The following is a 122,705-nucleotide window of genomic DNA, read 5'->3' as shown; positions in this document are numbered from 1 at the left end:
GAAATTCTAATGTAAAGCCAACAAGAGCATAGTCTTTTCGGATCTAAAGTAAACTACGCCTCCTCTAACTACAGATACAACAAAAAAGCAAGTTCATCTAATATGGATCAGATTTTGTTATTACTACCTGCTCTTGATTTTGACAGAAAAGCCTAGCTCTATCAAGACATACACTTGTTAATTAACCATCATGTCACTCATAAACAACCAAAATGAAAACAATTATAAGTAATTTTGTTAAAGAAATTTTGCCAGCTTTTGAGATCAGATTAACACTTCAACAGAAAGTTCAGGACATGTCTAGGAATACTCCATTTGATGAATTATGGTACTACAGCAACCAAAATGAAAAGATAGAGGTTTGCCTGCTGGACAACCAACATCAGACAGTTATAAATTGACAGGTTAAGAATGCTAATAGCCAAAAAATCTAAGCAGATTTTCCATTTGCCTTCGTTTTAGAGCTTCACTAGTTAAAACTTTTTTTGAGATTCTTGACTGTCACTTTCCTGATAAGCTTCTTGAAGATTTGAAAACAGCTTGTATATGTGCCAGTAGAATATCACCTTGGTTAAGATTTTTCTAAAGTTTCCCTATCAGGGTTTCTTACCACAAACAAAGCATTTCTTAATAAAGAGGTCAAGAAGAACATTTTGCACCCATTGTAAAGATTCCTGGGCTAATATAAGAAACCTCTTAGAAAGTCACATAAAATCCATCCTCAGGCTTAAAGTTTTCGTAATTTACATGTATAATCACTTTATTGCTTCATCTGCCGCTTCATCCCAATTTAAAATGATCTATTTTGCTTCGGTTTGTTCAAAACAATGTCTACTTTCATTTGTAGTAACTTTCTTACAATTAACAGTTTCAGTTGGTTTTACTACAATTAACCCAAATTTCAAAATTGTAATAAACGTAGTCCAAAACACTCCTGCTTTAGTCTACATTTTCTAACTCCATCATATATACAATTCTGCCCACCGACCACATGTTTCAAATTCCACATCAAACTCTTGCCAAACTCAAAAAGAATATCCTTTGTGAGACAAAAGTAATTAAAATTTGCAATGGCTACATAAACTTTCCATATTTTAAGACTCTATTGTAGCATTTACAATAAAAAGAAACATTCTTCAAGAAGCATATAATTATCATGTCAAGAAAAAACAAAATCGCAAAGAAAAAGACTCATCGGGAAGGATCAATGATGTGATGGTAAATCAAACAAGTAAATTAAAGAGCTCAGATAGTGGCGAAACCTTGAGGTGCATGAACTTCCTTCAGATAAAAAAATTTCAACAAATAAAAAACTGATTCCAGTTAGATAAAAAGGTGCATGATTGATCAAACAGACCAGAAAAGCACTAACAACTAGGAAAGCCCTTGAGAATGGGAAACAAAAGAAGTAAATATTCAATCCCTCTCCCTCAACCATGGAACTGAAATGATGTACACTGAACCGGCCGGTTGTTGCAACCAAAAACACCAACATATACAAACATATACACACACATATATATATACATGTACACGCGTGCATGCACGCGCACACACATATATATACGTTGAAGCTTTTCCAAAGGAGAGGGTCTGTTAGTGTGAATCAAGTTTGGAAAACCCTAAACTTTTCAATCAATTCCCATTACTTAATGTCAAGTAGCTATAATGTTTATAGATTAATCACAAATCTCTAAAAACCATTAACCAAAAGAAAAACTATAATTTGATTCAAGAATTTTTCACAACTACTAGATCGACCATGTGCTATTTAAAGAGAAACATGTAATTCATGTAAGCATTAAAACACTGACTTAGTCAATAAAACCGTAGCATGAACATAACGGATGACACACATTACAACACACCACATACTACTTCCACATGCAAGAAAATTGAACCAAAATAAAGCGCAAAATATACAATAGAATAGCATCACATCCTAACCAAAAAAATGAAGCCATGCATTCTCAAGTTCTAACATTTTTTTCCATATTAATCAACAACAAATGTCACAATCATTTATAATCCTATTCATATGTTATAATCCATTATCCAGAATCTAAGAATAATTTGTTTTAATCATTTTTACATGCACTGGAATTTGCTTAGACAAGTTATAGGATCGTTAAAAAACAAGAACGTGTAAAGTGGAAGATTAATTACCAGGGAAAACGGTGGCCGGAGTCTCAATGGCCCAGAATGAATGGCACTGGAATATGCAATAGGTGTGAGACGGAGAGAACCTGTGTGTTATGGCTACGTGTTTCTTGTTAAAACGTTCACTTTTTATTTACTTGCCCAAAGAAATAAAGAAGGAAAAAAAAAGAAAAAGTTATTTTTCTCCCAATTTAGTCAATTAATGTCCCAACATTATAGTTTTTTTCATATTCAAATTTATGTGCCAAAAAGGAAATAATTATTATCGCCTTAAATTTTTATTTGTTGGCATTAATCTTTTTTTTTTATTAATCTTATAACGCACGATGATTGAGAGTGATCAGTTTTCTTTATGCAAAAGCAAAGCAAAACATTCAACGCATGACACACATTAACCTTTTTTTTTTTTTTTGTACAAAAAAGATTGGGTAATTTCGACTCTAATCACCATCATAAGTCAAGGTATATTTCAAGAACTATATATAGTTCAAGTTATATGGGTAATTACACTCTTACACATTACCCACCAACATGATCCTAACATGAGCAAAACAATTCAAGCATACACAATTTTTTATAAAAAAGTGATTCGTAGTTATCAATCGAAGCAACGGTGTTGACAACCATTTGATGCTATAAAACTAGTGTTCAATGTCCTTTGACAAACATCTAGGACACTAGTTAGGAAAAAAAAATTGAATACATCAGTCATTTGTAAGAAAAGAAACAAGGGTCTAATAGGATATCTTAATTAAATGTTTTTAAATCCTAGTAATATTGCTTTTGATACTTGAAATTGAAATATTTTTGCAGTCTAGTTATAGGCTTACAGCAAACTCAAAAGCAATATTTAGTGGCTGTGAGGTGCTTCGAACGTCGGGAATCATGTCCACATTCTAAATACATTTTCCATGGCATTTTAGCAATGCTTGGTCCGTCGAATTATGCCTTTGTAGCATATTTTTCAAGCCAATGGGATAAAAAGAACTAATATTTGATTTGTGCCTAAATTCTCATTTACTTTTTGAATGAGCCGTCAGGTGATAATCGAACTGTAGATTTCTTTTCTTGTGATCTATCACAATCACAACATTGCTGAAAGCTTGTAAGTTTTTTCTTTTTCTTTTTTTTTTTTTTGTAATTCTTTAGAAGCAGCTGTTTCTTAAAAGTTGAGAAATAAAAACTAAATGTCAAAAGAGCAACATGAGGGGTGTGTAATTTCAGAGAAAACATTAGCTTTTTTTTTTAAGAAAATGAAAAAAAGGAGGTATTTTCTTCCTTCTAATCTTTTTTTTTCCCTTTTGACAAACTCATAACTAAACCATAATGGAGGGATTGATATTTATAACAAATTACAACTTCTAATATGAATCGCTTCCTGTACAAACGTCCTATTTTAAAAGTTCAATTCTAATTAAATTATATTATCCAGCTTGATAAAAACGATGTTAGAATGGCAAAATCTTAGAATTTTCTATTCCTTTTTTAGGTTCTTTTTTTACTTGAAAAGCAATTTCAAATTTTTAAACGTATTTTCACTTCTAGCAAAAATTTTCAGGCAATACAAAAAAGATCTAACATCACTAAGTTTAAGCAGTAATCTAAATAAAAAATTAAAAAAATTAACACTTATTCTTCAGAAATGAAAGTACAAATGCTCTGGTGTATGTCGCAGAACCAAACAATGCACGATGATGGTAGCATATATTCGGATTCGTCAATATTGACAACAAAATAAATGTTGTATATATTCGGACATAATTGTGATTATGTGCATAATTAAGCTTGTGGATCTGTGGATCCATTGTTTTCTATTCTCTTGTTGCATATCAATAAGGGTTAAATGCAAAAAAACCCCCCACAAACTATATACCCAGTTGCAGTTTACCCCCAAAACTATAATAATAGGCATTTTGCCCCCTTGAATGATATGTTTAGACAAATCTACCCCTTTTATTTTAAGCATTGTTATTTTTCTTTTTTCCCTATCATTTTCTTTTTAAATTCTTCCTTTTTTTCCTTTAAACATTGTTTAAATAAGTAGACTAGATTAGTCAAAATTTGTTTATTTCTTAATTTCGTATGTCAATATTTTATAAAAAAAAATCTATGGAATACAAGATTTTTTTTCCAAATGTTGAAGTCAATGTCATTTAAGAAATTGAACTTTTCAAATATATAATAACAAAATAGAGAAATTGATTAATCAATTATTAGTAGTATCAATAACAAAAAAAATGAACTACTATTGTTGTTTATTCTTATTTTTTATGTCACTACAAATAAAAATTGCTAACTTTTCTTTTTTATGTGATATATAATATGTTATTTTTATTATAAGTAGTTGAGTAACTGTAAACTCTTAATTAGTTTATAGGTACTTAAATTGTTGAATTACTAGATTAATACACTTTACAATATAAGCTACATGTATTTTGTAATAACAAAGAGTTTATGACAAATTATTAAGAATGAATTTAACAAATAAACAAATTTAAAAAGCAGTTTAAAAAATATTAACATTTTTTATATAAGTCTTTTCACGTCGAAGAGAGACTGGCTAGTTCTACGAGAGAAGGAGAACAAAAAGAAAATAAAAGGAAAAAAATGAAAAAGGCTAATAGAGGTAAAAAAAAAAAAAAAAAGGTTTTAAGATAGTAGGGATAGTGTTATCCAAACATATCATTCAAGGGGGCAAAATGTCTATTATTATATTTTAGGGGATAAACTGCAACTGGGTATATAGCTTGTAGGGATTTTTTGCATTTAACCCTATCAATAATGAGCAATGGCATCTTCCAAAAATAGTTATTTTCATAAATATCCTCATTGCTACAAGAATTTATTACTACTACTAGCAATAAAGTAATGACGAAATCACAAGATTATGAGCAAAATCCTTGTTGTTTTCTTATATGAAAAAATGCATGAGAACATGAGCAAATGGCAATTAGAAGGGGAGCAGGGAAACCAAATCGGTTGAGTTGAACAATAAGCAGTTATTTGGAACAATAAATTACCTTCAGAAAACGATACCATATAGCAAACAAATTACTTAGAGGAGAAAATGAAAGCAGCTGCAACAACTGTAAACTAAAACTCTATCAATGCTCGGTACATTGGGAAACTATTAGTAGTAATTAGAAAGTCTAAAACTGCAAAACTGCACTAAAGCTTTTAAAGGAGCACCATTTTTATTTTAGGCAAACAATAAAACTTTCTGTAAGTAATACTAATAGCGGCCTGCACCCACTAATTAACTTCCTATAACAATTGCCTAAAAATATGTAGTTTGTAACTTTCAAAATTTACATCTATAACATTCATGTTTTCCTGTCTTGAGATTGAGGTCTATGCATAAACTACAATAAGTTAATGTTAGAAGGAAGAAAATCTTTTTGGGTTCAATGAGAAAACAGTGTCTGCATAAGATTTCCTTTTGCAGCTATTCCATTTCATTTCCTTCCTGGTGCATGGTCGCCGACGGATATTTGTTTTCATATGTATTGAGACTTTTCATTATTTTTCTGTCAATTGCCTTCTGCTGTACTTCTTGATTTTGGGCCATGTCACTTTCGACATATCAAAATTGAATTCCTCGTTTCAAAAAGAAACTTATAACCCAAAGAAACTTGTTTGACACGGAACTTGTGAGGCCTTATCCACGTTGCAATAGTAGCAACTACGAGTCGTGTCTGCAATACCATGCACAACACATGAGCAGCATAGCCCAGTAGTAGTGTTGCCTTTACTACCATTGCTGCTGCAGTACTTTTTTGGAAGAAAAGCCATCTCTTCTTAATTTCCTATGATTTTCGTGTCGATTTATTAAATGATTAACTTAATTAGGATGTAATTGATATTCGGTTTGATGGCAATGAATGGTTTGAAATAGGTGCTTAAATAGAGATTTCATGCATGCTTGTTTGCAGGGCTAGTATATATTGCAGGGCTAGGATTCTTGATAATCCCCTAATTTTGTCATCAGGTTTCTTGCTAATTCATAATAATAACTAAATTGTCTGCCATACAAACGTAGACGTTATTTGAGAAAGAAAGAAAAAAAAAAAAACTCTAGCAAAGAAGCTATTAATTAGGAGATGCCCAGATGGATTTGAAGTTAACAAAATTAGATAAAAGCAAATTCTTACAAAAAACCTACTAATAAGAAGAAGCCAAGATGAAGTTATTATACTAAAATAGATTAAAAACAACGCATAACTAGACACCATGCATGAACCAATCAAAATAACATTTATTTATTACGAAATCAACAATCAAAGATACAATGAAACATCACAAACTTCTTGAGTACAGATTGCACTCAAGACGGGAAAAGGAGTGGCGAAAATTCGGAAAACTGTCTTGCAAATGTTGAATAATTGGATCCCCAAATGGTATCTATCAATGTTGGTTCTCATCCCTTCCATCAATCAGATTATTCTCTCCGTAAATTGATAATTCTCGTACCTGATAGTACAATCAACAAGGTACACCTCAGCCCCGATGCTAGCATTATTGCACAAACTTGTGATTTGATCATATAAGCAGATTGGATGCAAATGGCACAATCCGAACGCGATAGAGACAAGCTACAAGTCCAGTGGCCAAAAGCTATAGGCATATTGGTAAAAGGAGATTGAGCGTACAGATTGTAGCCCCGGAGTTGCAGCCACCGTTGTTGGTAGCGTTCTAAGGACATAATCTACACTTCGCCCGTAATTGAAGTCCTGGCATGCCACCGGGTTGCATTGGTAGTATTTCAACGAGTCATATTTGGAATAGCATGCACAGCAGATGAGCGGCAGCATAGCCCAAGTACGAGTATTGCCATAACTACTGGCATTGCTGCTCCAATCATTTTCGGAAGAAAAGCCATCTATTCTTTTTTTCTTTTTTTTTATTATTATTTTTTTGGTTAACTGCTGTGATCGATAATGGTTTGCTAAATAGGGATTCCATGTGCATGCATGTTTGAATCTGTAATGTAGTGGAGCCAAGAAGAAAATTACAAGGGTTTTGTTGAAAATCCTGTAATCTTGTCTTCACTTGTCTTTGCTTATAGCAGTAACAATGGACATGCAGATAACTCTAATGTGAAGTTATCCTAGTCGTTAGAGCAGGACAGCAAGATGGATCTGATTTTGCTACAATAAGATAGAAAACCTTGCAATAGAAACAAAGGGAAACTCAAACTTGTAGGAAAGTTCAACAACTACCGGGAAGGAAATGGCAAGGACTAGATGCAAAAGAAACAAATGCAATATACTAGACACGACAATTGAAATTGCTTTTCCATTATCCAACAAGATCTTCTTCCTTCCCACGACAACTTAGTACTGCAGTTTATGCAGAGGACCTAATTTCAAGCTAAACATTGTCCACTTAATTCATGAAATGATAATAAAATGGCAAACCGAAATATGCTTCAATCCGTTTATTCGTTTTTTATATGGACAGGAATTACAGAAATCTGGCTAATGTGAGATACCACGAATGGTTCGAAAAAAAAAATTTTTTTTTTTTTTGAAGAGTTATGAAACGAAAAGGACTGTCTAGAAATTAACAAAGTTAAACGTGAGTTTCTGTAAATGGATTTTTCTAATATTTGTCCTAAGGGCACATTATAAGATAAGAGGTGAGCCCTATAATTATTTGTTTAGAAAAAGTAAATTTTCTTTGCTGAATTTTTTTTAATTCAACGGTAAATAATAATGTAAATATTTTGTATGCTTATTTTGGGACCCTTAAACAATAAAAGCTCTTCCACTTTAGTTCTTGACTTTTATATTTGGACATCAACCCCTAATGTATGAAACCGAAACCCATCCCACTTTAGTCTTTAAATTTTATTTTTGAAGGTTTTATGGTTCGGACTGATCGAATTGTCCACCTTTGCTGTCCAGAGTGTAGAATCAAGAAGATCTCTGAAATTTGACATTGTACTGTCTGATTCTCGTGTAATTCGTGAATGACTGCTAGAATTTGTCTTCGAAGATGCTTGGAAGTGTGGCATGGGCAACAATCAATCAGAAAGCCCAGCTCCGAATCAATGACCTAGCTATGTTGTACTGATTTTTCCTAACTACTGATTAAAATAATTTTTTTTTTAAAAAAAAATTTTTGCACATTTTCTGGTCTTTAACTCCAGAAAATTGAAGTCTATCGATGAGAAATTGTTCTCATCAACAGAGGAAAAGAGAAAGGAGAGAAAATTTGATCACTTGAATTGGCAACAGTGTTGCCTTGGGCTTGAAGACGTGACATGTTGAAGTTGTCCGCAACCATACGTGTAGGCATTGTTTTAACCCGGAAGAACCACGCATTTCAAAAGCTTCCCAAAAAGCGTGGTGTTCAGGCATGCAAAAGATCAACCATTCAATCGTTAAATATAAAAAATTAGAAAGGTATATGTGTGTTTATAGCTCGAGTGAATTCAACGAACGAACGAACGAACTTCCAACATCACATTCCTCAATTTATTTGCTCTTTGATTCATTTGTAGCCACTAATTGCAAATTAACTGAAAGATGTGCACAGCTTTATGCAAGCAACTAACAATAAAGAGAAATTTTTTTAAAAAAATTTTTGGTGTGCCGAATAGCTAAATATATAAAAGAGATATCTCGAAATTTTAAGAGAACGAAACATGAATTTCCAGAATTTAGGGGGCGTGTCTCCTCCATCCCCCTTCCTCCTTCGATCGAAGTTCAGTCTCAAAATTTTGCTATTATTAAACCTTTTATCTTTAATTTTTTTTTTTTTTTTTTATGAATACCTTTGGAATTTGATAGTGATTTCAAGTTGGCAGAGTTAGGACAAATGGGAGATTAGTGTAACCTAAAGCTTAAACCAAAAAGTTTTGTAATTAAGTTTTACATACGTGTAGCTCGTTGTCAGCTTTGTCTACTCTTCAATAAAAGCTCTAATATATTAGGTTAAATAAACATCTTTGAGATTTGAGACTTAAAAGAAATGGTGGAAGCTTTCGTGCACTTGATATAGTATTGAGATGCAGCTTCAACCTCCACTCCCGAGAAGAAATGCTTTCCAGTCAGAACGCACTAGGTAGCAATCAAAGATTGGACTGCCCTCTTCCATTTTGTTTTTCACTTAAACGTATTCAATCTTTCGCTCAAACTAATTCCCTAAAATTGTATAGATTCTTACTCCAAAAATACACAGTGAAATAACACACGGGAGTCGATCACAGAATCTGCTAATAACTATCAGCCTACGAAACCAGTCTGACTACCTGCAGGGGCGATTGGACTGCCCTCTTCGCCAAGGAAAAAATGATACCTCGGACACAATGGCACAAGTAAGCAGTAACAGAACCTAGAAAATGGAAAAATCCAGCCTGACTTTTCTTTTCCTTTCTCTTCTTAATTTAATCTTGGTATTGAAAACTTTTCTGCACGAAAGTACTTGGAAGGAACTTGAGAACATGTTTTACATCTGCTATTGCAAAGGCAATATGCTCAACACTTGAATTGAATTAACGTTACTTGTGAAGATATGTAGCTTCTTTTTTTTTTTTTTTTAACTAATTAAGCCTCTCCTTTTGCAAATATGGCAACAGAATACCATTTATCCAACCAATCAATCCTGCACTAGAATCACCATGTTGGACAGAAGTATCTTTGAGCATGTTGAGTGATACCCCCGGAGAGCCTGTAAGATGAGCGGCTTCCACATTATCTGATCAGAATCTTTCTTTATCAAGAAAGATCTTCAACAAAAGTTCTCCTTAATCCTTGGATTTCTAAAGGATGCAGAAAGCTAGTTTAAAAGACACTTAGATTTGATGTTAACCGGGTCTACATGCATCTCAGTAATCTCATCAGCCACCATAATAGGAAATTACATAGAATCCCAGTTTTTTTCTCCCTTTTTCCCCCTTTTGGGAGCAAAAAGTATAGGATGATAGGCTACTCGTTTATTCCAAGGTCTGAAAACAAATGCTTCTCTCAATACATAATGTAGCTATAGCTTTTCAATACAGGATTTACAATGTGGTAATAATTTTGTTACAATCCAACTAGTGATTATCAGCTGAAAATTGTAGTTCTATCTCCGGAACCATGGAAAACGACCCCAAATTTCTCTAAACAAGAAGATGTAATATCTACATCTTACAGATAACAGCCGTGTTCCAGGATAGGACAATGTTGGAAAAAATTTCTTGGTACTATTGAGGATGTAAAGCATTTTTACTGCACTCTTCATATGACTGCTGCTTTTGTGCCAACATTGCAGCATGCTGCTCTAAGTACTCCCTGCTGTTCATCTCTGTCAACCTAACATCAGATTCAGACATCAGAATGACGTTTCAAGATCCTACCAAAATCAGTTAGGGAAAAGAAAAGAACTAAGTGTGGAGGCAAAGACAAATTGAGACAAGATAAAACGAATACTTGAACGCACAAGTTGGACACCAGAAGAACATTAAAGATGATCATTTTACTCAACTTGGTGGAACAACAAAATATCGGAAATTGCAAGAATATGTAAGGCATACCCTTGGCACTAAAATGACATAGAGTGCATGAAAATGATAAATGTCATTATTTATAACCTTGGAGATGTGTAATAAGCCAAGTCAAAAACCGTATTATTTGCTTGGTATTAGGAAACATCAGAAGCATAGTGACAAGTAGACAGATTCATGACAAAGTGATGTACCTGCTAATGGTGCGATCTTTTGCAAAACCCAATTCATTGTCCACACAAATGTCAGAATCGTCGTTTTTCCTTGATCTAGAAGATGTTCTTGGAGAAATTTGCTGAGCGTCAGCAATTGTGACTATCTTTTCAAAAAGTTGAATAGGAGTTGCATCAGCTGTACATAACAGTCTAGCTCTATTCTCATACATAACCTATTAAAACAACAGGGTGTCAGCATTTTTGTTCCTTCAATTTATAACAGAGTAGTCTGCAACATGAGATGTCCAGAAATCTAGTGTGAAAAGTATTTTCTTTAGGCTAGCAGCCGCTAGTCATAATGTAGTCTGCTCTGGAGGGAAAGAATCAAGGGTTTTGAAAAGATAGAGGCAACAGAGCAGAGGCACTTGTCCAGGTAATCAAATTAAATGGATTTTTTCCAGGAAAAGGACTAACATCAACCAACGTGACAAACCGATATGCCGCAGTCCTGTTGTGGAGACCAAGACGTGGCACACCTTCCAAAGCTAGTGTGTGAAATTTCTCTGTAAACAGAGATTGAATTGATTAAGAGCTATTCAATATAAATATGTTTGTGAATGTCTGCATAAAAGTAATAAATAGCCAGAAAAAAGCCATCAGCAAATGGGAATCATGATGCTGCAGAAGAATATCAAACCAACATGAGACTCTTTAGTTATACCAAAAGGGAAAAACTTTTGTCAGTAACTGCAGTTGGTTAAAGAGGTAAGGTACCATTAACAACGGCAAGTTCAGAGAGAGAGAGAGCAGATTGGCTTACTGAATAATCCAAAATAATCTGCTGCACCAAGTGGTCTATCACAGAGTTCCTCGAATGGGAAGTAAGCACAACCATTAGCACCGAGTGGAACCTGAAAATTCAAGCAGATAAAGAAATGCCTACAGATTATGTAGACAATAGAGCTCATACACCACACCAAGTTGAATACAAATCCAAAGCAGTGTACATACTCGTAATGTCCTTCCCATAACTACTTCCACCTCTTGAGGAACGGCTCTATATTCTCCAATCAACTGGAAAAACTTCTCGTTAAGTAGGCTTGATAAGTTCTTCCCCACGAAATAGAAGCCTTGCTGTGCCTGCATTACAGGGGAAAAAATGTGGTCAAACAACTGTGTCTATATGGTGACAACGGCATTGTTGTATCCTTTGTAAACAGAAACAATTAACAAAATACTCAAAAAATGAAATTCTTAATGAATATGAAGAAGGAGACTGTAACATCACCGAAGTCATCTTACGGTAGTCGATTGATGAGCCAATTTCATGAACTACACATCTTTCCTGCCACAAAATAACCAGTTTAAGACAGCACGAAAGAGAAAGTAGCTGTAATAAAAACATAAATTTGACAATGCGGAGAGAGAAAAATGAATTCAAAGTTCAGGGCTTTTCCCAAAAGTATGAGATCACAGAGATCAAACAAATAATTCAAATCTCCAGGAGATGCGATTAGATAGGTTCAAACTCCATGAAAGTAAAATTTGCAAAAATAATATTGGTATAGCTTATATCCAAGAATGCATACCTTCAGTATATCTATAAATGGCAGAAAAAGATCCCTTTGCAGTCCACCCTCATAAAGTTTATCAGGAGCACGGTTTGATGTAGAAACAAGGACCTGTAACCATTTGCATCAACAATCAAATACAAAGAATTACTTTCATGCTGAGTCTAAATAACTCATGGGAATTAAATGCATTAAAAAGGAAATCTAAAGTACTTACAGCCCCATTACAGAACAGATGCCTAAATAAACGATTTAGTATCAATGCATCAGCAACATCAGTAACCTGCAAAAGAAAATCAGCAAGAGAATCAACAAGTAGCAATAGATTGGAGGAGAATTTTGTACAGGCTCCATCATTAGCCTTCACAACTCAATCACAACATCTAGGAAATAAAATTTTCAGCAGCGCAACACAAATTTCTCATACATAACAATAGTAAGTAGAATATAGTGCTAACTTGCTAAATATATATACCATGAATTCATCAAGACATAACAGAATTGATTCATCTGATACTTCTCCAGCAACAACTTCTAAGGGATCTGCAACACCTTTGTGCTTCTGCAACAATGGGTAGTTGAAAGAAGATGAATACATTCTATTCCTTAAGAGATTGTGTTGCTACCTAAGCTATAACAAACACTACAAAAGATGTTGTCAAAGAGAAAGATGCAATCAATTGTTAGTTGAACCCAATCTTATATCAGAAATGTTCAAGCACTTAAAATCAACTCATAGCCACTACGAAGAGAACTAAATACCTATGGAAATCGCTTAACATTTGAACTGAGAGAAAGTAGTAGATGGGAAGAATACTAGGTATGTGAGCTGACAATGTATCAGTTATTAGAAGGATAATAACTGAAAAAGACATCAATGCCTTCAATTGAACATCAAACTACTTTCAGTCCATTCAGAAAGTAACTTTTAAGTTTCACACAGTAATCTTGATAATGGACCTATAAAAATTCAGATAGTTAGAAAAATAGGAAAGATTCATACTTGCAAGTGGCTATGAATGTTCAGCATGAAGTCGTGAAAATGGATTCTTTTCTTCCTCCAACTGGAAGGCCTGAAAGTAATTCAACCATTGAGTGGTAATCATATATGTGAAGCAACAGACCAATAAGCAGTATTGCATTTATCATCCCAAAATAAAATTTGGCCATTTGCTTACAATTGCTCAAAAAAGAGGTCCATCAACATAGTTTTTCCAGTGCCAACTCCTCCATAAAGATAAAGCCCTTTCACTGGTGAATAAGAAGACTGAGGTATGAAACGTGACCACAACCACCTACTCCTGAAATAGATCAAAGATTCATAAAATGCTCAAAGTAACTTGAAGAATCAATTACATGAAAACTTGACTTGAAAATCTTTTATAACAAACTGTATGAAAGGACAAAGCTACAAGTATTACTCATGACAGATGGTAGAAAGCTCAATAAACCTTACCTTCCAGCTTTCTCAGATGCTGCATACCGATCAAGTTGGCAAGCATCAGCATTTTGAACCAGCTGGTCGTAGAGCCTCTGAAGTTCTCTCAAAGTGCCTAACTACAAATTCATTTTCGGTAGGTGTTTGACTTTTTAAGACAACATAGAAGACTCTGACCATACACTTCTCACATGGTACAGAAATGATTTGCTTAACATCATCCAAAATTTCTTTCTTTTAAAACCTATTCTCTTTTGAAAGCAATCCTTAATATCTATGAGGAAAGAGAAATACAAGTAGCAAAATTTTTACCTAACATCTTTTTAACTGTTAAAATTATCTGCAGCCAGTACGTCTAAATAATCCAGCACATTTACACATGATATCAGCAAGCTAAGATATCAGTACTAGTTTGCCATTATTGTTACAAGCTAAGGAGAAAAATCTTTTGAAAGGAGAGTAGCTCAGCCAGGTGTAGATGCAACAAACTTGACAAGAGTACAAGCAATAGGATTAGTATTCTTAAAAAACGTATCTTTCCTTTCCCTGTTTATCCTCGCCTTATGTTTTTAAAACTACTAATCCTATGCACTCTATTACCTTCAAAGGAATTAATTAAATATTAAATCATAAAGTGGTAATTCCGTTAACCAACCTGGCAAATATCTCCATCCACAAGTTCACCAGAGGCAATTCTTCGCTCGTATTCTACAAGGGGCCCTGCTCCATCTATTTCTGCAATTGAACCAAAATGATCCAATACACAACAAAAACTAGAACTTCATGTCCATTAAAAATGCCACCAGAATAGCGAACCATAAATCACCAATAAGATATCAACCTCCATTAGCTACTCTTGCAGCATCAGCATGCAAACCTCTGGAGAACGGGTAAGATGGATGATAACATCCGCGAATATCTGCATATTGGTGTAGACAGTAGGCTGCCCTTCCACTCGTATTGGCCCAAAAATGCTGCCTTTTTGGAAATCCGTCAGAGATAGTATCTCCTCTGTACCGAGAAGCTGATCTGAATTGCTTGATGGACCTAAGAGCTGCTCTCATCTCCAAATCAGAACTCAAGTAAAGCAAAATAGGGGATAGCTGCGAGTCCAATTTTGCTAAGGAAAGAGTCAAAAGTCCCTGAATTTCACCTCAGAGCTGAATCAAGTTGCCGTGAGAGAAATGATACATTGCAATCAGAATATTCCCACTTTAAAGGATCATAAAAAGACAAACTTTTTTACTGTAGCATCTACTTTATTGGATTAAAGAAAAACGACATTTCCCTACCATCAAGTTCGAAAACAGTAATCCATCAACTAACACTACCATTATACAAACACCATCGACTGCAGTCATTAACCACTCATAATGGGCACAAAGAAATCTCAGATTCTTCAGACGATAAAACAGAAAGAATATCGAAAGCATCAACAATCTCATCATCCCAATTAACATGTTACATCCAATATCCAATTAGAGGCGGAAAAAAAACAAGAATCACGTCTTTTGCATACAATCGTCCCTGGTCAAAAAGATTAAAGAGACAGAGAGAGAAGGTCAATGAACACACCTGATTAGATAAACTGAGCAAAACCCAGGTGTAAAAACAAATGAATTCAAAGACTGGATTATTCTTTTTCACTCAAATTTGACATCATACACACAGCTGCACACACATGCACGTGTTTATGCAACTATAAAAAAGCTTGGGATGGGAAAAGAAAGAAAGAGAAATTCTCTTAAATTTATCTCTTTGGCGTATTCTTTCTTCTTTCTAGTTATTTATTGCTTAATTTTTTCTGAGGTGTAGATGACTTGACCATTTTCTGTTGGAAGGAAAGAGAAGCACAATAAATTCCAGGAAACGAGGAGGCAAATTTTTGTTTGCTCGAATTGGAGAAAGAGACGTTATGACGCGGTAAAAAACCATCCCAACCTCCAAAAGTGGACCCTCACCTTTTTCTTTTCTTTTTTTTTTTAAGGAGGGCCCTCACTTTCACCTACTTTTTCTTTTTTTCAACAAACGACACTTTCACCTACCTACTCCCCTGTGGGGTTTCTATCCCACATCGGTTCGGGGGGGTTTGGGGTTTGGGTTTATTAAGGTCTGCGGGAGCCTTCAAAAGTTGCCGGCTTTTGAAGGTTTCTCGCAGGTCAACTTTAGTAACGAAAAAGTCTGAGTTTCTCAGTCATCGGAAAAAGACAGAAACCTCGGGGAGGTGATCTCTCCATTTCAGTGGGTGTCTGGGGGGTCTTTACTTCTTAGCAGCGGGGCACCCCTGTGGGGTTTCTATCCCACATCGGTTCGGGGGGGTTTGGGGTTTGGGTTTATTAAGGTCTGCGGGAGCCTTCAAAAGTTGCCGGCTTTTGAAGGTTTCTCGCAGGTCAACTTTAGTAACGAAAAAGTCTGAGTTTCTCAGTCATCGGAAAAAGACACTTTCACCTACTCGCCGCTTCATTCATTGGTATTTTCGCACCAAGAGTTTCACTACATACCAAAAACAAAATAATAATAATAAATAAAAGTAATATAAAAATAAAATAAAACCATTCTAATTCGATATTTATTTTAAGGATTGGTCATGACTTGTTTCTTTTTCTTTTCTCATAAAGGATGACATTATAAGATTGAGTCCATCCATAGATGTATAATTTGTAAATTTGTGTGAATCGAGTTTGACAATTTGGTGAATGTGTATGTTTCGTAGCAGACTAAATTTTAAGTTTTATTTATATTTTACGTGTGAATTTCAAAAAATGTGCTTTGGTATATATTGGAATTGATCGAACAAACAAGAGATGTGTGTGATAAGATAAGGGGTGAGATTTGGACTGAAAAAAAAAAAAAAAAGATTCTGAATTGATTATTCTCTTAAAGCATTGGATATGATAAGGTTTGCGACCGCATAGCCACATGAAAAAGAAATTAATGGACTATAGTGCCCAAGTTTTGTGTTGGGAATAGTGGAATGAAACGGTGGAAAGCATGAGAGTGATGGTTACCCAAATGTGACCATGAAGAAGTATTGGGCATTAGAGAGGACCACATGCTGGTTCCTGTCGCAAGGGATAAGGAGAAAAAGCTAATTAATATATTCTCAGTAGGAAAATGTTTAATTGGCATGGCAGATCAGTTCAAAAAAAGAAATTGGTGTGCTTTGTGTTGTGTTTGGATTGTATTTTTCATAATTTTTCATGAAAAAAACACTGTAACGATTTAATGTATGTGAGGGAAAAATGTAATAGAAAAATGTGATTACGGAAAATAACGTAATTTTTCAATGAAAAATAGCAATACAAACAAGGTTTCCTCAAAGTAACATGAATTAAAAAATTAAAAAAATTAGAACGTTTGGATTAGATTGGGATGTCAAGTATGCACAGCAGCTTTTCTTTTGTTACAACAGTACTCAAAACGTCAATAAGCAATTGAAATTGAATGGATATAATACATTTCGTGCCTTGCCAATCACTTTATAACAGAGTTCAAGTATTTTGATTCCTTTGAATGCGACTATTGGAAAAAGGGTTAATCAAACTTTGACTATTGGAAAATATCTGACCAAAAAAAAAAAAAAGAGTGCCATGATATATATTATGACCCTTTTATTTATGACATAATTTACTATTATCTTTATATTACTGCTAAAAGATAAACACCCTCTCTGTAGTTGTATCTATTATGCAAAAATATCAAATTGATGAAATTCAAATATAAAAAAGTTTATATTTAGTTTATTATCCTTAAATTTTTTTAGCTATTGGACTAATATTCATTTTTATACATACTTTGTTCAATTTATCAGACTTTAAATCAAGTAATAAGGATAAAAATAATAATATAGTTAGCAATATTTGAAAAGGTAGGGTATTATAAAGCTTTATGTTTGAAAATTTTTAATTTTTTAGTTTAGTTATATACTGTTTATAATAAAATTTTGAACCTATATTATGTGATTTGATGCAGTTTCTCTTAAGCAAAAATGAAGAACCATTTTATGATTAGAACTGCAAACGAATCGAATCGAATTGAGTTTTGACCTAATCGAGTCGACCTCGACTTAGTTTTATCCAGTTCGAACTCGAGGTCAAACTTTTAATATAACAGCCTGAGCTTTAAAAAAAATTTAAAAATAATTATTATCTTAACAAATAATAAAATATTAGGAATATAAATGCAATTTTATTATTAAATAAAAATATATATATAATCGAGCCAACTCGCGAGCTAACGAGTTGAGTATCTCTAAACTCGAATTCGACGTGTTTAGCTCAAGTTTAATTGGAGGTCGATGTTAACCGAGTTTGAGTCGAACATTGATTTTAGTTACTCGCAAGCAATTCGATTCGTTTGCAACCCTATTTATGATTATGGAAAATAGGTAAAAAGGATCTATCAAATCCATCACTAATCTTGAGATTAATGAAGGCAATAATGCAAGTGCATTATTAAGTACAATTGCGAAGAAAGAAAGCTGATTTTCTATGCAACTTTGAGAAATGATTTATAGTATAACAGGAAAAGACACTTTAATCGATCATATAAAGGAACTATTTAAATGAAATAGTTGGGTGAGCTACTAATTAAACATAATTAATCAATATCCAAGAATTAAAAATTTTTCATTAATTTGTAAAGCTTGATCATATAGTTATAAATTAGACAACATATAAAAATAGTAGAAATCTATATGTTTAAATAAACAAAATGAACTGCAGCGAAAATCTTCTATCTTAACTCATATTTTAGATCTTCGGTCTTGAGCCATCAAGTTAGAAGCGGAGAAATAAAATGGAAAAAAGAAAATCACAGCTTCCTCAAAGGAGAGCTATGCTGCGCGTTAAAAAATTGGGATGTTACAATAAACTCCCATGTCTTCTTATATAATAATAGGTAGAAAATCCATTGGGTTCAAAAAAGGACAATATAAGGATAGAACTTGTTTGGTTTGGCATAAACAAAGGGACAAATATATATATATATATATACACACCTTGTATATAAGATAAAAGGGACCTAGTTCTTTGCTTCATTTCTTGTTACATGACTTTTTAATAATTTGACAAGTGAAATGACTTCTTATCCCTTGCATATATATATATATATATATATATATATATATATATATGAATTAATCTTTTCTACATTATCAGTATTGGATGAATAACAACCATGTAAATTTTGAATTTGAAATTCAACTTTTGCATACATATCATGAATCAAACGATGATAGTATACTGTCGATATATATAAAATATACACTATATATATATATATATATATTTTTTTTTTTTTTAAAAAAGAGCTGAATCCAATCTTGACTCGCGAGATAAAGCTTGAGCTCAAATGCCACATACTCGGTTCGCCTTGACTGGTTTACAATTTTTACGCGCAAAGAAATTTAAAGGAAAAAGAACCAAGTCAAGTCAAAAGCCGAACCGGGTATCTGGAAGCTAGCCGAGAAAAGTTATTGGAGTAACTTAAACGCTCCGCATAGCCGCCGGTGACCTGCTTGTCTCTCATCAGTCATCACTCCATCTATCACCGGTCAACCGCTTCCCCTAAACGACATCGTTTGGCAGCTAAACCTTCCGACCCCCATGGCAAATCAAGGAGCTAAGAAGCGAAAAGAAGAAAATGCTCGTCACATGAAGAATCTCCTCTACGTCATCATCATCTCCAATGTTAGTAATAGCAGTTTTTTCCAATTTATATATTACCCATTTTTTTTTACTGAATTTAGCTCTAATTATGAATTATTATTATTCGTTTTCCAAAAGTTTAATTCTTTTTGTTTTGGGGGTACTATTTAGGTTGTATTTTTAGTGATTAGGGCAGGGTTTATGTACTCGACGTTTAAGTGGAAGCACGCTGGAGGGCTGTTGTTGACGGCGTTTGCTTACATCATACCCTACCAGCAACTCTACGCCATGTCTATGCCGTCGTATGGTGAAGACGGGGAGCTTATTGACGGCGGATTTGATATGTCTACTGGTGGAATTTGTGGGTATGATTTTAATTTGACTTTTTTATTTTTATGTTGATTTTTTTGTTTCAGTAATAATTGTTTTTTTTTTTGTTAGTAATGATTAAGATTGTTTCATAAGTGTAGCTCAAGTGCAAAGACGTTAAAACTGTGTTTTATTTAATAAAGTAGATTTTTTTTATTGAAAAAAAAAAAGGGTGAAAAGCAAAGATTTTGTGTTTGAGGTGTGCACTTTATTTTATTTTATTTACTCTTTGTATGGTTTGAGGTGCTGGAGCTGAAAATTGGATTAGGTTGACAAGTTAAGAAAGGTTCAAAATGGAAAAGAATGTAAGTTGAGGTGTTCTGCATTAGGATTTTCTTATTATTATTGTTGTTTTGGGACTTCCGAGTGAGGAAGAAGAAAAGTCTCGAGATAAATTAGGTATTGGATAGTTTAGGAGAAAGGAAAGATTTTGAAGCATGTAAGTTGCCATTGGCTTTTTAATCGTGTATGAAGTCCAAAGAGGAAGAATTAGAAAATATTCTAATTTGGAAATTTTGAGAAGAACCTCTTAGAAAGGCCTTGAGAGTGACTAATCAGCGAGCCAAGCAAGAAACTGAATTTGCAATTTGGAGCTTGATATGTTAGAGCTGTTTTAGGGTGTCAGTGGTGTACATTGAGGTGACTGAGTTTATACTTATGCAAAAGCTTGTCATTGGTGAACACTTTGACTTGATTGAGTGTATATGTCGTGCACAAGCTTGCACTATCTGAGGGTTTGACTTGTTAATCTCCTCAGTGTGGTCAGCAGGTTCATTTCTGCTGAGGCATTAAATGATGACATTTATTTTTGGGCAAAATAATTTGTCTATTCTCTAATAACCTTGGGATTAATTTTGAAATTGTGCAAAATCTTCAACAATTTGTTGTGAGAATGTAATGTTGTGCTAAGAAAGCTTCCTCTAAGTTTGATGGAGCATATTGGATTTAGTTTTGTAGGCTGTGATCAAACTGTAAACTTCAGAGGTGTAATCAGAATGCAATTTTGTAGCCTTTTTTTTTTTACATCATATTAAGCAGTATCATATCTGGCTTTGAGTGTGGTATGAAAGCTACTATTTCATTTTCTCATAAGTTTTATGATAGTGTTCAAAATTTCAATGTATTCCTCAGTGTCCCCTCTCAAATCGTCTGTTGAAAATCAGGAAATGTGGGTGATCTGTTGTAAGCGCTTCATACGAACAAAAGATATGCGTATATAACTTGATGAACTGTATTATGGCAGGCTTCCGAGAGAGAATTACTATAACCATCTATAGTGTTGCCATCCTAAAAGACATTGGATTTAAGTCATTCTATCTTTCAACGTCATGCAGATAATGTTCATGATACACAGATCCTAAAATGCAGGACTTCAATTATTCTATATGAAAAATCACGTCGTTTTCAATTATTTCAACTTCATGCATATGCAGATAAAAACATTTTCCATCATGTCGTTCGGCTGAATTGAAGTCCGAATTAAGAGTATGAAAAATCATACAGTGACTAATGTTACTAGTGATTTCCTTTCATGATTGGAAGGGATTTTCGATGCTAGAATGTCATAAAAATGAGATGATTTTACATTTTTGACTTGAATATAACTCTGCAACCCTTTAAGATTATGAGTTTCTTGTGTTCTATGTTGATAAAAGTTGGTTCATCTTATTTTACTCTTCTTTATACTTTGTAGGGATAGCTGTTGTTATTATATACTCAATCTTATTTGTTTTTATTTTTTGTCCAGATATTTGCATGATGTAATCTATATTACGAGCTTTGTTCAACTCGCTTCTATCTTCTCGGAGAAGTTTTGGTATATATATTTGGTGGTAAGATCCGCGCCCTTAAACTATTTGAGTAAAATCTGGACATCCAGTAGTGTTTAAAATGAGATAATAACTCACACTTAACATTTTAGATAATTGAATCAGACCCTTTAAACTGAGTTCTGAGATAAAATTTGAGTTCTGCATTCAGCTGTTGAGATTGATTGTTTCCTTTCGTTTATTTTGTCTGTTTCTTCTGAATAACTTGTTTATTGGGTAAGATCGACTTTGACTGTCCTTTTTTTCACCTGAAAAATTTGGGAAACATGGTGGGTGTGGAGTCGTGGGGTTTACGCAAGGCTTGAGTAAAATAATAGCATTACCAGAATACAAAAGATGTGCTGTATCTGATATGCTGCAAACCACGTTGAATTAATGGGTATGCTAGTATTATGACTGTCTGTTTGCATTCCTGCAAATCATGTTGGTTGCATGGATTTCATGGCATTTTTTGCTTCTGTATATGTGTCAAAGAAGTCCTAGGGAGTAGGGATGAGGACAGTCTTGTGCATATAGTTAATCTGAACAGGAATTTGGTTATAATGTCCGTTGTGCATGGTAATTTGTGTATACAAATGTGCAGAAAAAGTCCGATTTATCTATCCTCTTAAAGATGTGACTTGCTCAAATAAATAGGCTGTCTGTGTGTTTTACAATTGTATTTTGCTTTGGCAAAAGTCAGAGTTGTTGCTTACTGTATATTGCACTTGCGAAGTCAAACGTTCTTATGGTTAATTTTTCATTAACCAACTTTCTGCAAAATTCCATCAACTTGATATTTCTTTACTAATCAGTTCTCCTGAAAAGTCTTAACACAAGTGTATTCCTGATCCTCCTAAAGTTTCATTGGTGGTATTTGCTTATGTATTTCTGTTTTCACTTGTAGCTTTACTTTTGGAGTTTACTTTTGCTGTTTGGTTTACCACGCAAATTTAGACTATTTGGTTGCTTTAAGGTCTATCTTGCATCAAATCTTTTATCATTAGCATCTCAATCTGACTCATGTGACAGTCCTTGTGTCTTTCAGAAATGGGTATGTTCTGACGCTTCTAATACCCTACACCTCTTAATTTTTTACTGTTTCTTTGTTTTCGGCTTCCGTTCTCTTTATGGTTAGTCTTTACTTCAGGTGATTAGAGGCTCTTGTTCCATTGAAGCTTACTCTCTGTTTGTTTAGGGCAATGCCAGCGGAAATGTCTGTTTCTTTTAGTACTCTTAAGCTTGTCATGCATGTTTCAATTTATATTTAAGATATCCACTAGTGGAAAACTTGATGGGGACAGATGATACCATCACAGTGGGTAAAGGGAAGCTTTGTCCAGTTGGAAGATGTTACATGTGGTCAATTTGTTTAATAAAATGAGTTAATGGTAATTTCCTGAGTTTTTGTTGAATTCAATTCTATCTGCAGATTATGCTTATTTCTGCCGGGCTGCTTAGTTTCTCATAATGATGAAATTCTATTAAATAGAAACGTACTGCTTGAACATCTACTACTAGTACTCCGGTTAATTTGAGCTTTAATATGGTGAGTTTAAGACCTATCTTATTGAGAATCTGGTGAATTGGTGAGGCTTAGTTGGATTGGTTTAAATTGTTTGCTTCCAGATACCAGCATTTGCAGCATACAAGCTCTTTGGTCTTGTCAAAGGATTTTTACCCTCTGGTTCAGAGGTACTACTCCCATGAACCTGTAAGTGTTTATCTTCAGAGTATTTCTTGCAAAAACTTATACTAGTTCATGTTCCTAATCTGTGATCGCGAAGGGACCTGAAGAGGATGAAAAGACGCGCAGGAAAAGAGAGAAGATGGAGAAAAGGGCTTCAAGAGGAAAATTTGTCAAAACTAGGGCACGATAATCTAGACTGAGATGGGATGTGTGGCTATTAACCGAAGTTTATGTTTCAAGACTTATAAACCAAAATCTCCATCTCTTGGCATGCTGAGATCTCACGGATCAACGTTTTCTGTTTAAGAGATGGGAATGTTTTGTATCTTGGAAGGATGGTTCGACAGTCTTTTGGTGCTTTTGCTGTAAAAAGATAGAAGGCTGATCAGAGGGTTTGAAAAAAAATTAAACCCCATTTCTCGGTCCTATTACTGCAGAAATTATAAATAAGAGATTTAAGATACTTTTCTAAAAAATCGCCTAATTGGCGCAAATCAACAAGTCTTTGGTTCAGTACTTGCTGAGCTAATTGGTAGTTCGTTTCGTCGATGTCCAAAGCTTTTAGACATTGTGAAATTCTCATCCAACAGAAAACATGAAATCTAAGAAAGTGAAAGTAAGAGGTAGCCTACTCTTGCTGCCCCAAAAAGTGCAAAATTACGAGTCCAGCGACGACACGACTCTCTGTATAACTGAAAAAGAGGAGAACGTTTCAATGGACTGGAAGTTGGCATGAAATTGTATGTTGCAAGTTATTGAAGGTAATATTGAGGAACAATTGTGGATGAATTGAAACTTGGTGAAGGGCAAGAAGGAAAAAAACTGCTTTTTGGTGTAATCTGGAAGTTTAAACATCTAACATATGTTTGCTTTGATGACTATGGTGCTTAGTTTTTGCATAATTGAGAACCATCAAAGTGTTTAAAATACTGTGCGGACTCCCACCCGAGAAAAAAAAAAGAAAAGAAAAGAGTGATATTACAATACTGGTTTGCCTTTTCTTCAATCAGCTGTTCTATCACAGCAAAGATTTTGCAGAGTCATAAAAGAGTATGAAAAAACAACGCACACATTAATATTAATATGCAGAGAGAGCTGCATTTTTTGTTTTTTTGAATTAACTTTTAGGCAGAGAGAACTGCGTTTGATGGACTCACTGCAAGTTTCATCCATGTTACTCGTGCAATTTCTGGGCATGCAACTCCACGCAACACAAAGGAGCTGGTTTTCGCAAGTGCCTATCGAATTTATGCCTTTATTTACTAGTGAACAAATGCACCACTTGTATACTGAAACAGGCTTAAAACATAAAAGAGGCAAAAAAGATATTCACTGGCAGATCTATCCTGCAATATACTGAGCCGGAGAATTGAAACGAAGGTAGATAAAAGTAAACACAGGCCAAGTGAACACTTGTTATTATACTTAAATTATATTTAACTTATCATATTTAAATTATTGCATTTTCTGCATTTAGATACTTTTTAAAATTAATTACAACTTTCACATATATAATATATATAAACATAGAGTGCCAGATGGAAACTCATTAACCAAGTCATAATAAGATTATTTATATCCTTACCCAGGGAAGAAAATCAAATGCAGAAATACACAAGGTATATATATATATATTACATCATAAAAATTGTGTTTTACACAATACAAAGAAGAATTATATCTTCATCAGTGTGAGGATATAAAATGGCACGCGGAGTTTCACACATACAAACTTGCTACCTACAACTACAAGTAGGAAGGAAAATGCTATAGTTTATGGAGGTCAAGTGAGAGCGATCAAAGACCATATGATGTCAAACATATACCCTGGTCATAAAGGTTGGCAACAGGTATCTTAACCATCTAGATGTTCCTAAAGGTTGGCAACAGGTATCTTAACTCATTAGCCAGTGTACCCTTGTATTCTACTTTGAGTTAAAAGCCAAAGTGTCAGCGAGGAACCACAAGCTCCAGTTTCAAGCTGTCCCTTTAAAGCAAAGCCTGCGGATGAGTAAAGTGCACATCAATTGCCAACATTTGAACTGGCGGCTTGTTCTCCTTGGACCGTTAAAAGATTATATTCCCTTTCCAGCGTCCATGAAGACTCATTTTGACGGTTGATTGTCGAGCCATACTCCAGGAAGTACCCACCATTAGTTAACACTGATATCGTGGCTCTACAGAATCCAAAACATTGTTATATAACAAACCACCAAAGAAGATTTCAGACAACAGGAGCAAATAAATTTCAAACAACAGGAAAGTGAAGCCGTTCCCACGAGAAGGCTAAACATTAAGCATCCTCCAATGATTGAAAGATTGGCAAATTATTCACATGCCACAGTCCCTTCTAGCTTAGAAGTTCGAACTATCCACCCAAGACTGAGAAAGTCCGAGTTTATACTTGCTCTTTTCTCGCAATGTTGTGAGGCCTATGCCCACATTTACAACCTACTTACTTTCTTGGATGATAACTTATGTTACACTGGCTAATGAGGAATGACATGTATACAAGCTCAGATGAATATAACCGAAACTGAATGTCCTAAAGTGGAAAAATGGAACATAGGATAAACTGAACTTACCGTAAAACAGCACATTCAGCCATTGATGTGTCAGGAACCCTTTCTATCTTACGAACCACTGCATTACTGCAACAAAACACCCAATTGCACATGAAAATGCACTCGAGCAGAATGCTAAAGAATTTAACCTCTTAAAGATAATAGACTGATTAATTGCAAGATTAAGAACATCGAATTCAACTACTTAGTTCTGCAGTTTCCTTTAATTAATTTGAAAATTTAGGCTGTTGGGATAGTATTGATGGAAACTCACCTCTTACACATCATCACAATTCCAACACTTGGAATTTTATGCAATATATGTGCCTTGATTTTAAAATTCCAATGTTTCAAAAAAAAAAAAAACCACATTAAGATAAAGCAGCAAAAGTATTCGTGATATAATTAGGTTCCTGAAAAACCTTTTTCATGTATCTGAACTGAGAAAAAATAGAGTCACTTGTCAGAATGAAGTCTCATTTTGGACCTTGGTACTGTATGATTTGACACTCCAACATAGATCTAAGGATAAAAGGAGAGAATTTAAGAGCTTCCCAAAAGTAGAACATTACTTCAAAATAACCATATAAAATACCACCGGCAGATTTTAGAATTTAGACTAGTCAAACTAATAATAGATGAACATATTCCAGTCAAATATGAACAGACAAGCTTTATCAAATCAATGGATCACACTGTAAAATGTGTTGTCTTGTAAATTTTCAAAAACTAAGGTTGTAAGAAAGATGTTCCATGCATTTTGCCTTCAATTTACTCTTTCCTAGACTAATGCCAACACAAAATTTTCCTATGTCTCAGCCATTCAACATACATTTTCAAACCTGACTAGACACTAACATTCGCATCCAATCACAAGTTAGAGTCACAAAAAGGTTGAAATAATCTTCTATTACCATCTTTGAGCTCTGGAAAGTTATAGAAATTGGAACTGCAGAAACTAAATTATCATCCTTTTAGGTATTAAAAGAAAAGTTATATAATCTAACAGTGCTACTACAATCTATGAAGTGGGTGACTTGAGTCTAATCAAAATGTTGTCAAAATAGTCTGCTACCAGAAAACCTAGTCTAACCACAGCCATAGAATATTGCTAAATGATGAAGAAACTATAGTAAGATGGTTGATATACAAATTAATATCTACTAGACCTTTTAACTCCAGCTGGGACAGCATGATGAAGTACATGGTGATAAGCAGAATCCAGTACATCAGTTACAGAATCAGGTACTATGGACCCAAGAAAAGTATTTGATCTCCTGCTTCTGTACAAAAGGAAATACAAAATAGATCAGGTTATTTGACAGTTTCAACTACCAGCTACATCTGACTAAAGATAACAATACAAGGCTGACATATTATTCAAAGACGCACAACATATATAGCTCTTGAACTGCAAGGAAACTCAAGAGGCCAGATAAACCAAAAGTAGCGTAGACAGAGGAAGATGGAAACAGCAAGAGAAAGAACAATTCAAGTAAGGGGTAGCAATCATTTAGCCATGCTAACAAAGTATATGGTTGTCAACAGTAAGTTTAAATATAACTGTCAACAGGTATCTTGGGAGGAAAACATCTAATCACTGTATTATGAGTGACCAACTAGTATTTATAGGAGTACAAACCTAACCAACCATTTACAAGAATACCCTTACTAATATTATCTACAAGAATACTGATATTCTCCTAACACTCCCCCTCAAGTTGGAACATATATATCATAAGCACCCAACTTGTTACAAATGTATTTCACCCTAGAGCCCCCTAAACTCTTGGTAAACAAATCAACCAATTGATCTACAGACGGTACATGAGATGTCTTGATGACCCCGTCAAGCAATTTCTCTCGAATGAAGTGACAATCAACTTCAATATGTTTTGTCTTTTCATGAAACACTGGATTAGACGCAATATGGACAGCCGCCTGATTATCACACACTAAATTCAGAGGCTGTTAATGCTCAAACTCAATTTCAAGTAACATGCTCTTCAACCAAACCAACTCACACACAGTGTGAGCCATAGCGCGGTATTCAGATTCTGCACTTGATCTGGAGATAACTGTTTGCTTCTTACTCTTCCATGATACTAAATTACCACCAACAAACACACAATATCCTATGGTCGATCTTCGATCTGAGGCAGAACCAACCCAATCTGCATCACTATATCCTTCAATATCAGTGTGTCCATGATTTTGATACAGCAACCCTTTTTCAGGAGCACTCTTAAGATACCTGAGAATTCGTATAATAGCATCCCAATGACTAGTACGAGAGGTATCAAGAAATTGACTCACAACACTCACTGCAAACAGAGGAAGATAAACCAAAAGTAGCGTAGACAGAGGAAGATGGAAACAGCAAGAGAAAGAACAATTCAAGTAAGGGGTAGCAATCATTTAGCCATGCTAACAAAGTATATGGTTGTCAACAGTAAGTTTAAATATAACTGTCAACAGGTATCTTGGGAGGAAAACATCTAATCACTGTATTATGAGTGACCAACTAGTATTTATAGGAGTACAAACCTAACCAACCATTTACAAGAATACCCTTACTAATATTATCTACAAGAATACTGATATTCTCCTAACACTCCCCCTCAAGTTGGAACATATATATCATAAGCACCCAACTTGTTACAAATGTATTTCACCCTAGAGCCCCCTAAACTCTTGGTAAACAAATCAACCAATTGATCTACAGACGGTACATGAGATGTCTTGATGACCCCGTCAAGCAATTTCTCTCGAATGAAGTGACAATCAACTTCAATATGTTTTGTCTTTTCATGAAACACTGGATTAGACGCAATATGGACAGCCGCCTGATTATCACACACTAAATTCAGAGGCTGTTAATGCTCAAACTCAATTTCAAGTAACATGCTCTTCAACCAAACCAACTCACACACAGTGTGAGCCATAGCGCGGTATTCAGATTCTGCACTTGATCTGGAGATAACTGTTTGCTTCTTACTCTTCCATGATACTAAATTACCACCAACAAACACACAATATCCTATGGTCGATCTTCGATCTGAGGCAGAACCAACCCAATCTGCATCACTATATCCTTCAATATCAGTGTGTCCATGATTTTGATACAGCAACCCTTTTTCAGGAGCACTCTTAAGATACCTGAGAATTCGTATAATAGCATCCCAATGACTAGTACGAGAGGTATCAAGAAATTGACTCACAACACTCACTGCAAACAGAGGAAGATAAACCAAAAGTAGCGTAGACAGAGGAAGATGGAAACAGCAAGAGAAAGAACAATTCAAGTAAGGGGTAGCAATCATTTAGCCATGCTAACAAAGTATATGGTTGTCAACAGTAAGTTTAAATATAACTGTCAACAGGTATCTTGGGAGGAAAACATCTAATCACTGTATTATGAGTGACCAACTAGTATTTATAGGAGTACAAACCTAACCAACCATTTACAAGAATACCCTTACTAATATTATCTACAAGAATACTGATATTCTCCTAACACTCCCCCTCAAGTTGGAACATATATATCATAAGCACCCAACTTGTTACAAATGTATTTCACCCTAGAGCCCCCTAAACTCTTGGTAAACAAATCAACCAATTGATCTACAGACGGTACATGAGATGTCTTGATGACCCCGTCAAGCAATTTCTCTCGAATGAAGTGACAATCAACTTCAATATGTTTTGTCTTTTCATGAAACACTGGATTAGACGCAATATGGACAGCCGCCTGATTATCACACACTAAATTCAGAGGCTGTTAATGCTCAAACTCAATTTCAAGTAACATGCTCTTCAACCAAACCAACTCACACACAGTGTGAGCCATAGCGCGGTATTCAGATTCTGCACTTGATCTGGAGATAACTGTTTGCTTCTTACTCTTCCATGATACTAAATTACCACCAACAAACACACAATATCCTATGGTCGATCTTCGATCTGAGGCAGAACCAACCCAATCTGCATCACTATATCCTTCAATATCAGTGTGTCTATGATTTTGATACAGCAACCCTTTTCCAGGAGCACTCTTAAGATACCTGAGAATTCGTATACTAGCATCCCAATGACTAGTACGAGAGGTATCAAGAAATTGACTCACAACACTCACTGCAAACGAAATGTCAGGTCTCGTTACAGTGAGATAATTTAATTTACCCCCAAGTCTTCGATATTGCCAAGGATCAAGTAATGCACCTTGATCTCCTACTAATTTCACATTGGGATCCATAGGAGTATCCACAGGTCGGCAACCTAATATCCCAACTTCACTCAACATATCGAGTACAAATCTAACTAACCATTTACAAGAATACCCTTACTAATATTATCTACAAGAATACTGATATTCTCCTAACAATAACATGTCAAAGGGATAAAGAAGGAAAAAATGGAAAAGAACAACAGAACTTAACACACATAAAGCAGATTTGTCAACAGGTTTCTTACACATTCAGGATTCATGGTGTGAGAAAACAATGTAATGAATGACAAGGTATGTAGTGTACAGCATAACTTGTAGATATTTCTCACCTGTGATTCAGAGCAAATCCCAGAGAAAACACATGAACAGAACCAGAAGAGCTTGAGGCAAGAAGAATATCCGGCAGTTCAGTGGATGGACTAAAGGACAAGGAAAAAATATTTGATGGATATGTCCCCCTTCTGAAACTGTACGACTGCTCAGCGTAAGACAATTGGGTCATATGCAAGAAAGAAAATTAGCAACCACAAGGAAAGTAAGAACGAATCCAGGGTAACCTATGAGGTAATGTTCTTTTCTTTTCTTTCTTTCTTTTGCTCAAGTCTTTATAATTACAGTCCACCTTGGTCGAACAGGAACCAGATTTAGACAAAATATCATTGATGAGGAATCAATAACTGAATCAAGCTCTAAATCATTGGATAGAAATGCAGAAGTACTAATGTCAAATAAAAATGAAACTGTCACCTCCCTCAAACCATCCCTTCTCTGCCTTACAGGGTAGAAATGCAACAAAACATGAGTTCTAAATCTTCAGATACGAATAAATTAGCTGACTCTCAGAATTTAGGTTTTAAAGTTCTTTGTCTCTTATTGCCATTCAAACATTACAGCATTCTGGCTTTAGTTCGTGGCTGAAAAATGGAATATGACGCATTAGAATTTTCTTCCTGTAATAATTTCTCTCACATACTCGTCTCACCAGTCACCCAAGATTACTCTCTCCCTCCTCATCATGCCTCTCTTCTCTTTCTTCACTCTTTCCTCCTCTCTCTTCTCGTTCCTTCGCTGATGTAGTAGTGACAGTTTGCAGACAGACTTTCAAGTCCGGCAAAATGATACTGTTCAACATCCGTATAAATAAATTTATGATACTTCACCTTAGTTGCATCGGAGACAAGATGAACTCTGATTATGGTCCCTTGTTCTGATGCAGTAGCTATGTACATTCCATTGGAAGAAAGGACCATGGCAGCCAGAGGTGAGCGATGAGCATCTATCTGCATTTAGCCAAACTTTGCTGAAGCAACTAACTAATAGACATTATCTGTCTTTAAAAATCACCTATAATACTGGTAAAAAAAAATCTTATAATTCCTTCAGAATGGTAACGATATCAATGCTCCAGCTGCAAAAAATAATTGTGCTGTTGGTGCAACTGGAATTAATGTCACAGAAGGCAAGCAAAAAATAAACATTTTTAGTGTAGGTTCACTATTAAGATCAATATTCTTCTCAGACTAATCTAGTGCAGATCATTACCCACTGACATTCACCTATTACAAAGGAATTTTAGCATGTGTTTTGTACTTGGATGATATACAGGTAAATAGTTGCTCTCTAACATTCATTGCCCAGCTGGAAGAGCGAAAAGAATGGAGCCATCAACCAAGCAAAAATTCCAAGAATGTCAGATTTTGGTTTAGATTGATCATCTATGCTATGAAGACATCTAGAAGTACAAATATTAATCTGTTGTCAGTCGTTGATAAGGAAAGGCCAAAGCTCTTTATTAGATAAGAAAACTAACAGTTCCCATACTGATAAATCGTGATCATAAAGCAATTTAGTAGTTCCAGCTAATAAATCCGGAAATCAAGCAACAAGGAGGAGGATAAGGGATGCAACCTCACAGTGGGATTGCAGTTCCATTACATTGTAGACCAGAACCGATCCCTTCGTTATACTAGCAGGAAAAGCCAAAAAGGAACCATCTAAACTTGGGGAAAATGCACAAAGTCCTGAAACGAGAGATGAAAAATAAGTAACCTACTTTGTAGTGCCAATGATCCTTTTCACTTATATTCTTATTAAGTATTGCAACAGATGCGTCTTTAGTCACTTGGAAGAGAGGAACAGCGTCTGAAACCAATGATGATAACAACACCATAAATTGCTTAGTCCACTTTGTGTGATTCTAGAGTTACTGGTTGAAAAAGTTTTGAACTTATTACTAATTAAACTTTGGTGATAACAGGACATGATTTTCATGTTGTGACTGTGTTGAGAAAACTGGACAGTGTCACCACCACCCTCATGAACTAAGGATTTGACTGAATTCTCGCTATTCTCTTTTATGCCTGTCATTTGGCCAAAAAAGGAAGTACTTCACAAACAAAACTTCTTGTTATGGTGACTATAAAAGGTACTAGGGATATTGAACTGCATAGTAAAAGAATCTTCAAAAAAACTTGTGTAATCAGTAGAGCATGCTACATGATAAGATCAATAATAAAAACATTCAGACTAATATGGTTCACTTTTATTAACTGCTAGGTATTCCTCAAAGAACCTAATTGAAGCATAATCTAAATAACCTCATGGTGCAATAATTATCTGTTATCCATTACAAAAAAACTCACATGGCTATTACTAAAGCAAAAGAATTAAAGGTCAGAAGTGAAATACAAAGTTTAAATGCTGCAGGACTCATTAATCAAAGCAAATACTTAAGATGGACAAAAAGATTTCACAAATCATATAATCAATTTGAGAATGCCACAACAAAAAAGCTTATGTTGATGTTTCCCAAGCGGAAAATTGGATGTTATGAACCAACCTTTTAAGTTTGGTACAGTATCTATTGTGTCCAATATCTGGAGACTGTTTATGTCATATATGTAGGTCTTCTCAAGCAAAACGACTACTAATCTGCATTTTCCAAGCAAACATTTCAATGAACATAACAAAGCTTGATTGAACAAAAGATTACAAAAAAGTCATTTTCAGAGTCAGAAAAGAATATTCAGCAAACAAGTTAGATTTTTGGAGACAGAAGCTTCTAGTATACTACTGCTCAGTATTGCCCTTTTTGAAGTTGACTAAAGATATAGTATGTGGCTTCAAAAATACCTAAATTGCAATGATTATACTCTAAGAAATTCACCCAATGTCATCCATATGCACCCCTCCCAGGTAATAGATTGTCTAGTTTGCAAAGTGTGGGCATGTTCAGGAGGTCATATAGTCAGGACATTGTTCCTGCTCTAAGTTCAGGGAAAGCACGCAGACATTCAGATTAAGAATCCAAATGAATGGAGCAAGATAGAGTTAATCTAGAGAAAACAAGATCCAACTACACAATACCAGTAACTAAAAGGTTCTCTATATTTATTATATCTTCTTATAGTAAAAATTTATAAACTAACGCACATGTTGCAGCAAGCATAAACTGTCATAAAGGAAACAAATTCAGTTTGCAGAATCTATTGCACTTCCAAACAAAAGTGGATAGAGTTAGCCAGTAATCAAGCTAACAGAGGATGAATTAAATGGCATGGAATTTAAGTGAAATTGGAATTCAAATGGAGAATTAAGAAGAAACAGTGGTGCATTCCTAGCCAATCCACAATAACACGTTTTATTGTCCTAACTATGAAGGTACACCACCAAAACTACAAGACAAAAGGACTTTAGGACTTTGTTTCTCAAAGATTGGGGAAGTGAGTCTTCTTTCACATCAGACAAAGTGGTGTCTACTGATATAAAGCATGTGAAACAAACAACACAATCAGCTGTACCCTTACTCCACAATTTCTCGGGCCACTGCAGTCTCCATGGACTCTAATTATTTGGTAAGGCAATGAAAAATTCAGAAATACACTAGAACCATTATAGGAAAGGAAAATAGGGTATCAATTTTACACTGACTCAGCAAAATCCCCCTTCAAGTTTTAACTGGAATGCTAAAGTAGAAGTTGGAATGGAGCAGTGAAGGAAAAAGTACAAAACTTCAGGATGCTTACTTGCAACAGAACACATGAAGTTGGAGACCATTATTCCTATTTGTGGCAATAAAAACCTCAACTTTTTGAAGAATATCACCACAAATTCAGGGCAAAAAAGTCCAGCCAAGATGCCTATATGCAACCATGCCATTTTGAAGATGCAGGTGGAGACATGCAAAATAGGAAAAACACAAAATCAGATGCAAATTAATAGAGCTGACCTGTGTCATATGTTACCTTTTCTTATTCATTCGAACTGCAAGGATTGAAGTCAGAAAGTTTAGTTCTCGGAGAGCAGCTCCAGTCTTGGTATTAAACAAACATAATCTCCGTGGGGATAAAGATGGCTGTTGAAATTAGGTGCAACATAAGAAAGCAACAACCAGAAATTGTTAGTATTAATATTCTCCACAAAAATGAAAAAAAAATATATCTAGTAATTGCAAGAACCTGTTCACCAGCCCCAACAATGGAAAGAAGGCTTGTGCTGAATAACATTTCAACTACAATGAAAGCTCCAATAGCTAGCAAAGAGAGGATGAGAGATCTCAAAATACATAAAATAAGTTGGGCATGTTGTCACATCCATGATGATCTTCATAATCACGGATATGACACAAACTAAAATAAAATCTACATGCACAAGTGTTTATTAAAGATCTCTACTCATCCCAGTAAAGACTTGCCACAGATATTTATGCTTGATTATGAAATATCTCTGTGCCATAGAATCAATGTATTCCAGACACCAATGTGCAGTTATGTATAGGTTCTACTTCAATAGGGTTGCTTGGTTTTTTATCATGAAACATGATTTGACTATCAGGTTAAAGAATCAGGAGAATATGTTACAAGAAAATTTGAAAGAAATGTCAAGCTTAGACTCTTAATATAAGAGAGTGCAATTCTAAGTAGTTTGCTTTTAAAGGCAGCATAATTGACTTTTGTAAGTATACTTCTTTGTGTACATCTAGTTGTAAATTTTGGATAAAATTACTACAAATTCCCCATACCCTCTTTAAAAATAATCAGTTCAGGCACGCAGTTTTCACAAATTTTCCATAGTCTTCTAATTCAACCACTTCGAGAACAAATAATGAAAGTAGACGTTGTAGAATTGGACCGAGAATCAAACCCTTGGATGATCAAAGTTTGAAGAAAATGACTCGCTGCAGTTAAAGAATCAAATCTTAAGCATGCACTACTCTTATTTGCCTTCTTAAACCAGTGATCTAATCAAATGCCATACATTAGTCATCAACTACAAAGCACCAAAAATTACAAAACCTGATCAGCTGACAATCAATATCTTCAACCCAGAACAGAATATTATTATAGACAAAAAAGGGAAAAAAATTCAAGCTTGCACACTTTTATTGAATTGAAAATAAATTATTCACAATAAAAGTTGATTGAAAAAATAGAAACTTTAACCTCTCTCATAAAGAAGTCTGCCAGTATTGGAATCAAAGATTCTGAACCCATCCCTAGTTCCAATAGCAAAGCAGCTGCCAAAAAAAAATAAGAAATTTAATGAATAATGCCAACTTAATCAGAATTAAGCTGACAAATAATTTTTTTGATGATTACCTGTTATCTTGATTGAAGGCAGCGCATAGAATTGCACTGGGGGATGGCTGGTTTGCCATTGAATTTTTAATTTAACTGAATTTTAATGGGATTATACAAGTACATACATGAATATGTATATAAGACAGAATAATTACAAAAGAAAATCTACAGAAAAGGGCGTTTTAGCAAAGGCACTGAAAGATTTATCAGAAATTTTTTAATAACGCAAGAATTTATAGGTTTTACAACCGGTAATTCTACCTTGGGCCCGGTAAATGCTGTATGTTTTAAAAAGCTGAAGCTAATAGGCCCATTTTAAGATGATAATCAGCAGTTTTACTTCAAATTTGTTATTGGGCTTAGTCCATGCAATCATAGGAAGTTGCTTAAGGAAACAATTCTTTTATCCTCTCAAAATGGAATTAAAAAAAAAAAAAATCCTCAAAACGACTTTAGCCTCCCATGAAAAAAAAAAGAATGACTTCAGTCAGGTTCCATTCTCAAACTCTCCTCTTTGTTATCCTTCTAAACTTGGATTTTAATTGAGCCAAGTTTGAGTTTTAGACATTGGTGACAGTGAGAAAATTTTAGACTTTAGTGCTTTAGGTTTTGAGAAGAATGAATTAAGTTGGTGTGAATTCTAAAAACTGGTGAAGAATCCCATGTTTAGATGGCTAGTTTTGGACAAAATTTTTTGAGTATTTTGAGAATATTTTTTGATACATTTTCCTTGTCTTTTTCACTTCATGTATATCACATTCCACAAAAGTGCTAAAGATGTGTTAAAAAAAAAAAAGAAAAAGAAACTCCCAAACAATGCAATCACAGGAGACTTGTAAATATATCTTTGTACTTTAGGTTTGGAGAAGAATGAATTGAGTCTAGTGATCAGAAGAGGGCTTTTGAAGCTTTTCTAGTGCAGGGTTCAAATCTTGTACCTGGTAGTTGAGGGTGGAAAAGGTAAAAAGAATTAAAAAAAATGAAGAAGAATGAATTAAGTCCAAAGAGAGTAGAGTAATAAATTAATCTCTTGTCGATATCATAAGGTAAGGCCGTGGTAATTAACAGATTACTTTTAGGCACTTAAATCATCCCAAAAAAAAAAACCTTTACATCGGGCTAATCCACCTAATATTGTGTGTGTGGCCCTAAGAATTTTAAAATTTCACTATCCTTAATTTGTGTAATTCACTAAATTTCCAACAATACTCTAGAGAAAGTATTGGTTTGTTGTGGAGCTAAAAAAGATTAGAAATCAATTTTTGTATTTCACATGAAGCTCGAATTTTAATTGGAACACAAATTCAACTAGACTTGGTCATCAAATCACATCTATATATATATATATATATATATATATTATGATAGGACACCAACTGATGAAGAATGGTAGTAGTAACATCGATAATATGAACACTGACTTTTTGCTTCGTTTTTGGTATTTATCAATGCAGCAAAAGCAGAAAGGAAAACTGCAGGAAGCGCATGAGTGCAAAAGCATCATAAGACAGAGACTCGAAAGACTCCCCAAGTGGTTGCACGCAGCATCCTCAAGGGCCCAACCAGACGGCCGAGGACGGTTCAACCACTGCATAGTGCAATTGCATCACAGCATTTCTCCTACTTTTGGTCAAAAAAAATCAGAACCCCTTCTTTTTCTTGTTTAACTTTTCCTTTTTCTTGCTAGCACTAACAGTCATGTTTGATTTTGAAGGCAAGAGCATGTGATGTGGTCGATGAGATCTTCTGTCCTGGAAATGGGCATCTCCAGGAATGAGTTACTATGCATGCACCATACCTCATTCCATTTCCCCTACAGGGAAAATTTAAAGAGGTACAGAACATGATCAAAAAAGGGCTTTACATGTTTCTCCTACTCTTGACAAATGAGTACACATTTTCATCCAAACCATATGGTTCAGTTCACTGGCTTGCATCCATGAGGTCATGCAAGGGATGAAAGATCAATTATATTATTTACTCATTGGAGCATTCAGTATCTGACTGTGAAACGATATATACATACATGGTAAAACACAAAACAGCCTTCTAAACATGCAGGAAAGTAGAACCAAATAAAAATAGGTAAGAGCTAATTTAGGTTGTTCCACTGCTTAGGTAACCTTCTTTATAGTAAAGAATAAGAAAACAAAAATTCACATATCTATGCATATTTAGGTCCTCTAGTTATCTCGGACCAGAGAGCTCCATGGCATAAGCATCATAGTCTTCATCCATTGTTATCATCTCAAACATGGCTGACTGGTCATAGACATTGTCATCATGTCCAGGCACAGTGGCATGGTGCAACCTAATTTGGGAACCATGAATGAGGGGGGGAAGGTTTGTGCCTTGATTTGGATAATTATGGGAGGCTGCCCATTTTTCTGCTAGGCCCTCTCCTTCAAGCATTCGAACCACATCCGACATCTTAGGCCGGTGGGCGGGGAGGTATTGAGTGCAAAGTAGAGCAACTTGGAGCATCTCACCCACCTCAATCCGGTCATAGTTGATACCCAATTCTCTATCCACCAAAACTTCAATTTTCTTTTCCTGCTGTATTTTCTTAACCTGCAATGAAATGCCAAATTTTCAATGATGAAGGGAAAAAATATACGATGTGTACGAGCATACCCTTTGAATAACTATCAAGACTAAACAATGTGCCAAGCAAATCTCCGCCACATAGTTTTCTTGTGACATGGGAACACAAGTCCTTCCAGGCAAATATATGTTGTTCTTGAACACCATTCGGCTGGCTGTTCGCAGGTCAATTTCACAGACAGTACACATAGCACTTTAAAAGCTAATTGTTCACCCAGAGCTTCATGATTAATCTACAAAACATTATTTGCAACGGCTCATGTATCGTGATATTTTTTCAGTGTCCCTTGAAGAGGATAGCCATTAGTAAATGAGCATTGGAAAAGAAAATTCCTGCCCGAACATAGATCTTAAAGATGCAGGACAATTAAAAGAAAAAGAGTCAACGATCCGAAGAAGTGAAATCATTGACTTGATCCCACTTTCTTAAAGAAACCTTTACAAAGAATAAGTCGTCAGTAAACTAACTAGCAGCTAAACAAAAAAGAAAATATTATAAAGCAGCGAGTGTCTGATAAACATCTGAATTCATGCATGACAATCTTAAGGCAGAATATAAGAGTACCCCGAGTAAAAGATTACAAATAAAGACCAAGAAAAACAGGTCATTAATTTCATGAACCACAGGCTAGTGATTTGAGTGTGAAGAAAGACTTCTCATGTTCCAAAGTAGCTAAACCAATTTAATAGCACACAAAGGTTTAGAAGTTTAGAAATAGGGTTCAGGGAAGAGACGAACCCATTCCAGCATGGCTCCTTTCTGGTTTACAGTTTTTCCTAAGTCAAGGGCTTTCATTCCAGTTATGAGCTCTATCAGCAGAATACCAAATCCAAAAACATCAGTTTTCTCGGATGATTGACCAGTTGAGAGGTATTCAGGCGCAATGTGCCCTACAGTGCCACGAACAGCTGTTGTCACATGAGAATCGGCATGGTCAAGGAGCTTAGCTAGGCCAAAGTCACCAACAACAGCCTCACAGTAGTCATCTAGGAGAACATTAGCAGCCTTTACATCACGGTGAATTATTTTTGGATCACATTGCTCGTGCAGGTATAGGAGACCTCTTGCAGCTCCAATTGCAATTCTCTTTCTAGTGTTCCAGTCTAAAGCAGGTTTTCCTGCCATGATTAATATAACAGCAAACTATAATTAGACTATCAACACAATTGATAGACAACTCTGCTAGCTAGAATTAAATGCATTTAGCAAAATTGATATACTGGTCATATTCCACCAAAGCTTGAAAAAGCATGTATTCTCTCAGGATTTAATTATCTATTAGCCATATTATTGAAAACTACTTATCTGATAACACAAACAAATTTGGGGAAAAAAGTGCAGTCATCTCCATTTGCAGTAAGCATCATTCTTCAATGAAGCAATATCTACTTTCTTTCCTCCTAAATAAAGAGGAAGAAGGTGAAATGAGCATCATAATTAGTCCTATTATGTTGGTCAGCCACCAAAAGAAATTTCAGGATCTTCTCTAAATTACATCATATTTCATAAATCAACAATCCAAGTATTAAGCCTTGGTCTGCTGCTTGTACCCTTGCCTAAACATTTCTTCACAGCACAATGATCTAAAGCTTAGGTGAAACTAAAAACTTTGTAGGTTCTCCATTCCAAACATCAGCTCTGAATTCTAACGATTTCCTGGCAATTTTCCAAACTTAAAAAACTATTTACATCAAGGTTGAAAGAAGCAAAAGCCAACCATTGTAGACCATCCCACATACAAATGAATCAGCACGTACAAACAAAAATCTCAGCAAAGGAAAGTTTGTGCTCATATCACCTAACAACAACTAGTGGAAGGCAGCAAATCTAAATGAAACTGAAAAGATATCATGAGCAGTTAAACATGGTCCCCGTTTCTAACCTACGTTATCTCATACCACGTCATTTTCTGGAGCACCTGGGACCCATATACTACAGTGGTCCAAGGCAGTTGAAAAATGAATGTTGTATGGATCATGCACTGAACTAAGTATAAAACAGTAAAACCAAAGAGTTGACAAAGAATAGCAACTACGAACTTGCCGCAGATGCATTTCATGAGTTGATGTACGTACCTTTTAGTCTTGATGCTACACTGCCATTAGACATGAATGGATACACCAAAAGCCTTTCATTTGGGATAGCACAATAACCAATTAGCCTTAGCAAATTCCTGTGAACTGCTAAGCTAATAAGCTCCAACTCAGTACGAAACTGTGACTCCCCTGCAGTTCCTGTCACATCCTTTAAACGCTTTACTGCAATCATTGTACCATCCCCTAACTTCCCCCTATATACATTGCCAAATCCCCCAGCACCAAGTATGTTCTTGGAACTGAAATTGTCTGTTGCAAGTTGAAGCTCCTTGAATGTAAAGCTTCTGAGATTGCCCAGTCTTAATAGATCCTCCTCTTGCACATCTACAGACAGATTCAAGTTCTTGAGGCTCACCACAACCGCAAATAAGTGTTTTTCTTTAAATTTGCATGTGAAAGCTACAAGTTAATAATTACTCACCATTAATGTTGAGAATGGACTGTTTATTCTTTTTGCTTCTAGTCCAGATCAAAACTACAATTGCTAGGAGGAAAATGGAGACAAAGCTCAGACTAACACCAAGTGCAACAGCTAATCTTTTGGAATTGGATTTTCCTAAAGATGCAGGGGCAGTCAGAAGAAAATTGTTTGAAAGAAACAAAATTGATATCAACTTATAAACACTGTGTCTCATAAATTACCAGGGGATGAATCCATGGAGAATGAAAGAGAACTCATATTAAAATGTCCGGAACAACTCTTGCCTGAGTGGCTTCCACATATCAAGGGGTTACCCACAATGCTATATAATTGATTACACATAGATCAAGAGGAATTGTTAAATTAGACCAGAAGAGAACGAAAGAAAATTAAAAAGTAATTATCCCCTAGATAATTATAATAAATTGACATAACTCATGCACAAAGCATGTGTGTTATAAAAGGAGGTACGAGTACATGTTTGCATTTAACAGAAGAAAGTCACAGCAGAGAAGACATACTTGAATGCTTTGGTTGGAAATCTGGGAACAGGTCCACTCAGATTGTTGTAAGACAAGTCCCTGAAAGTGAAAGTGACTTCATGAGAGAGAACGCATTATCATTCAAGGTTTGAAACAAATCCTATGCTTGATTCCAAAAGAAAATTTTCTTGGAAAACCCAAAAATTACAGATTCTATGTTGCTTCTTTAAAAGACACTGAGACAAACAAGAAAAACAATTTAAAAGAAGGCAGAGAACAGAACAAAGATCTACACTCACAAGAAAGCAAGTTGAGGGACTTTGGCTAAAGACGGAGGAATAGCACCAGACAAGCTATTGTTGTTCAACCTTCTACTCATTTCGTTACATGACAAGCCCACAAAACAAGACAAAACAACTTTATTAAATAATATATATATATATGCGCCATTTCCAATATTAGCCAACTAAGAAAATGACAAAATTAAGCAAAAATGGTAGATTGGAAAAGAAATTTAAAACATACAGGTACTGGAGTTTTGTTAGGAACCCCAAAGAATCAGGCAAAGGACCAGACAACTTGTTACTGGAGAGATCCAAAGTCTCAAGGTTTGAAAGATTGCCTAATTCTAGTGGAATGTGACCTGAGATGTTATTATTCTGCAACAACCTGCATGAGCGAAATCTGACCATTAAATACAGAAATTAGACATTAACACAACTCAGTTGCTAAAACCCAATATCAGAAGCATCCTAATCCACCATTTTCTTACACTTGCTTAAGGTTTGTGAGATTAGCAATGACCTCGGATAAAGTCCCAGATAGACCTTGACTTGGGGCTCCTCTGTTAAACCCAGAGCAGAAAAAATGATAAAAATGCAGTCTTTACTGTTCAATATAATCAAACGTAACGGAAACATTGCTAGAAAAGTATTGAAAGAGCCAGAAAGTTTTAAAAACTCACATGCCAGTAACAAGATTATCAGAGGAACAAGTTATCATAGACCAACTACAGGGGTCTACAGAATCTTCATCCCAGTTGCTCAGAACCCCATGAGGGTCGCTCAAAGCATTCTTGACGCTAATCAAAGCTTCAACTAACAATCCCAGGAAATAATACAAAAAAAAAATTAGTGGAATGCAAGTGAAAAAAAAAAGATAAACTTTTTATCATCTTTTGTTGTTTACCTTCAGGATTTCGAGCTTCATACGAATAACAAAGAGTAGGAGAAAACACGAAGAAGCCCAGAAGAAAGAAACGGTAGCTGAAGATGACGGACATGGCCATTGCATAGAAGAGGTGATCAAGAATACATTTTCTGAATACAACCTTGAGTTTTTTGGCTCTTGCTGCTTCACAAATGCTATAAAGTATGAATAAAATGGTTTGTTTTCTTCTTGCTTGCTTTCGGTTTCCGCTCTAGGCTTTTTGGGCTTTCCTAGAGTCACACTTTTTCAGTTACCTTCTTTTGCTGTGGGCAAAAACACACCGCAGCGCAACACTGGTCGGCGTGTGTGTGTGTTAATGTGTGTACTAGTCACTTGCAGATAGTATAGTGTGGGGTGTTGGGTATGTTTTAATGCATCTGAGCTGAGCATGCTATTTTGTTGCTTTTTCCATTTTGATTACATGGAATTGATAGGTTTGCAGTTGCAAAATTTTATGTACTGTTTTGTTCCACTTTTTCTCTGTACTTTAGCTTAGCGGGAGCCTTAATGTACGTGTCTTTCTTCTATTTGCCACTGAATGTTAGTTGAGCACAAGCTTAGGCTTAGGCTTGAATTGCGCTATCAGCAATCTTTGACAGAATTTGTAAATAGTACAGCAAATCTTGCATTTAGGACATTCTCTGACCTTGAAAAATATAAATCTGCTATGTTGTTTTTTCTTTCTTTTTTGTCATTTTAATATTTGGGGTGGGGGAATATTACAAGTTTTTGCGAAGTTAGTGTTCTCATTTTGTTCCCTTTTCTATTTTTTTTTGTACCTTAAATTTCCCTTTGGCAAAGTGCGTTCAATGTGTGACTATGTGAGAGAGAGAGAGAGAGGAAAAAGAAGGAAAGAGACGAGAATCAGATGGAGATGACTTGATACGGAATGTCAGTGAAAGTGAGGAAAAGAAAAGAGAGGCATGAAGCTCAAAATTTGAGAGTGACAGCAAAGGATTGGATGCAAAGAAATGCAATGCAATGAACACACCACAGTGCTCTATATTCTCGTTTCCTATATAGTTCCTATCACAAAATTCACAGCTGCTGCAAAGTCCTAGCCTGCTGCTACGGCTACTGCTGCAAAACTAGTAGGCACTAAGAGGACAGGCAACCTTTGCCCTTTGAACCTCCTTGTATCTGCATCTCTCTTGTTTTGAGTTGGAAATAATTGCGTGTTTTAGACCAAACATCAGAGCAGGAGAAGCATTGCAAGAAACGCAAGGAAAAAGAAAATATTTTGGGGGGGGGGGGGGGGGGGGGGTAGGCCATTTCCTTTGTTCCTTTTGATAGTCTATCTGAGATAAGACTGGACGTTGCTTTAATGCGATGTTCTCCAATTCCATTATTGTGGTAGCTGTTTGTGATGCTTTTCAAGTTATTAATGGAAGTAAGAGTTCTTGGTTCAATTTACCACTTGTAGTTCTTTCCTTGAGTCCAATCCAAATCTCTGATCCCTTAGGTTTTTTCCTTCAATGGGGTTGTGGACAGAAAGATTTTGGCATGCAAAGATTCCTCCTAATCTCCAATTGGACCAATTCCATATCCATGGTGGTGATGATTATGGAATATCTGTCTGGTCAACTAAGTTGGTTGCCAAATGGCATACTTGCTAAATTCAAGACTCTGACAAGGAATTTTTACAACAAATTGTTCTTATGGGTGTTGGAAGGCTGGTAGCCCTAAATCTTTACTTGTACATGACATAGTTGGGGCCTTGTATTAAATTTCTTTTATGATTTTTGGCTGAAAGAAAGGCTGGAAATGTCTATCTAACCAAGGCCTGTTTGGAACTTAAATTTTTATTCAAGTTTATCTTATAGTAATTTTTTATCAACTTTAACTACAATAATCTAAAAAAAATTTGTCTACACACTTCAAAATATTCAAAGCACAAAAAAAAAAAAAATTCCCTTCCTCTATTTTTCTTCTTCCTTCCCCACCCCAACCCACCACCACCTCCGCCGCCGGTTCCAGCGCCGATCACCTCTTTCGATGCTGGTTTTTTTTTTTTTTTCCTTTCTCCCTCTTTCCCTCTTCGTCCGCGCCATCCTCCCCTTGGCCCAATTTGATCCACCTTTGTTTCCTCCCTCTCTCTCTCCCCCACTCCTCCCCCTAATACACAAAAAACTTCCTCTTTTTTTCTTCTTTCTCCCTCATCCCGATCCATCACACCTTCATTGCTAGCCACCACCTCCACCACTGCTTCCGGCACCGGCTTTTTTTTTTTTTCCTTTCTCCCTCTCTCTTTCCCCCTTAGACCGATCTGTTGGTGCTCCCCTCTCTTTTCTTTTTTTTCTTTTTTTTTTGCCCCCTCCCCCCTCCCCATTCCCCTTCCCCTAGCTACGATTTGGTCACGCGACCAGATTGGGCAAAGGTGGAGGGGGAAGGGGAGGAGAGGGAGAGAGAACAAGCAAAAAATAAAAAAAAAAGAGAAAAAACCATGGCTGCAAGTTCTCTAGCATTGGGAGGGAGAGGGGGGGAGGGGTGATGGGGAGTAGAGGGAGAGAGGGAAGCAGAGAGGGAGAAGAAGGGAAGAGAAAAAGAAAAAAAAATTTGGACTATGGCTGCTGGTTCTTCAACGTCGGAGGCAGAGGTGGCGGGGGAGGGGGAAGGAAGAAGAAGAAGAAAAGATGAAAGAAAAGAAAACGGAAAGAAAGAAAAGGCAAGAGAAAAAGAAAGAACAAAAAAAGAAAAGGAAAAAAAAATCATTTTAAAAAATTTTTCCAAAAACTTCTACCGTGTATTACAGTAAAGTTTTAGACAAATTTCCAAAAAAACTCATATACCAAATGAGGCCCTAGTTAACTGCCTTTTAAGTGTGATCCTGATAACCTTCATCCACAATAGTTTGAACCATAGTTACTTGACTTAAAAGGAGTTAGTCTAGCACTCAAACATTTTTTTTTTCTTTTTTGAGTTTTCCAAACTAATCTATTTCCTTCAACAACATTTGGTTTGCTCACCTACTAACACGACTGCGCAGAAAGAGAGCTTCAAAGCATGAACCTTAACCACTTAACTACCACCTTCATGGTGTAAATTATTATGGACAGATTTAAAGCAGGATTAATTCTTACTTGGGTCTCTAGCTAAAATTCAAAATGAATATAATAGTTATCTCACTTAAATAAAATCATTGGCAAAAATGAGATAAATTTTAATATATAAGTCGAACAGATTTTATACTTTAAAAGCTAAAGTGAGACAAATTTTATACTTCAGGAATTAAAGTGCGACTTTTTTTTTATACTTTAAGAATTAAAATTGGACTGATTTTATATTTTCGAAATTAAAATATCCTACTTTAAAGTTTAAGGACCTAAGTAAAATTTTGAATATAGTTGAAGGATGCACATTAAAATTAACCCTTTTAGGGCGTGAACCTTTGCACTTAACTACTCCCTTCATGGTGTAAAATTAGTATGCGAGCGTTACGGCATTTTGGCATAAAGAAATATATATTATTATCAGTGGAGATACTGTGGGAGAAAAGAAACGCATGATGACTGATAAGCAAACAATTGCTTTTGTGCCTCGCACAGTCCGGAAAAGAATAACGTAAAAACCCTTCTTTTATGAGGTCTGTAAGATGCTTCTTATCAGGAAAGAAACCCCAGACCCAGAGGGTGTTGGACTGGGGGGAGGGGGGGGTTCAAGACAGAGATGCCATTACCCATCATATTTCGAGGCAAGGCAGCAGAACACTCAGCCCGCGGCTTGATTCAGTGTTAGTTAGCACGGTAGAGGGTTTCTGCTATCATCAACAGAGACTGCACGGCACAGTAGTGTAGACAGTAGCACAATTAATGCGTATGATACGATGATGATATAATAAATAAATTTTTTTGACGCGTTAAAATTGATGATGTTCTATATTTAATCTCCACCATACCATCTAATTTCGAAACATCCCATCTCCATCATCAACTGCGCATTCTTGTGACGATAGAAGCCCCTGGTCCGGTGAGCATGATGAGCAAGCTGCAATTTTACAGTAAAAAGGTTGCTCGATCAATCATCATAAGTTACAAGCCGTGCGTGTTTCATCATTCGAGTGATGAAACTGGAGCCAATATTCACTATTTACCATCTTCAAATTCTTTCCAAGAACATGAATCTAGATTTTGCCATGATTTTTCTTTTTGCTTCAGCTCTGAACATCCAACGCGGACGACTGCTTGTGTACAAGAATGTAATAATGCCATTTTCCCTTGCTTTATGATTTCACTGCAAATTATAATGATTTACAATTTGCAATGAAAATTTCTACAAATTTTACTACCTAAGAAGGCTCTAAACTCATCAGAACTAAAACAAAAAAAAAAAAAAAAATCCCATGATATTGCCATCAATACTTGATATCATATATGAGGCAATTGTTGAAAATCGAATGAATTTCTTTGACTCCCATTAGGAAACAGCCGTATGTATAGAGGTTTCTAAAAGGTGGAAATCGTACCCTTTCTTGGAAATTTTTGCCAATCATATTCTTCCTCTTTAGAACCCTTTCTTTTAGGACTAGTTTCATTGCAAAATCATAGAAAAAAAAAGAAAGAAAGAAAGAAAGAGAGGGACAAGGGTGAAGGCTTTCTCACACATTTTTTTTTTTCTCAACCATACAAACTTTTCATGGAGATTTGTGTGTACGTGATATATTATATTTAAGTAATCAAAGAAATATTATAAGATAATGGCGAACAAAAGGGATGCAATGCAAGTGTATCTACGGGGAATTGGCAAATGCAAATCTTTATGGGAGTGCGTTTTTTCTTCCATGCGTTGGCATTGATTCTTCCACGTTGGGTGTTTGTAGGCTTTTGGTAGTGCTCGAATTGGGAAGGCAAAAGCCATCAACATAAAGCCGCAAAGCTAGTAGAAATGTGGCCAAAAGTAAAAGGTTCCAATCCTTTTTCAATAATTTCCTCTTCTTTTTATTTGTTTACTTTTTCCCTTTGGATGGACACCCAATATATTCTTATCCTTTGGCTACATGTTTTATCTTCATTTGTTGCTAGGAAACTTCCTAAATTATGCTATGCTTCTGCCATTTCTTGATCATCTTTGCTTGTCAAAAATAATTAGTCCCAGAAGAGATTTGACAAACAATTGATTATATAACTGTGTATGGTTGATGTAATTTCTGTAATTAGTAGAAATTTAATGAAATGATGATTTTTTTTTTATTAAAAAAAAAACACAATTGATTATATAGCTTGTCCAAATTTATCAAAATTTGAGTAGTCACATTACAAAATTTTATGTTGGCTTTTCCAATTTTGAATTTTTTTTTTTTTGATTTTACTGATGTAAAAGTTGAAAGAACAGGATAGCACCACTTCGTATTCTTGCTCTCACGGATGAAATATTTATTGCGTCATAATTTATAGCTAACAGCAGCCCGAATCATTTCTACGAGTAGGTCAAAACACCACTTCTTGCCATGATGACCACATTCTAATTTCTAAGTACAATTAAAGAATGTCAAACCGAATCAAACCGAATGTCAAATCTTCTGCATTCTAGTTGCTGGTTCATTGATTCTTACACTACCCTTTTATCACGGAATAATAATTGTACTAACCTTGCAAATATTATGAATCCTATTAGGGGTGTGAACGAACGAACTGTAATCAAGTCAAGCACTCTAGTGTTCTTTCGACCTTGTTTGATTATTTTAACAAGTTTAAAATTTTGTTCAAATTTGGTTTGTTTAGTTGTCGAATCAAGTTTGAATAAGATTTCTATCAAATTTGAACTTTATGGAACACGAAAAACAGTTCAAGTTTAATTTAACTAATTAGCAAACTAACCTCGAACAAACTCTTACCAAATCGAATTCCATTCAAATATAGAATAATTTAACAGTTCAAATACAACTTGACCAGTTAGCGAACTAAAATTGAACGAACTATTACCAAGTCGAACTCCATTCAACTATAGAATAATTTGGTTCATCTTTCGGCCTTAGATCCTACTATCTAGAAACCAGGAAGTGTGACTGTAGAAATTAATCTGTTGTGGACGCAAGTATACTATGAGTATTTTGGTTTAGGATTGTGTGTGGATATTTAAGAAGCAAATCTCGTATAAGAAGTTCATTAGATATCATTACACGCACGTCATAAATCCAAACCTTATCAAAACAAATATCCATCCAAGTTCCAAAGTGTGCATGTAGATAATATAAAATCCGATTTATGCGTTCATCAGAACGCATAAAAAATTGTTTTTTTTTTTTCTCCATTTTGGATCTGATGATGGATACCAGTTTCCTTGCTTGCATCTCCAACAAAACCCCGGAGTTTGCACCCCTAGTTCTGGGGTGGTCTAAATTGCTGCCGAAAATCACCAAGCCACATGTCACAGACCAAAACGAAATCCTCCACCCAGAATTACGCGCAGCATCTTCCTTTTTCACTTTGTAAAATATAAGTGGGAGATCATCAAAATTTAATCGTTCCGGATTCTAAATAGAGTAAGAGCCCACAAAACCAAGGACCTTAATCCAACAAGTTCTCGAATACTATTTAGTGTTCGTGACTTGGATATGTTACCCATGTACTTTCCAATTCGAAGTGACCCAAAACCTTTCTCTTTATGGGCCTCCATCTACTTTCCAAAAGGCGTTCTTCTTCAGCCCAACAATTTGTTGAACCAGGAGATTCTTGAAAATAAATGGGGGGTTTTTTTTTTAATGTTAAATGGAAGAGACTTGCTTAGAAAGGAAGTTATTCTGAAATTCGGAGCTCAGATCGAGGACCCATTAAAACAGCCCAGAAAAGAAAAGTACCTAACGCCAAGGAATTAATAGCACTACAACCATCTTATTCTTGAGTTCGCGTCGATTGCCTCCTGAATCAGCAGTTTCAAAAAAGAAAAGAAGAGAAAAGAAAAGAGGCACAAAGAAAGGTAGAGAGTATACATGTGATTGGGAGAGAAAAGCTGTGTTGAGGCACCAGCCACAACCTGTTGGAATGATAAGTTATAATATTAGCAAAGCTAAAAGCCATCACTCAACTGTTCCCTTTTTTTTTTCTCAAAAAAAAAAAAAAAAATTGTTTCCCTTTTGGGGCAATAAATCTTAACCGAACAATTAAATAATTTCGGTTGAAAATTCAGAGAAACCGGCACGGCACATCGATCTCTGGTTAGTTTTGTACGCACAATTATTTAATCAGAGAATGAAGAATCAAAGCTTTGACATGTTAGCACACATTCACATATGTATCACGAAGATAAGACTAAATGAATCGGGACCGATTCTTCTACTTTGCGGCAAAAAACAATAATAATGCTTTATGCATTCAATTCCGCTGAGATCGACTGAAGGGCATTGAAAGGTTGATTCTTTATATTTTGTGCATGCACAATGTAATGGGGACAGTCATCACGCTCTATCCGCGGCATGCGCCACCGACAACTATACATTTTTGCCGGCTTACTGGAACCTGTCATATTGTACACATATCCTTCACATTTTCATCATAAAATTGAAGTCAGCATTAAGAATTGGAAATCTTCCGGCCCCTGAACTTTTCTGGTACAAGAGGGGCGGGATTTAAGAAGTAGGGAGAGAAAAGGGAGAATTTGAACCTACGCCTCCAAGCTTTGGAGTTTTAATTTATATGCACTGCTAACTTCTTCTTCTGCCAATGTAGTACTCGAAGGATTTTGAAAAAAAAAAAGAGAGAAATTTTTAAAAATACCTTCATGATCACTCCTTCACGACCTCTTTTCAATGAAAAGTACAATTTAGAGGAGTGTTTTTAGACTGGCTTACGTAAAATCATGATATTTTAAAACTTGGCATGAACAGAGTTGATGAGAGATCATTGAGATAATCTAGATTTTCATTTTTTCTTTTCTTATTGGATAAAGCTCAGGCTAACAGCAGAAGGATGCACAGGCAATTAAAAATTCAGGGACTAATTTAATTACGTGGTTGCTAGTTGTCAACCTTAATAATGAGATTATGCGCCAGTCCCATTATTCTTGAAAAACATGGAATCCATGTACTAGCCATTGACCTAGACGCATAAGACAAACGAATTTATAGAATAAAGCCATGGGATGAGCAATGATTTTAGCAACTAGGATATTAAATACAAACTGCAGACTAAAGGAGACAAATTATTAGCTTTTCTGATCAAACTTTGTCATAAGAGAGATTAGAAAAAAAAAAAAAAAGTATATTCTGTTGTTTCTGCATAATTTGGCAGTGAAGAAGCGCCGAGCTTCCCCGGACCGAGCTGATTCGACTAGCTCGGGGTGCTGATGAAAGAGCTGGTTCTCAGCCTGCAAAACAAACAGGAATGAACCAGAAGAGGGGGCCCGAGGGTTGTCCCCGAGGCCACTCCGACGGTCAAGTTAGTTTTCCGGTGAGTAGAGTTCACGGGAAGTAGGAACAACCGGAAGTAATTTGCCAATAGTGAGCGTCCCTTGTACAGTCGATGTGTGTTACCTTTTATACCTGCTAGGGGAGTCCGACCTCCACACGTTCCGGGACCTGCCCAGAATAGCCCCCTATCCCGCATTCAGGGGGATCGTCCTCGACCTCTTCGGGGTGGATCCTTGCCCCCTTTAGGTGCCCTAGCAGCGCGACCCAGGACGACCGCCAGGGGCCTGGGGCCGAGGCCTAGCTCGGCCAAGCCTGGGCTGCCACTTGTCCAGGCCCAAGTGGTACCAGGACTTCAACCCCAAGACCCTTATACACAAGGACCAGGGTTCGAATCTTGGGGAGGCCCCCCTCCACGCACCTGATGCTGGGGCGGACAAAACACATAATTGGCCTCCACGGGGGAAGCTCTGCGCTTCTTCAGGTAGCAATCCCACGAAAAAGGATGCAATCTGAATTTGTTGTTTTGGTCTCACTAGTGTTGGCCTCATCTCAAGATCATTTCCGCGCGCGACTAGTGATGTAACTTTGCTATTAGTGTAGATCTAATGAAATTGTGATCGATGTTCATTAGGGTTAAATAAAAATATTGTCGATTAATTTGGTCTGGACGGGGGGTCTAAATATAGTCGAATTATCACAAGTTTTCCCCCATGATGAATTCAACATGTCGCCGGAAACTTTGTTTAATAGCTGAGCAAAGCATGCGTGTTTTAAATATCAAACTAGTGACTAGTCACTACTTTACTATATCATTAGACGCCCTTCTGATCAAACTTTGCTTGTCTTACATTTGGAAAGATAACAATTATTGACCATCATTGCCAACGAAAGTTTCGTTTGCTTTACTTGCCCATCCTCCTTCTTATGAAGGAGTAATGGATCTAAGTGCATGCATGGCAGATGCAATTAAACCAAGAGGATCGGATTTCAAATTTCAATTAAATCAAGAGGGTTTTGAAATCAAGATTTCTTACTTACAGTCTCTCCCATCTTACTACTTAACCTAATCCTCCCCTTGAGGTTGTTAGTTGTAAATATGCAGCTCTGGATCAATGATGCATGAAGTGTCTCAGTTGGGTTGATTCACTGTGAGACTAGTCTCGATCTAGTTGGTCTTTGACCTGAAAAGAAAAGAATGGAACTTTCTTCCCTGGCGGGACTCCTACACACAATCTTTTTCCTTAAATTGAATCATGTTTGCATGCTTCATAGTGGGTTTTGCTACAGTGCAACATGTAATCCAAAGACCTCGACCTCTAGATCTCGAGTGATGTATCGTTGGAGATTAACCTCCATTATTTAATTGTGCTGAGCGACTCGCGTTTTCATTTTTTACCACCTGATAAACACACACGTGTCAGTTTATTATTCGGATAATTGATACGTGTCCTTTAATTAAGGTATTTTGCTAAGTTGCTGATCCTCATTTTAGTCTTGCAAGCAAATCACTTTGTCGAGGCTTTAATTGTTGTTTAAAATTATAAGGTCTTCAATTGGAATTAACGCCTAGAGCTCCTCAATAACATATAGTTTTGAAAAAAAAAAAATATTTGTTGGGTCAAATGAATGAAGCAAGAACATTGGATCATAAATTTTGACAAAAGAAAAACCAAAATAAGAAAGAAAAGAACACAATTGAATGTAGAAAACCTTCATAAATTTTGACTTGTATATATATATATATCTAGCAATACATTTGTATAGCTGCTGCACGTTGACTCTATAAATTTTCCTATGGCCAATTTTAATTTCTCTTTCAAATCAAGAATTCAGTACCTTTTTTCTTTGAAAAAAACATTCAATACGAAAACGTATACTTGGTGTGGCTTTGAACAAATATAGATACCCTCTGCCGGGCATATTCCTCCCTATAAAAAATCCTCCACGCATGCCTAGGAACAGAAATCTATGGGCTAGTATACAAAGAGACAAGAATACAACTAAAAATTAAGCCTTAAAAAATTTTTTTTTTCAAACTAATCTTCTCTTTCTCTACCGTCTTCTTTATTTTCTTCACCAGAGGTCTACAAGCCTGTATGCCTTGAGATGCTCGCCCTAGCTAGCAAAAGGAGCCCCAATTCTCTGCCTTTGTCAATCTATATACGAAGAATTAAGTTGTGTTTGGATTGCATTTTCCGTCATTTTTCATGAAAAAATTATTGTAACGATTTGATATATGTAAGAGAAAAAGGTGATAGGAAAATGTGATCACGGAAAATGATAATATTTTTCGACGGAAACAAGCAATCCAAGCATGACCTTAATTTCTTTTTATATTTATATATATTATATTAACGGACTAAATATATATACACACACATATATATAAATATAAATTTTAAAATTTAAATTTTAGAATTTAGACTATAATAAATTTTAAAATTTACACATAATAACGCGTTATTTAATTTTATTAGTGTATAATGTATACATTTCAAGAAAGTGTTATTATATATTAATCAATTAAACAAAATCCAATTATCCCAAAAAGATTAGAATAAGAATAGAAAAGGAATACCAAACCAAATTCAGAAAACAAAAGAAAAAAAAAAAACCAGCACCCCTGATCTCGGGGCCGGGCTTTTTGTTTGTTCGCCGTGCTCTTGTGATGCCCAGCCAGCCATTATAAATAGTTTTGCATCCGTTCACTCTCCCCAAACCAAAACCACTCACCCCTGATATTACTACCGCTTATTTTCGTGCTTGTCTTCCTCGTTTTGGCTCCCGGTTTCGTCTCTACTCCACAATCCAGAGAGTCCCTACCCTTCTCTCTTGCTCTCAACAAAGCACAAATCCCAATCCTGCTCTTCTTCCTTTCCCATACGACATTACAATCATAAGCACCAAAAGCAAAGAGATAAAAGAAGAGCTTAGCTCATTTCAAGGCGGTCGCTATTCACTTCTCTTTTGTTTGATTCTCCAAACTTTAACGTAAGTTCCCTAAATCATGGGCTTTCTTCCCTGTATAAATATATTGATGCATGGCTAGAAGGTCCATATCTAGCTATCTAATTTCTCTAGCATTCACAAAATCCAGATTTCTTGATTCCAACTGGACCCTTATTCTTGCAAAAAACAAAAAAATTTTTTTTTCCAGGGAGGTTTAATGTTGTAATGGAGACCAAAGGTGGTGACAAGAAAAAGTCTTCTAGTATTAGAGCTAGAACCCAATACGAAGCCCCCCTTGATTACATCATTGAAGACGTTCGTCCCCACGGCGGCAACGAGAAATTCCGATCTGCTGCTTATTCCAACGTCAGTACTTGTACTAAAATCAATCAACTATCATAATGCGTTTTACCTATGCAAATTGTTTGTTAAATGTTTTTGCGTAATCCTTTTGTTTCTTGATTTTGTTGCAGTGCGTGAGGCAACCATCCTGATCTCTTTTTCGTTAGACGATGGACGCTTCAGTAGAGTAGGGAATTTTCTTCAAAAGTTTTAGGAGTTTTTAGCCATCCATCAGCCTTGCTTAGAGAATTAAGGTCGCATCAAACTTTCGTTATTTGCATTTTGGCGCCTGCTTTTTGTGGGATATTCTCAAAATGGCTGTTTCAGCTATTGGTTTCGAAGGCTTTGAGAAACGCCTGGAAATCGCATTCTCGGAGCCACCCGTGTTCAGAGATCCGAATGGGCAGGGCCTTCGGGCCCTGACTCGGTCTCAACTGGACTCCATTCTCGAGCCCGCTTGTTGCACTATAGTTTCCCAGCTATCCAACGCTGAGTTTGACTCGTACGTGCTCTCCGAGTCGAGCTTGTTCGTTTTCCCTTTCAAAATCATCCTCAAAACGTGTGGCACCACCAAATTGCTCCTGTCCATCCCACCAATCCTGAAACTTGCCGACTCGCTCTCACTCGGTGTCAACTCGGTTAAGTACTCGCGTGGGACCTTCGTTTTCCAGAATGCCCAACCTGCCCCTCACCGCACCTTTTCTGAAGAGGTGGCCTTCTTGAACGCTTACTTCAAAGACGGGAGTGGCTACGTCCTCTCCGATCCGAACTTTCAGAATCGCAACTGGCATGTCTACGTGGCACAGGTGGGCCCGCTAAAGTCCGACTATCCGAAGCCCGTGTTTAATTTGGAGATGTGCATGACGGGCTTGGACGGGGAAAAAGCCGCCGTGTTTTTCAAAACATCGGATGGATACAATCAAATGACGAAAATGTCCGGGATTTCTGAGATAATTCCAAGTCACTTGGTATGCGACTACGAATTTGAGCCATGCGGGTACTCCATGAATGGGATTGAGGGCTCAGCTTATTCTACCGTGCACGTGACCCCGGAGGCTGGGTTCAGCTACGCCAGCTATGAATCGATGGGTTTGGACTTCGGGTCGGAGAATCTGGGCGGGTTGGGATCGTTGGTGAATAGGGTGCTGAGGTGTTTCGGACCAGCTGAGTTCAGTGTCGCTGTCACGTGCTTGGGAGGTGGCGACAGATGTGGGGAGGAGCACCTCGAGTTCTGGGGTGGTGACGTGGAGGGGTACAGGTGTGAGACTGGGGTGAGACAAGAGTTGCCAGGTGGCGGCTGTGTGTTCTACCGGTGTTTTGCCGCCTCCAGGGGAGGAAAAGAGGAGTGTAGAGTGGGGACCCCGAAATCTGTTTTGCATTGCTGGGAGGAAGTGGCGGAGGAAGGGGCGGAGGTGGTGGGGATTGGACCTGTAGGTGGTGGTGCGGTGGTGTCCTGCCCGTGTGTGGGGTCTGCTTAGTTTGGATAATGGTTGTTAATTTTAGGTTGGCTGTCCATTGCTGCTCAATTACGAGATTGCAAAGTTTCTTATTGTCCTTTTATTTTAGAAGAATGGCACTTCCGAGCGTGGGATTTTAGCTGTCTTGGAACCACTTTTGGAGTAGCGAGAAGTAGAAGGGTTAAAATTAACTAGTGTTTCCTAGTGCTATGTAACTTTTGGATTTTATATATGTTTTATTATCCTTCAATTTTTCTTGTGTTAAGCTTGTGAAAAATGAGTTGCTTGTACTCTGACGATATAACAAGGGCTGATGAAAGAAACACATATTTCGAGGATCACAACCGTATTATTGATGTTAACAACAACGTTGTTTCTCTTACGCACACAATACTAGAAGATATTCCGTCCCTTTTTTTATAACTGACGTTTAAAGTTTTGCACACCAATTAAGAAAAATTGTTTATTACTTAAATCTGTACACTATTTTCCTTTTGTACCTTTATTAATTGTCCAATTCACCCATATTTTCTCTCACTAGAGCACTAAATGGGGCAGATAATTACTAGGATTGTTGCAAAAAGAGAAGCAATAATTACTAGGAGTAGTAATTAAGAACCCTGTATTGGAAAAGAGAAATAAAAGGGTAAAATTGTGAAAAAATAATTAATACTGTATGAAAATAATAAAATGACAGATAAAAGTACACTACAGCAAATTTCTTAAACGTCAGTTATAAAAAAAGAGAGGGAGTACAAGTAACCACGGAACAAGAATCACCTGCCACCCAACAAGAGAATTAATAGCCCAGAAAAACGTGCCAATACATGTTCACGGACTTTGGAACAAAATTACGGGTTCAAAATGATTAATCCAAATTATTTGATAGCTTATGAGTTAAGATTTGCACATTAAGCTTTTCTTTTCCTTGAGTTCAATAAGAGACTCTTGAAATGGAATGGGGCCTTACATTCAAATATTCTTTAGAGTCTCTGCGTTATTCTTGCAAAGATCGATCACAATCGAAACTGTTCATTTAATCATGTGCGAATTCTGCATGTGGTAAGAGAATTTAAATAGCACCAAAACAAAAGGTAAATGAACCACGAATTCGGAATGTGAACGTTGTTTGAGAACTCTTGCATCACTTGGATTCTGTAATTCTGAGAATGACCGGAGAAGCAACGGAGCTTTTGTTTGTGTGAAGACAATTTCTGGATTAGTTGTGGTCAGGTTCCATATGTCTTGGAAAAGAATATGTTCCATTATCACAGTTCTTGCATCCTACTTGCTATCTACAATACTTTATCGTAAAACAAGTTTAATAGCCTATCTAGTTTATAATGGGCTTCCTCTTTCATTTCTTTATCTCTTGGCTTATGCACTGGACGAAAATTAAGTATAAGAGAAAAGAACCAAAAGCTAGGAAGAAAATGTCAGACAGAAACACAAGGAAGGATACATCATAAGCTAGCTCGTAATATAAATTCCTTCAATTTGTATCTGCATATATTCTATTCCATGGCAACTAAGAGGTATATCATTCCAGGAAGCAGCCCGATTCCCCAAGCAAACGTGTTCGGTCTTGCCTTAAATCGTACGTCTTTGTTTTTGCCATATTTAATTTCTTCCAGTGTTCTAGATCTTTTAAAGAGAGGAAAGAAATTACCGGGCGAAACTTAAGATTAAGTATATTGATCTATTGTTGCACCGTAAAACCTAATCAAAGGCTAATACAGATTCTGAGAATTCACTGGACCTTTATACAAAAAATAGTGTGTGTCTAAGGATGGATACGTAAATGCTGCATGTCGTCCCCATAGTCGTCTCAAGCCTCATTCCAAGAAACTCTTGACGACAATTACCACTTGAGTAGCAAGGAAGAAAAAATCTTAAAAATAGAGAATAAAATATAATTAGGGTTTTTTTCGCTTGTTCTTCGAACTTTCGAGTAGGCCATTCAACTGTTGCCTCGTCCACTAACATGCTCAAGAACTAAGACCCCCGTCCAGGAACTGGTCTGTGATGGAAAAAAATTAATATTTCTTTAAAAATATAAAAGATAGGTTGGAAAATATGTTTATAATGTAAGCGAAATATCATTTGAAAAAAATTTGATATCCAAACGGCTGCAATAATTGGTTCTCTCATTTTTATCCGTACAAATCCTCGCATCTTAATATTGAGTTATCCTCTTTTTTTTTTTTTTTTTTTTGTCCAGTAACATTCTTCTGTTAATTTCATGGCATACAGTCTTCTTCTTGTTTTTTTTTGGTGGGCAAGATGAGTAATTAATGTTGCACAGACAAGCACGCAGGCACAGAGATGAGTTAGGTCGAATATGAAGTCAACTATGAGAGTTTAGCATGCGCCAAGGTGGTTAAGCATCAGATAAATTATCAGTGCATGCAAATTTTGGGGCACGTACGATAAATCAGACATGTTTAGGTCAACTCTAGAACATATCATTTTGAGCATGCATCTTTGCTTAGCTCATTAAGGGCCGGCTTCTGTCATCTCATTAGATGATGTGTTTAGCCTCGTCGTGCATTTTACTCTTCTAGTTGCGATTTGTAATTAGGAGTCAATAATGTATCAATTAGACGTACATTTTGGGGTAACTTTATATACATTTAGAAATTAAAAAAAAAAAAAACGATAGCATCTGTAGGTGAAAATTTATTGTAATAAACTTGTATCTTTTCATCTTTTGATAATTTGACGAACCATCAAAAGTAAAATACACAAAATAGAAGGTTGCTGGAATTCAACTGAGGTGCGCAGACATGAACGCCTATTGCTTCAAACATAGCTGGAAACCTCTAGTCTCAGCCCTATAATATACGTATGTGCCATCAGCTGCCATGCTTATGATAAAGAACTCGTTTTGTCAACGAATACTTCAGATTTTTTTTTTTCATTAAAATGAATTAAAACAAATCTCCATATCAGGATGCTATTCTATATTCAAAACATAGTGCAAGTTAATGGTATAATTGTCCTATAAAGTATGAAATTTAGAACAGCTCGTATAACTCTTTTTACTTTCTTTATATTAAATAATTTGCAATTATCACTATATCTAGTCATTTTCCACTTGTTTACTCGAATCAATTGACCATAAACCGAATAGTCATCCTAATGGAAGCTTTTATAAGAGAAAAGTGATGAGCAAAACAGAAAAAAGAACTAAGGGTGCGCTTGACAAAACTAAAATCTAAAATCTGAAATATGAAGTATGAATCCATTAAATTATTAAATTGTTCAATATTAAATCTAATATATTTGAATGCATATCACATTCAATGATAAGTGAATAACTTATCACTTAATTTTGGGAATAAGTTTTGCCTAGAAAATTCAGTACAACTTAATTAATTCAGATGTTCAATTTTTGATTATAAAAATGGTCTGAATATATTTTAAGATCTGAATCCATTAAATTTAAATGCTGAATTGAGTTATCAAACAGGGTCTAAGTGATATAAGATTTTGAACGATTCGAGCTGTCTCTCCAACTATTTTTTTTTCTCATGTTATTATCATTATTCTTAAAAAATAATTCCCTGTAGCTGTTGAGTTCTAATAATCTCGCCGCTCTAGAAAATGCATGAGCGTCACTTTGAAGTCTGAGGAAAAGTTTGTTCGTTGGGGTCAATTTCTAGGAAAATTTTATGTGATGTGGTGTGCAAGTTTAAATAGTGAAATACGCCATATAACCACAGAAATCAAACGAGATATTTTTCTTGCAGGGCAGAATTTGGATTAGAAAAGCCAGGAGGGCAAGCAGGAAAAGAGATATACTATGGGCTTGTTCTTCATTGATTATTTTGACTGATTATAAATTTTGATTTTGGATAATTAATTTTTGTGATATTTCGGTTGTTTTTGTATTCTGATTATAGATTTTTTAATAATAGAAAATGTTAAAATCTATCGTCACCTAAATAGTAGCATTTGCTGATTCTGATTATTTTCTAAAATCAGATTTTGTAAAATCTGAAACAACAGAGAACAACAAGGCCAATCTAATTATGGCAAACTTTACAAAATGTTATCTAATTTATGCTAATAAAAGTGCCAAAAAAGTTTTCCATTCCCTGCCACGATAAAATCAATTTGCTACGAGGAAAAGAATGTTCCTCCAAATTTGGATCAAAATGTTCGACAACAGATTCTTCTTGTGCCTATCTATCTATATGTTGACGATAAATTATAAAGCACCTGTAAATACCGCAAGAATCAAATTCCGATTGAGAGTTCTCCAGTATTGGGCCTTATGTGATTCAGCCCAAAGATATTGGATTTACCTTGGCGATTTAGTACCACGAGATTTATCAAACTGACAATGGGGGCCTTATATTGAGAATGACATATGAGGCCGAAATGGGGACCTTGTATCGTTACTTGCAGCCCACATGTTCTTTTCAAGTTGTCATATTATTGTTTCTTTCACATCAAATCAAACCTTTGTAATGTTTCCACATTCTTCAAACTAGTGGCAAAGACGTACGCTAAAGGGCAAAAAATAATTTGTTGATAAATTTTATTAGGCTTAAAAATGGAAGTATTTTTGTTTTAAAGAAAGAAGGTTATTTTGGTGATTTTTGCTGATTAATATGAATGGGAAGAGTATAGCCATAGCAGTTATGAGAAGAATATGATATATTTTAAAGAAGAATATATTTTATGCTTTAAATATAAAATATAAAGAGATGTTTAATCATTTCCAAATAATATGGCAGAATCGGCACAGAAAGAGTGAACACAGGGAGTCAAAACAGAAAAAAAAAAAAAAAAAAACTACTTATATTCCGATTTTTGAATAATTCGTGATATTTATTCATGAAATGATGAGGTCATTATATTACTATATATGATGCCTTATGATTTCAAGAAAAGATGACAACAACATGAGGGCTAAAAAGAACATACATAGCAGCGTAATCTAGACAAGCACTTTACTTACTAATAACAGAAAGAAGTATAGCGTATAAATGTTTGAACTGTAAAAGTAATACATATCGACCACAAAAGTTGGGGGCCAGAGCAACAAACACAGACGCTGGCTAGCTACTCTCTCCCCTCAAACAAAAAGAATAAAAGAATTTGTAACAGTACTATACCTCTCTTCATGGAAAAAAAAAAAAAAACACTTAAAAACACTACTAAAGTTGGATACTAGAGATCATGGGAAGGTCTCTAATTGCAGCTTATATCCTGAAGCTGCTTGGAGGAGGTATTGAGGTTCATGGTGCAATTCATGTTGGTGGACTTTTTCTTCGTGAAAATCAGCATTAGCCTCACTTTTCCGTTCAGCGTTGCTTGGCTGGTCAGAGGGATCAGAGCGTGTTGATTCAGTTCACTTCCGGGCACATTGGCATTGGCAGAGGACAAATCCACTGGAACGGTGAACTTTTTAGTTGATTTGAAACCAGCCTTTCCCTTGGGAATCGCAGCCACCCCTACCTTGTAGTTCTGAAAGAAGAAATCAATAGTGCTTTCTTGGTACTTGTAGCGACCAAAGTTCTCATTCTTGACAGAGAGTTCTGCATGCATATTGCCACTGAAGTTAGCATTTGTAGCCTGGAGATCCTCAACTGTGGCAGACCTTACGCGGAATTTAGGCGTCTTAACCTTCATCACCACGAGGGAAAAGACCAATATAACAAAAGTTTGGAACACAACAAAGGCTACACCATATGTAACATACTTCATTCGCTTCTTGCGACGCTCTTCCCTTTGAGCTACCGAGGCCAACTCTTCATCCACTCGGCCATAAGGATTGACTGCTGGTGGTGCGCCGCTCATCTTGTGCTCTCCGTTCGCTGCCATGAACTTTGGTGCTTGAATAAAAGTGGGAATGAATCAGGAGTAAACCTTTCTTTCTTTTTTTTTTTGGTGGGGTGTATTGGCTTTCCCTTGCTTAATGAGAAGATGTTGAAGGTTTAGCTGGTGGTGATGGAAAAACTTTAGCAGTGAAATGGAGCATTTATAGATGAATTGAATTAGCATGAGAGCTCCTTTTGTTGAAGAATTCTCGTATAACCAATGCCCAAAGTTAAGGAATTTCTACATCAGCCCTCAAAAGTTTTCCTGCCAATAACGCGCTCTGCAGTTATTGTTTTTACTTGACTTTCCACACATTCGGTTCAAGTTACACTGAAAATCTACGTTAGAATTGTCAAAAAAGACGCTTCTATTTGAAAAAAGACAAGGGAGCTTGAAGATATTTGTATTGATTGATCACGATTTTCCAACAGCTGGTTTGGAAAGTCTTTGATATACTCCCCTATAGTTCGTTATGCTAGCAAGATGACTTGGTCGTGATACAAGTACTTTGGTTGTTTCCTAATATATTCCTCGTTAACAAGTTCCTCCATTGGGTTTCATTTTCAAAATTGTTGTAATGACTTGGTGTGTGGTGTTGATATATTTTGTTTTTGTCAAGTTTAATTTATTCCTTGTGAAGTTGCTCTCTCCATTATGTTCCGTACTTCTGTCTTAAAATTGCTGTAATTTCTTAAGCGAAAGAAGTTAAAATTGCTGTACTAATTATGAAGTTGCCGTTCAAATGCCTGGAAAAGTTCTACTGCCATTATGTTCTGTTTTAAAATTGCTGTAATTTCTGAAGCGAAAGAAGAATTCCTGTGCTAATTACGACGTTGCCGTTCATTGTTGCCCCAAATCAGTGCTTATAGTTTAAGAAAATTTCAAAACTTCCTTTGCAATTAAGTTGCCCATAACTAATAAGAATATCTCCAATAGTCATTTGAACATTTATTCTGAGGTGCATCATGTGAAACAAAACAAAGCCCATTAGATCTGTTTTATCTGTTTCTTAAATCTGTAGCATCTATCCTTCATATTTGCTTTATATATATATATATATATGTTATGTTTGATGATATAATTTGATCTACTATTAGTGCAAATTTTAATGAAATTATGATATTTTTTTTAAAAAAAAAAAGCTAAAATTTCCATATTTGGTGTTCAAGTCCAAAGTCAAATCTAATGGTCCTACCAACTTGGTCTTGGAATTACAGTATAGAAGGTCATCTGTGGAAGACTGGGACCATTATCACTTTTAAACCGGCCAAACTTTGGTATGTCTTACAATAATATACAGAAACCAATAGTTGACAGTCGTTTGGGCCGTTCACCGCCACCAATGACCTAAATGTCTTGGCGAGATAAGAGGTCAAATGTTTAAATCTTACGTTCCATCATTTTCTTACTATATGACTTTTTTAAATCTATACGAATACGCACTCAATCTAATTTAATGGTGATTCAGTTCTCATCAATAAACAAATATTATACTATATACCTTTCCTAAATCTATACGGGTGCGCACCCATCTAATTTAATGGTAGCAATTATTTTAGAAAAGTTTTACGCCCTGTCATCTTTTCTAAAATTATTCTCATCTTGAATGACAAACTTAGGAGTTTTTTTTTCCCAATCAATTACCTTGGAAACATATGATTCATATCTCGGGGAAAAAAAAAAGAAAAGAAAGAAAAGGACTCACCAATTAGAAAGCACCACATAGGAGACCTGGATAACGAACTCATCTAGATTACATATAGGCAAAATCGTTCAAAATGTCTCTCACATTTCGTTAAATGAATTTTTTCATCGTTCACTTTTAAAATAGTAAATTTTCATTTCTTACAAAATCAAGGCGATAAATTTTGGTTCCAACCTAGTTTTTTTGACTAATTTTTACCTTGAATCCATCACGTAACCTATATATGAGCATTTTTTAAGGGAAAAAAAATGTTAAATATCATTTATAATTAAACAAATGACTAGAAATATATTCATTTTTAGTTCTAAAAAGGTAGCATTGGACCTAAATCATATTTACTCTTTTACTTAAAAAAAAGTGAGTTTTGACTTAATCCATATTCATTTTTGCGGAATCTAACTTTTCTATACATAAAAAATGACTCCATGTGCATCACGTGGTGATTTCAAAGTAACAAGTGGTCGAAAACTTAAATTGAAACCAAGTTTTATTAATTTGAATTTGTAAGAAATGTAAAGTTAATATTTAAAAACTGAAGGATGAAAAAATTTATTTGACGAAGATTTTGAACGATTTTTCGTTGCATAAAACCTAGCGCTTTCGAATTTATTACGTAACTTCCAGCTATCTAGAAAATCAAGAGATCACAGCCTTTAAACGCGTGACAAGATGTCAAGTTGTCAACAAACCATTCGGTGCTTCGGACCCAATATACACTCAAGTCTTTTTCGGATGAAAACTTCAATTAAGTAGTCCTAAGCAATTCCAACTAACACTAATTAATTAGAAAATCTGCTATCCTTCTATGCAAGGTAAGACCATATATGGTCCATGTGACTTCTCAAACTTTTCCATCACACTGAATTAGCTTTTCTTTTAGCACCTTCTCATTAATTAAGCGACCAACGAAATTCATTGATAGAATTCTGCAAGTGTACAAGATTAACCATAGTAATAATCATTTGGAGTATTTCAGAAGTTAAACCTACAGGAATAAATATTTAATATATTATTTCAATGAAAAACAAATAAATGAAACTGAATGAATGAAGAATGATTATTGCTAAATCAAAAAGAAATTAGGGCTACAAGTTTCTTCTAGGAAGAGTCAATTGATTTATTACCAGATCACTTTGATTACCATGAACAACAATTAAGATCATGCACAAATGAAATTCAATTATCTCCTTTAAGAGTGCAAGTAATTAGAGGTGTCATCAAATAGATTCCAAATATATCTCGAATCTAGACTTTTTTGCGTTTCTCCCTTTAGTGCACGGTTGTATGTCACATTTCAGTTCTTCACACAAACCACATATAATTACTCCTATTGCATCAAGTATAGAAATATAAATTAAATCAAAAGGTCCAAATCATGGGCATAAGATTAAACAATTAGTTCATAAATATCAAAATTAATCCATAAGTAAACCAATCAACTCTACAACCCTTGCCCTAATTAATGATTTAGCTACTTGTAATAATTATGAGATGCAAGAATTCAAAAATTGAAACGCAATACATAAAGACCAAGAGTAAAAAAAACTTCTCAATTTTATTTCGACAATCTTCAACTCTTGCATTTGAGCCGACCTTACATTTCTGAATTTTTCTGTATCCCAAAATGTACCTGCCCTCCTAAAAGTAACTCTAAGAGACTATTTATAATCTCTTAACCCTTGGACCTAAAATAGAACACTCCTGCCAAAAACTAAAATAGATATGCAGGACATACTTCAATTAGATCCTCCAAGTAATGGCACAGAACAGGGAAGCAATGGTGGATGAAGAGGTGGCCTGATCATTAGCTCAAAGAGATGAGCGTTGCAAGAAACGAATTAGTGTTTTGCATATGTAGCTGCCTTTGCGGTGTTCCAAACTGCTGTTATATTGGTCTTTGCACTCGTCCTGATAAAGGTCAAGAAGCCTAAATTTTTTTCGGGTAAATTCTGCCACATTTGAGGATTTCGACATTTCCTCATTAGTCACAAATGCTTCTTCATTCAACACAAGGATGATCGTGGAATTCTCAGTCAAGAATGCAAACATTGGCTGCTACAAGTATCGCAATAGCACCATTGGATTCTTCTATCAGGACTATGTGGTAAGGGAAGAAGCAGCGGTTACCAAAGGAAAGGCGAATATGCCATGGACCAAAACTTTCATTATTCCTGTGGATTTTAACTCCATCAATCTGCCAGGTGATGCACTTGGGAGTGAATTGAGGCAGCACACTTGGATCCCTTTGACATGCCGAGCAACACTAAGAGGAAAAGTGACGCTAATGTTGATCTTCAAGAAGAATAAGGTCACCAACATGAATTGTACCATAAATTTAAGTAAGATGACTTTCGGACAATAACTCCATCAATTTCCTGTCCTGTAAATAGTTATTAGTGAGGTACTAATCCAATAGACTTTCATATTTTTGGAGGGATTAAATCCACACCTTCCTGTGCTAAATCCACATCCTAAACACTCATATGACATTAAAACCCTTATCATTTAGTAAGTTTAGTTGTTATTTTTTTGCAGATTCTAAAGTTATCTTTTCATAATGAAATTAACAAAAATTATCTGCCTCCATAACACAAAGGTATGTTCTCAAAAGTGATCACAGTAAGGAACAGATTTCTCACACATGAATAAATCACAAAAATAACATTGTTTAATGGTGAAAAAAATAGAAAAAGATATCGTACTACTTCATTTGATCATTTTAGTAACCAAAAACTTGACGAGAAGCTAGATACAACTGTCGAAAAATTTTACAAGGAATGCTGTAGGCTTGTCAAGTCTGATTGTTACATATTGAGAATCAAAGTTTGATGTATTACATCATTGATAGACCCAAAAATCTCAAAACCTATGAAATGTTGGATAGGAAAATGACTAACACTCGATAGCTTACATAAATTAGAATAGAGTAAAACTAAAAAAAAATTTTGAAAGATAGAAATAAATAGGTAAAAGGACGGTGCAAGGCATACTATTTCTATCGTGGAAGCATAAATTTGGATTCAGAAAAATTTAGGAAGAGAGTATGGATTTAGTCCCTCCTTTATATTTTTTCAATACCTTTATAAGAAAATAATTAACTTATTTCTCCATGCTAAACAAACGGGAAAAGGGGCTCAATAAGAGCTGATTTCTTGTAGGCGCCAAAAACTTGTAGGTGCGTATGCGACCAGAACAAGCAAAGTTTTCAAAGTCTTTAACTTCAGCAGCAAAGTTCACTTATTCTCTCACAACAAAACTTTAAAAAGGTTGTCCCAAGTTTGGACCTCTAACGAACACCTATCTTTAGCACTGCAAAATATAAATACTCCATGAGACTGCCTAAACTTTTCCATCACCAGCAAAAGCTTTCATCAAGCTTTACATACGTCACCAAGCATCAAGCAATCAAAACAATTAAACAAACATCTCGTGCAAATAATCGCACATTTCCAGCACCAAACAGAATCAAAATCAATGGCAGAGAACGGTGCACGGAAGGCATATGATCAAGAGGTGGCCTCAGTGGCTCAAAGGGAAGAACGTCGCAAGAAATGGATGAAATGTTTTGCATACGTTGCAGCCTTTGCTGTATTCCACACAGCAGTCATATTGGTCTTCGCACTTGTGCTGATGAAGGTCAGGACGCCTAAATTCCGCCTGAGGTCTGCCGCATTTGAGGATTTCCAGGTTTCAACATTAAACACAAATGCTTCTTTTAGTACCAAGATGATTTCAGAGCTCTCTGTCAAGAATGCAAACTTCGGTCGCTACAAGTACCAGAATAGCACTATTGAATTCTTCTATCAGAAGTACAAGGTAGGAGAAGCTGTGGTTCCCAGGGGAAAGGCTAATTTCAGATCAACTAAGAAATTCGTCATTCCGGTGGATTTGTCCTCTGCCAATGTGCCCGGGGATGTACTAGGAAATGAATTGAGTCAACACGCTTGGATCCCTCTGACTAGCCGAGCAACATTGAGGGGAAAATTGATGCTAATGTTGATCTTCAAGAAAAATAAGTCCACCGACATGAATTGCACCATGAACCTCAATATCTCATCAAGGCAGCTCCAAGATTTGGAGTGCTCATAATTTGTCGCTTGGATCCTCGGTGACATGTTTTCTATGTCAACCCAATGCCACCAATAATATTGCGCCAAGTACCATGTTATTATTTACACTTGTGTTAAACCAAACCAAGTTAAATTATTAGAAAATTAAAATGTAAATAATAACATGACACTTGGCGCAACACTATTGATGACATTGAGTTGGCATAGAAAACATGTCACTAAGAATCCCAAGTGGTGATTGGATAGTGCATAGGTATTGACAGCCGGCTAGCTCCTCCGGTGGGTTTCTGTGTCCTTTGTACCGTTTTACAAAGTGATATACACAATAAGTTGCTTGCCTTTAACATGTTCCCCAAAAAGAAAAAGGAACTAAAGAACATCTAGTTGCGTGACGTGCCTAATACGTACAATTTTTTGTCAGCTTTCCTTCGCCGTTGGGTTTTTCTGGGATGCATCGAACTTCATCAGCATTTAACTGAAGTCGGTTGTTTTAGGAAGTCTCATGCAGCTGTAACGTACTGTTATGACACGGAATTTCAACGCCAGCCGGAAGTTAGTTAGCAATTAGTGGGACCAGCCGTTACTAGCAGTTGGTTTGTTAATTGTAACAGTTAGGTATCACCAAAGCAGATTGATTGAAGGAAATATAGGGCAGATACGTTGTATAACTAATAAAGTGCTTTCTGTACACTAGGACGCATCTGAGAATATTCAAATTGTACGCTCACTCATTTCTCGCAGTAAGAATTCTGCTCTTTTCTACTCTCTCTCTCCTTACCAACTCAAATCATAACACGTAAGCCATCACAAACTTCCGGGAGTGATTTTTTGCTACTTCATCAAATACTAGTAATTTAAGAGAGATGTCCATCCAATTTGTAAAGCTAGAGGAATATATTCCACATAAATGATTTTTTCACTCGTTGGAATTCCCATATAACCTTCACCCAAAAGGATAAAATAGTACAAGGCGCTCACACCAGAACACATTTAATGCGAAAATGTAGTTTTAGTTCCCAATGTATGGCGCGTGTGTCAAGTAGTTAGGTCTATAATATTTTCATCAAAACAAATTTGGTCTCTAAAATTTCTGATTTTAGATACATTTCGGACAATTGACGGAAATTAAACATTAAAAAGTGATAAAAAAAAACAAATTTTAATTAGTCAACAACTTTGATTATGCCTTTTTGCTCCCCAAAAATGTTTTGAATTTGAATCATTACGGTCTATTAAGTTTTAAATAGTTATACTGTGGTTTTAGGATGAAATGAAATATGAACTAGGTCAAACTTTTGTTTAAAAAAAGTGCAAAAATGAATCAAACTTCTTGTTGTTTTTTCATTTTTATCTCATTTATTCATCCAACTATTTCTCACAGGTTTCTTCCCCTTTTGTATAGTTAGTTTCAAATTTAGCATTATGTGTGTATTTATTGTTTTAAATTATAAATAATTAATTGATAACAAGTCTGTCATTTTTTTACTAGTATTAATAACTAAACATTTATTTAAATATCCTTTTAAAACATAAGAATCTATACTATATGTAAATTAGGTTGACAATTTTTTTTCACATTTCAACAGGTTATCAATTAAGATGAAGTTGATATTGTAGAATTATTTTAATCATTCAATAAAATTATCAATGTGTACAAATAGCAAAATAAATATTTTAAAACTTTACTATTGGAACCTGGAATTTTAATAGGTAAGAAAGATAATAAAAAATATAAGGGATTTTTTTAAAAAAAAAATTTCCAAAAAACACATCATATAGATATTTACATTCACTAATTTTTTTAAAATCACCATTACGAACTACCAATTTACAACCTATTCCACTAGTCATGGAAGAATTTGTTTAGTAGTAATTAATAAAGTTATTTATTAACACCAAAATTTTCTCATTTTCTTCAACTAATTGGAACACATCTATTTTTTATTTAATTAATTCACATTCCATTTTGTCTTAAAATGCTAATTATAATTACTTAAAATATTATGAAGAAAAATTGCAAAATGAACACTTTTGAGTAATAACAATTTGATTTTGATAGTTAATTATTATGATTTTCAGTCAGTGGTCCTAAATTTACTTAAAATGAGAAACTTTGAGGACCCAATTAGTTTTGATGGAAACTTGAGGAGCCAATTTAGCACATAAGCCAATATCGGGAACCAAAAATTGCATTTCTCTGTACACATTGTAAGCAGTGACTTTCATATATAGAATGTTTCATGGTAGTTTTATGGCCACCCATCTCTCCTCTCTCTCTCTCTCTCGATTAATCGTTTAGTAATGGCTAGCTTGTGTATGTTGTTCAAACACAAAAATTTAATTGATGAAGTAAATCAATTTAAGGGGTATAATTGAAAGACTTCACACATTTTCTGTACTTTAATGGCAGTTTTAAAAATAACTCATTTTGTAATCTTTGATTATATAAATTTGGAAGTCTCTCACTAGAAAACATTTTGTGTAGCATCAAGAGGAATTTTATATGCTAAGAGAAAATTGAGTTATTACACCTGAATTGCATCTGGAATACCACTTTTTGTGCAACAGCTCACCACCCGTTCAAGCAACTAGGTGAAAAGTGGATTGATCCGATCCGTATGTATTTTGCTACCCAAAAGAAATTTGGATTTACATTTGATGAAAGGAACTTCTCTTCTTCTCTCTCTCTCTCTCTCTCTCTCTTTTTTTTCTTGCCTGTTTCACACTCTTTCCTTTTGTTTAGAGAATTATATATAACACCGCCCCCCCCCCCCCCCCCCCCCCCCCCCCCCAAAACAAAAACCCCAAATCCACCCGACACTGGATGGGCAATGATCTTATTTTCAACAAAATCATACTAAAGCCTTGCTGGGCAGCTATAGTCAAAAAACTTGCAGGCGCGTATAGGACGAGATCAAAAAGTTTACAGAGTCTTTAACTTCAGCAGCAAAAGTTCACTTGTTCTCGCAAGAAAACTTCAAAATAGTTGTCCTAAGCGCGGACCTCTTAACACATCAATAAACACCTCTCTTTGGTACACGTTTTATGGATCTATAAATACCCCACGAGACTGCCTAAACTTTTTCATCACCGCTGAAAGCTTCCTTCAAGCTTTATATACTTCGCCAAGAATCAAGCAATCAAAACTATTCAACAAACATTTCGTGCAAATAGCCACATTCCAGCACCAAAAAGAATTAAAATCAATGGCATATGATCAAGAGGTGGCCTCAGTGGCTCAAAGGGAAGAGCGTCGCAAGAAACGGATGAAATGTTTTGCATACGTTGCAGCCTTCGCTGTGTTCCAAACAGCAGTCATATTGGTCTTCGCACTTGTGGTGATGAAGGTCAGGGCGCCTAAATTCCGCGTGAGGTCTGCCGCACTTGAGGATTTCCAGGTTTCAACATTGACCACAAATGCTTCTTTTAGTACCAAGATGATTGCAGAGCTCTCTGTCAAGAACGCAAACTTCGGTCGCTACAAGTACCAGAATAGCACTATTGAATTCTTCTATCAGAACTACAAGGTGGGAGAAGCTGTGGTTCCCAGGGGAAAGGCTAATTTCAGATCAACCAAGAAATTCGTTGTTCCGGTGGATTTGTCCTCTGCCAATGTGCCCGGGGATGTACTAGGAAATGAATTGAGTCCACACGCTTGGATCCCTCTGACTAGCCGAGCAACATTGAAAGGCAAACTGACGCTAATGTTGATCTTCAAGAAAAATAAGTCCACCAACATGAATTGCACCATGAACCTCAATATCCCATCTAGGCAGCTCCAAGATTTGAAGTGTTCATAATTTGCCAAATTGATTGCCTCTGTTGTCTTTTGTTTTTTTTTTTTTTCCCTTGGATGTCGTATTTAGAGTAGATGATTCTTTAATTTGTTTGTTTATTTGTTTGAGGGGAGACTTGATAGTGCATGTTTCTTGACGGCTATCGCCCCTGGTCGCTTCTGTAAATACAATAATTTGCTTGCCTTAACATTTTCCCCTATTATTCAGTGGCTCCCTTTCTTCCTTCTTTTGGAAAAATTTCAGTACAGATACAATGCCAGCATTATTTCAATATTCTACCTAAAAAGCAATAATGAACAAATATAACATTTGATATAATAATCTGAGGGCTCGCCAAGCATGTTTAATTTACCCCAGAGATTCGTACTTTGGAAATTAGGTGAAAAAAAAATACATAAAATATGGGCATGGCAGCTGGACAAAATTTTTTTTTTTTTTTCCATTTTTGAGCTGCAGCTGGAGAATTAGTTTGGGTATTCTGTAAGAATAAAGCCATACGTAAAATTTGATTTGCAGAAGTTAAGCTGCTCAAGCGCAAAAAAAAAGAAAATATAAGTTACATGACGTGGGTAACACAATTTTTTGTCAGCTTTCCTTCACTCTTGGATTTTTCTAGTAAGCATCGAACTTCGTATGCTTTTGGCTTCAATTATTGTCGCATTCTTTAGAAACTTCTGCGAGTGATTTTTTGCTACTTGATCAGAGTAGTAATATAAGAAAGATGTCTTTCCAATTTATAAAGCCAGAGCAATATATTCCATCTTATAAATAGTTTTTTCTCCCCTTTTGAATACGAACATTATCTTTATAGGAAAGGACAAAATGGTACAAGGCGCTCACACCAGATCATATTATAAGCAATGACCTCCTAGCTCTAGAATGTCTCAAGGTAGTTTTAAGGCCACCCATCCTTTTTTTTTTTTTTTTAAGTTTTTGCTTTTTAATTTAATGAAGCACACACATAGGGTGTGTGTGCTAGAGCCACTAGTAACGGCCTTGTATATGTTGTTTAAAGAAAAAAATTTTAATTGATGAAGATAATCAATTTAAGGGGTATAACCGAAAGGCTTACAATTCTAGAGGCTTAATTTACAATTTTTTCTGGATTTTAATGGAAATTTTAAATCTAATCCGTTGTGTAATCTTTGATGTTATAAACTTGGAATTTTCTCATTGAAAAATATTTTATCATCGTGTAGATTTTTTTCTGAGTGAACTATACTATATCAGCATTCCACCTTTTATGAAGTAAAAAGAGAATCCCCTATCCTTTGCATTTAGAAACATTTTATTTTGGTTCGAATTTAGTTTGATTAGCATAATATTGAAAAGTTTATCTGCATTTGATTTGATAGATAAACAAGTCTTATTTAAACTCATAACAATAGATAGACAATTTTTAGCTTGATTGTCTTTGTTTATATAAGATTTTCAAATTTTTTATTGAGCAAATGTAAATTGTAAATAACATATCTACCAAATATCATTTTTCAAGCTTAGGAGGGTGGGCAAGTGCTTAATATCAAAATGATTTCTTAAGGTTAATATTACAATAGCGTAAACGTCAAAAATAATCACTAAACTATTTAATTTGGCATGGTCTAGTCACCTAACTTTATTTTTTGGTTAAAAATTCACTCTACTCTTTAAAATGAATCTTTGGCATATTTTAGGCATTACTAGTGCATTGAAAATCATCATCAAGGAGGTATTAATAAACTTGCTTTCTAAATGGTCATTCTCTGATGTGTAGCTTTGTTGGAAACTTCAGCAAGTGCTTTTTGCAACTTGAACAATTTTAAAATTCAAATGCTTAGTTAATATAAAAAAAATTAAAATAAATGGCCTTGTAAATGTTTTTTTTTTTTTTTGGCCTTTCACATGTTTGATGAATATAGAAAATTAACCATGAAGTGAAGAAGATCAATTAAGAGGGTAAGATTGAAAGAGTTACAATTGGAGAGGCTAAAATGACACTTTCTTGCAATTTAGAGGGCGATTTTAGAATTTAATTCCTTTAGATGTTTTAGAGGTCAAAAAATTTACGTGCAACACAATTAGTTTAACTTGATGCAATTTTTTTCTTTTAGGAATTTTATGTCTTCGGTCATCTAACAATGTTGCAGTATTACATTAATCCAATATACTTGCGATGTATACTAAGGCAATGGACAAGATATTATATTTTTAAGTGCAATATATATATATATATATATATGAAAATAATTTTACTTTTTTTCCTTGCTAAAACAAATGGGAAAGGGGGTTACCAGAATTGCAAACTTCTTCTGTAGTATCCCATTCGGGTTTATATATGCTAAGAAGAAAATTGAGTTATATCCCATTGTTAAGGAAAACGAAAGACGAGCATCACCCCAAAAGGGGATAAAACATAAAGAAGGTTCTGTAATACCATAGTGGCGCATTAACACTCCTCAAAGCCCCAAATCCACCGCAAACTGGATAAGCAATCTTATTTTCAAAAAAATCATACTGGTGTCTTGTTGGGCGACTTCCTATCTTCTGGATCATCAAATAAGTCAAAACCTCGTAAGCGCGTAAACTACAATAGCAAGTTTACGAAGCCATTATTAACTTTAGCAGAAAAGTTCACTTGCTTTCACAAGAAAACTTCAAAAAAAGTGGACCTCTAACTAACATCAATATATAAACACCTCTCTTTAGCACTATAAATCTATAAACACCCCAAGAGACTGCCTAAACTTTTCCATCACCGCTAAAAGCTTCGTTCAATCTTTATATACTTCGCCAAGCAACAAGCAATCAAAACAATTCAACAAACATCTCGTGCAAATAGATACATTCCAGCACCAAAAAGAATCAAAATCAATGGCATATGATCAAGAGATGGCCTCAGTGGCTCAAAGGGAAGAGCGTCGCAAGAAACGGATGAAATGTTTTGCATACGTTGCAGCCTTCGCTGTGTTCCAAACAGCAGTCATATTGGTCTTCGCACTTGTGGTGATGAAGGTCAGGGCGCCTAAATTCCGCGTGAGGTCTGCCGCACTTGAGGATTTCCAGGTTTCAACATTGACCACAAATGCTTCTTTTAGCACCAAGATGATTGCAGAGCTCTCTGTCAAGAATGCAAACTTTGGTCGCTACAAGTACCAGAATAGCACTATTGAATTCTTCTATCAGAACTACAAGGTAGGAGAAGCTGTGGTTCCCAGGGGAAAGGCTAATTTCAGATCAACCAAGAAATTCGTCATTCCGGTGGATTTATCCTCTGCCAATGTGCCCGGGGGTGTACTAGGAAATGAATTGAGTCCACACGCCTGGATCCCTCTGACTAGCCGAGCAACATTGAGGGGAAAATTGACGCTAATGTTGATCTTCAAGAAAAATAAGTCCACCGACATGAATTGCACCATGAACCTCAATATCTCATCCAGGCAGCTCCAAGATTTGAAGTGCTCATAATTTGTCATGTTGATTCCTTTTTTATTTTTTGTTTTTCTGGTTAATATCATGCATCGCTTCCATAGATTTCCTTGGATGAATTTATTATAATATACGAATTCTTTTGTTTGTTGATTTGTCTGAGGCGAGACTGGAGAGTGCATGTTTCTTGACGGCTATCGATCTCCCCCCTTATTGTTTTACTAAGCAAATATATTCCATAAGTGGCTTGCTTAAAATGTTCGCCCGTCGCTCATTACGATCCATCTTCCATGTTCTAGAAGAATTGTCATACCGTATAATTCCGGTATTATTCAAAATTTTGAGAAAAGAAGTTATAGACAAATACCAAAATTTGAAGCAGTTTACCATTCTGAGGTTTGCGCCAAGAATTCTGGAAATTACGTTAAAAAGATAGGACTCTGAAATGAAAAAAAATACTTATATGCTGTGGTTTCAAGGTAATTTTTTGGCTACCCATAAACTTTTTGTACCTTTTTTCTATTAAGCATACAAATGCAATAATGTGTACCAAAATCTCTTGATTTCCTAGCATATATATGGTGTGTAAACAAAAGATGAATTGATTGATTTTTTTTTTTTACTTCAATTTAAGGGGTAAAATTGAAAGACCTTATAATTTTAGAGGCTCATTTCACAGTTTATGTTATATGGATGTGGAAATCGTACAAAGACAAATAAAAAGGCATAGTATCACATGCTACCAAATAGTGTGTCACTGCTATCAACTTCCCATGATCTTGTAACTCGTAATGAAAATGTTCTAATGAAAAAACAGAATGGAGGAAAGGGTTGACAAGAATAGCTGATTGCTTTGAATGGCAGATAGGATCTTTTCAATGTGAAAATCGATTTGAACATAGGCAATATATTTGATTCATTAAGCTTAAGGCGATCGATCGCCACTTAATGTGACTGAACGAATACCTTCTCTACAATAACATCGCTTAGGCAAATAACCAAAAAGTGGCTTAATCCGTGGGTATTTTACTAATTATTTCCGGAATAAATCATTGATAATGAGAATTGAAGACTAAATTTTAAGTTTTTCCCAAAAAGAAAAATTACTAGTTGAAAATTAAGTGTCCAATAAACCTTTATAGCATAACGTATTTCTTTTCTGTAAATTTTTTTCTTTAAAAAAAAAAAACTCTGGTTCTATAACCAAAAAAAATCCAGAGTTGCAGACTTGCTCAAAGAACTTTTGTCTATCTTCTTGTTGAATTTTTATCCTTTAACTATCTATAATTATTTCGGAAAATTTTATTTAACTATCTATAATTTAAAAAAAAAACTCTGGTTCTGTAACCAAAAAGACCCAGAGCCTCAGACTTGCTCCAAGAACTTTTGTCAATCTTCTTGTTGAATTTTTATTCTTTGTCTATCTATAATTATTTCTGAATTATTAATCTAAAAATAGTCTCCAGCTTTAGAAAGAAAGAATATTTAATGGTTTCTAGGGTCCTTCTTGAGTACTTTTGCCGGGCAGCTTCCTGCTCTCTGGAACATCACCAAGTTGAAAATCTCTCAAGCGCGTATACGACAAGAGAAATTTTACAAAATCTGACTTAAGCAAAAGTCACTCGTTTTCTCAAGAAAACTTCAAAAAAGTTATCTCCTGATGCGGAAATCTTATCGCCAAATCTCATACCTCGTCATAGTACTATGACACTATAAATACAGGCTGCCTAAAGTTTTCCATCCCCACTAAAAGCTTCGTTCACCTTTATATTCTACCCGCAGCAGCAAGCTATCAAAACAAAAATCTCGTGCAAATAGATTGTCAAAATCAATGGCAGAGAACGGTCAGCAACGAAAGGCCTATGACGAAGAGGCGGCCTCAATTGCTGAAAGAGAAGAGGGTCGCAAGAAACGAATGAAGTGTCTTGCATATGTTGCAGCCTTCGCTGTGTTTCAAACAGCTGTTATACTGGTCTTTGCACTCGTTGTGATGAAGGTCAGGACCCCTAAATTCCGAGTAAGATCTGCCACGTTTGATGATTTCCAGGTTTCAACATTGGTCACAAATGCTTCTTTCAGCGCAAGGATGAATGCAGAACTTTCCGTCGAGAACGCAAATTTTGGTCGCTACAAGTACCAAGATACCAATATTGAATTTTTCTATCAGGACTATAAGGTAGGAGAAGCTGTTTCTCCCAAAGGAAAGGCTAATTTCAAGTCGACCAAGAAATTCATTGTCCCAGTGGATTTGAACTCTGCCAATGTGCCGGGAGACGTATTAGGAAATGAACTCAGGCAACAACCTTGGATCCCTCTGACTAGCCGGGCAACGTTAAAAGGAAAAGTGACACTTATGTTGATTTTTAAGAAAAACAAGTCCACCAACATGAATTGCACCATGAACCTTAATACTTCTTCTAGGCAGATCCAGGATTTGGAATGCAAATGATTTCATCAAGTACCCTCGTCCTAGTTTATCCTAATGTAACATATTTTTCTATTGGTGATATTTTGTATAGAAAGTCTTTTATTTGTGATTGTTTGGGAGAGTAACGTAGTTTACTCCAATCTCCAATTAGTCATTATTTGTAGTATGTACTATTTTTCAGTTCAAATGTTTTAGTGAATATTATCCCTTTGGTCTTGTAAACCGCTTTTCTGTCATTGACTGAGGTTTCCACTTCTGGTTGAAGATTACTGCTGCCAATTTCTGTCTAAATACGGCTAGAAGTTATTCCCAGCGAAGGATGGTGCTATAAATAGTAGTGTTACTGATTTCTCAAAGGCGCTTCCAATTTTCAAAGGATTATTTTTTTCTAATAGTAAATTCGAATATTAGATACTCCCTCCGTCCCACTTTGATAGTCCTATTTTTTTCTTTTACGTCTGTCCCAAATTGTAGTTCAGTTTCCAATTAAAGAATGTAGTTGTATTTTAATTTTCCTAAAATACCCTTATTCAATGTAAGTTGTTGTTACTATAAACCTACCCCATTTAATGAGAGTTAATTCTTTTTTACCATCAATTCAAGTTCTCATAAAGTTATACTCTAATTAATGTGAGGGTATTTTAGAAAAATAGCTACCTAAATTGATTGTTCCAACAAAGTTAACTATTTTTTCTTAAACTGTGTGAAAAAACAACCAGGACCATCAAAGTGGGATGGAGGGAGTACAATTAAGAAAACATTTCAAGTCTATAATGCTAAAACAAGCAAAGTATATAATGCTAAAACAAGCAATAAGAAGTTAAATTTTCCAATGCTCAAAGATAATTAAGCTCAACGTAAACTGAAAAAAAAAAATCTTTCTACTTGCGCTTTTCTGAAAAATAAAGGACTTTTTTTTTTTTTGAATAAAATACCCATTGCTTTTGAGGAGAACCACTTGCCTAACTATCGAGACAATCGTTAACTAATTAGGCGTTCTTTAGATTTTGGGCATGTCATGTTCATGTAGATGATGACTTGTTAAAAGGGAAGACTTCTAGGGAGAAATGCTCGTTGAACCCTTGGGGTGTATTGCCTCAATCGTACGTTTTATACAGATTTTTGAGTTCATATAAAATCACGACCAATGTAATTTTCCAAAACTTGCTCTCAGTCACTAGATTCAATATTTAAATGAAATTGGGAAATAGGGAGCTTGGGTTTTCCTGAATTTTCCTAGATATTACGAATACGGTCACACTAAGAGAGGATTCCGAAATTGAAAATAAATTCAGTTGAATTTACTAGCATTACTGATGTCTGACCGATCGATGTGATATTAATTAATTTAAAACATATATTTTTTAATAGATAAAAAAAGATATTAGAAAACTACGTTAGATGATAACTAGTTTTGAAATCTGTCTAGGCAGCTGTAAAGGAGAACTTACGAGACATTTTTGAGTTAATGCTTCTAGAAATCGTACCCAGCAGTCAACACTGGCAGAATTAAGTGGCTGTGAATTAGTCATTGACTCAATGGTGCGTGACTCCCAACTTCAAATCAAATGTTTATCTGGTAGACTTCTGCAGGGCAACTTCCTAATATCTGGAAACTTGGGAAAGTCAACAAATCAAAGCCGTTAAGAGCGTGTTCAAAGGAAACACTCGAGAACTGGCTTTGCTAAGTCTCCTCCTGCCTTTGCCGTTAGCTTTAAGTCACTCGTTTTCTTTTCACAAGAAAGAGAAAATCTTAAACGTTGGAGTTCTTCGCCGCAACGGATTTTCTGTTCCACCATTTCCTGTGCTACACTTTATTTCACTTTTTATTATATTATTATTTCTTATTCATATATATATATATATATATATATATATTATATAGTTTAGTTCTTCTTTGTTTCCTTAAAATTCAATCACTATTAACTGATTAATATACAAAATTTAACGTACACAAAAAATCAAAATGCATAAAAAATAATATTTTTTAATGAATGTTTTTGTTTTATTTTTTAATTTTCTATTATATATTATTTTTTGAAACTTTTGTATTTATTTTTTTATTTAATTAATAGTTATTAGATTTTAAGAAAATAAAAAAAATTAAAACATAATATTTATGAAAAAAAATAGTAATATAATAAAAAATGAGACAGAAAGGTGGACAGAACAGGTAGTTGCGGTTAGGGATGTACGCGAGTCGAGCTACTAGCTCGGTCAACGACTCGGCTCGAACTCGGGTTGACCGAGTTCGAGCCGAGTTTCGAGTAGCTCGAATGAAAATCGAGTCGAGTTTCGAGTCGAAATAGTCCAACTCGAGTCGAGTCGAGTAGCTCGACGAGCCGGAGTTATTTAAATAATATATTTATAATTTAAATAATATATATGTATTATAATTATAAAATAACCATTATGGGTATAAATTATATGAAATTTACAATATATCTTTCTTTATAATAAAATCCTATAATGGGAAAAAAGTAATAACATAATTGTAAAAAGACCTAAAATGAAAAAAATTTTCGAGCCTTGAGTATCGAGTCAAGCCTCGAGCCTAAAGAAAATTTTTCGAGTCGAGTCTCGAGTATCGATTTTTTGGACTCGCTCGAGCTTTGGTGTATATGAGTCGAGTCGAGCTCGAGTATAGCAATACTCGAGCTCGACTCGACTCGATTACACCCCTAGTTGCGGTTCTTCACAAGGCTAAGTAATCAATACTAATAAATTGGACAACCCTGGCAACTATTTTATCGTACTATAAATACTTCCGTTCGACAGCCAAAACATTTCATCCGCCACTAAACCTTTCTTCATATATATCTACATTTTCAGCTTCATTAATAGACAGCTAAAATTAAACATCCCTGTGCCAACAAAAATATAACTAACCTAGTATCGGATCCGATGGCAGAGAACGGCGAACAAAAGGTTTATGGCTCAGCAACAGGCAACCCTTATGGCCGTGTGGATGAAGAGGTGGCCTCATTGGCTCAAAAGGACGAGCGTCGCAAGAAGCGCATGAAATGCTTTGCTTATGTTGCAGCTTTCGCAGTCTTTCAAACCGCTGTTATACTAGTATTTGCACTTGTCGTGACGAAGGTTAGGACACCTAAATTCCGCGTAAGGTCTGCTGCATTTGAGGATTTCCAGGTTTCAACATTGACCACAAATGCTTCCTTCAGCACTAGCATGATTACAGAACTTTCTGTCAAGAATCCAAATTTTGGTAGTTACAAGTACCAAGATAGCACTGTTGACTTCTTCTATCAGAACTATAAGGTAGGGGAAGCAGTGGTTCCTAAGGGAAAGGCTAACTTTAGGTCAACAAAGAAATTCACCGTTTCGGTGGATTTGAACTCTGCCAATGTGCCCGGGAATGTATTGGGAAGTGAATTGAGTCAGCATACTTGGATCCCTCTGACTAGCCGAGCAACATTGAAAGGAAAAGTGACGCTAATGTTAATGTTGAAGAAAAATAAGTCCACCAACATGGATTGCACCATGAACCTCAATACTTCATCGAGGCAGCTCCAGGAATTGAGCTGCAAATGATTTGATTACATATCTAGCAGTTTGTATCAATACTATCGTTTGTATGATGAAGATATGCTAGTCTTCATGTGTTACCTACAAATTTTTTTACTTGTTGTTTGAAGAGGGAGTAATGTGTCTTGTTTATTGTCTTGTAATAATTTCTACACTTTTGCAGTACGATCTAATTTTATAGAGCAGTATTTGTCCTTTTGGTAATGAGCTTTCTACTTTCGATTTTTCCAGGTTATTGCTATTCAGTTTATCTGCAACAATTACTCGTAATCACGAAATTAATAACCACATTCCGTGACACAAGTGGTATGTAAAGGGACTTCTGCTCAATTTCGAAATGACAGTTCCCATGTTTAGTTGAGCTTATCATTTTAGTGGAGTAAAATTTTTTTTTTTTTTAAAAAAAAAGAAAAAGAACAGGCTCAATTTGATATTGGGGGTGCGTTGGACATACTACGTCATCCAAAAAATTACCAATTAGAAACTATCATAATCTAATTCAAATACACGACCAAAAATCCACCTATGATAAGGGCATAAGCTAACTCCTTGGAAAGTTATTGGAACACCGTAAAGATTAAATTTCATGTTGGACTTCGACCTAGCATGTACACCATTTGGTGCTTTTACGGTTGCTTTCTATAAGATAATAATCAATCAGTTTTTATTCGGTTCATTTCAAACTAAAACAAAGTTGAGGGGACAAGAGGGCAAAATTCAGTCAAACTTATTGAATGAGAAAGAAATATCAGCTTATGTTGTGGTATATCTTTACCTTCCGTTTCAACACATATAGTGTTACGGGCGATCATTCCACAGTAATTACAAAATCTTTAGATGTTCAAGAAGCATATTAGGATACACCAAGCCCGTTCTTTTGGATATTTTTAAAATGTAGTTTCTTAGAGGAATCTGTCATCTCTATGTTCAATTAATTTGACAAAATTTTAGGCCCATTAATTTTGCCTTGTAATTTTTATACAGCTCAAACAGAACCTTTATATAGGTTATCAAACAATGAGAGTGAATTTCAATAAAGTTCACCAATTGATCAGCAAAATGCTGCTTTAATTGGCCTAAAATGATTCTGGATTCTTGCAATCCCCTAACAAATTTTAGTTTGAAATTAAATACTTAAATTATTGGATTCAAACGACTATAAGTTTCTAATGCATTTGAAAAGTTAGATTCTACAAATTAGCTCTTAAGTATTTGGATCACATGATCTGTATATGTACATATACATATACCTATTATACAACCAGGAGCACACATCTTTTAGTCAAAGTATTTTAATGGATGGGGACGCTTGATGTGTTTCAATTATGAAGTTTGAGAATTGCTGTAGATTAACTAATTCTACTAAATCGAAATAGTCATACGTGGTTTAAGTGATACATATGTTACACAGATTGGTAGCAAATGCATGTGACAGTGAGAAAGGAGAAAACACTAAATTAATAAATGATTTTTAAAAAAGATTTAGTAATTAACTAAGGGATGAAATTTAAAAAGCAAGAAGAAGGACAAAAGAATTTGTACTCAAAACTTCTAATTTTTTAGAATCTTAATTGGAATGATCTTTTTCATATGTCATTAGACATTGAGTGGATATCAAAGTTGAGTCTTGTACATATATTGCTTTTGTGCAAAGAAATTATTTCTAACAAGTTGGCTACATATGGCAACTTTTCAAAGTGACTGTCCTATAATAAACTTACTGGTTAGATAATAATAGTCCACATAAATGTTTCGAGTGCCAAAAGTGTACGATAAACAAACAATTATTTCTAAACATTCTAGAGCAACAGATTACTTAGAGCCAAGAATAACCAGTTATGCAACATCAACAAGACAGAATCTATGGTACTCCCAATTCCGCAGTTACAACCTCAATTTCAACAAACCGCTTATCAGGGTTTTCAGGGCAACTTCCCAAACATCTGGAAAGTCGAGAAATTAAAGCCCTTTAACGTGTCTACAAAGTCTACTCCTACCTTTACCGCCTTTAGCATTAATTACTCGTTTGCACAAGAAAAATTCAAGAAAGGAGTTCTAATTATGCAAGTCTTCAGTAATAGGACAATATAAATACTCCCAGTGACTGCCGAAACTTTTTCATCACCAACTGAAGCTTCCTAGATCTGTAGCTATACAAAATTTCAGCTTTCGTTGAGCCGCAAGTAAAAAGCCTAGAACCGTCTCTTGTTAAATATTGATCAAAAGCATCAAATATAATGGCAGAGAACGGGGGAGAAAAGGTTTTTGCCGCGGCAACTGCCAATCCTCATGGACGAGGGGATGAAGAGTTGGCCTCGGTCGCCCAAAGGGAAGAGCGTCGCAAGAAGCGAATGAAATATGTTGCATATGGTGCGGCCTTTGTTGTGTTCCAAACTGCTGTTATATTGGTCTTCTCCCTCGTGGTGATGAAGGTTAGGACGCCAAAATTCCGCGTGAGGTCGGCCACATTTCAGGATTTCAAGGCTGCAACATTGCCCACAAATTCTTCCTTCAGTACCCAGATGTTTGCAGAACTCTCTGTCAAGAATCCGAACTTTGGTCGCTACAAGTACCAAGATAGCACTGTTGAATTCTTCTATCAGAACTACAAGGTAGGGCAAGCTGCGATTCCCAAGGGAAAGGCTAGTTTCAAATCAACGAAGAAATTCGCTGTTCCAGTGGACTTGTCCTCTACCAACGTGCCTGGAGATGTGCTTGGAAGTGAACTGAATCAGCACGCTTGGATCCCTCTGACCAGTCGAGCAACGTTGAATGGAAAAGTGAGACTAATGTTGATTTTCACGAAGAAAAAGTCCACCAACATGAGTTGCACCATGAACCTCAATACCTCCTCCAAGCAGCTCCAAGACTTGGAGTGTACATGATTTTGACTGCAAAATTATCTGTTCTTGTATATTTTGTCAGAGGAGAGTGTGTGTTTCTTTGCTTGTTCGCTGGATTTCTTTCTTCTTCGCACTATGGAATTTCAAGTACCTTATACAATAAATCTACAATTTATCTAATATTGCAAAATGTTTTCTCATGTAACTTTTGTGTATCTTGTTAGAGTTTCAAGTACCTTTTGTTTTCTCATGTGACTTTTGTGTATCTTGTAGGCTGAATGAAAAGAAATTTATCTCCACTATCGAATTTCAAGTACCTTATAATTTATTCGGTTTTGGGCCTTCTGGCCACAAGGCTGGACACTCGAGATTGGTCATAAGTTATAGTCAGGGAGAAAGCGTTTTTTGCGCGCCTATCTGCTTCAGTTAGAGACATGGAATCGAGGCGTTGTGCAATTTCTGTTGGTGCTATTGTTGCACCATTCGGGCGAAATGTTCTAAATACAAATCCAAAGTCCATAAACTCATTCATTAAGTTGGCCTTAATTGCTGATTCTTCTAGGGAAAATTTTCTTGCTGGTTTTTTCCTTTTTCCGCGGTCTAATCTTCGGAGGGAAAATTTCCAAGCTAGTACGTGTCTTTCGGAGGGAGAAGATCACATTTCCAAGCTAGTACTGTCTTACAAATAGGACTGTCAATGGGACTAGACTAGCCCAATTTCGGCTCGTTTGGCCCGACAAAAAGTCCGATGAATCCGACCTTTTAGTGAGTCGGTTTGAATTTGAACCTAAAAATTAAACTTGAATTTAATATGAATCGAGCTTGGGGTTCATTAGACTCAAACTTGATGTAGGCTCGGCTCTTTAATTACCTATATATATAATATTTATATTTTGATATTATATATAATTATATATCCAAATATAGTATTACTAAATACTAAATATATATAAATTACAAAACATAAAAATACATCTGAAGACTCTTCTATGAGCTTTCTTGAGAGCCAATATCAGTAATGCATAATTGAATCTCTAACTTTCTTATTAATTGAGTAAATTTTTGTGTTGGCATAATATTGGTTGATTTTTTTTTTTTTTGGTCTAAAAACACAAATCATCAAGCATGTTTGGATTCAAATCACAAGGTTATAAAAAAGTTTCAACTTTTAAAGTTGTATTGGCACATGACCGTATGTTTTATTACTATTTTTCATGTATTTTGGACGAATTAAATATAAATATTGTTGAAAATTTTTTGGTTTATATACTTTTTAAGAACTATTATTTGTTCATGTTTAGTTTTAATATTGTAGTCTTGTAAATGTTAAATTAGTTTTACAACTTAATAGTTATAGTAATTATATTAAGAAAATCAAGGAGTAATAAATGAGCTTGGACTAAGCGTGAATAAGACCCACAATTCGAATATTATGTGAGTTGAGTATGAGGTTCACATTTATTAATCAGAAACTCATAATCCAAATCCCAAAAAATATTATAAATTAAATGAGCTGAATTCAAACTTGTGAAATCTCGACTCATTGGCTCGATTGACAGGCCTACTTATAGAGAGCATGAGCATAATTCTAACGGGGTCGATTAGAAAAATGATGTGATTCAATCACTATCGGACCAAATGGATGCATTACGCACTCGTGTGAATTTGAAGAAGTTATTGCCGATTGATTAAAAAAAATTTCTATTGGGAAGAAGTTGGGAGATAACATTACTTCTTTTTTCATTTTTAGTAGTGTTAGGGATGGCAACGGGGCGGGGTTGGGGCGGGGGACCCCTCCCCCGTCCCCCGCCCCGTTGCCTATTAGTTTCCCCCGTCCCCCGCCCCGTCCCCCGCCTCCCGCTCCCCCCGCCCCGCCCCGCCCCGCCTTGCCCCGCTTCCCCCGCGGGGGTTAATAAAATTTTATTATATAATTTTATTATAATTAAATTTTAATAAATAATCAAGTACTAAAATATCAACACATCACCAAATTATTATTCATTGTAATTTTACAATTGAAACTCATAAAAACAATCAAACAGAAGTTATTTGAATACAATCCAATATGATAAATAAATATAACTAAAATAGTCAAATTTTCACTTTTAGTACAAATGCAATCACTAATTCATCATTGTGTTTGTGCTTTTTTTTGAGAAAAAAGTGTTATTCTATTAAGTGTAATTAGAAATTTAGTATAAATGTATTAGTAAATTTAATATAACTAATTAATAAATTCTATTAGTAGACATGTATAATTATTCATATAATTGATAATATCAATTATATTACATAAACTAATATACATTATATAATACATCTAACTAATAATATCATTATCATAAGTTTATAACTAATTAACTTACATATAATATATAGTCATTTATATATATATATATATATATATATATTTTTTTTGCAGGTGGCGGGGCGGGGGATGGGGCGGGAGAGTATACCCCCGCCCCCCGCCCCCCGCCCCCCGCCCCGTTTCTAAGCGGGGGGAAAAAATTCCCCCCCGCCCCCGCCCCACCCCCCGCCCCGTGAGCCCCCCGCGGGGCGGGCACCCGCCCCCATTGCCATCCCTAGTGTAGATTCTAAAATATTTTGGCATTTTGTTTGACTCAATGACCACGACCATGAACCCCTGCTAAAGTTCTGCTAGTTTTGTAAAAAATGTAGTTGACCGTGGGATCCATATCTTCTATATTTGTAATGGCAACTGTACACTGCAATTTAATGGTTCAGTTGAATAATTTACAATTTGATGATTGAATTGTAGATGTTGGCTCAAATTTCAATAAGTTACAAAAGTAGTTGTGTTTTTACATTTCATTTTTATTTTAGTTTCTGGGTACATGAATCAGTTTAATGTCAACATTTTAGATTCTACATTGTGCTTCGCTGCAGAAGCCCTAGATCCTTGATCATCTTTCATATTTACCATTATTAAGTTTTAGTCCCTTATATGGTACAAATATTAAAATTTTGTCCTTCAAAAATCCAAAACATGTCTCATGTTTGACAAATTGGCTGCGGGACAATTTTTATGTGCTAAGATTACGAAGGACAATTTGTCATTCATCCAATTTGTTAACTTCTATAAAAAAATCCAGAAAATTTCCAAAACAATTTGTTAACTTCTTTTTTTTTTCCAGAAAATTTCGTCATTTCCTCCCCCGAACACAAAAAAAAAAAAAAAAAAAACCAATTTCTTTCTCCATCTAGTCACCGAAAAGTAAAATAAAGCAAGACAAACACCCAATCCAAATCCGTCTCTCCAACTGTAGGGCTGCAAACGAGTCGAGCCGAGTCGAGCTTTGAGCTAATCGAGCCGAGTCTCGACTAAATTTTACCAAGCTCGAGCTCGAGCTCGACGAGCCGGCAAATTTCGAGATCGAGCTCGACTCGAATCAAGTCGAGCCGAGCTTGAGCTCGAAAAAAAAATAAAAAATAAATATTTTATTAAAAAATAAATAAATAAAATAATATTTTTTTCTTAATAAATAATAAAATATTAAGGACATATACGTAATTTTACTATGAAAATAAAAAATAAAAAATATATATATAATATACGTAATTTTATTATTAAATAAAAATAAAAATAAAAAAAATATATATATATACCCAAGCTCGCGAGCTAACGAGCTTAATAATCTGAGCTCGAGCTCGAACTCGAGTTCGACTCGAGCCAGCTCGAGTTCGACTCGAGTTCGATTAACATCGAGCTCGACTCGAGCTTGACTCGAGCGGCTCGCGAGCGGCTCGATTCGTTTGCAGCCCTATCCAACTGTAACAAGTCTTTGACAGTTGAAATTCCCATTTCGCTCAAAAGTCCAGTCCCCAATCGGATTCCTTAATCTCTCCAAAACCTAAAACCTCTCTCCCACACCCTCTGCCTCCCTCTCACAGATCCAATGTCGTTAGACAAATCCGACAAAATCTACGTAGCAGGCCACCGTGGCTTAGTCGGCTCAGCCATTGTCCGAAAGCTCCAATCCTTAGGCTTCACAAACCTCCTCCTCCGCACCCATGCCGAGCTCGATCTCACCGTCCAATCCGCAGTTGACGCCTTCTTCGCCGCCGAGAAGCCCCGCTACGTCATCCTCTCCGCCGCTAAAGTCGGCGGCATCCACGCCAACAGCACCTACCCTGCTGATTTCATCACCACCAACCTCCTAATCCAGACCAACGTCATCACTTCCTCATACTCCCATGGCGTCGAGAAACTCCTCTTCCTCGGCTCCTCTTGCATTTATCCCAAATTCGCCCCCCAACCCATCCCCGAAAGCGCGCTGTTGACGGGTCCTTTGGAGCCCACAAACGAATGGTACGCGGTTGCCAAGATTGCTGGGATTAAAATGTGCCAGGCTTATAGACTGCAACACAAATTCGATGCGATTTCGGCAATGCCCACGAATTTGTATGGACCAAATGACAATTTCCACCCTGAGAATTCGCATGTTTTGCCTGCCTTGTTGAGGAGGTTTCATGAGGCTAAGGTTAGAGGGGATGAGAGAGTGGTGGTTTGGGGGAGTGGAACGCCTTTGAGGGAGTTTCTACACGTTGATGATTTGGCGGACGCGGTTTTCTTTTTGCTGGAGAATTACAGTGGTTTGGAGCATGTTAATGTGGGAAGTGGGAAGGAGGTGAGTATAAAGGAATTGGCTGAATTAGTTAGGGAAGTGGTGGGATTTGAAGGGGAGTTAGTTTGGGATAAAAGTAAGCCTGATGGAACTCCTAGGAAGCTTATGGATAATTCGAAGATTGAGTCATTGGGTTGGCAGCCGAAAATTTCGCTGAAAGATGGGCTTGCGGACACGTATAAGTGGTATTTGGAGAATGTTCAGCAGTGATGCAGGTCATGATCTTACACAAGATTTGTTCTGTATTGTCAAATTAGTGAGTTTTTTTACTCGAAATTCTTCATGTTGTATTCTATTTTTCTGAACCAGTGGATCTGAAAATTGGTTTGTATCAGTTATCACTACATAAGAGTATTAGGAGTATTTACTTCTACTTTGTTGTAGGAGACTTGTTGCTCCAGATCAATATAGGAATTGAAGTTACATTTTGTAGTATCATAATGACACTTGGCATTATCCAATTATAGACCAGCTTTATTCTCTTATATTTTCACTGTGATGTGCTGGAGTTATTCTGTATTGTTGTTTGTTGGTTATGGAATGAGAAACTTGGGCAATTGTCAATCCAATAGCGTGAACGTGTTTTATGTCATTTATTCTGGGAATTTTTTTCCTTGCCTCGTCTTCCATCTCGTAAATAGTGAATTTGCTACTTTGAGTTAGACAAGCTTAACGTATTTCAAAAGGTCCTAGCCTGTGAAATTTGAGAGGAAAGGCTGTTTCTTGAATGAAATTTTTGCCTCACAACTGCTTGATCTGAGTTTACACGTGTCTTCAGTGACCTGTTCTCTGGGTGGCATTTGTTTGCCTTTGTGTTTCATCCCAATTTATCAAGACAAAAACATGGAGGTGGTCGTATTTATGAGTGTGGAGGTGAAGTTTACTGGAAAATGTTGGAAAGCTTGACATTGAGAGTATATATTGAAATTTAGGAGAGGAAGGGAGCACGAGAGGGAGGGAGAATATTTTCATATCTTGAGTCAAAGTCTCAAGATGAACTAGCTGAATATGATTGATTACCAGAGAGTGTGAGACCTGGTTGTCTTAAACTTGTTAGTGCTATGATGAAATCATCAGGCAAGAGTTTGCTTTTTTGGTACTTTTCTGTTTAAGGAGATGGTTTGCAGATGCAGATTGTGGTACCATACTATAGGGTAGAGTAGAAGTGCAAAGAGCTGGAAAAAGAGAGCAGCTGTCATTCAGAGAGAGATGTAGGAGAAAATGGGAATGCTGAAATGAGCTTGGTCTGAAATCCTTATACTAGCTACTTAAGATACTTTTTTGTTGTTATTGGAGTTTTACCGATAAAATTATCCATCCAAAATTCCGAATTGCAGGAGTGTGTGTACTGATATTTAAGGCTATCTCTGTTTCTGTATGCAGTTAAATTGCCTATCTGGGATTTAGAACTTTGCATCTGTTGATGCTTCTCTATTGTAGGATAGATAACCATCTACCTTGAAGTATGACTACTTCAGGATAGCCCCAGAAAGCATTTTCCTGATACTGAAATGCTCGAGATGACAAATTAATTGGAATTTTTGGTTCATGGTATTAGTTAATTGATCTTTTTAGATGTGGACACATGATTCCTCTCAGAAATCGAGAACTTTTATGTGGTTGAATACAGTTTGAACGGATGACATGATAGTTTCCATTAATGTATATTAGGTGCAAGTGGTTTGATCTCCATAATATGGAATTAAAGTAAATCTAGATTAGCCATTTGAGATTTGCTTGGTCTTGGAAATCTTGGCAGCTAATCATTCAAATGCATGTAAAATCTGTTCCAATGCTTTATGCATGATAGTTTCCTGTATTAATATAAGAATGGAACTAGCTCACTCCCTGACTCAGTTTTCAGTTGCCATGTCTGGTCTTAGAAGTTTAAGTTTGTTTTGAGACTTCAGATGAGAGTCACTTTAGCTGGTCTTGATTGCCATTGGTTGCAAGGATCTTCTCTTTTAACGTAATCCCATGCGTGAAATCACCTTGAGCGCACATGCTAATTTTACTGTCTTGAGCATAGAACACTTTGTTATAATACCACAGTATAACTACCGCAGGAAAGGATTAGTTCTTTACATGCTGGCGCTTTAGTTGCTCATGCTTTTGAATGTTGCCGGCTTTTCCCATAAACTTGTCGCTTTCATGGTAGATGTCCAATTAGTTGGGTTTCGAATAAATCAATCAAATTTCTATATGGTTCAAGCAATGCATGCATTCTTGGCTTACTCTGTTGGCTGTGTAAGCTTCGGTTCATCATGAACTTTGTCTTCTTTGACGGATTTATACTTGCTTGAATTTTTGAAGATACATGTATTTGTCGCAATGACCAGATAAAAAGACAATTTGTCAAGTACTAGTTTGAACGTTCGAGTCAGCATATTCGTAGGCATTGCATTAGGAATTGGATTATGATATTGCTCTGTGAATGTCCCAGTGAATGCTGGTTGTTTTTGTTGCAAACTTCTGGATGTTTTGTTGCGGGAGTGGAGCAAATGAAGTGGTCCGGTCCGGTCCGGTACGGTGAGAATCTAATGAGTTCAGGGGCCGCATTGAAACTTTTGCAAAGTTGCCTTCCTTGTCTAAGGGCAGCTCTTTTGGTACCCATTCCTTTGTTTTCTGGGCTCCATGGTTCTTCTTTTGAGTTCTAATGATTAACAGCAGAAGGTTCGCGTGTCTTTAAACTGGCAATATTTCGTGACAGAGGTGAGGTGTTCACGGTACTGAATTTGCAGCCCAAGTCACTGCACTACCAGATCAAATCTTTAATCGCGGTTAATGGTTCATCAAAATACATGGGCAAAAATATCAAGAAGAGGACGTATATTCTCAAGGGTTAATTGCACTTTGCACCTTTTAACTATACATCATTCCTTATTTGAGTCCCTAAATTACAAATTGGAACACCTGAATCCGTAAGCTATTAAAGTTGTCCTGTTAACTACAATCGTTAACCAAATTCTCAAAATTAACTAAATACTGGTCATTTGAGCAGCATGATTGCACATTGCGAGGACATAAAAGGAAAATCGGATAAACCCAAAGTCAAAGGGAGGAAAGGATTTTGGGATTGAAATTGGAATCAAGGTATAGTTCGAAATTAAGGTATTTAAATTTAGAATTTAGGGACTAAAGTGAGAAATCAAAGTATAATTTAGGGACTAAAGTATCCTAATTTTGAATTTAGGAACCAAAGCGCCAATCAAGTATAGCCACGTCGTCATTCGTAATGTAACAATCTGTTTTGGGCCTTGAAGTTTTCTAAATACATGATGGGCCGCACTGTCACATCAATGTGGTCACCACCTAAAGCTCAGTTAGACAGAAAAAAAAAAAAAAAAAAGTTTTTTGGGCCAGTACTGACAATGCAAGCAACATTGAGGCTCAAAAGGTGGAACTTCGCCACGAGTCAGTCACCAGCAGTAAACCTTTGCGTTGCATTTTCAAACAAGCCCAGCATTTGATTACCCAAAAGAGAAAAACCACCATCATTTCTCATCAATGCCATCAAATGTCATTTGGTTTCATTTTCTTCTCTTTTTATTTTTGGATGATTTTTGAGAAAGCCTACTAGTAGAAGATCAAGTAAAATTGATTAAATTATTTACCAGACTCAACTAGACTACCAAAATTTTCTACACAGCATGGTCAACAAAGAGGAAGTAGTTAACGGGAGCAAATGTTAGCCAAAGGGCAAGAAAAGAGGTGAAAGAAATATATGCAGGAGGACATATGCTTGCATTTGATTTTTACCAACCCCTAATCTTCCCCAATTGCAAATTTTTCTTCCTCCAATGAGGATTAAGAGTGATTTCCCGCTTACTTTTTAATGATTCAAACCTGTGACCTGTCGATTACAGGTAAAATATCTTATCAACTAGACCATGCTCGTCACCAATTACAAGTGTTAAAGGAAAAAAAAGAATAATACAGCTAATTATTACATGTAACAAAACTACTCCACTGTGATCTGTAGCCCCGGAAATTTCCCACCAAAAAAAAAAGTCTCAATTTGATAATACTACCTTGAAATGAAAACGTTAAAATTGCTCCTAACTAACCATTTTCACGGTACACACACTCCGCAGAGGAAATGGGACAGTTCACTGAGCTCTGCAAGCCAAATGAATTGCAATTGCATAGGCAGAAATCTATCCTGTTAGATATGGTGCAGTCTGCAATAACTGCAGACCTTTCTGTTCCCTTCATCCCATTGCACATTTCGCTGATCATTTTTTTAATCACCCTCATAAATTTTCCGGCCCTACCAAGCTGCCAATTTCTGTATCAAGCTCAGTAAATGCAACCACCAACACCACACACACACAGTAAAAACAGTCCACTTCTGACTTCATCCCTTCACCACCACTGATATCAATAGTTTTGACAAGTGTCATAAGTCTAATATTTTTCTTGCACATGATTTTCTTACCTCTTGCATATCTCCTTTTTTTTTTTGCTTTTTTTTTTCATACCAAACTGAGCAAGTTTGGCTTCTTTATTCTCCTTTTGTGCCCAAAGAATTTTTTTAACCTTAATTATTTGACTAAGTGAGTCTATTATTTAATTCATCACCGTTAGATTAGTTTTAATACAATAACACTGCATTACAACCCTTGGATCAATTTTCATTAGTTCTAATTGTCTACCTGTTATATAAGAGACATGGGAATTTAATGTAGCACTCTTATTTATTGACATGTGATGTAACTCTCCTTTGAGGAATCTATGATTTTTCTTCCATTTTTTATTTCCCTACTTCTATCTTGATGGAGCAAGACAAAAGATGTATCATACAGGATAAAGACAAAAGATTTCAATTGCAAGTCATGTTGCATAACTATAATAACTTCTACTGTTTTTATATATTGTTTAATTTATGACTATAGGATCAAGCTTTATAGATTAATGAAAAAAATTTTAATCCTTGGATATTGATTAATTATATTTGATTAGTAGCTAACCAACTATTACATTTAAACAACTCTTTTATGTAATCGATTAAAGTCTCTTTTTCTATTTCTTTATAAATCGTTTCTCAACGTTGCATCGAAAAAATCAGATTTCTTCCTTCCCTATTGTCACTTGTTCATTAATATCAAGATTAGTAATGGATTTAATAGATGTTATGCTTATTGTCTCCTTGATTTAGAAGAGTTAACTTCATAGATGGAATTTCTTCTTATGCTCAAATTTTCTCGTGTTTTTATCTATTACGTACCAAAAAGTTTTGTTATTATATGTTCAATTAAGTTATTAGGGGGCTAGCCACAGCCGAGGTACCTCTAGTATTAGAAAGAAACTCAAAAAAATCTTGTGGGTTTTTTGCCAGGGGAGAAAATCCAAAAGCTTGTGAACAGTTTTTGCATACAACAGGCCAACAGTAGGGGTACCTGTCACCAATTTTATGCAGTACCAGTACTCATTGTTCCCTTCTTTTAAAGTTTATGTACTCCAATCATCCTTCCGGGTCCAAAGACCCCCACCAATCCATAAATCCGGAGGAAAGAAGCTTTGGAACAAAGCAACAAAAGGGAACTGAAGAACCAAATAGCTACACCTTAATTCACATGCATACAAATAAAAAGCTGCAAATCCTACAGCCCAAGAAGGAAACAAAAAAAAAAAAAAGAAATAATTGAATAAAAAAAATTTTTTAGGGCTTAGTTTTGCTTCATGGAAAGCCAACAACGTTATGGCTAATCCGTTTATCCATCTCCCATTCTATGATTGTACCGACAAGTCTTTTCTTTTGTAGACACTACTATTATATGTTGTTTGATAAATGCAAATAAAACAACTAAAATAAGTGTTGTCCAAATCTAGGCATAGGGTAGGGTACCTACCAAACACAAGTAAGTTTTACCTCGTTGCTTGCTAGAATCAATAATCTTTTTGCTAGAAATATATTATTATTATTCCATCGATCATTTTCAAGTTTACCCCACAGCCCACATCAGTTGTCCAACTGAACGTAAAAGACAAATCATACAACTACGAAAAAATATGGCCGTCCGGCAGCAAATTAACATCAAGCATTCGTCATTGATTCATTAAATCCAACACACCAGTTGATTCATGGAATTGATCACATTACCAGCTCAATTGATTTTTTTTTTTTTTTCCGTTTTCTTTTGCAAACCTTATACTAGTATTAGTAGTCAGGACAAGCAAAAAAAAAAAATTGATTAAAAAGATAGTATTCATAATGGAGACTACCGAGCATAGATTAGCAATGTTGTAACTAAGGTTAGCAGCCGTAGAGACAAATCATGCCTCGGTTGACAGTGGAACTTGTAAGGCAAATTATTGCTAACATTGAGGATAGATCAAAGCCCAAATGAGACAGCAAAACTTGGACTATCATTTTTCACATTTTCCAGAACTGAAGAGATAGCTTTCTATTCCCAGGATGCAGCAATCTGTTGGTGTAGAAAAAAGAATTGCAAAATTCTAACAATTTGGGACAAATCTTTGACATACCATTCTTTACAAAACACCATCATTAGGCAAAATCATAGTTCAGTTTACCATGAACTAAATTAAAGATCATATATATTACCATATGTAACATAATCAGATTGAGCCGTCCCGCCAATATCACTCCCACCATTTGCGCTGGCTACCACCCCTCACCGCCACCGCTCCCCCTCCTCCTCCACCAGCACCACAACCCTCAATATCTAATGTGATGTGACATCAAAGGAAATGGATAGCGCCCTGCAAAACATGAAGTACCGGCGAAGGAGGAGCTTTTACAGTTGCCCTTGAGCGCAAATGGCTGCTAGAAAATGAAGCCATTTTCCAGAGCACCCAAATATTCTCCAAAGCTTTCATCGTTTGACTGCAGCCACCAGCCTCAGACAGAGCTCAGCCTCTTGCACGACTGTCGCACCACCGCCAAGGAAAACTGTTTGATCAGATGAAAACCAGCCAGTAGAAACTAGAAAGTGAGGTTCTTTGTCTAGTCTTCACTTTAAAAGTCTGCTAGCTAGGACAGCTAAAACTAAAAGACTAAAGGGTGTCTAGCTAGCATCAGTTTAGCTCACATGACAGATGAATAAGGAAAAAGTAAAACACAAGGCCAGAGAGATATTTATAGAATGGAAGGGAACCATATTATTTTTTAAAAAAAAATGATGGGCTCTTTTTTTTTTTTTTTTGGGTGTCTATTCTTGAAAATCAGAAGGATAATAAACATGGTTTAGGCAGCAGAAGCATGAGAAAATGAAGAGGAGGAGAACAGCTCAAGACGCTTTGTTCTTTTTGCTTCTTTTTGCTTACTATGTGAGTATGTGTACACAGTCGAATGTGGGCTATGTGTCACTGTGCTGTCTTAACATAGTGATGCGACTCCCAGTGAATAAGCATGAAAATGAGTTATGGTGTCTTGAATCAATTTGCAAGACTTGCCCGAAAATGAGTTATGCCCATTTTAGCTAGATTTGCTCAAGCAATCTCTGTCCTACTTCCTTTCCTTGCTTAGCCTTTATAACTCACAAATATTCTCCTTAAATCCTCCCAATTGACTAGTACAATACCATTATGTTAAATGTATGTGGACATTAATCCTGTTTCTTTACCAAAGCTATAGACAATTATCAAGTGTGACATTTCAAATAAGCAAACAGGTCCAAATTTTCTTAGAATATCATTAAATTTGTATTTCTTTAATAAATCAAATTTAAAGGGAAGAGCTAAATTTACATGTATCCCTCTTAAAATTTCGCCTCACGCCAGATAAAAAGGTGGAAAATTTTGAGATTAAAGGGTGTGAAGTGTGAACAACAACACTTTAGGATTCAAACCATTGCCATGTTAAGCAACAGTTTCAGCTTTGCAGTAATATGCAAGTATTTTATTGATGGACCTGACTCTCCCGACACCAAATGCACGCATCAAGTTCGAGGACTTTTTCTTCTCGAGACTACAACCAAACACAAAACTGAAAACTCCCAACCCCAAGACCAGAGGAGTGTTTATGGCCTAACATTCGTTTGTGTGGAGTTTTCTAGGGGGGCGCTACAGCAGCTGAGGCTAATTAGCAGGCTTGGCCATTTTCAATGAATTACTTTGACCTCTTAGTCAATAAAATACTACTACTATCATACCTCCGTTTGGGGTCCCATGTTGAAGTTTATTTTAAATCTCATGGGCCTTAATTTGTCTTTCAGTCAAAGGGTGAGATCGTCCCCGCGTTTCTCGTATCACGTTCATGTTTGTTCCTCTCTTCACTGCAAAATTTCTGGATGAACAAGCAAAACAAGAAGAATTGCAGAAATGAATTTCGCCGTTTTAGCCCATTGGGTCTATCTTAATTTTAGTTTGTAATCGAGCAAATTTTAATTTATCAATCCCTTAAAAATTTTAGGCCTATACATATGGTGACTAAAACATGACCAATCTAATTTTTCTTCCTCTATTTCGTGTAGTACTTTTATTACCAGGGATGGTTGCCAGCGTAATGCAGACTAGTAATTTTGCACCTCATCAAGGAGGAATTGTGATTCAGGAACGAGGAATTAAGCTTGAAGATTGGCCTAAAAAACCAGGCTTATATGCGATAGCACAACTTAGAACAGCAAGGGACAAAATGCCTGATCAGGACAACTCAGAATTCAGAAAAAAGCTTCAAAATTCTCCAGGCCAAAACGCATAAAGGAGAAGAGAAGTACCTGAAGAACAAGAATGACAAAGCTCCTAGTTCAAGGCAAACAAAGACTCAAGAATCAGAATCACAATCATCACCTGATCTTGATTACGCTATGACCTGGAAAAAGAACACATTTCAACTCAAAAGAAAAAGAGAAAGAATTAAGCGGAGGAAAAACAAGAAAAACCAAAAGGACGTAAGAATTAGGACCCCAAGATTAAGATTGTGTCCAGTCCAACAAGACTTCATCCAGGGGACTTGGTCTGGTGCAATAATTTTCTTACCAAACCAGGAGTTTCAGACAATGATAGTCTTAAAAAACAGAAGAAGACAACAAAGAAATGTTTGAGATCTGAATTTGATCAGTGACAATAAAGTGCAAAGATATCAATCATTTTCAGGACAGATCTTCAAAGATCAAACACAACTTTCTTGAATACCACTGGAAGCCATGCCATATATGTTATAGAGAGTACAACAACAAATATTGTATTTCTCGCTTCTTGGAGCCTCTCACTATGTGGTATGCTATATATGCATATATAAAAAAGTCATAGATGTTTCATGCACCACTGGAGATACAAACAAAAAAAGAGAAGTGAGAAAATGAAGAGGAAAATGGAGAATAAAGGGCATACCTGCCTTTCAGTTCTCGAGGAGCAGCAGAAACAAAAAGAAAAGTGCATTAATCTGCCATAGTTTTTGCGATTGAGAATTCTCTTTTTATACGTACAACTTTCATTTTTCTTTTCTTTTTAGAAAAATCGTTTAAGAACGTCACTTATATTTTACAAAATGACTTTTTTCCTCCCTCACTTTTAAAAGTGTAATTTTACCTCCCTTACAAATTCACATTGATCAAATTTGATCCCTACCTAGGTTTTTGACTAGTTTTTAATCGAAATTCACCACGTATGTAATCATTTTTAAAGCATAAAATTGTCAAATCAAATTTTTACATAATCTAATTCATAGTCCCTCATATTCTATAAAATGAATTTTTCGTCCCTAATATTTTACAAAATGAATTGTTTCGTTTCTCACATTTCAAAAAATGAATTTTTCCATTCCTCGCATTTTTCAAAATGAATTTTTTCATCCCTCATTGATCATGTGTACGAATAGCTCTTTTTGTATAAATCTACGTATATGTCTATTTGATTCTACCTGAACAGTATGAATAATATGTAATTTATCGCTATTGGATTCATCTAAGCATGCTAATCGTAGCTATACACATGCTATTCAATAGATATATATAGGGGTTTAAAACTAATAATTTTATTTTAAACCCACGTATATATTTATATGATTTTATCATTTGAACCTATTCAATATTTGTGACTTTTTTCTTTTGGTAATAATTTATTTATTGAGTTGTATAATAAGGTCATCTAATTAATGGGTCCTAACTCGAATTCTATAATTGTGCTAACAAATTTCAGTTTAAATCTGAAATTTCTATTCGACACTTTTAAGACCAACAATTGAATTACTTGCTTTGTGTTGTCTTGAATTTTGAAAGTGTCAATCACTTATTTCTTTTTGTCATACGTTTCTTTTGTTTACTTTTTCTATCCAAATTTAATTCGATATAAATACTTGATAATATTAAGGATTAAATGTCATCTTTATTTTCAAATTCGAGTAAAAGAAAATGAATATAAGTGAAAAACTAACAATTTTTTTAAACACATGTATATATCTATTTGATTTCACTTGAGTAGTACGAATAGTATGTAATATATCTTTATTTGATTTCACATGTTATTCGTACTGTTCAAGTGAAATCAAATATATAGATACATGGATTTAAAAAAAATATTTACACACATGATTAATAAAAGATGAAAAAAATTCATTTTGAAAAATGTGAAAGATAAAAAAATTTATTTTGTGAAATGTAAGGGATAAAAAAATTTATTTTATGAAATGTGAGGGGTTATGAATCGAATTATATAAAATTTGATTTGATAATTGTGCCCTTAAAATATGATCACGTGCAAGGCACATGGTGAATTCCAACCAAAAATTAATCGGAAACCTAAGTAGGAATCAAATTTGATCAATGTGAATTTGTAAGAGACTTAAAATTATATTTTAAAAATGAGGGATAAAAAAATTTATTTTGTAAAATATGAGGGACATTTGAACGATTTTCCCTTTTTTTTATACGTAAAACTTGATACGCTATATTTCTGCCAGTAGTAACATCTTTGAGGATGTGGCGGATCATGTGGATGTTATTAAGAATTAAGTACGAAACTGGAATAAATTAACCTTAAGGCCTAAGGACTCCATGCCAATACGACAAAATATCCCCATTAAAATTAAAAAATAAACCAAAAACGAAAAAAAATTTTTTTTAACCCAGATCGAGGATTGAAACAATTGTCAAACATGATCAGTTAGATTTTCACAACCACTAATGTGTAACGTAAATCTGTACAACTCATCTTATCACACATCTTAGCTTTTGTTTTTGTTTTTTTTTTTTTTCACATTTGATTGTTTGAATCAATATGTAACGTAAATGTGCGCAGAGCATCTTGTCGCATATGTAAGCTGACGCAGAACGGTAGTGATAAACCACAAAAGGGTTATATGAACACCCTTCGTAAAGCAAAAAATAAGTGTTCATACTCATGGATATTTGACTCGATGGTTAATCTTATTAAATTAGATATTGAAGAGTTACTTGATAGGTTTTGGAATTGATGAGAAATTACGATAGATAAATCGATAGGATTTGATAAGAGGATTCTAAAAATTGACACCTAATACCCAATGAAAATAATTATGATTAAAGACAAAAGAATATTGATTTAATCCTTCATCAAATGTTGAATTTTTCTTATGCAACCTCTGTGTCTTTACCCATGTTTAAAACACAATATAGTGTATTAATTTATTATGATATATGTATTGATTTTAGGGTCATGTTGGGTGGTACGGTGAGAGAATTGTAAGTAGGAGGTTTTGGATTCAAAACCTTTTATTTATAAAAAAAAAAAAAAAAAAAGTTCTAAGTATTCTTTGCCAATATGACTAAATACCCAAATTAAATTTTTAAAAAAAAAACCAAGAACTAGTCTTACCTAGATCGAGGATTGAAACAATTGTCAAACATGATCGGTTGTTTTTTCACATCCTCTAGCATGTAACGTAAATGGGTACAAATCATCTCATCACATATCTTGGATTTTTTTTGGCCGCATGTGATTCTTTCAAATTATCACATCCTCAAATATGTAACGTAAATGTGTATAGTTTTATCTTATCACACAGCTACAAATCATCTTATCACATATCTTGGCTTTTTTTTTTGGTCGCATTTGATTGTTTGAATTTATCACATCCTCAAATATGTAACGTAAATGTGTATAGCTTATATTATCACACATCTTGGCTATTGACCCTAGGATACAACTAGCATTCTCACTCGTGCAATGCACGGGTTTATATTTCAATTCAAAATAATACTAATATATATAATTATATATTATAGGGGATTTATATTTCAATTTAAAACAATAATATATATACTTATATATTATAGTATAGGATAAAGTATATGAAAAAGGCAAAAAAATTCAAATAAGTGTATTCTTAACATGTTAAAAAAAGTTTATTTCATAAGTACAAAATGTATTTTGCTAATTTTAGTATCTTAAATAAGTTGAAATCAAAATTTGTTTACCTATTCTCTGTCAATGCATGATAACAATTTGAATAAAATAATTTAATTTATAAGGATTTACATGATAGAGCAATTGTAAACCTATTTATCAATATATCATGTTATACCCATACATAAAAATTTTTATTATTAAAAATATAAATTTTAACTAATTCATTTTCCTCATTTTTAGAAATTTTTTTCTCCCATCTTGTAATCCTAAAATTCTTGAGTGCTTATAAAATAGTGTTCTTCATAAACTTTAATATAAATTTTTAAAAAAAAATCTTTGTAAGATGTGTTTTTAAAATTTTTAAAATTATTAAAAACTATCACCCTTTCCATCCTCTCTTGCTTGATAACTGGCTCTCCGTTAGCTTCTATGACTTTCAAAACTCTTACCACACAACCGTCCTTCCGGTTATGTCCCAAAAATCCTTTTTTTTCTTCTCTCCTCTCTTCGTCTAACCTTGTAGTAGTTCACCTTCTTTTTTTCAACTTTTTTCGTCACTCTGTCTTTCCCTTGCATATAGTTAGCCTCTAGTTTCTTATCCTTGCCACCTAATATTTCTCTTTTATTTATTCAAAATATAACTTAACATATACTTATGTTACACTATAATAAAGTGAATTTGGCTAGTAAAATATAAAAATGAAAATTCAATACAAAAGTACAAACACACCATATTTAGTTATTTTTCATATTAATTTTGAATTGAATGATTCCAAAGGAGAAATATTGAGGTTGAATACAAATTGAAGAGTTAAAGCTTGAAGCAAAAAAAAATTTCATAAATTGCAATTTGGTTTTACAATTTTAAAATATACTTATATTTGTACTTTCAAAATAAATTTGAAAAGATAAAATTTGAAGCAAAAGAAAAAAAGAAAACCATAACCTGCAATTTGATTGAACATTTTTACAATATATTTAACTTTACCTCTCATAATATGAAAAGCATATAAAAATGAAGATTAATCACAATTGTTGCACGTATTGGCATTTCAAAATGCAAATGAAACATTGATAATATCTTATAAAACCCTAACTACTACAAAAATAATATATAAAAATGACATAGTAATTGTAGATTTACATACGAAGAATACATAAAATAACCAATAATACCCAAGACTATTCTTAGCATTTGGGTGTTGCACTCTTATTCATATTTAGTTAAGGTCGAATTTGGATTAAATATATACAATTAAATAGATATATAGTTTGGGGTCAAAAGTTCTATATCTTTTCTTTAAATTGCATTGTTATTTTTTAATTTTTGGTAGAATTGGTGCTATTTTTATTACTGTATTATTTTTCATCTAAAATAGAAATTTCAAATAAAAATTTTTATTTTGAAATGCTAGTAGTACTTTGTTTTTTATTTAGTGATTTCATAATTTATGGTTCACGAATGCTGCCGTTCCTGATTTTTTAATCCATGACCAATGAATATTACTTTGTTTTTGTTTTCTATATAAATTGTCCTTTTAGTTAGGATTACTAAGTTGAAGGATAAAATATTGTTATTTATTTGTATACTTTTAGTAATTGGTTATGTTTCCTCTTTATTTACCTCACATTAATAAATTTCAAATCAAATTCCTATATAAGTGAAGCCACTTCTTACTTTTTAAATTCAAAAGACATGAAAAGATCTATAACAATTTAAAAAATTCAAAATTCTATAAAAAAGAATAAGGTGTTGGAAACATTCTGATTTAACCATCCTAAAAACCCTCATTGCAATACATACATACATACATACATACATACATACATACATATATATATATAAAATTTTGAGGAAGGTTCTATAGTTTTTTCTAGTATCATATTATCAAGTTAAATCCACCATTGGATAGTGAAACAAGTATTTTTAATCATTAAATAATAATAACTTAAAAAATTTAAAATATGAACCATTATCATCATTGAAAGAAATAAATTGAGGATATGTAATCCTAAAAGGACCAAGAATTTCCCTAAAAAAATTTTAGCATTCTAATAATGATAATTATTTTTACCTAAAATTCTATTAACAAATGCCATGAAAAATAGGGATAGTAAGGGGTAGGGTAAAAGTCGATACCCTCAAGTATCTAACTCGATGGTTAATCCAATTAAATGACCAAAGAGTTATCTATTAGGGTTTAGTATTAATAAGGGTTTATCGATAGGTAAGCCGATAGAATTTGATAGGAGGATCCTAAAAATCTAATATCCGATACGCAATGCCATAAATGAAAATAATTAATGTTTAAAGACAGAAAAATGTTGATTTAACCCTTCATTAAATTTTGAATTTTTCTTATGCAAGTTCTATGTTTTTACCTAAGTTAAAAACTCAACATAGTATGTTAATTTAACATGATATCTGTATTGATTTTCGTTTGGTAAAAATTAATTTTACATTTTGGAACTATTCAGTTTACTGGGTAGAGGATATTCGATGGGACCATGAGTATGAGGGTTTGGTAATGGAAATTAAAATTCATAAAGTTATCCAGTGGGACTTGGTAAAATAAATAGATACGCGGGCTATGATTTGTTAAAAGGGATTTTGAGGGTACCGCCCTACAGCCAGCTCTAGCCAAAAAAGAGAGAAAAAAAAAAGGAAAAAAACTGGAGAAAGAAATCCAAAGGAAAAGGAACCAAGCCAAGGGACAATTTAGAGTATTATTACTTTTCCAAAAAGCAAAAGGTTGGATATCTTTGCACTTTACTGACTGAATTAGTCTTTAGAGAAGCTTTTTGATTTTACAGTTTGCTATTCTCTTTATCTTGAAGCAGAGAATGGCAAAAGGTGCCAAGATTTAAGGCCTTTCTGTGAATGCAATGCTAGTGAGTAGTGACCGCCCTCATGGCCTCACTTTATTCCATTGTAATGCCGCTGCCAAATGCTTTAACTAATAACTGTACAGATCTTAACACCCTTTTAGACTACAATCAGAGTAGAATTATCCAAGTTCGTGGTTTAAGTGTTTAACCAATGCGTGAATGAAGTAAACACTATCTTCTTAAATCCAAATGCTATGAATAAAGTATAGACAACCTCCTTTCTATTTTGCTTCAATCCTTTTTCTTATTTGTTCCATCGGTTGCTTGCGTTCTGGAGAAGATTGCAAGTTACTACTTAGATGAGCAAAATATCGAAGTTATCAAGATATATATATATTGGATGCTAAAACTTTCTAGTAAGCTTGTAAATAAAATCCTACTTTGTTCCTCCGTTGCATGGTGTGGTGTTACACATAAAATTGACGTAGCCTCTCATGATCCCAAGCTTGAAAATATATGATTAACTATCATACTTTACCAAAAGTTATCATAATCTTAACCTGAACAGGGTTGATTTATTGGTCAACAAGGCAGCTTGGTTTGTCCACTTCTTGATGTTAACCGTTCGATCACATCCATAATAAAGTCCAGTTACAAAGTTCTGATACTCGACATCATCCTCAGATAAATCCAGTGATAATTTGCTGTAATAGTTCCCCAATGGAAATTTCTTTTAATTGTGAAATTTATGAGGTTTTTCTTAGTTACTATACATCCTAGATGGAAGCACATCTACTTGCAGTTAATTAATATTTCATATCATCACCGTTATATGCAAACAAGAAAAAGACCCAAAGGAAGAAAGGACAAAGTATTAACCAATAGACGGTTGACATAAATCCTCGTCCTAAGTACATCTAATCTTACTTAGTGACAAAACACAAGGGATTATAAAATAAGTTAATTATGTCCAGATGATGCTGAAAGGAAGAAAGTAGACCAAACCTCCACGCCATATTGAAAGATCGAAAAGCACAACAAAGAAAGGTTTGGGTAATGGGACCAAAAAGCCGCAGCAGAGCCTTTCTCATTAGAATAATATTTTTTTTTTCATTTTATGCTTTCTGCATTGTCAATATCTGAGACCAGCCGTTTTCTATGACCCTGGAGATCAGACACCAGAAATCAGAGTGTTCGACCATGAATGATATGGAAAAGAAAAAGAAGGAAAAGAGAAGCAACTCATGATTCATGAATAGTAAGTCGTAAAAGATGATTTTGTTATGATGAGACCACGTTGCATGGGATGCTGCTACCCACATGAACAACCCTCAGGTCTTCTAAGATCTGCAGGTGACTGTGGTGTACCATATAATATATACGGATTTATGCATTATCATTTTGAACCGAAGAATGCTTTTCTTTTTTTCTGAACTCTTAGTAGTAGCTTATCATTTTGCATAAAGGGATGCTTTTCCTTTTCTTTTTTTTTTTTTTAAATTTAATTCTTGTGTTTCTTTTACAAATCAATTCCTTTTTTCGTACCAGGAAACGTGGTGGAGAGGGGGATAAAGATTGGAACGTTATTGAACCAATCTTGATAGAGCATGTATTCATGCATGTGAATCTCGTTAAGGACTTCATATGCTTGATGTATATGTTGTGTCCATAGACATTATTTTAATGTTTACACTCTTCAAATTCTATGATGCATTCGTGGTATTAATTTTAGATTCTTGATTGGATTCTATGCCTAGAAACTATAAATAGAGGCTATATTTTACTTGTATGCTTAGGGTACAATTTCATCAATATCCATTGTAAACTATTGACCGAAGATTTGATTGTTTGATAAGATAGAATGTGATTATAATGCTGATAGAGTCAAAGGAATTGTTAAGACTTTGATACAGACAAAATGGTTTGAAGTTCACTGATTTTTTTTTGCACAACATCAATCTAAAATGTGCATTCAGGTAAACGTATTGAGCTATTGCATTAGAATTAATGTAGCATCCAAACTAGGACTCATGAATCATTATTGTTGTGGCCCTAATCTGAGGACCTCTAAATGGCAGTAAACAAGAGAAAAGCTAAATACTACAGAAAAAAAGTCAAGATGCAGATTTCAGATTTGTCACGATTACCAAGCGAAAAAGTGAGCTTAGTATAACCAGTGAGTGGAAACCAGATGCAGAAATCAGGTGGACCACCATGTGGTTATGATTCAATGATCTTTAATTGGATGATAATTAGGCTGTGAACTTTCTAAATGAATTGATCAGCATTAAGCAAGTTGTTTGCATTATCCAGGTAATATATTGGATTCAAGAAGATAAATAAAATACAAGATCATTGTTAGTTGTTGGCCCTGTGATATCCCGGTGGACTGGATTAGTGGGGACAAGCATTTTATCTAGGAAGACAAGAAGTCGAAGGTCAAGCGTTGCTTAAATCTACTCATCGTATAATTGATTTGAATCACATCCTTAATTCATCGTAATAGATTTCTTGAATATCAGAGAGCAAAATTTAAGGGAAAAAAAAAAAGCAACAAATTAGGATGAAAATCTCTATGTAATACAAAATGAAATTTCAAACCAAGCCAAGTTGTTCAATACTTTAACAAGTCAAACCAAACTTTCCATGAACATACATATGAAATTTCAAGCCAAACTCGATCAGTTTTTTTCAAAAAATTTTCGAACACAAGCCAATTCAACACATTTATTTTAATCTTCAAACCAATCCTGAACATACCTCTGTCCCACTCGTTGAAACTTGTTTTCAATCCTATTTACAATCCCACCCATCTCAGCGCACAACCCAATCTAACTCCTTTGCCATATGAGTTACTTGTCCACTTATATGTTGGATGTTTTTATTCTCGAAAAAAGTACTATGTTCTATAAGTCTAATTTGAATATAACAATTAAGTGAAATGAAATTCTATGTGAATCAAATTTTGACATATTCTTAACTGGATAGCTTGCTTGTATGTGGATCATTCATCATTATTTTGGATGGAATTAATGAATATACTTTGTTATATCCTGAAATTTGGCTAAGAATCCTTGTGATATAGATAGCTAGGATTAAAAAAAAAGTAAATTTTATATAAATTGTATATACTTTCACCGTTGTATTCATGACATATATATAAAGTTAAATTTCAAATTCAAATTTCACATATTTATCATTTATTCAATACTGAACACTATCAATACAGGAAAAATTGATAAAAAAAAAAGTGTCCTTTTTAGTTGAAATTTAATATAATATTCAAAAGGCCCAATACGTACAAAACCCAAAGGTGGTGCCAAAAGAATGACAATTCCAATTGGGCTTGTCAAGCAGGAATGATACGTACAGGGCCTGAAAAGAAAAACGAAATGTTTGGACTTAAGATGAGTGTAACGTGTCCACCAATTGTAAATGGGCCCTAATGGACATTCAATGCTGAATACAGGTTTCACTTGTCCGACCCAAACCATAAATTCAGTTGCTGTTGCTGCTGCTTTCTCCTCTTCTTCCCTAGTCTCCCGGCGATTCTATTCCGCACTCCTCCGGTGACCGTTCTCTGGCGCTTTCTCTCTTTTTATTGCACCAGAAGCCTGCTAATTTCAGTTTAATTGGCATCTGGGTTCATAAATTTCACCTCAAAGCAGCTGATTTGGCTCATCTCCGTGCACAAAACAAGTAGGTTATATTTCGTAAACTTGTTTTATTTTTTTTCAAAACTTTCTTGTATATTTCAGTTTTCATTCTTTAGTTTATTATGAATTGAATTTGAATTTGGAAATTTTGTGGTAACTTACAAAAATATGACGTTTGTATTTCATACGACTCGACAAATGTTATAGGATTGTTACCAAGTGGTTTATTCTGAGATTGATGGTTGTATGATCAACTATTCTGCTAAAAATTTCAACCAGAGTTGTGCTTCTTGAAGTATTGGGTTAAAAAAGGAAATGTTGTTTATTCTTTTTCATTTTTCAGCCTGTAGGACTTGATCAAGTCCATTGATTACGCCTGGTGTTGCTTTTGTTGAGTGCTAAAAATACCGACTAGAGCTTTGTTCTTTTTCTTTTTTTGGTTGATTATCCTTCTTTTGTTTGTGCAATTTCTCGTGCAAGTGGTATCTTTCTTAGAGAAATATTTAAGTTTGACATTATTGGTTTTCTGAGATATTGAAACATCTAAGACAAAGTTATGAAATGAAAAGATTTTTTCTTTCCATGTTTGTAAACTGTGGTTACATATACTGTTGAAGGTGCTGCATCATTTGTGCCTTTCTGAGTACCAAATGGAGATTTAAGTCATTCATCTTGCTCTGAGGTAGGAGGTAGCAGCACCTAGAGGATGAACAACCCTTCAGCAGGACCATCGTCAAAAACAAAAGTAGGGTCTTCCCAATCATCTGAAACTTCATTTAAGCGCAAGCGTGGAGTGTTTCAGAAAGACTGTAAGTAATTGAGAGTTGTTACTTTCTCTCGTCTTTTCATTTGAATGGACAGGTATGCTTGGTTTTAATTCTTTTTATTTATTTGATTTGATGTAACAGTGCAGCACATGATGTATGGCTTTGGCGATGATCCAAATGTACGTGTTATCTCTATTGCTTAATCACCTTTCACTCAATACTTATTTCCTGCTGCAAATTTTAGTTATCAAAACTTGGTTTTATCTTACTTTTAAGAATTATATATTTATCTCTTTCACATTAGTGAAGACCGGGGGAAAGTATTTGGTTTCACTTTTGGGGGAAAAATGCGAGTTATGATCTTATCATAAGGGTACATAAAACCAATCTTCCAAACCTTCATGAGGTTTGCCTTATATCTCTTTCTATTATCATAAGGTGATTCCTTTTGGCAGTCACCTTTATGTGGTACTTGCTAATGACCCCCTTAATAATGTAGTTTTAGTAGTATGATGAATTTTTTTCATGATTGTGGCAAATTTTGATGGCATTAGTGGACTGCCAAATGTTTATGAATGTAATACAAACCAGAGGATAGGGTATGTGACTTCAATAATTCGAGGCGGAGGTCACATAAATGCCCCTCTTTATTATAAATATAGGGGAATTGAAGATTTGGGCAATCAACTATGTCTTAATTTCTTCAGTCTTTGACCATGTTGATTGCTTCTATTGATGTCTTTACAAATTATCTGCAGTGCATTGCTTGCTACTACTTCAGTCGTGAATTGGAGGATTTATACTGTCATTCTTAAAGAAATAAACAAAAGTTTCTTTCTGTTTCCTTTTGTAATTGATATCATTTAAGTAAATTAATGAGCACTGTATAATGTGCTTGGTAGATGATGTTATTTTCCAAATAGGTCCAATCATTCTGGATGCGTGGCTTGAATGTTTAGAATGTGTATAAGTAACACAATGAGGTCATGGACAATTTTTTGGTCAAATTGGTATTAAGTATCATCTTTAGGACGCGATTTTATAGGCTTAGCAATCATATTGTTGCAGCTATCATGAAATGGTTTTGTTCTAGCTTTATTTGGTGTAAAATCATGTGTGTCCTTTTTTCTTGGTTATTTTTTTAGGAAAAAATCTTACTTGTGTCGTACCTTCTTCTGTTATACTTGCAGCCTCTTCCCGAGACTGTGGCACTTGTGGAAGACATTGTTGTGGAGTATGTCACAGATATGGTAAGCTAAAATCCTTCGTATAGAAGATAAACAACTACTCAGGGAACTTATAATGGAGAGCTTGTATGTTTCTTTTGGTCTGATTCTGTATATTTAACTTTTGCAGGTCCATAAAGCTCAAGATATTGCATCAAAAAGAGGAAAGCTTCTGACTGAGGACTTTCTGTTTTTAATCAGGAAGGTAAAATTTCCTGCAGCACATGATTTTAATACCATGTATAATGCATGCTTTGGCCATTTCATTTTCCTCCATATATGCTTAGCCTTACTTTTTATAAGACTTATTTGACATATGAATTTAGTTGTTTTAAGACATTATTCATTTTTCTTGCAATTCAGCTCCATCAAACCAGAAAAAGGTAATGGGAGTTGGCTGGGGTAGAGTGTTTACTTGTGATATAGTGGGTGTATTTAGGGCTGTCAACGGTCCGGGTCTAGACCCGGACCCGGACCGGATCCGTCAAATTTATCCGGGTATGGGTAGGGATTTAATTCCGTTACCCGGACCCGGATCCGGATCCGTTTTGCCAAACAAAAAAACGGGTCGGATACGGAATATAGTATTTCGACCCGTATTGGACCCAGATCCGGATATAAATGGATTAATAATTTAAAATATATATATTTATTAATATAATTTGATTAGGATGATGTATTTGAGTAATCAATATAATTGGACCCGGATCCTAATCAATATGATTTGATTAGGGTGATGTATTTGAGTAAGGTTAATTTGATTTCTTTTCTTATTTGATTTTTTGTGTATTAGTTAGAAATTAGTTTATAAATATATGTTTTTTTCTCATTTTTGTTAGGAATTATAAATTTTTTTAGTTTTTTTTCGGGTAGACCCGGATCTGGGACCCGTCGGATCCGGATCCGGAACAGAGTAAAGACCCGTCGGGTAAACGGGTCGGGTTTGGATCCGATATAGTGTGCCGGGTCCGGGTCTAGAATAATGAATTCCAGCCCGGACCCCGCCCCGGCCCCGGCCCCGTTGACAAGCCTAGGTGTATTGCATGGCCATTCTTGTTGAGGAAGTTAAATATCTCACCAAATGGTTGAAGATAAAGCTATAACTTTAAACCAGATCCTTAGAATTTATGAAGTTGCTGCAGAATATAAGGATATGAGTTGATGGGCTTTTGTTGTTGTGTTTATATAGCTGTTAGATGTATAACATACTTGGAATTTTCAAGTTGCCCAGAATAGTGTCTGAGATTCTTAATGTTCAATATAACAGCACATCTGACAATTTTTATCTTCATCCCAAAATGATAGGAGTTTAGTTCGCGAGTGAAGGTTTACGGATCATTTTATTCTTTTTTCACTGAATTAAAAAGTACATAAAAACTTGATACTTATAATTCTAGGCACCCTATTGGAAAGCATCTTTGCAGCCCAAGAAGTATAATTTCATAAATTCCATCTTGCAGTATATACAGGAGATTAAGACATTGATTTCTCAGCACTCATGTAGTTGGTCAGAGAAAAACTTAATTGGCTCCTTCTGATTGGAGAATCCTTAATCTTAGTGGTTTCATTTTGTGTTTGTTTTTAACTTGGGATGACTATTTCACTTGCATTTCATCATTCGCCATACATGGAGTTGTTTTCTGGCCATGGGGGGTGACATAATGTTTTTTCCCTTGCCAGATTTATTCTTCATCTGCATTTCCTGTCCATTCGATGTGCCATTGGCTTTAAAGACCTGTCTGATCCTTCCTGTCCATTCGATGTGCCATTGGCTTTAAGACCTGTCTGATCCTTTTTATGTCTCAATTTTTGTTTAATTCTTTTGCCACCTTGGAGGAATTTTTGCTTTTGGTTTTTTTGTTGGTTTAAAAGGGATTCTGAACAAATAGCTCTCTTGACAATTGTTAACTAACCTGAGTATATTCTGCTCGGCTGCCTTGTTGATGCCATTCAGATCGAAAAATTGGATAAATCCTCCATATTGTGTTCGACTCTCCCTGAGGATTACCAATACCTGTATTACAATTATCTTTGCCGCTGTACTTAAATTTGGATATCCTCAGTTTCTATGGAAGTTTTTGTGTTATGATTATTTCAATTCAATTGACAAGCTTTATGTATGTTACAAAATTTTGGCTACAGTCAGTTTGGACTAATCATAAGTCATTATCTGATTCTGCAGGACCTCCCGAAGCTTAATCGCTGTACAGAATTGCTGTCTATGAATGAAGAGTTGAAACAAGCGAGAAAAGCCTTTGAGGTTGATGAAGAGAAATTGGCATCAACTGAATGATTTAAAGCTAGTCAAATTCATTTTGTTATCGACAGGAATTTTTTTGATAAAGCTCTAGAATTGTAAATAAACATGAGAATAGGCTTTGGAAATTATGCTTCTCCCAAGTGATCCTGCTAAAGACGATTCGCCTGCTTGAGTGGTGTGGTTTATAGATTCCTGCATTTTATTCCTCATTCTTTGTTTTCTTTGCAGGAAGTTTAGGCTGCAAAACCATTAATTTGAGTAGAAACTGTAGTTAGTTTAGGTTATTTAGCACTAACAGTACGGGTAAAAACCATCCCTGCTGTGCACATTACATAAATTTATTTCCTAAATATTTGTTGACCGACAATTGAACAGTCCTTCAAATGAGCTGAACCCAATCAATTTGAGATTTTGTCGCAAGAAAATCTTAAACCTACCACTATCCTCTAACAAGACAATTCTTGAATGCTAAGATTGTCCGATCATATGCAACATTGGTTGAATTTAACTTCCACGAAAAAAAAAAATTCAATAAAAACAGGACCAGCCTTGAGATGTCATCTAGCTTGATACGTACCTAAATCACAAATATTCAAACATTTTGTACCTTTTTTTCCACACGTCATACTATTCAATTCAATAAAAATCCAGACAGTTTATATTATTAATTTATGTGATGGAGAATTGCTCCCGAAACTCTATAGAGAGCCTTTAACTTAAAAGAGTTGAGCATCAAAAGATGGGGAATTTTTGTGTTTCCCATTCGCTTGACACATATTTGATGATCACACATTGCATCATCCCCAGAGATGAAGCTTCATAATAACGTTTGAGGGCCCAATTATATATATTGCATTCAGTATATCCTGCAAAGCCGAGCAGAGCTGTGAATGATGAAACCGATAGATACCCAATTTCAGGATCTGTTGCATTTTCTCGGCAGGCTTTAAGATCGTCAAGAACACTATAACTTTGCAATTGAGAACAAGAAACAGCAGACACAATCCAAGCATTATTTTATCCCTTTCGTTGTGATACGGATCCATTTCTGGTGTTTTTGAAGACATGTACCTAATTAATCCGTGCTTCATTTGCATCTACAAATTGCTTTGTATTCACCTGCTAAGAGGATGCAAATTGAGGCAAGGAGACCAAGTTTGAGCATGTTGTTGTCACTGTTAAGTTTATGGGATCAAATGCTGTGGTGGTTGCAGCTGTGGATTCATTGGTACTTTAAACTCTGTTGATTTACAAAACGTACATTGAAGAGGTGATTTCTGGTCTGGTGAGCTGTGCTGACCAGCTGGGGATTTCTTCCTAAGCGAGGCACAGCTATCTCAAGAGGCACCTATTAAGATTACAAGAGACGGGGCTATATCCCTCGATTCTCCTCCGACGATCTAGTCAGTTTGGATAAGAATCAAAGTGGAGGGAGTTTTTGAAAGTGGTTCTTACAGAATATTCAGTAGTGACTTTTTTGAGTGAGAAGTTCTGATATTTATATGAGACAACTTGGAGGGAAGGGTAGTGGGGTCCAAGCTCCCAAAATCTAACTGAGATTGAGCGTATCAACCTGATTTGACAAGTCGGTGCAGTGGAGAGGTCCCGTCAGATGTCCTGTCTGCCCTGCAGATGTCAGGATCTTGGACAGGACCTCGATTGTCGTGTCAGGCATAATGCCAAACCGAGATGATAGTAAATGCAGGAGTCACCTCGGTTATTCGTATGCGATGTTATCTGGGGTGATCAAAACGGATAGGGGTCGTCCCAAGTGATGTAGAGACCATCTAGGTACGGCCGAGTCGATAGGACCATTATAAGCATCCTTAGGTAGAAAGGAGGGCTGACTCGGTAAGCCGAGCCGGAATCACCATCCTCGTACACGAAAAACAACTAATTGACATGAAGCATAGCTAATTTCAGCAATGGTTTTGGCTATATCAAGCCAACCTCATTTAATACTTTCTTGTGACTCTTGCATCATTCTTCACCACGCTTGGCAATCAATGACAACCACACTGGTACCATATCTTATCTTTGATGGATGATTCAATGACAAGTCTGAATAAGAAATACACCTTAAACTAATGAGTAAGAATTATATTTAGAAGACATCCCTATGGTCTAACTAGGACCGTATATTCAATTCATATGGATAAGGTGGTTAAAAGGCAACATGCATGTGTCATAGCAATCCCTGGCTAAGATGCTTTTTTTTTTTTTAAGATAAAAAGCTTATGATGAAAGCAAAAGGAAAAAAAAAAGGGTAAAGAATTGTTATATTTTTATTTATACTTCAAGAAGTGGAGCTACAGAAACTCAATATTGTCCCGTTAACATAGTGAAATCAATACCAAATTCTGGTGAAAATGGCAAGGTAACCATTCTCGAGGCACATTTTTTACATGTTACTGAGGGCAAGGTAACCAAGTTTTGGATCTAAGTTCTCTCCTGGAACTGGAGATTCCATAAATTTCCTTCCACAATTAGTTCAATTGAAATTCATACCACTCAATCAAATACAGTTCCAAACTCATAATATCATTTAATATGAAGGAGAATTGCTCTAGCAACTCTATAGAAGCCCTTTAACAAAAAGAATTCACCATCAAAAACCGGGGGAATCTGCTTGCTTCCAATTCTCTTGAGACATCTCTGATGATCACGTATAGCATTGTGTATGACTGCTGAAGCTTCATGATAACGTCCATGGTTGCAATAAATTTTTGCATTTAGTATATTCAACAGAGCAGATTTAACATAAATTTGGCATGATCGGCATGTTTCCTTAAAGCCGGTATCTGTTGAATTTCTTTGGTAGGCTTCAAGATCTATAAGAACACTATCACTCTGTGATTGACAACAAGAAATGGCTAATAGTGCAAGCCCTCTTTTATCCCTTTCGTAACGATGCTCGTCCTGCGAAAAACAAATTTGGCAATATGCATATTCTGGTGTTTTTGAGCAAATGTAATCGACAAGTGCTTCGTCTGAGCTTATGGTTTGTATGTATTGAGCTGCCATGAGGCTGCAAAACAACCCAAAAAGACCAAATCTCAGCATCTTGTTGCCACTGTTTCTTGTGACAAGGTTGGATGGGGATGGGGGGTGGTTGTGATTTGCGATTCTGCATTCATTGGCACTTATAAGCTCATTCATTCACCAGATTAAATGAAATGTGACTAGTTGACAAAAGGCATAGCTAAATTTAGTTGCAAATTCGGCAATATTAAACCAAATCATTTAATACTTTCCTGATCTTTCTTGGACGAACTAATTACATGTCTTGCACAAAAAAAAAAAAAAGAAAAGAAAAATGACTAATAATTATCCTCGAACATCCCTATCATATTATAACTAGTACCACATACTGGAATCAGATGGGTGAAGAAGCAAAATTGCTTCCATAATCTGTCTAAGATAAAAATGTTTATGGTGAAATGAAACCAGAAAAGGGTAAGGAATTGCTACAATTACATTTGATGGAGTACAACTATAGACTCTATATATAATATCCCTTCAACGTACTAAAATTAATATATAACAAATTCTCGTGGAAATGATAAGGTCCATAATGTCTGGGCACATCTTTGATAATCATCGAGAGCTACTCTCACTAAATTTGAAGATTCTTTGAAATGCCCATTCACCCAATTGCGGCACGCAATTGCCAGATTTATATAAACTTTAAACGCATATCATAATTGCTTGAATTAAATTGGCTTTCTTAGTTTAGACAATCGGTAATCTGCCGACAACCTTGTTTTAGGTTGAATATTCTAATTTTTCCCCTAAAGAGATGTCTAATTGTTAGTTGCTCTAATATTTGCTCAATCTCATGTTTATCCAAACCCTCTAACCTTTCTCTATTTTCTTACGTAGTAGTATTCTCCAACTAGCTAGATCTATTGATGAATATAAAAACGCGAGCTAAGGAAAGCATTTCTTCAAATCTGAAACCGGGTAGATTTTAGTTGATATTATAGATTTTTTCCTTTTTTTTTTCAAATATTTTATGGCTTCAAAGCAGCTATCTCACTAAAATCTAAAAAATTCCATGCATTAATTCTTCAAAACTGTAAGCTTTCTAGAGCTACAATTATGCACCATAACACCCAAAATTACTATATATAGTAGTTATAATCTAATCTGCTATCATGTAAATCGCCACTTTAAACACTGCTCTACATATTACCTCACAAATCAATAAATTTTTCCTTTTGGTTAGTTTTTGGTGTATTAATCCCTGTATAGCTCCACTAATATGCTACATCAACATATGGCAGTGATCTTGACATATCCTCAAAACTATAGGTAATACTTGACTTCGGATCAGAATTATAGCATTTTGAAGAGGTACAATAATAAAAAATCATTCAAGAATCATGCTCCGCAAATATTTCTTTGCGTTGCTTGTTCTTGATCAGCATTATATATCAAAAAGGTAAATAAATGTTGGGAAAGGGGTACCAGTACAGGCACACAATATCAGAGTTAGCTCAGGATAAATTTTTCTTTTCCCAAATACCAGTTAAAATAGGAATAAACTAAATCATCAAGTAATAATACCAATAGTGATAATAAAATGCAAGGAAAAATAAAAGGCACAGGACACCAGGATTTTTACGTGGAAAATCCAAATTGGAAAAAATCACGGGATCTAGTTCAGTAAAAAAAACTCCACTATCACAATAATGAGAATACACAGGTTTACCCGAAATATTCGGATGACAATAATATCACCAATACCAATCAAGCCAATCTGCTACAAAATCACTCTTCAAAAACTACAACTGTCAAAGAAGTGGGTTTGGAAAGGTGTTATCAAACGAAAAGGAAATCTACAATCTGAACCGGTAGATAAGTAGAAGTTGATGAGAGGATCGCATGGGTAAAATTTCGTCTCAATCGGGTTTCGAATCGCCCTTCAATCAAGACCTTGAAGTCTCTCTCTCTCTTCGTCTCACTCAAAGTGGCGGCTGGAATTTTTTTTTCTTCGCACAAAGGACCGAAAGGCTACCTGCAGCTGCTATTTGAATAAAGCTTGAGAAGCCCTCAAGCTTTTTGCATAAGTGGGTTGGCCCACAAATGGGCTGGCCCACAAATCCAACAATCTCCTCCTCCAGCTCATTTGGGGGGTTCCATCAAACCTGTTTCTTGTCTGCAAAATAAGAGTTTATTTTTAGGCAGTGCCTTGGTAAACATGTCAGCACCATTATCATCTGTATGCATCTTCTCAAGTGTCAATAATTTGGAATCCAATACTTCCCGAATCCAATGATATCTCACATCAATGTATTTGGATCGAGAGTGAAATGTGGAGTTCTTACACAAATGAATAGCGCTCTGATTGTCACAGTAAAGACTATATTTCTCTTGTTTCATACCCAACTCTTGAAGAAATTTCTGCAACCAAAGAGTCTCCTTACATGTTTCAGTAATTGCAATATACTCTGCTTCCGTACTAGAAAGGGCGATACACTTCTTTAATTTACTTTGCCATGACACTGCTCCCCCTGCAAAAATCATCAAGTACCCAGATGTGAACTTCCTATTATCAAGATCACCTGTCATATCTGCATCAGTGTATCCATCTAGCATAGTCTTACCATTGTCGAAACATAGACATAATCTAGAAGTTCCCTTGAGATACCTGAAAATCCATTTGACAGCATTCCAATGCTCCTTATCAGGATTAGAGAGATACCGATTGACCACTCCAACTACATGAGCAATATCTGGTCTGGTGCAAACCATAGCGTACATCAAGCTACCAACGGCCGAAGCATAAGGAACCTTTTTCATGTCTTCTTTATCTTTCTCACTTGTAGGACACTGTTTGATATTCAATTTAAAGTGACCTGCAAGTGGAGTTGAGACTTCCTTGGCATGGCTCATGTTAAATCTGTTGAGCACTTTCTCAATATATTTTTCTTGAGACAATCAGAGCTTCCTATTTTGCCTGTTACGTGAGATTTTTATCCCCAGAATCTGTCTAGCCGAACCCAAATCCTTCATTGCAAAAGATTTACTTAATTCCTTTTTCAACCTGTCAATCTTCACAGTATCACGTCCAACAATCAATATGTCATCAACATATAGCAGGAGAATAACAAAATCATCATTTGAAAAATTTTTCACATAAACACAGTGATTAGATGTAGTCCTGTGGTACTCATGGTCTGTCATGAAGGAGTCAAACTTCTTATATCACTGTTTCGGTGCCTGTTTCAACCCATACAAGCTCTTCTTGAGATGGCATACAAGATTTTCCTTGCCACTTTCTTTGAACCCCTCCGGTTGTTCCATGTAGATCTCCTCTTCCAAGTCACCATGCAGGAAAGCTGTTTTCACATCAAGTTGCTCGATTTCCAAATTCAAACTGGCTGCAATATGAAGAACAACTCGAATTGATGACATTTTTACCACAGGAGAAAAAATTTCTTCAAAGTCTACACCCTTCTTTTGACTAAATCCCTTCACAACCAATCTTGCTTTATACTTTGGTTGTGAGGTGTGCTCCTGAGTTTTCAACCTGTAAATCCATTTGTTTTTCAGATCTCTCTTACCCTTAGAAAATTTCACTAAATCATAAGTATGATTCTCATGCAGGGATATCATCTCCTATTACATGGCTCGCAACCAATCTTCTTTATTCTCATGCTCTAGAGTCTTACTGTAGGACTCTGGCTCTCCTCCATCTGTTAACAACAAATATTCATGAGGATTATACCTACTAGAGGGTCTCCTCTCTCTGGTAGATTTTCTAAGTTCTTCTTGTGGTGGCGGTGGTGGTGTAGGTGGCGCCTCATGCTTAGGTTCATCAGCAGTAGGATTATTACCATCATTAATATCTTCTCTCTGCTCCGTCTCAGCTCCTCCTTGATTAAAATCAACAGGTACTGGAATTGGATTTGGACCTGAATTTGTGCTAGCAGGAATGTCATCTGAGGATTTTGAGTTGTCACCTTTATCAATGTCTTCAATGGTTTGATCTTCAAAGAAGACAACATCTCTGCTCATGATCACCTTATTTTCAACAGGATCATACAGCCTATAATCAAAATCTTCATGTCCATAACCCAAGAAAATACACTGTTTTGATTTTACGTCAAGTTTTGACCTCTCATCTCTGGGAATATGAACAAATGCCTGGCAACCAAAAACTCTTAAATGCTTAAAAGACACATCTTTTCCCGTCTATACTCTCTCTGGGATATCACCATTTAGAGAAACTGATGGAGAAAGATTTATCAAAGTGACTGCAGTCCTCATTGCCTCATCCCAAAAAAATTTTGACAACTTAGCATTAGAGAGCATACATCTGACCCGCTCAGTGATGGATCTGTTCATCCTCTCCGCTACTCCATTCTCTTGAGGAGTTTTTGGTACAGTCTTCTCCAATCTAATCTCATGGGACTTGCAATAGATTTCAAATGGTTCTCTGTACTTATCACCATTATCAGCACGTACACACTTTAACTGCTTACCAGTTTCTCTTTCAACTTTGCCATGAAAGTCTTTAAACACATCCAAAACCTAATCTTTGAATTTCAAAGCAAAACACCAAACCTTTCTAGCAAAGTCATCAATAAAGGTTACAAAATAAACAGCACCACCAAGAGACTTATCTTTCATATAGCAGACATCAGTGTGCACCAATTCTAAAGAATTCAATTTTCTAGATGGAGGAAAATTTTGAAATGCAACTCTGTGTTATTTCCCATAAATGCAGTCAACACAAGGTTTAAGTGCATTACCTCTAACTTCAGGTTGGAGCTGTTAGCGAACAAGTGTCTGAATCCCTTTTTTACCCATGTGTCCAAGTCGCCTATGCCAAAGGTCAATTGAGGAATCACGAACTGCGTTCACTTCTCCCTTCCTCAACTTGGCTTGCATCACGTAGAGAGTACTCTGTTTCTTTCCTCTAGCAACAACGAGATTTCCTTTGCTGAGTTTCCATTTGCCTCCACCTTGCAAACTATGGTAACTCTCATCGTCAAGTTTTCCTGTAGAGATAAGATTAAGGCGAATATCAGGGATATGTCGAACATTTTTTAATATCAGCTGGTACCCGGTATTTGTATCCAAATATATGTCTCTCATGCAAACAATTTTGCATGAGACCTCATTTCCCATCCTAACACATCCGAAATCTCCTTCAGTGTAGGTTGAAAAGAAATGCCTGTGAGGAGTAACGTGGTAGGATGCACCTGAATCAACTACCCAATCATTGTCATAATGAATAATATTCACCTGGCCATCATCACAGAACACAAACATATCATCATGAGCTACCACAACTGCTGTAGTCTCTTCATCACCTTTTTCCTTCGTCTTTCCCTTTTTCTCAGCTTGATCCCGTTTTAGAATTCTGCACTCCTTCATATAATGCCCATTCTTTTTACAATAATAGCATGCAACATTTTTTCGTGACTCAGACCTGCCTCTAGATTTATTATTCCTGTTGTGGGGTCCTCTACTTTTACTTCTCCCTCTTCTTTCTTTCTTTTTTGTCACCAGAGGTTAGGACTCATAGACAATTCCTTATTCCTTCCTCCTGAACTCTTCATTCATCACAGCTTCTTTTGCAATAGCCATGGTCAACACACCACTCGGAGCTAAATTGCTGATGGAAACCACCATGGTTTCCCAACTATCCGGTATTGAACTGAATAATAATAAAGCCTGCACTTCATCATCCAGGTTCAAATTTAATGTAGTTGCCTGGTTTATCAATCTCTGAAAATTACTCAAGTGTTCAGTCATATCTTCCCCATCTTTATATCTCATTCGAATAATCTGCTTCAGACAACTAGTCTTGTTCAAACCTGTCTTTCTTTCATACATACTCTCAAGCCTTTTCCATAATATATCAACTCTGGTGTCATTAGCAAAATGTTGAAAAATACTTTGACCAATCCATTTTCTAATATTACCAATAGTTTTTCTGTGCATATTGGCCCATTTTTCATCACTCATATCACTTGGTCTGTCTTTATCTCCTAGAACAGGTTCAAATAAATCTCTACAATACATGTAGTCTTCCATTCTAGGCTTCCAAATCGAATAATTAGTAGCATTCAATTTTATCATGCAACCACTATCCGAATCATCCATTTGTAACAGCTACAATTGAGCAGCCTAACCTGACTGCTCTAATACCACTTGTTGGGAAAGGAGTACCAGTACAGGCACACAATATCAGAGTTAGTCCAGGATAAATTTTTCTTTCCCCAAATACCAGTTAAAATAGGAATAAACCAAATCACCAAGTAATAATACCAATAGTGATAATAAAATGCAAGAAAAAATAAAAGGCACAGGACACCAAGATTTTTACGTGGAAAACCTAAATTGGGATAAAAGGGCAATTCCCAACATTGTATTTCAAATAAAATTGCAAAAATTATCGAGGTTGGAGTCTTAGAAATCTAAATCTAAGGTGATTAGATTTATTGCATCGATTTAGTGGTATTTTAAGGCATTGAAAAGTTTTTATTTCTTTTTTGGAAAAAAAAAATTAATTCATGATTAATATCTATGGAAGTTGAATATTGAATAATAATGGCCTTCCTATCTTGCATCAATTAGGACAAAATCATTCATAGCTTTTGTTACGGGGCATGAACATGAATATTTGAGCTAGAAAAGACTCATTTACCCTCCACATAAAATGTTAAACAGGATATATTATAAAAAAGGAGATATTATACAAATATGTGTCATCATACACTTGGATTGTTGGGGGGATAAGACTAGCAACTAATCCAACTTAATTTGTTCTTATTTATGACCATCTCTCTCTCTCTCTCTCTCTCAATGTGCCTCTATGCATGAATTTGTTTGTATCACAAGAATTGTTATAAATTAATGACAACAGATTATTGTCACTTATTCTATGTGACATCCAAAATGATGACAAAAGTTGTTGTTGTGTGATGACTTTCAAAAGATGTTAACAAAGGTGTTACAAGTCTTCTCGTAAATTCGTTGCAGTCGGGTGAAATCTAACTTTTGACCTAAAATTTTTTCCTTGAAACATTTTTAATTGATCAAAAAATTTCCCTTTGATCAAAAAAATCTAACAGATTGTTATAATCTTGGATGATCTTTGATGAAAAGATTCTTTCCTCTCAAATCAATTTAATATACATTAATAGACGATTTGAAAAAGTTCACCATTATCATTTTTCTAAAAGGCACTAGAGAGTACATCCAAAATTTTTGTTTTTGGTTCAAGAGAAGACTCGTTTCACCTGTGCCTTCCCAACCACCCCATCTCTCTTAATAAACTCTGGAAGTGTAAAGGGAAATCTTGTACCCTTAATGCAAAATTTCCGTTACATTGGGCAAGCTAAAATTACAACACAAGAATCAGGTGGAATTTTTTTTTTTGGGACTCCGCTAAATAACATCACGCTTAACCAGATAAATTTGCTAACAATACTATAAATTTAAATTTAAATCAAGTAACAAGAATAATACAACATTGAAGTCAATCGGAGTCCATGAACATTAACATAATAATAATAATAGACTTCAATTTTACAAATTAACTCTCTCTCTCTCTCTCTCTCTCAAGTACTTTTAATTTGGAGCAAAACTAATGCTGATTATGATAGAGAGATAATTCTAAGAGACACCTCAATAAGATTTTTCGCTTTGGTTAGTTGTTTGACATATTCATGCGAGATGGGGTCTGTTATCAGCATAGCACAGTCGAAATGCTTATCATAACCAAAATTACGAAACTGGATGGTATCTGATTTTCGTTTCAGTCTCCATGCTTTAAGCGCGGCTCTACAATAACCCATGCATGCGTCAAATTTTTCAAAACAAACCTTGGTCGTTCCTTGAAAATGTCCGGTAGAATTTAATGAAAACTCTAAAGTTGTTCTTCGCACGATGACAAATGCATCACTAGCGCACAAGATGGATTTGCCACCAAAGTCTGCTCCGTTGCTGTTGAAACCCTTTTTTCCACTCAAGCAATCGTAGCAATAGTAAAAGTTACTGCCTGTCTTGTCGCAGACACATCTGATTCTGGAATCATCGCCTGTCACTTGAACCCCTAAGCTTCCCCACAAGAGCCAAGCAAACAGACAAATGAAGCCATGTGATTTTACTGCACTCGTGATCAAATTTGAAAGAATCATTAAAATCAGTGTGTTTCTGTAGAAGATTTAAGAAAACACCAACAAACAAATATACCACTGTAAAAAAAAAAAAATCACCCTTTCCACACCACTGCCACCTTCTTGCTATTTCTTTTCTTCCTTTTACCCCCTTCTCCTCCTTTCCTTCCCCAACTTTCTATCTATCCCTGTCCCCTCCCACCACTGGTCCAAATCGGATAGGGGAAAAGGGAAGGGATCGCGGGAAAGCGAGGAGAAAGAGTGATACGAACCCAACCGTGCTTGGCGAACTCGTATTCCAACAATAGGATCTAGACACGTGACTTCAAGGTTTGAGTGTACGGAACCCTAAACCCCCTTAGAACCCCTTGGATGAGAACTAAGAATAATTCTTAACCCCCAAAAAAAGATTAAAGGAACTTATGATTTTTAATAGGAAGGCGCCACGCAAACAAGTGTGATTCTTGTTTGATAAGCCAATAAGAACACTTAGAACAAATCTAAGATAGTCAAAGCTTAACCGAAGCTAAGAGAAACACTCTTAAATCTGAAATTTGTTTATTGATTATTGAATGAATAACAAGCTTGGCCAAGCCTTGTATTTATAGGATTTGGTACTCCTAATCCTAACTAGCAATGGAAAACCACATTAACTCAAAATAA

At 35.4% G+C, this 122,705-nt stretch overlaps 16 protein-coding genes and 1 long non-coding RNA gene across 26 annotated transcripts; 11 read left to right on the top strand and 6 right to left on the bottom strand.

Moving 5' to 3' along the window:
* Positions 1-10,023: 10,023 nt before the first annotated feature.
* LOC113694211 (uncharacterized) lies at positions 10,024-15,682 on the bottom strand. Of its 4 annotated transcripts, none has more exons than XM_027213075.2 (15): positions 15,391-15,682; positions 14,657-14,975; positions 14,471-14,550; positions 13,834-13,934; positions 13,556-13,678; positions 13,381-13,450; positions 12,853-12,939; positions 12,595-12,660; positions 12,396-12,488; positions 12,095-12,151; positions 11,818-11,946; positions 11,627-11,717; positions 11,281-11,369; positions 10,846-11,039; positions 10,024-10,460 (listed from the first exon to the last, which is right to left on the bottom strand). In XM_027213075.2, exons 2-15 carry the CDS (start codon positions 14,877-14,879, stop codon positions 10,352-10,354), a joined length of 1,512 nt encoding a protein of 503 aa, XP_027068876.1. In that variant the 5' UTR covers positions 14,880-14,975; positions 15,391-15,682; the 3' UTR covers positions 10,024-10,351. The 4 variants fall into 4 exon arrangements, with proteins under 4 accessions (XP_027068876.1, XP_027068877.1, XP_027068874.1 ...); XM_027213076.2 differs by having other exon boundaries at positions 14,657-14,957; XM_027213073.2 differs by lacking the exon at positions 15,391-15,682 and having other exon boundaries at positions 14,657-15,353.
* A 3,520-nt stretch (positions 15,683-19,202) lies between these two features.
* On the top strand, positions 19,203-23,865 carry LOC113693990 (uncharacterized). 3 transcript variants are annotated; one of them, XM_027212812.2, is made up of 5 exons: positions 19,203-19,505; positions 19,635-19,828; positions 21,580-21,664; positions 23,270-23,335; positions 23,428-23,865. In XM_027212812.2, the coding sequence occupies exons 1-5, from the start codon at positions 19,422-19,424 to the stop codon at positions 23,518-23,520; spliced, it is 522 nt and encodes a 173-aa protein (XP_027068613.1). In that variant the 5' UTR covers positions 19,203-19,421; the 3' UTR covers positions 23,521-23,865. The 3 variants fall into 3 exon arrangements, with proteins under 3 accessions (XP_027068613.1, XP_027068614.1, XP_071909076.1); XM_027212813.2 differs by having other exon boundaries at positions 19,271-19,505; positions 23,270-23,354; positions 23,428-23,496; XM_072052975.1 differs by lacking the exon at positions 21,580-21,664 and having other exon boundaries at positions 19,271-19,505; positions 23,270-23,354; positions 23,428-23,676.
* A 1,068-nt stretch (positions 23,866-24,933) lies between these two features.
* On the bottom strand, positions 24,934-36,335 carry LOC113692539 (autophagy-related protein 18b). Of its 4 annotated transcripts, XM_027210957.2 has the most exons (11): positions 35,720-36,317; positions 35,564-35,637; positions 34,580-34,653; positions 34,367-34,476; positions 32,962-33,053; positions 32,031-32,143; positions 31,283-31,402; positions 30,452-30,597; positions 27,064-27,177; positions 25,916-25,981; positions 24,934-25,507 (listed from the first exon to the last, which is right to left on the bottom strand). In XM_027210957.2, exons 1-11 carry the CDS (start codon positions 35,776-35,778, stop codon positions 25,354-25,356), a joined length of 1,122 nt encoding a protein of 373 aa, XP_027066758.1. In that variant the 5' UTR covers positions 35,779-36,317; the 3' UTR covers positions 24,934-25,353. The 4 variants fall into 4 exon arrangements, with proteins under 4 accessions (XP_027066758.1, XP_071909074.1, XP_071909073.1 ...); XM_072052973.1 differs by lacking the exon at positions 34,580-34,653 and having other exon boundaries at positions 35,720-36,318; XM_072052972.1 differs by lacking the exons at positions 24,934-25,507; positions 25,916-25,981; positions 27,064-27,177 and adding an exon at positions 27,367-29,053 and having other exon boundaries at positions 35,720-36,335.
* A 1,320-nt stretch (positions 36,336-37,655) lies between these two features.
* On the bottom strand, positions 37,656-42,913 carry LOC113692538 (probable LRR receptor-like serine/threonine-protein kinase At4g30520). The gene is made up of 11 exons (XM_027210955.2): positions 42,494-42,913; positions 42,270-42,402; positions 42,078-42,149; positions 41,831-41,974; positions 41,605-41,676; positions 41,345-41,404; positions 41,045-41,145; positions 40,824-40,958; positions 40,382-40,726; positions 39,045-39,424; positions 37,656-38,272 (listed from the first exon to the last, which is right to left on the bottom strand). Exons 1-11 carry the CDS (start codon positions 42,591-42,593, stop codon positions 37,889-37,891), a joined length of 1,926 nt encoding a protein of 641 aa, XP_027066756.1. The 5' UTR covers positions 42,594-42,913; the 3' UTR covers positions 37,656-37,888.
* Positions 42,914-53,454: 10,541 nt separating this feature from the next.
* Positions 53,455-55,853, top strand: LOC113692428 (S-adenosylmethionine decarboxylase proenzyme). The gene is made up of 3 exons (XM_027210841.2): positions 53,455-53,846; positions 54,013-54,170; positions 54,278-55,853. Exon 3 carries the CDS (start codon positions 54,461-54,463, stop codon positions 55,622-55,624), a length of 1,164 nt encoding a protein of 387 aa, XP_027066642.1. The 5' UTR covers positions 53,455-53,846; positions 54,013-54,170; positions 54,278-54,460; the 3' UTR covers positions 55,625-55,853.
* Positions 55,854-60,805: 4,952 nt separating this feature from the next.
* Positions 60,806-61,438, bottom strand: LOC113692967 (late embryogenesis abundant protein At1g64065). Its single transcript, XM_027211564.1, has one exon. It carries the CDS (start codon positions 61,436-61,438, stop codon positions 60,806-60,808), a length of 633 nt encoding a protein of 210 aa, XP_027067365.1.
* Positions 61,439-65,154: 3,716 nt separating this feature from the next.
* Positions 65,155-65,502, top strand: LOC113692966 (uncharacterized). The gene has a single exon (XM_027211563.1). It carries the CDS (start codon positions 65,155-65,157, stop codon positions 65,500-65,502), a length of 348 nt encoding a protein of 115 aa, XP_027067364.1.
* Positions 65,503-66,614: 1,112 nt separating this feature from the next.
* On the top strand, positions 66,615-67,229 carry LOC113692965 (late embryogenesis abundant protein At1g64065-like). Its single transcript, XM_027211562.1, has one exon. The coding sequence runs from the start codon at positions 66,615-66,617 to the stop codon at positions 67,227-67,229; it is 615 nt and encodes a 204-aa protein (XP_027067363.1).
* Positions 67,230-70,416: 3,187 nt separating this feature from the next.
* Positions 70,417-71,010, top strand: LOC113692964 (late embryogenesis abundant protein At1g64065-like). The gene has a single exon (XM_027211561.2). The coding sequence runs from the start codon at positions 70,417-70,419 to the stop codon at positions 71,008-71,010; it is 594 nt and encodes a 197-aa protein (XP_027067362.2).
* A 2,847-nt stretch (positions 71,011-73,857) lies between these two features.
* Positions 73,858-74,451, top strand: LOC113692963 (late embryogenesis abundant protein At1g64065-like). The gene has a single exon (XM_027211560.1). It carries the CDS (start codon positions 73,858-73,860, stop codon positions 74,449-74,451), a length of 594 nt encoding a protein of 197 aa, XP_027067361.1.
* A 1,792-nt stretch (positions 74,452-76,243) lies between these two features.
* LOC113692962 (late embryogenesis abundant protein At1g64065-like) lies at positions 76,244-76,861 on the top strand. The gene has a single exon (XM_027211558.1). The coding sequence runs from the start codon at positions 76,244-76,246 to the stop codon at positions 76,859-76,861; it is 618 nt and encodes a 205-aa protein (XP_027067359.1).
* A 2,883-nt stretch (positions 76,862-79,744) lies between these two features.
* Positions 79,745-80,392, top strand: LOC113692961 (late embryogenesis abundant protein At1g64065-like). The gene has a single exon (XM_027211557.1). The coding sequence runs from the start codon at positions 79,745-79,747 to the stop codon at positions 80,390-80,392; it is 648 nt and encodes a 215-aa protein (XP_027067358.1).
* Positions 80,393-82,623: 2,231 nt separating this feature from the next.
* On the top strand, positions 82,624-83,271 carry LOC113692960 (late embryogenesis abundant protein At1g64065-like). The gene has a single exon (XM_027211556.1). The coding sequence runs from the start codon at positions 82,624-82,626 to the stop codon at positions 83,269-83,271; it is 648 nt and encodes a 215-aa protein (XP_027067357.1).
* Positions 83,272-87,034: 3,763 nt separating this feature from the next.
* On the top strand, positions 87,035-88,360 carry LOC113691729 (putative GDP-L-fucose synthase 2). The gene has a single exon (XM_027210016.2). It carries the CDS (start codon positions 87,147-87,149, stop codon positions 88,083-88,085), a length of 939 nt encoding a protein of 312 aa, XP_027065817.1. The 5' UTR covers positions 87,035-87,146; the 3' UTR covers positions 88,086-88,360.
* A 5,690-nt stretch (positions 88,361-94,050) lies between these two features.
* LOC113692540 (uncharacterized) lies at positions 94,051-96,967 on the bottom strand. Its single transcript, XR_011815408.1, has 2 exons — positions 96,557-96,967; positions 94,051-94,791 (listed from the first exon to the last, which is right to left on the bottom strand). It is a non-coding gene; the product is annotated as an uncharacterized lncRNA (long non-coding RNA).
* A 9,520-nt stretch (positions 96,968-106,487) lies between these two features.
* On the top strand, positions 106,488-111,113 carry LOC113691955 (transcription initiation factor TFIID subunit 13). Of its 2 annotated transcripts, none has more exons than XM_027210286.2 (6): positions 106,488-106,694; positions 107,338-107,460; positions 107,560-107,597; positions 108,609-108,668; positions 108,775-108,849; positions 110,827-111,113. In XM_027210286.2, exons 2-6 carry the CDS (start codon positions 107,358-107,360, stop codon positions 110,935-110,937), a joined length of 387 nt encoding a protein of 128 aa, XP_027066087.1. In that variant the 5' UTR covers positions 106,488-106,694; positions 107,338-107,357; the 3' UTR covers positions 110,938-111,113. The 2 variants fall into 2 exon arrangements, with proteins under 2 accessions (XP_027066087.1, XP_027066086.1); XM_027210285.2 differs by having other exon boundaries at positions 106,490-106,694; positions 107,269-107,460.
* A 2,332-nt stretch (positions 111,114-113,445) lies between these two features.
* On the bottom strand, positions 113,446-114,312 carry LOC113692958 (uncharacterized). The gene is made up of 2 exons (XM_027211555.1): positions 114,269-114,312; positions 113,446-113,932 (listed from the first exon to the last, which is right to left on the bottom strand). Exons 1-2 carry the CDS (start codon positions 114,310-114,312, stop codon positions 113,446-113,448), a joined length of 531 nt encoding a protein of 176 aa, XP_027067356.1.
* Between the last annotated feature and the right edge of the window lie 8,393 nt (positions 114,313-122,705).

This window comes from Coffea arabica, chromosome 6c (genome assembly GCF_036785885.1).
Source record: "Coffea arabica cultivar ET-39 chromosome 6c, Coffea Arabica ET-39 HiFi, whole genome shotgun sequence".
Taxonomy (NCBI): Eukaryota; Viridiplantae; Streptophyta; class Magnoliopsida; order Gentianales; family Rubiaceae; genus Coffea; species Coffea arabica.
This window is presented reverse-complemented; position numbering and strand designations above follow the sequence as displayed.

Excerpts from the sequence above, each read along its gene's own strand:
- LOC113692964 (XM_027211561.2), top strand. The coding sequence starts at position 70,417 with ATGGCATATGATCAAGAGGTGGCCTCAGTGGCTCAAAGGGAAGAGCGT.
- LOC113692428 (XM_027210841.2), top strand. The coding sequence starts at position 54,461 with ATGGCTGTTTCAGCTATTGGTTTCGAAGGCTTTGAGAAACGCCTGGAA.
- LOC113692539 (XM_027210957.2), bottom strand. The coding sequence starts at position 35,778 with ATGGCAAACCAGCCATCCCCCAGTGCAATTCTATGCGCTGCCTTCAAT. Across the intron at positions 35,638-35,719 it reads GCCTTCAATCAAGATAACAG|CTGCTTTGCTATTGGAACTA; the intron begins GTAATCATCAAA and ends TTTTTTTGGCAG. Across the intron at positions 25,982-27,063 it reads GTCCCAGCTGGAGTTAAAAG|TAATGCAGTGGTTCGTAAGA; the intron begins GTCTAGTAGATA and ends GTTTTGTTGCAG.
- LOC113692962 (XM_027211558.1), top strand. The coding sequence starts at position 76,244 with ATGGCAGAGAACGGTCAGCAACGAAAGGCCTATGACGAAGAGGCGGCC.
- LOC113692966 (XM_027211563.1), top strand. The coding sequence starts at position 65,155 with ATGATCGTGGAATTCTCAGTCAAGAATGCAAACATTGGCTGCTACAAG.
- LOC113691729 (XM_027210016.2), top strand. The coding sequence starts at position 87,147 with ATGTCGTTAGACAAATCCGACAAAATCTACGTAGCAGGCCACCGTGGC.
- LOC113694211 (XM_027213075.2), bottom strand. The coding sequence starts at position 14,879 with ATGAGAGCAGCTCTTAGGTCCATCAAGCAATTCAGATCAGCTTCTCGG. Across the intron at positions 14,551-14,656 it reads TGCAAGAGTAGCTAATGGAG|AAATAGATGGAGCAGGGCCC; the intron begins GTTGATATCTTA and ends GTTCAATTGCAG. Across the intron at positions 13,679-13,833 it reads GCATCTGAGAAAGCTGGAAG|GAGTAGGTGGTTGTGGTCAC; the intron begins GTAAGGTTTATT and ends GATCTATTTCAG.
- LOC113692960 (XM_027211556.1), top strand. The coding sequence starts at position 82,624 with ATGGCAGAGAACGGGGGAGAAAAGGTTTTTGCCGCGGCAACTGCCAAT.
- LOC113691955 (XM_027210286.2), top strand. The coding sequence starts at position 107,358 with ATGAACAACCCTTCAGCAGGACCATCGTCAAAAACAAAAGTAGGGTCT. Across the intron at positions 107,461-107,559 it reads TGGAGTGTTTCAGAAAGACT|TGCAGCACATGATGTATGGC; the intron begins GTAAGTAATTGA and ends TTGATGTAACAG. Across the intron at positions 108,850-110,826 it reads TTCTGTTTTTAATCAGGAAG|GACCTCCCGAAGCTTAATCG; the intron begins GTAAAATTTCCT and ends CTGATTCTGCAG.
- LOC113692963 (XM_027211560.1), top strand. The coding sequence starts at position 73,858 with ATGGCATATGATCAAGAGATGGCCTCAGTGGCTCAAAGGGAAGAGCGT.
- LOC113692958 (XM_027211555.1), bottom strand. The coding sequence starts at position 114,312 with ATGGAAGCAATTTTGCTTCTTCACCCATCTGATTCCAGTATGTG. Across the intron at positions 113,933-114,268 it reads CCATCTGATTCCAGTATGTG|CCTCATGGCAGCTCAATACA; the intron begins GTACTAGTTATA and ends GTTGTTTTGCAG.
- LOC113693990 (XM_027212812.2), top strand. The coding sequence starts at position 19,422 with ATGGCAAATCAAGGAGCTAAGAAGCGAAAAGAAGAAAATGCTCGTCAC. Across the intron at positions 19,506-19,634 it reads ACGTCATCATCATCTCCAAT|GTTGTATTTTTAGTGATTAG; the intron begins GTTAGTAATAGC and ends GGTACTATTTAG. Across the intron at positions 23,336-23,427 it reads TTTTACCCTCTGGTTCAGAG|GGACCTGAAGAGGATGAAAA; the intron begins GTACTACTCCCA and ends GTGATCGCGAAG.
- LOC113692538 (XM_027210955.2), bottom strand. The coding sequence starts at position 42,593 with ATGGCCATGTCCGTCATCTTCAGCTACCGTTTCTTTCTTCTGGGCTTC. Across the intron at positions 42,403-42,493 it reads TGAAGCTCGAAATCCTGAAG|TTGAAGCTTTGATTAGCGTC; the intron begins GTAAACAACAAA and ends TGGGATTGTTAG. Across the intron at positions 41,677-41,830 it reads CTAACAAAACTCCAGTACCT|AAGGTTGAACAACAATAGCT; the intron begins GTATGTTTTAAA and ends CGAAATGAGTAG.
- LOC113692967 (XM_027211564.1), bottom strand. The coding sequence starts at position 61,438 with ATGGCAGCGAACGGAGAGCACAAGATGAGCGGCGCACCACCAGCAGTC.
- LOC113692965 (XM_027211562.1), top strand. The coding sequence starts at position 66,615 with ATGGCAGAGAACGGTGCACGGAAGGCATATGATCAAGAGGTGGCCTCA.
- LOC113692961 (XM_027211557.1), top strand. The coding sequence starts at position 79,745 with ATGGCAGAGAACGGCGAACAAAAGGTTTATGGCTCAGCAACAGGCAAC.